Raw genomic sequence first — 132,562 nt, forward strand, 5'->3', positions numbered from 1 at the left:
TCTTTCTTTTCTAGGTTGTGTTTTAAGCTGTCATTAGGAATTGCTTTTCGTTTTCATCGTTCTTGTTTTTACTATTAGGATTTGCATAGGCTCATTGTTACTTCTTTTATTATATTCTTCTCTTTTCCTTTTGTTGTTTTCTTTGGTAGAACTTTGGTTTAAGAGTTGTTTTAGGTTCTTTTATCCANTATTAGCTTGTCTAGGTTGTATATAGTTTAGGAGATGATGTTATGCATTTCTAGGTTCATTTTAGGTTAAGTTTCATATTCTCATTCATTCTTTGTCGATTTAACTCATTTCTTAGTTTCGCTTCTTTTGATTAGAATTGTTAATTGTTTTCTGCTTTAAATTCATGTAGAATAAGTTCTAGCATTAAATTTTTGCATTTGAGTTCAGTCTTGGTTGAATTAAGTTGTTTTTCAAATGCTTGGACTGCTGAAACTGATGTTTAAAGTTTTTAAATATGATTGTGCAGTTCTGATTGAGGAAATGGCTAGAAAGTGATTGAATTAGCAGGATATGTTGAGTTGTTAATAAGTCTAGTGTTCCTAGTTTGTGTTTAGTCTTTTAATTGTTTCTGAGTTTTGTTTTAGGTCTTTCATTTTGTAGTTTGAATTATGTACACCCTTTATACATCCTTTGTAGACCCATTGCACACCCTTTCTACACCTTTTGTACACCTTTGTAGACCTTTTGTACAATCTTTCTATATTTATCTACATCTTGGTACACCCTTTGTACATCATTTGCACACTCTTTATACATCATTTATATACCTTTTCTACACTTTTTATACACTATTTGTACACCCTTTCTATATCTTTCTACTTATTTGTACACCTTTCATACACCCTTTATATACAATTTATACACCATCGGTACTAACTTAGTACAAGTTTTGTACGTCCTTTGTACATCCTTTGTATATCCTTTATACACTTTTTGTACACTCTATATACACCTTTTGTATACCATTTGTACATCCTTTGTACTACTTTACTATTCCCTTTGTATACCCATTGTGCACTCTTTCTACACCCTTTCTACATATTTTTACACCCTTCGTACATCCTTTTTACACTCTTTGTATATCCTTTGTACACTTTTTGTATTACCTTTGTAGGTTTAATCATTTTGAATGTCCCTATTTGTGCACAAATGTCTCAAATAGGTCCTCATATTCTTTTATATCTCAATTAGGTCCCTATTTTAGTAAAATTGAATCAATTAGAACCTTACTGTTAATTTTGTTATAACGGTGTTAAAATTATAATGAGTAAGATGCTGACTTTGCAGGTGTGAGACATGTGGCAGAACTGTGTGGATTTTAATTATTTTAAATTTTAAAAAACTATCATTCTCTTTTCTCGCATTCATCTTCTTTCTCCTTATCACTTCCCGCCTCCTCCCGTTGCCCTTGGCAACTCTGGTGCGTGTTGCTAAATTTGTGCGTCACATTCACACCCATCAATGCTCTATCTTCCTTATTGTTGAATTAGAAATGTTAGAGGCAATGGAAAGCTCAGTCAATGGTGGGTTCTTTCATTTGTAGAGCTGCGGAGACAGCAGCGAAGAGGAGTTATCGGTGCTGCCATGTCACGCCAAAGTGGTGGTAACCGGAAATAACCGTACCAAATCGGTGCTCTTTGGTCTTCATGGTGTTGTTAATAAAGTCGTTGGTCTGGGAGGATGGCATTGGCTGGTAATTTTTTCTTTCCCATCAAAACTACACTGCAGATTTTCTATTTCTTTATTCTAATTTTGGCTACTAATGTTGATTGTTTGTATTGTTGTGAAACTGCGTAGTTCTTCAAACCAATGTCTTATCTCGGTCAATTTTGGTATTTTCTGGTTTTTTATTCCCTCACCCCTTTGACTCTATTCAAATTTAATTGCTTTCAAGCCCTACCTCTGGTGGTGTCTTATTATTTTCGAAAAATAATGAGATTGGTTTTAAGTTCATCTTTTCTAAACCCTACTGCTTGAATTGCTTTCTCAATCATTGACTTAACTTTTAATTTATAATTTCAAATGTTGGGTTCTTTGTGAATCATCTCCATAATCTTCCGCTCCCCAATCTCCCTTTTGTGCCTTCTAGAAAACGAGGAAAGCAACAAGGAGAAAGGCGAGGAGGAGCCAGCCTTCGCGCTCAAAGTGGAACAGGATCACGGTGGCGAGGTCAGCGAGGGAGGAGGGGGCATCCTCGTACTACTTCGGACAGTCGATGACGGTGGCGTCGAGTTCGCACAGGAGGCGCGAGAAGCGGCTGTGTGAGTCACCATCGCGAAGTTGAGTGCGAGGAAGGAAGATTCTAGGAAGTCTTCGTTGAGGTCAGAGAGAATTTCGCGGAGAGCTGGCACATTCAGGGCTTCTAGAGAAGCATAATCGAATACTGAAAAAAAAATGAAAAATGGAAAATTTCACAAAACGAAAATCAAATTCAAAATCGAAACGAACTGAAAATTAAGAATTTACATAGACTTTCTCTGCAAATTAGAAACTCCTAATATTACTGTAAATCCCTAATACAACTATAAACCCCCAAATCTCAACAAGTTCATTCACAAACACAGGGAAAATATTCCCCAAATTAAAAACTCCCAGGAATACAGTGAAGCAGGAGGTGGAGGAGCGACACACAAATTTGGCATTGTGTCCGAGGAGTTGCCAAGGGAACGGTAGAGAGAGGCGGGGAGAGGATGAAGAGGAACCCCAAATCTCAACAAGTTCATTCACAGACACAAGGAAAATATTCCCCAAATTAAAAACTCTCAGGAATACAGTGAAGCTGGAGGAGGTGGAGCGGCACACAAATTTGGCATTGCGTCCCAGGAGTTGCCAAGGGAACGGTAGAGAGAGGCAGTGAGAGGATAAAAAGGAAGATGAATGGAAAAAAAAAAGAATGATAATTTATTAAAATTTAAAATAATTAAATTCCACTTAACTGTGCCACATCTCTTACACTTGCAATGTCAGCATCCTATTTATTATAATCTTAACGCCGTTATAACAAAATTAACGGCAAGGTTTTAATTGACTCAATTTTTCTAAACTAGGAACCTAAATGAGATAAAAAAGAATACGAGAATCTATTTGAGACATTTGTGCACAAATAGGGACATTCGAAATGATTAAACTACCTTTGTATAACCTTTGTATACCCTTTGTACACCCTTCGTACACCATTTGCACGCCGCTTGTACACACTTTTTACATCGATTTAACACCCTTTGTAGACCCTTTACATACCCTTTCTACACCCTTTTTACACCGATTGTATACCCTTTGTAAACTCTTTGTACACATTTTATGCACCTTTTCTACATCTTTCTACATATTTCTACATCCTTTGTATACCCTTTCTACATTATTCTACATCTTTGTATACCTTTTCAAAACTCTTTATACACCTTTTTGACACCCTTTCTATACCCCTTGTATACCCTTTATACACCCTTCTTCAGCCTTTCTACATATTTTCAAAAAAGATATAGAATTTGTGTACATCCTTTGTACACCTAATGTACACTCATTGTACACTCTTTGTACACTCTTTTTATACCCTTTGTACACCATTTGTACACGTATTGTACACCCTTTATACACCATTTGTACACCATTTGTCCACACTTTGTACATAATTTCTACACCCTTTGTACACCCTTTATATACATTTTGCACATAATTTTTACACCCTTTGTACACCTTTTATATACCTTTGTACACCTTTTATACACCCCTTGTACACCCTTTGTACACCCCATACACATCCTTTGTACACCCTTTATATACCCTTTGTACACCCTTTATATACCCTTTGTACACCTCTTGTAAATCATTTGTACACCCTTTTTATATCTATCTACATCTTGGTACACCCTTTGTACATTATTTATACACTTTTTTTAGATCTTTTGTACACCCTTTGTACATCATTTCTACATCTTTCTATATATTTGTACACCCTTAGTACACTCTTTCTACACCTTTTATATACCATTTATACACCCTCAGTATTACCTTTGTACACCCTTTGTACACCTTTTTACATAAATTGTACACCTTTTGTATACCCTATATATGTCCTTCTTACACCCTTTCTACACCCTTTGTATACCTTTTGCACACCCCTTGTACAGACTTTGTACAGCGATTTTACACCCTTTGTACATTCTTTGTACACACTTTGTACACCTTTTCTACATATTTGTACATCCTTTATACACTTTTTGTACAACCTTTCTATATCCCTTGTATACCCTTTGCACACCCTTCTTCAGCCTTTCTACATATTTTCTAAAAAGATGTAAAATTTGTGTACACCCTTTGTACACTCATTGTACACTCTTTGTACATTCTTTGTATACCTTTTGTACACCCTTTGTACTACTTTTTTACACCCTTTCTACATCTTTCTACATGTTTGTACACTCTTCGTACACCCTTTCTACACTCTTTGTATACCATTTGTACTACTTTTGTACACCCTTTGTACACATTTTGTACATCATTTCTGCACCTTTTGTACACCCTTTATACATCATTTCTATATTTATATACATCTTGGTACACCCTTTGTACTGATATGGAAAATAAATGAAGAGAGAAAATAAGGAGATGTAAGCTTACATAGATCATATCTCGGTTGTATTGAATAAAACTGCTGGTTCATTTAAATAACTAAATTGCATGAGTTCATCCACTCGATTAAGAATGTCGGATTAGCTGTTACTATTTTTTTTTTTTTGCCCTTTAAAACATATGATAGGGTGTAGTGTACAATTAATAAGACAAAAAAGAACTTAACAGCCTAGAGAAACAATGTTGCTTATCTTACTTTCCCATCATGCAGTGACATGAAAGATTCAGCTCTGGAAATTGTTATTATCTTTACCGACTCCCAATCCCATTTGGTAGTTGAAGCCATGACTGAAGCTTCTGAAATAATGAACTTCAAAAGTAAGAGAAAGAAGCAAAAAATTTAAATTATCCATTAATGGGATCAAACAAACTCAATAAAGAAAAGACTAATTTGCTTTAATATTAAATTATCTTCGTTTGAAAATTTTCAAACATGTTATCAAAGCAACGATGAGTGCATTCTATTCCCATCTGAGTATATCCACAATCATCCATATTAAATTGAAAGAAAATGAATAAATTCCTTCAACATTCTTCCCGAAAAATCAAGTTATTTGCCCAACTGAATAACTAAGTAAAATGTTCTTTAATAAACTGATTTCAAAACAAAGCAGTAGAGGAAAACTGAAATCTGAGGCCAACATTACCATTTTTGAATCATAAGAATTTTTATCATTCCACCTGTTTTCCCTAGAGGATGTCAAAGTTGATAACAGGGGCAATGTAATGGATATTGAGTCTTCATCTGCATTAGATGGTCGGGGTTTTAATGATCTCCCTTTTCACCATACGGCTAATCCTCATAAAAAAGATCTATGCCACCAGCTCGGCCTCAAACTTCCTTAGAAACCTCCCCTACTAGTGAACCATTCTCAAAACCCTTTGGTCCATTGGATTGGTGCGTCTAAATTTAACATCTCCATGTTTTTCCGCAAGCAGAGGGTTTAGATTGTTGTCAAACTTGAACTCAGAGGGCAATGAATTAATGGAGTGGACTGGATGTCTAAGACATCTTCCCTTATAGACTTCTGTCATGAACAAAAAAGGTTACCATCGACAATTGCAAATTGCGAAAAAGCAAAAAGTGATAACATTTTTTCAAAAACAAAAAAAGCTAACTATTCCATACAAATGGGCCTTTAAAACTTTAAACAAGGGCCCCAATGAATGACTTAATCAGGATAAAATAATGGAGGGACCTTAGCTCTCCATAGACACTCTACTCTCCACTCCCCCAATCCATTGCTCCAAGCGTTAAAGTCCTAATCGAATCCACACATTCAACAGCATTCCAAGCTGTAAAAATCAAATTCGTGAACCTAAAACATCCACGTCCCCATTGGGTAAATTAATGAACCCGAGCTTAATCAACCCAAGCTTACTTCAATACACTCTCTGTACACCCCTTGTACTTCTCTTGTACTCTCCTTGTATACTCGTTGTACACCCTTTGTATATCTTTTTGTACACCCTCTGTTCACGTTTTCTACATCCTTTATACACCTATTATTCACCTTTTGTAAACCATTCGTACACCCTTTATACATCGTTTCCACACTCTTTATACACCTTTTCTACATCATTTGTATAACATTTATACACCCCTTGTACACCCATTGTACTTACTTTGTGCACCCATCGTCCACCCTTTATACACCCTTTCTACAAATTTGTATACCTTTCGTACACCCTTCATACACCCTTTATACACCCTCGGTACTACCTTTGTACAACTTTGGTACACCCTTTGTACACCTTTATACATTTTTTCTACAACCTTTGTACACGCATTAAACACCCTTTCTATATTTATCTACATCTTGGTACACCCTTTATATATCATTTGTACACCCTTTGTACTACTTTTTTACTCTCTTTTTACACTCATTATACACCTTCTATACCCTCTTGGTACACTCATTGTACACCCTTTGTACACTCATTGTATATTCTTTGTATACCCTTTGTACACCCTGTGTACTACTTTTTTACACCCATTGTACAATCTTTGTACACTCTTTCTACATCTTTCTGCATATTTATACCCCCTTCGTACACACTTTGTATACCTTTTGTACAGCCTTTGAACACCCTTTTGTACATCTTTTGTAAACCCATTGTATACTCTTTGTACACCATTTCTCCACCCTTTATATACCTTTGGCACACCCTTTGTACACCATTTATACACCGTTTGTACACATTTTGTACATCATTTCTACACGTTTTGTACACCTTTTATACACCCTTTCTATATCTATCTACATCTTCGTACACCCTTTGTACACTCTATGTACACCATTTATACATCTTTTGTACATCTTTGGTATACCCTTTCTATATCCATCTACATCTTAGTACACCCTTTGTACATCTTTTGTACTGCCTTTATACACCCCTTATACACCTTTTGTCAACCCTTTATACACCATTTGTACACCCTTTGTACACATTTATACACCATTTATACAACCTTTCCACACCTTATGTACATCATTTGTACACCATTTGTGCACCTTTTGTACACCATTTATACAATTTTTGTACACCCATTGTTCACCCTTTGTAAACCGTTTGTACACCCTTTATACATCGTTTCCACACTCTTCATACACATTTTCTACATCCTTTGTATACCCTTTATACACCCCTTATACTCACTTTGTGCACTCTTCGTCCACCCTTTATACACCCTTTGTACACCCTTTTGAACACTCTTTCTACATCTTTCTACATATTTGGACACCATTCGTACACACTTTGTACACCCTTTATACACCCTCGACACTACCTTTGTACAACTTTGGTACACCTTTTGTACACCCTTTATACATCTTTTCTACAACCTTTGTACACGCTTTAAACACCATTTCTATATTTATCTACATCTTGGTACACCCTCCATGTACCCTTTGTACACCCTTTGTACTACTTTTCTACTCTCTTTGTACCTTCTATATTCTTTGTACACCATTCTTAAGCCTTTCTACATATTTTCTAAAAAGATGTAGAATTTGTATACATACTTTGTACATTCATTGTATATTCTTTTTATACCTTTTGTATACTCTGTGTACTCCTTTTACACCCTATGTACACCCATTCTACAACTTTTGTACACCCTTTCTACATCTTTCTACATATTTGTACCCCCTTCGCACACACTTTTTACACCGTTTGTATACCTTTTGTACAACCTTTGTACACCCTTTGTTTACCCTTTTTTACACCTTTTGCACAACCATTGTACACTCTTTTAACACCATTTCACAATCCTTTATATGCCCTTGGTACACCCTTTGTACACACTTTGTACATCATTTCTACACCTTTTGTACACCCTTTATACACCCTTTCTATATCTATCTACATCTTCGTACACCCTTTGTACACTCTATGTACATCATTTATACATCTTTTGTAGATCTTTGGTACACCCTTTCTATATCTATCTACATCTTGGTACACCCTTTGTACACCTTTTGTACTGCCTTTATACACCTATTGTAAACCTTTTATACATATTTTTTACACCCTTTGTACATCCTTTGTACACCTTTATACATCATTTATACAACCTTTCCACACCTTATGTACACCATTTATACATCATTTGTACACTCATTGTACACCATTTGTACACTTTTTGTACATTATTTATACTTCAATTGTACACTCTTTGTACACCATTTGTACACCCATTGTTCACCCTTTGTAAACCGTTTGCACACCCTTTATACATCGTTTCCACAATCTTTATACACATTTTCTACATCCTTTCTATACCCTTTATACATCCCTTGTACTCACTTAGTGCACCCTTCATCCATCCTTTATACACCCTTTGTACACCCTTTTGAACACTCTTTCTACATATTTGTACACCATTCGTACACCCTTTGTACAACTGTCGTACACCCTTTGTACACCCTTTATACATCTTTTCTAACACCTTTGTACACGCTTTAAACACCCTTTCTATATTTATCTACATCTTGGTACACCCTTTATATACCCTTTGTACATCCTTTGTACTACTTTTTTACTCTCTTTTTACACTCATTATACACCTTCTATACTCTTTGTACACCATTCTTCAGCCTTTCTACATATTTGTGTACACACTTTGTACACTCATTGTATATTCTTTATATATCCTTTGTACACCCCGTGTACTCCTTTTACACCCTTTGTACACCCATTATACAACTTTTGTACACCCTTTCTACATCTATCCGCATATTTGTACCCCTTTCGTACACATTTTCTACACCTTTTGTATACCTTTTGTACACATTTTGTACACCCTTTGTTTACCCTTTTTTACACCTTTTGTACATCCATTGTACACTCTTTGTACCCCATTTCTCAACCCTTTATATACCATTGGTACACCCTTTGTACTATCTTTATACAATATTTGTACACCCTTTTGTACAACGTTTGTACACCCTTTGTACACCCTTTATACACCATTTTTACATCCTTTGTACACATTTTGTACATCTTTTCTACACCTTTTGTACACCCTTTATACACCCTTTCTATATCTATCTACATCTTCGTACACCCTTTGTACACTCTATGTACATCATTTATACATCTTTTGTACATCTTTCTATATCCTTTCTATATCCATCTTCATCTTGGTATACCCTTTGTACATCTTTTGTACTGCCTTTATACACCTCTTATACAACCTTTGTAAATCCTTTATACACCCTTTGTGCACCCTTTGTATATCCTTTGTACACCCTTTATACACCATTTATACAACCTTTCCACACCTTATGTACACCATTTATACATCATTTGTACACTTATTGTACACCCTTTGTACATTATTTATACTCCAATTGTACACCCTTTGTACACCATTTGTACAATCTTTGTACACCATTTGTAAACCGTTTGTACACCCTTTATACATTGTTTCCACACTCTTTATACACCTTTTCTACATCCTTTGTATACCCTTTATACACCCCTTGTACTCACTTTGTGCAACCTTCGTCCACCCTTTATACACACTTTGTACACCCTTTGCACACTCTTTCTACATATTAGTACACCTTTTGTACACCACTCATACACCCTTTATACACCCTCAGCACTACCTTTGTACAACTTTGGTACACCATTTGTACACCCTTTATACATCTTTTCAACAACATTTGTACACGCTTTAAACACTCTTTCTATATTTATCTACATCTTGGTACACCGTTTTTAAACCCTTTGTACACATTTTCTATATCTATCTATGTCTTGGTACACCCTTTGTACACCTTTTGTACATCCTTTGTACACCCTTTGTACATCCTTTTTACACCCTTTATACATCATTTCTATACCTTCTATATACTTTTTGTACACTCTTTATACATCTTTTGTACATCCTTTGTACACCCCTTGTACACACCTTGTACTTCTATTGTACACCGTTTTTACATCATTTATATACCCTTTGTACAACCTTTCTAGACCCTTTGTACACCATTTTTACACTCCTTATACACCATTTATACTCCCTTTATAAACCCTTTATACACCCTTTGTACACCTTGTGTACATCATTTATATACCTTTTGTACACTCTTTGTATACCATTTCTATATTTCTCTATATCTTGGGACACCCTTTGTACACCTACGTACACCCTTAATAAATCCTTTGTACACCTTTTGTTCACCATTTCTATATCTATCTACATATTGGTACACCTTTTATACATGTTTTATACACCCTTTGTACATCCTTTATACACCTTTTATACATCATTCATACACCTTTTGTACACCTTATGTACACCCTTTATACACACTTTATACACCCATTGTACACCTTTTGTGCACCCTTTGCACACCTTTTGTACAACCTTTCTAAATCTATCTACATCTCCCTTTGTACACCCTTTGTACAATATATGTACACCCTTTATACATCATTTCTATACCATTTGTAAACCTTTTGTACACTCTTTGTACACCCCTTGTACTCCTCTTGTATAGCCTTTGTACACCTTTGTACACCCATATTACACCTTTTGTACATTACTTGTACACCTTTGTACACCCATATTACACCCTTTGTACTACTTTTGTACAACCATTGTACACAGTTTGTACACCCTATATACACCCTTTGTATATCTTTTCTAGATCTATGTACAACTTGTGTACACTCTTTTTACATCCTTGTACACCCTTTATAACCCTTTATACACCCTTTGTACACTCAATGTAAACCTTTTGCACATCTTTTCTACACCTTTTGTACATTTTTTGTACACTCTTTATACGCCATTTATACATCCTATGCACACCCTTTATACACCTTTTGTAAACCTATTGAACACCCTTTGTACACAATTTATACACCCTTTATACACCTTATGTACACCTTTTCTATATCTATCTACATCTTGGTACATCATCTGTACATCATTTGTATACCCTTTGTACATTTTTTTATACCGTTTATACATAATTTCTATACCTTTTGTACGTTCTTTATACATTCTTTGTACACCCCTTGTACACTCCTTATACACCCTTGTACACTCCTTTATATACACTTTGTACAACCTATCTAGACCATGTGTACATCATTTATACACCCTTTGTACACCCTTTGTACACTCTTCCTATATGTATCTACATCTTGGTACACCCTTTGTGCACTCTATGTTTACCCTTTGTACATGCTTTGTACCCTCTGTACACATTTCGTAGTACCTTTGTACAACCTTTTTACACCCTTTATAAACCCCTTATACGTCCTTTCTACACCCTTTGTAAATCATTTGTACATCGTTTTTATACCCATTGTACACACTTTATATACCCTTTGTACACCCTTTCTACACTATTTTTACACCCTTTCTACACCCCTTGTACGCCATTTGTACATCGATTATACACCCTTTGTACACTCTTTGTACACGCTTTGTACACTCTTTGTACACCCTTTGTACACACTTTGTACACACTTTGTGCACATTTTCTACATCTTTCTACATATTTGTATATCCTTTATACAATCTTTTGTACACCCTTTGTACATCCTTTGTTGACCCTTTGTACATCATTTTTACACTCTTTGAAACCCTTTGCACACCTTTTATACACTCTTCGTAGACTCTATGTACACCCTTTCTATACACTTTGTAGACTCATTGTACTACTTTTGTACAACCTTTGTACACTCATTGTTTACCCCTTGTACACCCTTTGTACACAATTTCTACATATTTGTACACCCTTCGTACACCAATTCTACATGCTTTGTATACCCTTTATACACCCTTCGTACTACCTTTGTACAACTTGTGCCCTTTGTACACCCTTTTTACACCTTTTGTACATCATTTCTACATCCCTTGTACAACCTTTGTACACCTATCTAATCTTCGTACACCCTTTATGCACCCTATGTACACCTTTTGTACATCCTTTGTACACCTTTTGTACACCTTTTCTATATCTATCTGCATCTTGGTACACCCTCTGTACATGCTTTGTACACCCTTTATACACTATTTATACACCCTTTGTACACTCATTTTATACCTTTTGTACACCTTTTAGACATCCTTTGTAAATCATTTGTGCACTCTTTATACATCATTTATACACCTTATGTACACCCTTTGTACACCTATGGTACACCCTTTTTACATCCTTTGTACATCCTTTATATATCTATCTACATCTTTAATACACCCTTTGTAAATTATTTATACACTTTTTGTATATCCTTTGTACATCCTTTGTACATCATTTCTACATCTTTCTACATATTTGTACACCCTTCGTATACCCTTTCTACACCCTTTATATACTATTTATACACCCTCGGTATTACCTTTGTACCACTTTTGTACACCCTTTGTACACCCTTTATATACCATTTGTACATCTTTTTCTACACCATTTGTACACCCTTTTATGCACTCTTTGTACACCCTATGTATACTATTTGTGTACCCTTTGTACAACTTTTGTACTACTTTTGTACTCCCTTTGTACAGCCTTCGTACACCCTTTCTACATTATTTCTACATCTTTCTAGATATTTTTACACCCTTTGTACATCATTTCTACACTCTTTTTATACTCTTTGTACACCCTTTGTACACCCTTTTTACACCGATTGTACACCTTTTGTATACACTTTATATACCCTTCGTACACCCTTTCTACACCCTTTGTATACCTTTTGCACACTCCTAGTACACACTTTGTACACCGATTTTACACCTTTTACACTAGTAGAAAAATGACTTTTTATAACGTACAAAAATGACTTTTTATAACGTAGTTTTAGGAGATATAGTTTTTGGTGATATAATAAGTCTGCACATTTTATAACGTAGCAAAAATTTACGTTATAATATGTCGAATCTATTATAACGTAGTTTCTGAAGTACGTTATAATATGTCGAATCTATTATAACGTAATTTCTGAAGTACGTTATAATATGTCGAACCTATTATAACGTAGTTTCTCAAGTACGTTATAATATGTCCAACATATTATAACGTAGTTTCTCAAGTACGTTATAATAGGGCAGAAATTATTACAACGTAAAAGTTTTTGTACATTATAATATGTTATTTTTAAAAAAAAAATTAAAAATTAATTATTACATTTATTATCATCTCATCCAATCAATTTATAATTAATATAGCTCAAATAAAAAAATTTAATAAAATTAACAAAATAAAATTCATTTCAAATAGTCTTATGACCAAACTTTTCCATCAAATTATCACCACATCTTATAACTTCATCAGCAAGGTCACACCAATACTCTACTTAGCAAGGTCACACCAATACTCTACTTAATTACCGGACATCACAAACATAACCAATTTTTGTTGCAAATAAAGAAAGAAAGAAATTGTCATACCATTTACCTACTGCCCTCCAACTTAATTGTGATATGAGAATCTCTTCACTGTTAACNTGAGGAAAAAACAAGTTTCAATTTCCGAAAGTTTTTAAATAAACATTTTATATAAAGAAACTAGCAAGAGAAAGGCAAGTAGCATACTCCATGAAAACAAGAAAGCAGTGTTTGATGAGCAACGACACTTCTAAGTTGCTTGCAACGAGATGTAGCTTCTGATATACATTCAATAGTCTGGATGCAATTCAAATCCTTTAAGACTCTACGCATCCAAGACAGCAAGATAAGAGAAATTCAATGAGCAAGATCTAGAGAATAAATATCAGCATGCACATCAACTTGTTTATTTACAGTGCATAGCTTGGTCATTATTCAATTATGATGAACCGTACAAAGAACTCGAGAATGATAAACATATAGATTGCAATCAACAATGTGGCAAAATATTAGCAATTCTACTGAAACACTTTGGAGTTCAGACTCACAGTGTTGACACTTAACTAATATTAGTTTACAANAATATGTAAAGCACGGTGGAGAGATAAACTGGTATAGATATAAGAGAATAACCTAAGTTATTTGGTTCTGAACTGGAAGAAAATTTAAAGAGAAACNCNTAAATGTCCAGAGCTCTTCTTAAATCTGNNTATTNAGGAAACCAATCAATTTTGAGCGGCATTTGATTGANCTGGTAAAAGATTGTTGTGAACTATAAGATATAGCATCAAAAGATAAATATAGGAATTAAAATAAACGTATAACTTTATCAATGGTGCAATGCCAAAGTAAACATAACAAACAAGTTTACCTCCTCTTCAGAAGAAAGAATAGCACACCAAAAGTATTAAAAATATTAAAGGAGATAGCTTCTAAAATCGGTCTTTGATCTACTCCTAAAAGTCTTCCAATAAAAAAAATACCTTTTATACAATGCATATGATAGAGAAGAGAACTTGATATGCCACTGAAAGTTTTAGAGATAAAAAGGCCAAAAGCAGAGCATGATATGCAAAATTAGTAAGATGTTCCAAACTAAATAATAAATGAGATAAAGATATTTGCATTGTTTCAAACAGGTTAGAAGTTTTCTGATTGATTGACAGTGCAAAGTTGTTAATAGCTACTAGCTAGTAAGGTTAGAAGCTGCAAATTTCCATCCACTAATAAGGAATTGCTGAAATGAAGTTCTAAAACAATTCAACTGAAAAAGGAAAGCATTGGTAGATAAGAACTATATATAATATCCACTAATATATGTAATTTCATGTCCAGTACCTGAACTTAAGTCTTTTTCTTTTCCCCAAACATTGTTCCAGAACATATCTGCTTTATCAAAACCTTTCTCCTTCATCATTCTCAATTTTGCTTGTTCCTGCAAAAACACTCATCAATATCTAGTTGTTCACGAAAGAATGTTTATGGTGTGAAACTAACAAAGAATTATAATTTTCTCTACCCAAGAAAGAGACATTGCAGATATTGTCATATACTTTGTCAAATGACACTTTCTATTTTATAAGAAATAGATGAATGTTAGTAAATTAGTGTCAAAGAGACTCAGACAAGTCATCAACACTTACCAAATATAACTGATATACTCCTACCTACGAAAATGATTAAATTTTATGCCTATATCCTATTAAGAAATTTATCTGAATTATACTTACCTCGAAATGCTGTTTTTGTACAACTTCCTCTTGTTTCTTTTTTCAGCTCGGCATGGCAGCTGGTCTCAAGCTGAAATAAGAAAAGGACTAAGTCGCTTCAACATAAAGTTAACACAAGATAAAATAGCCAGTCAAATCTTTACAAGGGTAACTAACAAAAGTTACAATAAGAGACTTATGATGCAGACAACTAAAAGGAAAACCAAGTATAACTGAGAACTTAATTGCCAACTCTCATTCCATCAGTGGAGAGAAAAGACACGAGAGATGAATATATTAAATACATTCATTTTAAGAATCTAGTGTGTCATATTCTTCGAAGACCCCAAACTGCAAAAATTACAGAACATACAGATAAAAACTGGCAAGAAATACAGCCTCACTGAAAGGTACCACAGAGACTATAAATATACACAAGATGACAAAATAATTTTAAACAAACTAATCCTGAAAACTAGAAATGAACTAGAAGAGCTAAAACAAAAAAGAATAACAGATAACACAATAAATATCCTCTCAAGCCAATCTCCAGAGCTTTCCTCATCATGAAGATTGATAATAATGTCCAGGTCATTTTCTTTGTATTTTGAACAATTATGGTATTGCATGTTGTTCCCTGACTTCTCTCTTAAATTAAGTATCTGATCACTAAACAAGAAATTTCAGAGAAACTTACACTAAATTTTCTGGCACATCTTTTGGAGAAAAAATTGGAGGCACTATAATCATAACATCTTCATGATCCGGATCCATGAAACCACCTTTATCTATGACAGAACACAATACAAGCCACTAACTTTTAATAACCGCCATTAAACACACCACAAAGATTATGTTGAAGTAACAAAAACATTGAAACAGAATATTCACCAAAAAGCGGTTCTTTTGGCTTTGACCAATTACGCTTCTTCCTCCTGGCAACATCAACATGGACTGAAATCACATGGTGGTAACTCATTTAAGAAGTTGCATAAATCTGAGAGACTACTTCCGCTCACCTTCCGGTTGATTTTCTTGCTCCCTATTTTTAACTCTAAAGCTGCTAAAAGCTTCTTCGGCTTCACAAACACTGGGAGACTTTCTCTTCGAAACTGAGAAGGAGAAAAAGCCACTACAAATTCACGTACCTTATAATAGCGTGAAGGAAGTAGAAAGAAAAAGCTATAAAAAATTCACGTACCTTATAACAATGTCACACTGCCTCGACACCACTACAAAGCAAGCCATCCACCCCGACAACAACTTCGAAGCAACGAGTTGATGGAAGACAACCTAAGTAAAAGCCGATTAGGATTCGATGCGAAAAACCCTAAGATGGAGTAGAAACCTTAAACTGACAGATTGATCGGTGTAAATCAATGTTTAATCGGTGGAAAGGGATTATAATCCGTAGAATGTGATTATAATCGGTGGAAAATGTGGAAAATGATATTTCAATCGGTAGAATCGATAATAAAGGCAAAAAAGATGAAGGTATGTAAGAAACCCTAGTTGGATGATAAATGAAACGAAAATGCAGATATGTGAAAAGAAATGGAGACTTACGGCTTAAAAACTCTTGAGAGAGAAACTTTCGAGAGAAAATGAGAACCTTGTGATGCTCTTGAGAGAGAAACTTTCGAGAGAGAATGAGAACCTTCTGATGCTCGCGGGAGTGAAATGAGTGAATGAGAGTGTTTCTCACGAGAGAGGAAATGTTGAATGAAGATGTGATTTTGTTATGGTGCCCTGCCAGTTAGGGTTTCTGCGTGAAGATCTGTGTTAAGATGTTTCAGAGTGAGCGGTCCATTGATGGAGTGAAGAAGGTTAAAGAGATATTATAACCGGTCTTTCAAAACCAGGCATAACATATTACTAAAATTTTCCATCCATTTTATATTATAACGGATATTCATAACTCTGTTATAATATGTTTTAAGCTATTTACAAATTTGCCACCGCATTAGATATTATAACTGATTTTTGTAACTACGTTATAATACAGTGGTTATAAAAAGTCCCTTTTCCACTAGTGTTATACATTCTTTGTACACACTTTGTGCACATTTTCTACATCTTTATACATATTTGTACATCCTTTATACACTCTTTGTACACCCTTTCTACATTATTCTACATCTTGGTACACCTTTTCTAAACTCTTTCTACACATTTCAACATCTTTTTACATCTTATTATACCCTTTGTAAATCCTTCTACAACTGTTTTACATATTATGTAGAAAAATATAGAACGTGTGTACACCCTTTTGATATCCTTTCTATATCCCTTGTACACCCTTTGTACACTCTTTGTACACTCATTGTACACTCTTTATACACTCTTTGTATACCCTTTGTACACCCTTTCTATATCTTTCTACATATTTGTACACCCTTTGTATACCTTTTGTACACCCTTTGTACTACTTTTGTACACCCTTTGTACACCTATTGTACGCCATTTATACACCCTTTGTACACCTTTTGTACACACTTTGTACATCACTTCTACACCTTTTGTACACCCTTTGTACACCCTTTATATACCATTTCTATATTTATATACATCTTGGTACACCCTTTGTACTGATTTGGAAAATAAATGAAGAGAGAAAAATAGGAGATATAAGCTTACATAGATCATATCTTGGTTGTATTGAATAAAACTACTTGTTCATTTAAATAACTAAATTGCATGAGTTCATCCACTCGATTAAGAATGTCGGATTAGTTGTTACCAAATGATCCTTTTTCCCCTTTAAAACATATGATAGGGTGGAGTGTACAACTAATTAGACCAAAAAAGAACTTAACAGTCTAGAGAAACAATGTTGTTTATCTTACTTTCCCATCAGGCAGTGAAATGACAGATTCAGCTTCGGAAATTGTTATTATCTTTACCGACTCCCAATCCCATTTAGTAGTTGAAGCCATGACTGAAGCTTCTGAAATAATGAACTTCAAAACACAAAGAAGCAAAAAATTTAAATTATCCATTAATGGGATCAAACAAACTCAATAAAGAAAAGACTAATTTGCTTTAATATTAAATTATCTTCGTTTGAAAATTTTCAAACATGTTATCAAATCAACGACGAGTGCATTCTATTCCCACCTGAGTATATCCACAATCATCCATATTAAATTGAAAGAAAATGAATCAATTCCTTCAACATTCTTCCCGAAAAATCAAGTTATTTGTCCAACTGAATAACTAAGTAAAATGTACTGTAATAAACTGATTTCAAAACACAGCAGCATAGGAAAACTGAAATCTGAGGCCAACATTACCATTTTTGAATCATAAGATTTTGTATCATTCCACCTGTTTTCCCTAGAGGATGTCAAAGTCGATTACAGGGGCAATGTAACGAATATTGAGTCTTCATCTGCATTAGATGGTCGGTCTTTTAATGATCTCCTTTTTCACCATACGGCTAATGCTCATCAAAAAGATCAATGCCACCAACTCGGTCTCAAACTTCCTTAGAAACCTCCCCTACTAGTGACCATTCTCAAAACCATTTGGTCCATTGGATTGGTACGTCTGAATTTAACATCTCCATGTTTTTCCGCAAGCAGAGAGTTTGTATTGTTGTCAAACTTGAACTCAGAGGGCAATGAATTGATGGAGTGGAACTGGATGTCTGAGACATCTTCCCTTATAGACTTTTGTCATGAACAAAAAAGGTTACCATCGGCAATTGCAAATTGCGAAAAAGCAAAAAGTGGTAACATTTTTTCAAAAACAAAAAAAGCTAACTATTCCATACAAATGGGCCTTTCAAACTTTAAACAAGGACCCCAATGAATGACTTAATCAAGATAAAATAATGGAGGGACCCTAGCTCCACATAAACACTCTACTCTCCACTCCCCCAATCCATTGCTCCAGGCTTTAAAGTCCTAATTGAATCCACACATTCAACCGCATTCCAAGCTGTAAAATTCAAAATCATGAACCTAACACATCCACGTCCCCACTAGGCTAATTCAATGGACCTGAGCTTAATCAACTTCCCTCAAGGTTGAAAAGGTCTTCCACCTTCAATCTTGCCTTTATTTTTCTTTTTTTTTTCTTTTTTAAATTACTACAACATTCACACATAAACAGATCTTATGTTGTACACTCTTAGTTCAAACATAAATATCTGAGAAAATATAAAAAAAATCATAAACGCTAAAAATCTAAAAATCAAAAGATGAACATCAACTAAGAAATGCCTCACATAGAAACTAAAATTCAAGATGATGACAAGAAAAGAATTTCAAACAACAATCCTCATTTTCTTTGGTTATCCTCGCATTACGTGCCACGAAACAAAAACAGAAACAGAGTCAAAGAACCGTGAAAACAGAAACACGCACGAAATTACCAACTCGTTCAAATATTCGTGAAGCGTATCCACTAACCTGAGAGAACTTTGGGATAAGAGTGAGTGAGATGAAGATCTTGCAGAAGGGAGATAATGTTAGAAGAATCGTTGAGCATTGTGCAATTCAGAACTCAAAAAGACTGAGAGAAGAAGAAAAAGAAGATGAATGTGTTTGCGGAAGAGTCTCGTCTCACAAGGTCGCGTTTGGTTTGGTTCCTCACGCGTATGGAGAAGAGAAGATGAATTTGAAAGAAACAACTTTGCATTTTCGAACTCCCTTCTTAGCATAATAATCACACAAATTTTTGAAACGATTACAAAAATAATGAGGGAGTTCTTTTTAACCTTTTTTATTTTATTTTATGGTTTGATTCTTGGTCTTCATTTTATTTTATTTTATGGTTTAATTGTCTTCATCGACTTATTCAATTCGTTTTCAGTTTCTTACGACACTTTAATTTTAAAATTTAAATTATTTGTTGCACCTTCGCGGTTTTCCTTACCAATATGAAGAAAATTTTCAGTTAATACAATATTTTCCTTTTAGTTTGTGAATTGACGAAACTATTCTTTCAGCGGGCGTCTTCAAAGTTAATTATTAAGAAAAAATGTCAATTTAGGTATTAAAAAAAAGTAGGTTAACTTTTTTAACTTGTGTATTTAAAATTTTTATATTTTTTAAATAAGTATTTTTGTTTAATTTTTTACTAATAAAACTATATAATTGTTTTTATATTATATCAATATTTATTGGATTCCAAGTAACCTTCTTTTCAAGGTGAAAATCTAGAAATTAATCACAAATAGTTTATCTTTCCATGTAAAGTCATTGCATAAGAAGTTAAGGGACCGTTGTCCCATGGAGTTGTCGCTTTCTTTAATCCAAGACCTTGAAAGGAAGACAACATAGTTTGATTTCTTAGAGTTTTGCTGGAAGTTCAACGTAACGGGTACTTATGGCATGTTTAAATTGAGAGACATAGAAGACAGGATCGAACTGTCTTTGGCCACTGAAGGCGAAAAATGACAAGACCAACTTGTTTAAGAACCAGAAAAGGACTATAAAATTTGGGTGAAAGCTTGGGATGCAACCTAGTAGACATGGAGAATTGCCTATGGGGTCAAATCTTCAATAAAACCCTTCTACACTCTCCTAATACTCTTCTTACACCCTTCTTGCACTGTCCTTACACCCTACGTCATTCTTACATCCTTCTTACACATTTACTACATTCTTCCTACAACATTCCTACACCCTTTAAACATCCTTCCTACAACTTTCATACATGTTTCCTACTCCCTTCCTACATCATTCCCATAGACTTCCTACACCCTACAGCCTACAACCTTCCTACACCATTTCTACACTATTTCTACATTTTTCTAAACCATGTCTACACTTTTCATTCACCCTTCTTATGACCTCTTTACACCCTGCACCTTATATTTTACACTGTACACGATATGTCATTCTTACACCTTACACCTTCCTCTTACCCTACATCGTCTCTTTTCACCCCACACCCTCCTTAAATCCCATACTCTCCTTACACCATATGCCCTTCTTACACCTTCTGTACATTCTCCCCACACGCACTCTTACACCCTACATTTTCCTTACACTCTCCTTACACATTCTTACACCATTTCTTACAAACCACATACCCTATACTCTACATCCTTCCCCCTTCACCATTCATTGTACATCGTACTCCATACACTCCACACCCTACACCTTACACCCTACCCTCTACACCTTACATCATCCTTTCCCTCCACCCCTTTCACCCTACACCTTCCATACATCTTACATCCTCCTTACATCATACATCCTCAATACACCACACACCCTACACATTTCATATACCTTGCATGTTACACCCTCCTTTCACCCTACATCATTCTTACACCCTACACCCTCCTTACACCATACATCCTCATTGCACCACACACCCTACACATTTTTTATACCTTGCGCATTACACCCTCCTTACATCGTACATCATCGGTTACTGTAATAAAGTTCTTAACTTTCTCAATGATCATTTGTAAGTATACATTGCATTATATATTTGCTTAATTGTTGTGACATTACAATCAATGTTTTCTTTCAAAGCCAATAGAATATTTGTAGGCTTCACTTGACTCTTAGTCATATCAATAAGTAATGACTATTTAATAGGATTTAACCTCCTAGCTAAAGAATGACCAACTAAACTTTATGTCAAATCATGGTTACGATATTCGCAATACCCACCCTTCTCCATTAAAATTTGGCTTGCCCTTTAACTTAAAAGCACATTTGCATTTTCTTATGCCGTATATACTTTCTACCCCTTTCACATCCTATCAAGACAGACATATTTCTCCTAGGTTCATCAGTAGTTTTATCAGATCTTATAGTTACGACAACAAATCCAAGATGAAAAATAATCTCTCGAATCCATTCAATTAAGTCATCACGTGTATGAAATATCTCAGTTGTAAAATTATTTTTATAATCTCCCTTGTACATTTCATTGATAGAAGAAGAGAAATTTGACACAAAACTCAAATTTACTTGTGAACCCATCAAACAAAAAGGATAACCTTCCATCTTACAATGTAATCACCTATAACATATTGAATATCTCATTAATAATAATACTAATAATAATAACTCAACGAATCATTAAAAAAATTAACAAATTAAGAATAAAATTAAAAGGAAAAAAGTTAAAAGAATAAAAAAAAAAGTTAAGTCATCGGATTTTGAAATTCGATGAAAATAGTAACCAAAGTTTGAAATTTGGTAAAGGTAGTAACTAGACAATGAAGTTAATAAATGGATTTCGAAATATGGTGATTTTCCTAATTAGATTTTGAAATATGATGAATTTCTTTACCAAATTTCGAAATTTAGTAACTTCTTAAACAAACTTTTGATAACTAATTTGTTTTTTAACCGTTCAAATATGGTATAAATAATGAAATAAACTTAAACTCATTTAAATACTTATATTTAAATATAAAATAAAAAGAGAAATAATAAAAGTAATTAAAAGAACCATCAACAAAACTCATTATCACAGAGAAAATCAAGAGAATCATAAACAAAACAACATACAAATGAATGAACTTGAGATACAATAAATATATGTATAGAATTAAATGACATTTGGTAAATAATAATTAGTGTTCATCTAAATTTTTTATTTTCTTTTATATTTATTAAAGGGTATAATGGTACACTTGAAAATATAAAGAGAAGATTTGAAGGTAGAGAAAGAAGCAGCCTGCCTAAATACTATAAATACCCCTATACAAATGTCATTGCTTCTCGAAGCCATGTTTCCTTCCTGTACCCATAGATATTACATGATAAAATTATTTGTCTTAATTTAATAGTAAATGGTGGGTAATTTATTTTCTGAATAGCTCTGCACACTTCTGCACTGCATGTTAGCAGATGTGATTAATTTAAATAATTAATTTAAAAGTATTACAAGAATATATTATTTTAATAAATTAATTTATAAATCTAATTTAAATTGTATGACAAATTTTGTTTTAAACTAAAATAGTTCAGTTTTAGTTTTTTAAATAGTAAATTTGTAACACATGGATATAAAAGGATTGAGTGGATAAAATAATAATGAAGATCAGTTTCTTTAATACTTTCATTTATTTTTGTTTTAATTTTGAGAAATAGTTAAAATTAATTTAGGACATGTTGTCTTGGAATAAGTCATCAACTGGAGTACTATATTTCATAGCTCATTTGTCCTCTTCCCGACTCTCAGTTTAGCGAAAATTTAACAATTCCAGGGTTTTTCTAATCGGAAGATTAATCAACTGGGCTTTGAGATGGTGAAGGAGACTGAATACTATGACGTGCTGGGAGTCATCCCTACGGCATCCGAAGCCGAGATTAAGAAAGCCTATTACATTAAGGTAACAGTGTAATTTTTCGATCTTTATTCTTATTTGGGTATTTCTTCTCTCCCGTGTCTGTTAATGCAACTAAAAAATTGATTATTTGACCCAATTATAATGTATTACACTGAGCTACATAACAATTTTGCTTTGCAAGCTATCTTAAACCTCAATAGATCAGTGTAATCCCAATTTGCAGTTTAAATAGACAGAAACTAGTAGATGCGTAGTCCTATGACTGGATCTGTCCATTTTGGTGAATTCAAAATGAGATTTTAACTCACGATGGTGGATTGCTCTATATAATGCTAGCTAAACTTATATACGATGAAGCTGAAATGCTTGTACATCCAATAACAATCTAACTTTGGAAATCTGAATATAACTTCATACTGTTTTAATGGTTGTTTTCTATTACCAAAATTTAAAACAAAACCAAGTGGTTTGATTATGTTATTTATACCTTTTCTTCAATACCTGATGTGCAGGCAAGGCAGGTGCATCCAGATAAAAATCCAAATGACCCTCTTGCTGCACAAAATTTTCAGGCAAGAATATCTTATTTCAGTTTAGGACTATTTAAATTTTAAGGGTGCTGAATGTCATCCTACCTGGATTGTCTAGTTAATTGATAAAAAGAACTTTCCTCTCTAAAATTATTTAATGATCTAAATATAATTGTTGAATATTAAATCAACAACCACATTTCTCGAGATAGTGTTCATGTTAAACATCACATAACTGGCATTCTGCCATTCTATTACCAGTCAACCTACAAGTCATATCTTGGAATTCACCTATTGGAATTTGACCTGTTGAATATCATATCCACCACCAAATGCTTATAATTGTTATGGAGTTTTATATTATTCTTCTGTCTTTTATTGGCAATTTTTCTATTGCATGTGTCAAACCTGCCTTCAACAAAATAAGTAATATCATGATGCATTCATATCATTATTATCAATTCCTCTGTTTTTAACTATATATCATGTAGAGCTACAATTTTAATATTGTTACATAGTTATCCCTATATGTTTGATACTCTGGTTTTAGGTTTTAGGTGAAGCTTACCAAGTTCTGAGTGACCCAACTCAAAGGCAAGCTTATGATGCTCATGGGAAATCGGGGATTTCAACGTTAGTTTCCTTTTTTGAATTAAAATCTTACTTAATAGTTGAATATCAAGCATGATAGGATGTGAAAATTTGTAATCTCTTAATGAATTTTAGAGCATTTTTTTATAAAATCAATCTCTTGTGCTGGTTTATGTCTTTTATTCATTCTTTTCAGGGAAGCAATTATTGATCCTGCGGCAATCTTTGCAATGCTTTTCGGTAGTGAGTTTTTTGAGGAGTATATAGGCCAGTTAGCCATGGCATCAATGGCTTCAATGGACTTTTTTACTGAAGGAGAACAATTTGATACTAAAAAGTTGCAAGAGAAAATGAGGGTATAATAATATAGTTTTCTCACTGCATTCTCTTGTGACTACTTTTTTTCCTTATGTACGTATCTTTTTAGAAATATAAGAAATATCTGTATAAATAACTGCATTCTTGAATATCTAAAATTCTTAAAATATACATATCATCTATAAAAACTGTATTCCCTTATGACACTGATCTATTGTTATGAATACATATCACCTGTCACTAGTTATCATAGGATTCTTAAAGTGACCATACATGTTTTAACTGGTTATCCACCCACTAATAGTCTAGTCTTACCTAATTGTTTTTTGTTTATGGTTCTTATGAGGATAACCAGTTGCTACTGATATGCAAACTTCATAAAGCAATCTCTCCCAATTTCTATGTCTGAGTTTTTGTATCAACAGCATTGCTTGGGAGATTAACTCTACTGTGAAAAAATAAGAATAGTAGGTACTAACTCTATACTGCTAGATATTAGAACTTGTATAAGAAAGAACCTATTAAAACAATAATCAGGTAACTATTTTAACATTTCAAATTAGAGCGTAGATGTTAGCTAGTAACGATGTTCTAATTTCTTTTTTAGTATTTGGTGAAGATGGGCACATGTTCTCTGTTTTGCATGTGTCCACAAACGAGAAGACCCTGTTGAATTCTCGTGCCCAAAATGACAATCAGCATTCATATGATTCTTTGGTGAAAATTAGGATTAGAGGCACTATGAATAGCAGCTTGGTTGTTGCTAGTGCTGTTAAATAACCAGTATGTTGCCGCACCGTTTGCCAATTTCCAGAACAACGCAGGCTACATGAACTGTTGCCACTTTTTCCAACGACCCGTTAACCTGTTTTTTTTTTTTTCTTCCTGTACATTTTTTTGTTTTATTCTTTAGTCCATTTCTTTTTTCTTTCCCTCTTTTCTTCTACTTTTTATACATTCTTCATAGTGTTCTCTGTTTTTTATTCTTGCAGTACTCCCTTATCACAATTCGTAACTGTACACTTACATAGATTTGCACCCCTGTAAAAATGACTATTTGTCACCTGATTCCAATACTAAGGTCTAGCCTTGGTGTTATTAAAATGTGGCAAATTATACTTACATTTGGTTTGTCAACATGGTATATTAGAAGGATGTAATAGTGATTGTCTAGAAAGTATTCCATATTGAGACGAAATAGCTTATTTCTGATTATTTGTCTGAAGCCCTTTACTTTGTGGGCTTCGTTTCTCCTTCACAACAGTGGGTTCTTGTGATATCAGGTTCACCATTGATGTGGGTTTTGAAATTATTATAATGTCAAAAGAAGGATGGCTAGTTATTGATGGTTTGATAGAACTGAGTTTCCACTCATTCGCAGAAGACAAATTGGTGTAGATTTGATCAATTTATGTAATTGATATGAGCCTTATTAGTTGACTTTAGAAATGGTGTACCAACATAATAGAACACTATCGCCATGGTTAATTGCGGGTGGGATTACATTTGATTTTATACTGGTTGAATTGCATCTTGATTCAAAAGTTTATACGAGATGGCGAGAGCCCAAAAAAGAGTTTGACGAGTCAACTAAAATCTTCTCCCTTAAAGCATAAACTCTTTGGAGTTGACTTGCGAGCTTGACAATACTACTTTAATTTGTGCATTGAACAAGATAGATGTTTATTTTTATTTAATATAAAAATGATAATAAATATTTTTTTAATCTGCATATTATGTTATAATTAGATTTCATCTAAGTATATGTATTTGAATATGTACTTTATATTATAGATCTGCAGTGAACAGTGTAAATTGTTGAGGTTATTTTTAATAATTCGTCAAATTCTTTTATTTGACCTAGAGATAGCAGACGGTTGTAGATTGAAAATTATAGGTGATTAAGAAGATCAAGCACACAATGATTAAAGGCTGGTAGTTTACGATACGAGAAGTTTTGATTAGTTAAATTGACTACTTGTGAGGATAATTTGTTAAATGCACATTTAAATGATAGAAAAAAGAATGTTATAAATGTCTAATTTAGCGATTAAGAATGTATTTAATTTCTATTTTCATTAACTGTTCTTAGTTTTTAAATTTGTTAATAAATCTATTCAAAATCATACAGCCTATTCCTCACCACACACTCTTGCACTAGGACCAGAAAACAAAAGAGAGAATGAGAGAAAATCTTCTGGCTGTTTATGGTTTCTGGTTTTTGAAACACTTGTTTTGGAAAGATTTTGCAGAAGTTAGTAGATTTTGGGAACACTTGTTGAGTGGGTGAATTAATTTAGAAAACAATTTTTAAACCAAAAAGAGAGAAAGAAATCAAACATGTCTTAAGAATTTTGCTCTCCAAGTTGTATATTCTAATTTATAAGAGTGTATTATTTAGTTTGTATTTAATATTCAAAATAGCAGCCTTCTCTGTGTCACAATACTATATTTTTTAGCAATAAACTAATGAAGGCACTTTATACAATGCTTGCATGTCACCATCAAGAAAGACTAACGATGTCATACTTAGCGGCCAAACAGGTTTGGGTGGACTGCTAAATTATCAAGGGTGATGCTAATAGTTCTCTGTTTTATAGTCATTCTCCCAAAAGTTGTATGTATTGCATTGTATATGTGGGCGACATTGTTATTATAAGAAGAGGGTATTCTACAACTAAAACAATATCTTCCTCAAAAGTTCAAGACAAAAGATCTTAGACACTTGAGGTATTTCCTTGATATAGAAGTGGGCACAATCCAAGGATGGTTTATTCATATGTCAAAGAAAATATGCTCTCAACATTCCAAAGAAACATGGATGATAAATGTTAAGCTTGTGAACATATTGATGGATGTGAGTGTCAAACTTATTCCTGACCAAGGAGAGCCATATTTTGATCATTGGAGATCAAGAAGATTAGTTGGTAAACTAAATTACCTTGTCCTGGTCGCTTTTGTAGTGACCATTGTTAGCCAATTTTCAAACTTCCCTTATCAAACCATTGGGATGTAGTTGTGCGGGCCCTATAGTATATTAATAAGACTCCTGGAAAAGGCCTCATTTATGAGGATAAGTGAAATACTCAAATTGTTGGGTATCATGATGCTGACTAGGTAGGCTAACTAACCAAGTAATAGACACTCCATTTCATGGTTTCACGTTCTTATTGTAGGTAATTTAATAGTGTGGAAAAGTAGGAAACAAAACGTTGTTGCATGATCAATTGCAACAACAAAATACGGTCAATGAAATTAGTCACTTGTGAGTGCATATGGCTAAAGCAACTCCTCGAAGAACTAAAATTTGTAGAATCAAATCCCAAGCGCACCTTGTATGAGACAAGCAGCCAACATTGCACGTTTTTAATCCTATCTTTCATGAGAAGATCAGTCATATTTAAGTGGATTATCATTTCATAAGTGAAAAACTAGAGTATGGAGACATCACTAGATTTGTCAACTCTAGTGAGTAGTTGCCTGACATACTCACCATGTGATAGGCACCCAAATTTATTTAAAACTGTAAAGATTTCCAAGACAGGTTCTTGGATGTTCACCCAGAAAAACTAGACAACTTTATTAACAATGAAACAAGCACAATAATCTAAATTGTTACACTAGCCCTGTCTTTCAAGAGGACCAAACTCTCCCTAGCCTTCCCTTTACAAAACTTCCTAAAAAAACTACTAAAAATAATTGCTTTTATAGAAGTTTAAGACAACAAAACCTACCCACATACATTTATAACTATCTAACCCTTTTATTTCTCCTAATGTAAACGTTTCCCTTGAACCTATCAATACCCCCTCCGTGAAGTTTCACCTTGTCCTCAAGGTGAAAAGCAGGAAACTCCTTTTTTCTTATTGATGGCAGAAGCATCTTCCTAGTTGTTTCCAATGGGTGGGAGGTGTTTTCAACTATATGAACTACCTTCTCTTTTCCTTATTTTGTAAACTGTATCAAACTTATCAACACCCCCTCCATGAAGGTGCACCTTATCCTCAAGGTGAAAGTCTGGAACTTCTTTATAATGCAGGCAGCAGATTCTCCTAACTCCTGAATTTCCTCTTCCGAAATAAGCAACATATGGAGCTGTTTATTTTTGCAAGTATGAGTAGGCCCACAATTTTCATCACACCTGAAGCATAAGCCCTTTTTTATCTTGTCTTGCAATTCTTCTTGGACAATTTTCTAAATGGTGCCCCTCCTTGTTGAGCCCCAGTAGGAGAACTATTGATGGTGCTCAGACAACCACTACTCTCTCCACTTCCTTTGTTGGAGTTGGTAAAACCCACTGAATTTCCCCCTACCTTTGAGTAACTGCAAGTAGGTGGCAATTGTTTGTAGGTGTTGCTTTGAAGTTGCACAGTGAGAGAGTCCCCCTTGGTGGTGACTCTAACCTTTTCCTCCACCATTTGAGCCTTCATCATTAACTCAACAAGGTTCTTGGGCTCATACAACTTAACCTATGCCCTTATTTCGTCCTTCAATCCATTTAGAAAAATGTCAGTCAAATAATCCTGCCTTATACCTTTCAAGAACCTTGCATATTCTCAAATTGTTCAATATGCTCTCCCACCTGCCTAATTTGCCCAATCAAGACTTCAAAAGGATTTTGAAGCATTGTTGGTTGGAACTGATGAACAACTGCCTCTTTTCCATGTGGAATTCGGATAGCAAGTCTCCCACCACTGAAACCAATTTAGGGTTTTTCCCTCAAAGCCACCATAACAACCCTAATCTTCTCCTCCTCATTGATTTCTTTCAACTGGAAATATCTCTCCAATCGGTTAGTCCAACCATAAGCATCTTCTCATGCAAAAACAAGAATATCTAGCTTCCTCCATTTTTCCCCAATAAGTCTTGAACGCCCACTTTCATTCCCCCGTCATTCTTGAGACTACGCGCACTGCCTTCCTTGGCAATGGAAGCATTATCCATTGTTTGTTTATTAGAGGATGTGAAACGTTCCACCAACCCTGTCAGCCCTGCAAGCATTTCCTCCAACCTTTGGAACCTTCTCTGATTTTCATGTTCCTGTTCTTGCACTATGCGCTCCAATCTATCCAATCTTGCCTCCATTCTCATATTGACCATGCCGCACAACCACCACAGCACCAGGAAAGTGGCTCTGATACCAATGATAGGCACCCATATTTATTTAAAACTGTAAAGATTTCCAAGACAGGTTCATGGATGTTCACCCAGAAAAACTAGATAATTTTATTAACAATGAAACAAGCATAGTAATCTAAATTGTTACGCTAACCCTGGTCTTTCGAGAGGACCAAACTCTCCCTACCCTTCCCGTTACAAAACTTCCTAAAAAACTGCTAAAAACAATTGCTTTTATAAAAGTTTAAGACAACAAAACCTACCCACAGAAGTTATAACTGTCTGACCCTTTTATTTCTCGTAATATAAACATTTCCCTTGAACCTATCACCATTTCTCTAAGAGGACCATGGGTTGATTATATTTGTTACAAGTTGAGCACATTTGACATATGTGTTCCAGCTTGAGGGGAGTGCTTCATATACCCAATTTCAACATCTCTTGCACTTAATTTAATTTTCTCTTTGGACAACAAAATTTTTATGTGAGAAAGCTATTCCATCTTTGTTTCATTTCCAAAAGTTTGACATGGTCATCTTGAAGGAATTAATATTTATCATGTTTTAGGTTCAGTTTTTTTGTGATTGCTGTTTTGACCGGTTTGTTCTTGCTATAGGTTGTTCAGAAGGAAAGAGAAGAAAAGCTTGCAGAGATATTGAAAAATAGACTCAACCAATATCTCCAAGGAAACAAAGAGGAGTTTCTTAATCATGCAGAAGCTGAAGTAGCCCGGCTATCCAATGCAGGTACTGATACCAAATAATAATTTCAGACATGCAGACATTAGGAAGAAAACATTGTATTGATGCAAAATTACATTATCAATTCATGGATACATCCCATTTTGGTGGTGTTTTGGTCACATCAATCTATGGCTGTGAAATTCATTGAAATTAATTGCTTTATTGTTTACCCATCATGATATGGTTAAAAGATTGACTTTACATCATTTGTCTAATCTTGAGTATTTGAATATCAAAATAACATCTGGTACGGTGCTTTTTCTGAATTATTCAGTTGTCATTTTTAGAATATATAGAATTGTATATGTTGTAAATGTATTATGTGTCTAATGTGGACCACAAAGTATGTATTTATACTATTTTACTGAATCAATTATAATAAAAACACTTAATAATTAGGAATTAATCATCTTAATTTCCTAGATTATGTAATGGTTACAAATTTGTAACAACATATTACATTCTAACACTACATCAAACTTGAGCATATGTCATATGTACCAAGCTAGTTACAAATGTACTCAATCCGAGGGCCTCTAAGGGACTTAGTGAATATGTCACACTTTTTTTAACAAAGTGATAGTCAATTTCAATGTGTTTAATTGTTTCATGGAAGATTGTGTTTAATGCAATGTGAAGTGCAGTTTGATTGTCACAAATAAACTTTGTTTCATGGATGTGCCCTGCTTTTAGGAGTAGTAGTAGTTGTCTAAGCCACGTAAGCTCACAAGTGGTTGTTGCGATAGCACGGTATTCTACTTCTGCACTAGATTTGACAACTATATTTTGCTTCTTACTTCTCCATGAGATAAGGTTTCCTTTAATAAGACACAGTACCCATATAAAATTGTTTTGAATGTATTAGGTGTCTACTGCAGACCAAACAATATTTATTTACACTATTTTACATATTAATTATAACAAAAGCACCTAATAATTAGGAATCAATCATCCTAATTTCTTAGATCATATAACGGTTAATTTCCAACAAATCTATAACAGTGGATTACATTCTAACAAAATAAACAGTCTTAAGTAGGATTTATTGTATTGTGTGCTGGAACTAGTACCTAGGAGCACGCTTTAGACCTAGTTCCTAGGAGCATCTTCTAGAGTTCTCTTCTTTTCTCTCATCCATTGTATCTAATGTATCCCAAACAACTATAAATATGAAAACCTCATAGAGGGGTAAATACTCTCAAATTCACACTAAATCTTCTTTACTTCAATATCAAGTTTTTTGGTCGCATCAATCTGTGGCTGTAAAAGTCATTGAAATTAATTGCTTTATTGTTTACCCATCATGATATGGTTAAAAGATTGGCTTTACATCATTTGTCTAATCTCGAGTATTTGAATATCAAAATAACATTACCAGGACTGTTACGGCGCTTTTTCTGAATTATTCAGTTGTCATTATACAGCCTATGGGATTGATATGTTGAATACCATTGGCTACATATACGCAAGGCAGGCAGCAAAAGAGCTAGGGAAGAAAGCAATTTATTTGGGCGTACCTTTTATTGCTGAATGGTTTAGAAACAAAGGGCATTCTATTAAATCTCAAGTTACAGCAGCAACAGGTGAGCAACTTTTATTTTAAAGCCTCTCCAGGCTGTGTGATACGGTACAATTCACGTAAGAAATGAAAAACAGTATTTTGGATGTGCTTGTGTGAGTTTTATCTTTATTTGATTCTCTTATTTTGGATGTTGGGTGTTTCTTTGGGCTTGGTGGATTGAATTGACCACCCATAAAGGCTTTGGTAAAACTGTGAACCTATGCTTGTGGCAAAGTACAATTCATGTAAAAAATGAAAAACTGTATTACGGATGTGCTTGTGTGAGTTTTATCAAACAAATGGATGATCTATTTATATTACTTTTCACAACCAACTTGTACAAGTCTTCTCGGTTTGTTGGACTTCCACCTGATCTTGCTGCAAATCAAAATCAGATTTATCGTGACCAACTGCTCCTACCTGTGACAGTCCAAAATCAGTTGTTTCATCTTTTAAGTTTACATGCGTTTGAATCATCTTCCACTCCTAGTAGGGATTCTTGCCCTTGTTTCACAATTATACCATTGTGGAGGATGTGGTGGTCGTGGACGTGGTCTCTATTGCAACTTCTCTAAGAATAGGAGACATGTTGAAGCAAAGTATCAAATCAAAGCTAGGAAGCAGTCCGGTTCAGTCAGTGGCCCAAGTCACTGCTCAGTCTTAGATATTGCTATCTCTACCATTAAATATCATGAGCTTCTCTAGCTTTGTGCAACCAATGAGGTTGCCACACTTGTTATTGGTATGGCACGGTCTATTAACCAGTTGCTTAATTGCATACCCTACTCGTTTCTAAATAATCATATTTCTAATTCTATATTGGATATAAATAGGACCTTCATCCTATTCCCTTACGAGTCTTTAAGAATACTTGTTTTTTCCATGATTTCACTAAAGGTAGAAATAAACAGTTGAAAAATAAGAATGATTTTATTTATCTCAATAATGTCAATTACATTCTCTTTTGCTCTATTTGAAACAATCTAATCTTCTAAAATTGAGAAATAGGGAAACAAAATAATCTAGAAGATTACACATCTATTTTCTTTGATTAGGAAGATTCTATAGATATCTTCTTTAATTAAGAAGATATTTCCTCTAATTACAACACTTTCCTTCAAGTTGGTAAATGAATGTCAATCATTCCCAACTTGTCTACAAGATCTTGAAATCTACGCGAAGAGAGTCCTTTTGTAGAAATATTTGCTATTTGAAATTCTGTATGAACATGAGTTGTAATCACAAAGCCATTATCAAGATTATCTTTGATAAAATGTCTGTCAATCTCAATGTCTTTGGTCCTGTCATATTGTACTGGATTATGGGCTATGCTCATTGCAGACCTATTATCACCTTGACTTCAAGATCATCCAAAATGATTTTCATCCAGAGTCCTTCACACATTCCTTGAACAAAAACTCGAAATTCAGCTTTTGCACTAGAATGAGATACTCTATCTTGCTTTTTGCTTCTCCATGTTACCAGACTATCTCCAAGAAACACACAATACCTAGATGTAGATTTTCTGTCAGTAATAGAACCTGCATAGTTAACACTAGTATACATTTTCATAGTCAATGTGTCTTCCTTTTTGAATAATAGCCCCTTTGGGAAAGAACCTGAAAGATATCATCTATTAAGAAGACTTGATTACTTCACTATCATGAGGCAGGCATCACATTTGCAGTTTAGTGTGGTTAGCCAATTCTTGAAGTATCCATGTGATAGTTGATGAACGTTTGGCAAGTGTACCAATTGTTATTATAGTAACAAAATATCGTCCTTTGGGATTGAATGAGTTGAGTACTAGATTACTAATTCACGTAATTTTGAGCAACAAAAAATATCAAGTGAAATGATGAACATAAACAAGTAACGAGAATTCAAATAATATAAACAATGTTAGAGAATTAATTTCATATGTTTTCATATAAATTCCTCCCCTTTCCTATTGATGAGTGAATTATAATTATCCAATTGAGTTTATTAAGAGCTTGTTTACCCCTAATTCCTTAGACACGCAAACTTATCCATTGAATTCTAATCCCCAATCCCTTAGGTCAGTTACAAAATTCAATAAAATCATGAACAACAATTATTATCTCAATTGCAAACTAATTAGGTATGCCCAATTTTCCAATTGTGACAACATCTAACCTGTTTTATTTATAATCGCAAACAATCCCCAATTTCCCAATTGTGAAACTGTTCATAAAATAGACATTATAACATAAATAGAACCCTGAGATAATTAAAATTAACAAAACATCAATTGAAAAGGTTCAGAAATTATAATCCAAAGTATTACATCAATCCTCTAACAAAAAGGAAAATTAATCCTGCATAATGTAAAATTCCAAAGAAAAACTAAAAGAAGAAGAAGTGTCTCAGGTCTTCCGTGCTCTTTTTTTGTGCGATCTCTCCTTCCCTTTTACGTTCCAATTGTTCTCCTCCTTTTCCATTAATTCCCCTTTTTAGGAGAGTGGTTAATTTCTTAATTTCTCTCTTTTTTTAACCTCTTTAAATCCACATAATATGAGAGGTTAGTAACTGCTCTCAAAAATTTCACAACTCATGGAAAAATCCACAATTTGCTTGTGCTCTTCTCTGGTTTCAATTCCACTCTCCTAAAGTAAATTCACAAGTTGTGAAAAAAGCCACAACTCAATTGTGTAACTCTCTGGTTTGCATTCTGTTTCTCAGTTGTGGAAACTTTCACGGCTCAGTTGTGGAACAGGTTGTGGAAAGGTTTACAACTAGGTTGTGGAACTCTCTGGTTTCAACTCTGCATCTTAGACATCAATTCTTTCCAAGTTGTGATTTTTAACCCTTAGAGACACCAATCTACAAGGAGAACACAACCCAAATGTATGATCTGAAACAAAGATATTGCATGATGAAATCATTTAATTAATGCAATTATGTATGCAAATGACCTAAACTAAGATATGAATGCAATCACATTTTATTCACATCAATATTCATTGGAAAGTTGCCACTCCTTCAATACCTAAAAAATGCACCAAGCCATGGATTAACATATGAGGACAAAGGCAATTGCAAATTTGACGCTGATTGGGTAGGATCACCATAAAATACGAAATTCGCTTCTAGATATCGAGTTCTCATCATAGGTAATTTGATCCCCTTGAGGAGCAAGAAGCAAAAAACTGTTTCTAGTTCCAGTTCTAAAGTTGAGTACCGCACAATGCAATAGCTGCTTGTTACATTACATCTTAGGCAACTCCACTACCAATTAAAATTTGAAGGCACTCAAGAAATTCGTATGCAACGGTCAAGCTTCTATTCACATTGCATAAAATCCAGACATTCTGTGAATGGACCTAACACAGACAGACATTGTCTGTCATTTTGGTAGAAAGAATGTGCTTTCAAGAGAAATCATCACTATATTTGTCAACTTGCAGACATGTTCACTAAATCCCTTAAGGGCTACTGTGTTGGTAACAAGTTTGACTTAAATGACATTTACTCCAGCCTAATTGAGAGTTTTAACGATGTAAATTGGCTACATTAAGTAGAGAGATATGGTATGACTTGATAAGGAAATATCTTACCAAATATTTCTCTTTATTAGGTATTGATTTTGTTGTTTATTATTATATCTTTTCTTCATTATAAATAAGAGTACTGTGTGTACAAAACACGTGATTACAAGCAAGCCTCACTATAGTATCTATGTAAGAAATTACTATTCTCTTTCATAACTCTTCTTTCTGTTCCTGGTAGCTGGACGTTATATTCTTCCACTCCTTTTAACTAGACATTTTTATTTTTATTTTTTTCATTTGTACTGGTATATTTTCTCTCCCCAATAAGCCCCATATCAAGTCTTTTATTTGGTCTGTGGTAACTGAATGATTGTTATTTGTCTCTAACTAATCTATTTTGTTTTGGCTCTCGGGCCTGCAAACATGAATTGCTAATGAATAAACATTGTGCCGGAGGTTAATCATTTTTTTTCTTTGCTGTGGTTGTAGGGGCTATTGCTTTAATCCAATTGCAGGAGGATATGAAAAAGCAACTCAGTTCAGAAGGGGACTATACTGAAGAAGAGCTTGAAGAATACATGCAATCTCACAAGAAATTAATGATTGACTCTTTGTGGAAGCTTAATGTGGCGGACATTGAAGCCACTCTTTCCCGTGTTTGTCAAATGGTTGTCTTTTCTAGGCCAATGTCACTTAATTGCATAAAGTAGATTTAAGGGCTGGCTGTGTTTAATTTATCGTGTATGCTTCGCTTTAGGTACTTCAAGACAACAGTGTCAAGAAAGAGGAACTCCGTGCACGAGCTAAAGGGTTGAAAACTCTTGGTAAAATCTTCCAGGTGGTATTTCTTTCCTACTCTTCATATAATTTTAGCAAATTTTGTATACTGATTATAATGATTTTGAATTCCCGATTCCAATTTAGAGGGTTAAGTCAGCCAATGGAAACGAGAATGAAAGTGTACCAAATAAGGCAGTGCACAAGTTGAATGGAAGTGAAACCAGCAATGATGCTTGTTCTCCTTGTACATCACCCAAATCTTCAAGTCCTGATTTTTCGAGTGATACTTCATTTGCATCCCAGGTGCAACTTTTCACGCTGTCCTTTAATTCTTTCTTTTCATCTGCCCAGATTACTGTCATTGCATTTATTTCTATCCAATTTAGGCTAATTTTTTTCTATTTCATTTATTTGAATGTATATATTTATAGTGTCAATATTTGTTTTGATACAATGTAGAGCCCCTACGTGGAGGCCCCGCACTTCGCTGGCATGCAATTTGATTATAACTTTCCGAGGCCGACCGCTCCACCGGGTGCCCAGAGACCTACTCCAACCACCAAGGATTGAATTTGATATCCCGTGTGCAGTTTTTTTTTGGGGGGAGGGGGGGGGAGCGGGGTGGGGAGGGTATGTATCTCTCGTGTCTGGAATGTGCCTGTATCGGGGTGTGTTGTTGTATGTATCACTCTTGTCAAATGTGCCTTTATGTGCTGGAGATCGTATCTTTTCGGCAAGGACCGCATTGTGCAGTGTGGTTTTGCATGTCTAATAATTCTATACATAGATGAGAAAAAGATAATTTAAAGTAGTGTTATCACTACCAGCTGGCCGTGATTGATTGCGATGTACTTGGAATAGTGTATTTTGTCGGGGTGCCGGCACTTAGGGTACATTAAGTTTCTTTTGTTCATAAGAGGTAGTGTGCATCCATTTTAGAGGGGATTCCTGTGTAAAACTAAATTCAACAGACATAATAAATATATATATATATATATATATATATATAATGTTTGGGTAGTAGGTTTACTCATACTGGCTCTCGTACCGCTCAGTAGTGAACTTGCTTAAAGATTTTTTTGTCAAAAAGGTAGCCACTGAATCTGTATGGAGATGGCTACGGTTAGGAAGGCATATAATCTCCAACAGCGGGGAAAACTTATTGTTTGTTAGGTTAAATAATTTTTTAACCAATGGCTTATAGGGGATATATTCTCTCTCGCCGTATTTGAGGATGAAGCTTTAGAAAATTTACAAGGTTAGAGCAAATTATAATGCATTAAATAATATTTAATATACTTCATAAGTTGACTTTATTTATAAGATAATGCAAATTATTTATCTCGTTTTAGTTATCAGGCTATTTTTGACTTCGAACAGCAGATTAATCTGTGGTAAAGAATATGTATATTTTTCTTACTTCCTGTTCAGAGAGAACAGAAAACAAGTTATTTGGTGTAATTTTCATGAAAACTTCCATAAGACTGGTTATACCAACGTGTTACAAGCTAGAACGTGTAGATAACAAGAGCGTGGAAACATGATTTGTAGAAAACATTATTCTATTACATTCAGATTTGTAAATAGATTTGTGTGTTTATTAAAGATAATTCTTTCAGAATTGATTTCCTTACAATGAAAGTATGAGAAATTACTATGCTCAAAATAGACAATCAAATATGAGAATAGGATGACACAAAGGACTGTTCCTGCACCCGAATTTTTTTCTTCTTGCACCCCATAAAATTTAAAATCTCCACTTTACCCTTATACTAAAAAACCTTAAAGTAGCTTCCCCTACTCACCCTTGCACCTCCTTTCCTCATTCTCTTTTCAATTATCTCTGTGTATTCTTACTTGATTGTTCTCCCATTAGTAAAGATTGCGTGAAGACTTTGGCACCGAGAGAACTATAACATTGTGTTTTTGTTTTCTTCTGTCTGTTTCTATTCTCTTCTGTTCGTTTCACTGCATCTCCTATATACCGTTTGAAAGCCAATAATAATTTTGTAATAATAAGAAGGATTAATATGTTTTTTATATCTTAACTTTCAGTGATATTGAAATTAGTATTTTTTGAAACTTTGATCTTATTTAATTTCTCAACTTTAGAAATACATGTGTTTAGTTTTGTTAATCAAATTTTGTTAAATTTATTTGACGTTTTAAACATGTTTCATAATAGCATTTGAGTTATTTATATCGTCTGACACATTTTTATTTCAGTTTTAATTTAAAAAAGTGTTTGAAATGTTCAACAAATTTAACAAAATTTGATTAAAAAAATAAATTTACACGTCGTTTCTAAAATTAAAGAACTAAATTGAACTAAAATTTTAAAAAAAAAATAATAATTTCAAATTTCATGGATCGAAAATATATTTAACTTAATCATGAAAAACATATTTAATCAAATATGAATGTAAAAATATGGGTGCATGCATCTGTGTTCACTATTATTAAATAGATTTTTGTTTCATACATCTCGAAATTCGAAACTCATTTCTAGGAAAATTCATTAAAAAGCAATTTTTGGATTCAAAACAACTATTTTTTTAATTATTTTTTTAATTTCTTTTGTATTCCGAAACATTATTTTTTTAATTTCTTTTGTATTCCGAAACAACTATTATACAAAGTATTTCTAGATCTGAAATACATTTTTGACTCAGAAATACATTCTGGAATATAAAAAGTTCTGCAATAAATATTCAAAAATGGCTTATGAAACATTCATTTTTTAATTTCTTTTGTATTCCGAAACAACTATTATAAAAAATATTTCTAGATTTGAAATACATTCTTGACTCAGAAATACATTCTGAAATATAAGGAAGTTCTGCAATAGATATTTTGGAAGTAATTTCTATTCGAAAATAACTTCAGAAACACTCTGGATTTTTCTTTGTTTTTTCTAATGAATATTTCAAAATATATTTTCAAATTTAAAAATATCTTCTGAAACATTAAATCTAAAATATATTTTTCATAAATCTAAAATATATTTTTCATAATTTCTCGAATAATTATCTGAAAGACAATTTTTGGATTTAAAAATACCTTCTTCTGAAACTTTCAATCCAGAAAGTATAAAAAATTTAAAAAAAAAAAGTGTAAAGATTTTTATCATAATTTTAAAAAGAATAATTTTCGGGATTACAACTTTTATTGGGTGGAAGAAGAAAAAAGGATGCAGAAAGAAAGACCCCCACAAAGGAAGGTGGCATTTCCTTCTATCTTTTCAAACAACTAATTTTGAATCATGCATAAGATAATGTTTAAAGTTATTATGCATTCATCTATTATTATGCATGTTTAAAGTGTGAATGCATTAGTTTACTATTATTCTTTTGCTTGAATAGTGTACTTTTCTTGAATTTCACTCATTCCACATATTAATGTTGCCATGGAGAGATAAAAGCGTTCAAGAAGTATTTTGATTCCCTCTCTTTCGATAGTTCAATCTCTACTTCAACATTGTTCATATAAATCGATACATCTAAAGGAAAAGTAAAAACCATAGAAGAGAGGAACTTGTGAGCCTACTTACTGTCTTATTCTTAAAATCCTCTTTGGTAGAGTGGAACTTATTTTATAAAAACAAACTCTTTTTTGTGTTCTACCTCATTCTTTTCTTTATTTTTTTTAATTTTATTGTTATTTGATCTTTATTTATTTTTTTGGGAGAAAATGATTTTCATTAAATCTTATGGTCCATGTATAGTTAGAATTGTCAAATTAATTCATTTCATACAACTTGATATTTTGGGTTAGAGTCGGCCATGAACCTTCGTATTGACTATTTTGTTCTTAAAAATATATTTCTAACAATATTCAAGTTTTTTTATTAAATTAACATATTGGTTTAACTATGATAACTTAATCATATTTACTAGTTATGCATTCCTGAATAAAATTATGTAACTGTATTAATATTTAATTTTTTTAATTTTATAAAATTATATGTATTTTATTCAATTTTGATATAAAAAATATTATGTTATACTAATATTATTTTATAAAAATAATAACTTATTTGATTTTTTTTCATGGAGATTCGTTTGAGAAAAAATCATTTTATTTTAAATTGGAATACGTTTATTATATTTTAGATATCAAAACTAAAAATAAATTAAATGTTTATATATATATATATATATATATATATATATATATATTATAAAAAAAATTCATAAAAATTTTAAAAACATGAAAAAATTAAAAAAAATTGTACTTTAAGTAATTTCTGAACTTATAAAAAATGACTTTGAACATTTTTTTCTTTCAAAAGTTATGCTTAAACAAACTCAACATATATTATATTTTTAACTTTTCAAGATAATAAAATTATGTATCTAAAATATAATTACAATTAAAAATTTATTTTGAATAGCTTTTTGTTGAATATATTGAAAAACTATGTATAAGATTAATCCCTTGTATTGAATATACATATAGGACACTCTATTTATAATAGAAGAAATATAGGTTAAGCCAAAAATACAAATAAAGAATAATAGCAAACTAACTAAAGATAAAATACAAAGATAATATATTTAACACTTTCACATCAAGTCAGTACATACAAATTGTATGTATCAAACTTATTACAAATATAATCAAGGTTTAAACATTTTTTTGGTCCCTAAGTTAAGTTCTAATGTTCAGTTTAGTCCCCGCTTTTAAAAACGTCAACCTTTAGTTTCTATGATATGAAAAATGTATCAAATCAGTCTTATTCGTTAACAAATCACAAGTTTTTCATTAAGTGATTTTTTGTTCATAACACCTTCCATTCACAAATCACAAAATATTAGATACCTAGGTATGAAAACTTGTGATTTATTGTTCATTAAGTGTTGTCGTGAGGACTAATTTGATACATTTTTCATATCATAGGGACTAAAGGTTGTCATTTTTAAAAGCGGAGACTAAACTGAACATCAGAACTTAACTTAGGGACCAAAAAAAGGTTTAAACTATAATCAATTATCGGTCCCGGTAAAAACTTAGTGGAAATATTTGCTAATTGGTCACTTGAATTAACGAACTCAGTCTTGATATCTCTAAATACAATCTTCTCTCAAATGAAATGATAGTCAATCTTAATGTATTTGGTTCTTTGATGAAATACATTATTAGAACTAATATGAAAAGTAACCTCATTGTCACATATAAGCATCATTTGAGTGACATCTCCAAATTGTAACTCTTTAAGCAATTGTTCAAGTCAAACAACCTCACAAGTGGTTGAGGCCGTAACTATATATTCTCCTCCTATACTAGATATTGCCACAACACTTTGTTTCTTGCTTTTCTATAACAAACCACTTTTGTATAGTTATTAGAACCATATAACAACCATTTTCCAAGAGATCCTTTAATGTACTTTAATATACGGATAACTGCATTTTTTATCTTCACACGAGGAATTAAGGAATTGGCTTACCACATTAACTGCAAAGAAAATGTCAGGATGAGTATGTAAGATAATTCAATTTTCAGACTAGTCTTTTATATTTCTCAGGGTCTGACACAAGCTCCCTCTATTTTGATAGAAGTTTAATATTAGGATCCATGGGTGTATTAACAAATTTTGAATTCATCAATCCAGTATCATCCAAAATATCCAATGCATACTTTATTCTTGGAATTTAAATCTTGACATTCTTCGTGTTTTTTTCTTGGACAAAAGATTTTGTCTCGACTTTCATGAAACTCATTAAAACTCGATGTTAGGTTCACATTCATGGCCTTCCTCTAGAGTATTAATAGTCAAAAGAGATTTTCTCAATAGCACGTGGAATTAGTACACCTTTACCTTTAGATGATTATACCAAGAATAAATCTCGAGATTTATTTGCACGTGTCTTGGTTTATGTTGATTTGTTATTTGATTTGCCTACTTAAATTTTGGTGAAAAGATTAGGATTGATCTTTATTGCTCATGTGGAGTATGAGAAGTTGTCTTTATTTTATTCAAATTTTAAAATGATTAGTCATGATTTATCGAATCATAGATGGTTACAACATGATGCCAATGTTATTTCTGGTGGGAAGAAAATAGTTTGTGTAAAATTAAACAACATTATTGTCCTATAGTGGTTGATGCATAGGATAAGACTAAATGGTCTTTAGCTAAAGTGGTGGACCCATGGTGGAGTCTGTTATGGTGTAACTTGTTATGGTACAACTTGTTGCTCAGTCACAACATGAGACAACAGTAATATTTGTATTGTGAATGAATATTTTCTTATCAAGAATCTTAATGGTAAATGTGCCAATGCAATATGATTCCTTGGTTGGTATATCTTTTTTGAACGATTTTTATTCTCATCGTCAATAGTTTGTTAAGCCCTTGACAAGTGTACCAGATTGTATCAAGTAATAATAGAACAATAAGTCCAGATATAATTTCCCAAGGAACTCACGACACTAAACTGTTGTGCTTTTGCTTAACCAATCAAGACTATAAGAACAATATTTTGGGGTTTTTGAATATAAAGTGCGGAAAAATAAACATGAATGCAATTTGATCAATTAAGGTTAAACACAAAAGTGGATGGATGATGTTGATAATATGAGATGGGTTTGTTGTTAGGGTTTAGATTTCACCTAATCACTCTCATATATCTACTATTCTTATATGTTATCAATGTTCATGCAACTTTCTAGTTTATTCTAAACCCGATTCCTCAGCGAAAAGAGCCTATTACCAATTACTAGTTTACCGTTCCTAGTCTTCCTAGTAATTACCAACGCATTAAGTACAAAAGCTTAAAACAATTGATCGTCTTACCCTATTCCTAGGCAGTATTTCATTATCAAGAGAATTCTAATCAATTCTAGATTTCCCCGTACATTCCCGTATCGACAAAATCAAATATCATAACACCCGAATGAGTTAAACGATGTAAAGAAAATCCAAAACTATTGATAACAAAACTATATGAATAAAATAAGAACTTCGATATATGAGAGTTTAGAGGTTACATCTTTTCCCCAGCAACAAATAAGATTAGTTCCCCATTGTCATGGAAGAACTAGGTGTACAATGGAATGAAAAAGATAGAAACCCTAAAAGGAGAAAAGGAGGGTTGTCAATTCCCCAAATCTGCCCCCAAAGGAGTGAAAAATATGTTTATGTGCCTAAGCCATCAAAAGATACATTCTCTATGGTGTCTAGGTCTTTAAATAGGACATAAAAATAACAAAAAACAGGTCCAAGCCCAAACAGATCATAAAAATCGCAGAAACTGGTCCAAAACTCGTTATGGTTGACTTTTTCTACATTTTGGTTGACTTTTCAACACTCTGGTTGACTAGTTGACTTTTCTGGTTCATCGGTTGACTTTTCTGCATTTTGTTTGACTTTTCTACACTGTAACCCCTTGATACTTCAACCCTTCTTTCAAATCATTCCAAAAACCTACAAAATCAAGGGAATTTATTGATAAAATCATAAAACATGACCTTAACTCTCTTATTCACAAAACTAAAGCAAAATCATGAGTCAAAATAAGTTTCTAAGTCAACAAGAATGCATTTGATATCAAAATTAAGTATAAAAATAACGATTTTTGAATCGTTATCAGTATATTTTTTTTGAATGATATTTACTCTCATCGTCAATAGATTGTAAAATTTACTAATTAGATTCAACTAGTAGTTCAGTGACAATTGTCAATCTTTGATGTAAGACTTATTTTGTGAAAAAATTGAAAATACCTTCTAAACAAACAAATATACTTTATGAAAATGAATATTATAATATTAAAAAGATCATTTAAAGAAAATAAGGGATAGGTCACGTAAAGTTAATATTAAATCTTTCTAAACAAAAATTTCTAAAAATAAATATTTTTTTATAAACCTAAAAGGATTAGTTAATAATATTTATTTTAATATGTTGTTGAATCTGCTTTTTTCTTTCTACTATAGAGTTCAAATAATAGAATTATTCTCATGAAAAAAAATCATACATAATTTTTTTAACTAAGTATATAATGTAATTTTATCATAAATTTAACATTCTTTATTTTTTAATAAATTTTTATGTAATGATAATTATATTAACATGGACTTAGATAAATAAATATAAAAATTATTTTTATAGATTTTTAATGTTACAGGAGTATTTGTGATTTTTCATGCTGGTTTTATTTATAAGAATAAAAGAATATTTCGCATTATTAAATGATTGATATAAATCAAAAGTAAATAAATTGTGATACGATGATTCCATGCATGTGCTTACATGTGTTAAAAACTGAAAAAAATTGCGTTTAAAAAGGAAGGAAATTATTTACTTAATTTTCAAATTTAGTTAGGAGGTATTAGGAGACAAATATGTGAAAGAGAAGAGGCACAAGGAAGTGTTGAGGGAGGAGAGAGACATAAACGCAGGCAGAGCTGCAATTGCCAGAGTGGAAGCGGTCCTCCCCGGCTTTCCTTCTTTGTTCTTCTGCTATAGTTTCAGTTCATCTCAGTGGCGCACTATTAAAGCACGATTAAAGCGAGGTTGAGATTGAATTTAAATTCGGAAAAGGGAACTTGTGTCACTGTATATTTACAGATCTTGTAATACTGTATTTCCTCAGATCTAGTGTTGGTTAAGCGGTTACCATTTCACCACTCAATACTCTTCTCTTTCTCGTATATGCGTAGAGATTGTATTGATTGAAATTGTTTTGGTGCCCTCTGAAATAGAAGATGGAAAGCGAAAAGAAATCGTCGATATCCGATGTGGGAGCGTGGGCCATGAACGTTGTCAGCTCCGTTGGGATTATTATGGCCAACAAACAGCTTATGTCCAACAATGGCTATGCTTTCAGCTTCGGTCAGCCTCTCTCTTCTTAACTATAATTTCTACATGTTTGGATCTGAGACTGAGACTAATAGATCTCTCACTTCTTTCATGTTATTTGTTATCTCTTTAATTTTCTGTTTCCACTACTACGATACGCTCATTTTATGGTTCTCTATCTCTTCTGTCGATCACGATCCAAATATCCATGATATTTTCTGATTTTTTTTCAGTATTTCCTATTTTAGAAAAACTAGTTGATACATGATACGACTGTTGTTTATTTTTTACTGGAGCTTATTATTGTTAGTTTGATAATTAATATTAATATGGGAGATTTCTGACATGGGTATTATATTTTATAAGTATTATGTGCAAACTTTTAATATTATTACATACAGAAGTTTCTGCTCGTGACTGGTTGAGATCCTGTCCTCTAATTTTCCTTTTCTTAATTTTTTTCAGCCAGTTCGTTAACTGGGTTCCACTTTGCCGTAACTGCTCTCGTCGGTCTCGTGTCAAATGCTACTGGTTACTCAGCGTCAAAGCATGTTCCCATGTGGGAACTCATTTGGTTCTCACTGGTTGCTAATATGTCTATCACGGGGATGAACTTTAGCCTCATGCTCAACTCCGTTGGATTCTACCAAGTATGGTTTTATGACTATTTTTTCTGCGAATAGGGATACGATATGTTCATGGCTTGGATATTTAAACTTTAACTTTCTTTCTCGTCAACAATTTCATCTCATAGTCATTTTAGAATCCTCATCCTTCTTCCTTGTTAACATAATCAATGCATGCATAAAACTCAGATATCATCCATCATAGTCATTACCTTTTTGCCAAGCATGCACCAGGGCAATTATTTGAAGCCTTTCATTCTAGAAGGTGTGATGCCTAATAATCTGTGGTTCAGTCAGATGTTCGCAATGGTGAATTCAAAATGTGTAATATATTGGGAAATTAAGGAGCTTTTGATGAGTAAAATGGAAAACTAAGTACAACTAAATTTGGTTCATGAATCCATTCTTAAAACCCGACCTAAAGAATCTGAGGCTGTGAATTGAAGCATATAATTGCTAGTAGAGTTGGTATGTTTTGAATTTATGTTGCCTGCATGGTTAATTGAAAAGTTATAATGAGGAATTTCACCTATACCTGATGATCGTTGGTTTTACATATTCATGATTTAACTAACTGCAGCTATGAGTACTAATGTTAACCCTAGAAGTATTAGTATCTAACGAGATACTTACTGTTACGTGTAGTGATGAAAGTTTTGCAAGACAAAAGTTACGATGCTCTGAACATAATATTCAAGTCCTTAAGTGCTCTTTTGGATGTAGGCCTGTCGTGTTTAGGCATTCCTAGGATCTGCAAAGAAGAGATGGGCAATTAACTATCAGGCCCCACTCCATTGCCTAAGTTAACATCGAGAATAATAAAGATAATGCTCGGAGTAGGAGTGGATAAATGATGCTTTATCTGGAAGGACCTTCTAAGTGGACTTCCAGCCAGTAGTACAATACCTATTTGTTACAGTATGGTGTCAGGTTGATCATTTTAGTTAGATTATTTTAGGATGAGAGGGAAAGGGAAGCTAAGATATGCAACTTATTTTTATAAGATATTTGTTTAGATTTTTATATTAAAACTCTATTCTCCACCTTTTTTTTTTTATAAAAATAAACTCCTTTAAATTTTAAGAGGTTTGCTCTGTATATTTGGTCCAACTTCTCTTTATAAGGGGAAGAAAAACGTAGAAAAAGTTTGGCCAGACACCTTAGCTTGTACTCAGCTTGTCATTTTAGAGAAGCAAGTGTGGGTTACTATGATTACATCTCAATTCTTGTATATTAGGAGGTGCTGTGTCACGTTGTTTTCAGATTCATTTACCCATATTGTCATGACTCGCCTTTGATGTATCATGAATCATAGCCACCTAGTCATTCTCACGTTTTTACTGAATTTTCACTGCTGCTTTTTAGTTAATTTTCTCGTGTTTTGTGTGGTTACAGATATCAAAACTGAGCATGATTCCTGTGGTTTGCGTGATGGAATGGATACTTCACAATAAGCACTACTCAAGGGAAGTGAAAATGTCAGTGGTGGTTGTGGTTATTGGTGTTGGTGTTTGCACTGTAACTGATGTAAAAGTTAACTTGAAAGGTTTCATATGTGCCTGTTTAGCAGTTCTGTCAACATCTTTGCAGCAAATTGTAAGTATTATTCAATGTTTCTTCTCTAATATGCTGGCAATACAAAATTGACTGCTATTTTTGATTTCCTTTTCACCTATCATTTTAGTTATTATGAACTCGTGCAATTTTAAGTGAGTTCTGGACAGAACTTCATTAGATTTAAGTGATATGTTTCTTAAGATGATTTTACTCAAAATGATAATAATAATTTATTTGTGTTTAATTTCTTAGTAAGAACAAAATAGGACAAGATTCTCTAGGAAGCTTATTGCTGAACACGAATTTAATCCTAATGAATTATCTAAATGCGGAGGTTTGTTTCCAAGAGAGGAAATGATAGAAACACAAGACATGAATGAATATCATTAATGGTGGAATGAAACAAGATAGAAAGACAAGAACAAGAACAAGAGACAATTAAAAACAAGATATGAAAAGACAAAGGTGGAGGAGACTTTAGAAATGAAAAGAAGAGCACCACTTGAAGATGGAGATGTCTTCATCTTCGTGATAAGCTCAAGGAAGAAAAGTCACTTGTCTCGTAGGAAGTCAATATCCAAGTAGGTAATCACTCACACAAGAGTATTCTCACTGTGAAAATTGGTTCAGTAAAATCTTGTTAAGAATCCTAATGTCTGATGGCTCAAGATAATCTGGCTGCACCAGACCATTAACTTCTTCTAAGACTATTATCGCCTGGAAAGACTGTCTAAGTGACGTTTCAAGCCCAATAGTAGGAAGTATTGTTCACTTGTCTTCTCTTCTCTGCTAGTTTAGGTATGTTTTACGAAAGTTAGTTACAATAATTATGTTGTATAATTAAGAACCTGTATAGACAGTTATTGTTAATTGAGAGTTGTTATTCAACTGATAACTGAGCTGAGTGAGAGTTCACTAAGAAAGGAACTTTGAGTTGTAATCTCTGGTTACAGGGAATCTTGTTGTAGATGTAGATTGAAGTTTGTGAAATAGTTTAATTGAATCACGTTTCTTCTGTGTGTGACTCTTGTTCTTCTGTCGTTTACCTTTTACTATTTCGTTTTGTGGATTATCTGATATCAGTGTGCTATTTGTGTGGTCGAAGCTTCTGCAGTGAATTTGATTTGAGTTATTCCACAACACTAACAAGCTCACAATATCATATATTCCAAAGTAAAGTTACATGTGTGAGTGATGGCTATTTATGGCCTTTGAGTTCCGAATTTGTTATGCCTAATGACACTCAAATGTGTCTCCAATTACATAGAAGTGAGGGATCTAGAACCCACTCATGCCTAGACGAAAATTACAAAACAAAAGGAGGGAAAATTTGAAATTAAAAAAAAAATGAAACAGGAACTTTCTTGTTGGCTGAATTAGGAGTCACACTTCTCTTGCTTACTCATGATTCCCATGCTCCTGTGGTCATGTTTACGCTACCCTTATGTTAAGCTTCGATCTTTATGCTTCCTTCTTGCACTTCTTATTTTAATCTTGGCCATCCTTCTTTTATTTTATTGGGCTTTGAGAAATGTTACTTTTAGTATTTATATCTCTATAATTAAGAAATAAAATCCTACATTTAAAAAGGCCAAGAAACACATAAGAGGGAGAGAGAGAGAGAGGGAATATTTTTGTTAGCAAAAATAACTTGTCTAGTCATGTTTCTTGTGATTCTTCTAGGGACAGTGTATTCTTGCTCTTGAGCTCGTCATTAAGTGTCATGACTAAGCACTGTTCTCCCCTTCTAATGGCCTATCTCTCACCTGTAAATGGTCTAGTATTAGATCAGATTAGTGTTATAGTTAAATGATGAGTACAACAGAAGAGAACGCAATTTATGCTACTAAAGTCACTTGTGGTAGATGCTCTTATTTATGCGTGATGTTTGTAGGATTTTTTCGTTTTTATAACTGATTTTTCGTTTAACCTTTTCTGTAACAGTCAATAGGTTCTCTTCAAAAGAAATATTCAATTGGATCGTTTGAATTGCTAAGTAAAACTGCTCCCATTCAAGCGCTTTTTCTTCTTATTCTTGGTCCATTTGTTGATTACTATCTTAGTGGCAAACTGATAACCAACTATAAGATTTCTTCTGGTGCCATTGTAAGTTCCTTTTCCCTTATTGACACCAATCTATCATATTATGTATGTATTTTATCTTCAAATATACAAATACTGTTGGATTATTCTCTTAAAATTTTTTCTTTAACTTCTGCAGTTGTGCATTATTCTTTCATGCTCGCTAGCTGTATTTTGCAATGTGAGCCAGTACCTTTGCATCGGACGCTTTTCAGCCGTTTCCTTCCAGGTTTTAGGCCACATGAAAACAGTATGTGTTCTGACGTTGGGATGGCTGCTATTTGATTCGGAGCTAACTTTCAAGAATATCATGGGAATGATAATCGCAGTTCTTGGCATGGTAATTTACAGTTGGGCTGTAGAGGCTGAAAAGCAGTCAAATCCAAAGACATTGCCTCATCATGCGAAAAACAGCATGACGGAAGAAGAAATTAGACTATTGAAGGATGGATTAGAAAAGATTCCTCTGAAAGATGTTGAACTTGGCGAGCCTGAAGGATAGATTGACTCGGATTTGGTGGTGAATTGTTGATAAATGATGCAGGCAATTATGTTGTGTATTTCTTTGATCTGCTTTGTGCCTTTTGTCTAGTCCACTTAGTAGTAAAACCTCGTTTCTATTTGCTTACACTGGCACGGATCCAGCTCATAAGTAATGTTTCTTTATTAGTTTTATTTGTTACTTTTGTTATGTTGAGGTTATTTATTTGGTGTGCCAAGAAATTGCTAGATGAACAATGTGATGGCACCATTAAGATGTATAATTTGTACGCTAATGAAAAGCGATATCAATCCCCTATAACACTTTTTTGTTTGTTATGAATTCAATTCGTGCAATCTTTTAGTCTCTGGCGTTCCACAGCTGGCGTGGATGGAGGTCCTATGCTCTTCGTGGTGGCCGTGGAAAGCACAAAAGTTAAGAGGTGCAACAAATTTTCCGGCGAGAATAATAAAAAAGGTAAGGAAATTTTACGATTATAAAGAAAAGGTAAAAAAAATGTAACATTCAATTTTAATAACATAAAACTAGTAAAATAAGATATTTCATAATAATATTTGAAAAAAAAAATCACAATCTAGAAAATTATTATTAGAGTTGTTTCAAAGTGTTTCAAAGTATAACCGTAGTAACATAAGATACATAAAACAACATTACAACAACAAAAATAAAAGTAGTTTTTAAAATTTTAGAAACTAAGGAAAACAACCTAATAATAGATAATTTAAATCTTTTTCTCTTATGTGCTCATATCAAGAAAGGTGATCAAATTAATACTATTAAATTATAATAACTTCAGTATTATTAAGATAATAGCTAAAAAAAAAGATAAGTTCAATTCCAAGTTGTCTTTCAATTAACACAAAATTAATTCTTAATAAATTAGTTCTTATAAAATTTATACAAATATATTAGTAAAATAAAAATAATAAAGAAGATAAATATAAATAAAAAATTGAAGAACCAAATAACAAAATATGAAAAGAAATAAATTTATGAAAAGATAAAAACAATGATAAGGAAATAGGTTGACTTCATTCCTTTTCCAAAATAGGATTCATCATTTGTTATTTAAATATTATTATTCAATAAATTATTATCTTAAATTTTTAAATTAATCAACATAAATTCTCCATTAATTTGTTGATGTTCTCACTAATAATCTAAGTACATTTTCAATTAAAAACAAGAACTTTTTAGATTAATAATAGTAAATTTAATAAAAATACATTCTCATTTAAATATTATTATGCTTAATGATACATATTTTTTACCTCTTATAAGTAAAAAGCTAATGAATTAAAGTACATTTTTGATTAATTTTGGTTAAGTTGGACTCCTGATTGATGTGTGTTATGTAGATTTAACATCATGCTAACTTGTTACAATATAAAGATCATTACTTTTACTTGATTAAGAAGCAAAATACATAGATAAAAATAAATCACAACAATTATAATTAATAAATAAATAAATATATTATCTAATCTCAAAATCCAGTTAAAAAATTACAACATAATCAACCAAGAGGTTTAACACTCCATGGAATGTTAAAATAACATAAAAATAGAAGAAGATAGGGTAAAGAACATGAGAGAAGAGAAAGACCATGACATTAGAACCCGAAAGATTTCCTAAGCTCCCATATTGTGTTTCCCTAAGTCTCTTTACATAAAAATTGGATTAGGATTTGTTTCAGACTTTTTGTTGTTATTGTTGTAATCTTCTTTATGATAATCTTATATCCTCTAATTATCCATTAAATAATCCAATATATATATATATATATATATATATATATATATATATATATATATATATATATATATATATATATATATATATATATATTGTTTTTGAGATCTAAAAATATTTTAGAAGATTTTTGCTAGATTCAAAAAGATTTGACAAATATTATCTTTTAATATTTATTGATATAGTTAAATAAGATAATTATTTATAAATATCAAATAAAATATCTAAAGATATATTTTTCTCAAATTGTCTTTTATCATAAATATTTATCAATTATCAAAGCTTTTTTTTTAGAAAAAATAGAAAAATCCATAAGGTCGAATTTTTGTTCCCTTTTGTTGATTTAGCCCATTTTTTTTCACTTTTTTATGTTTTTTTTTCTTCTTGGTGAAATGTTTGACTTGACTTATTGTAATCTTGATTATTTGTTATTTTTATATTTATGTTTAAGACGTCATGAAACTTTAACTAATTTATCTTAACAAGGAATCATAAGAAAACTTCCAAACTTACATAATTTTATAATCTAAGAATCTTACAATCTTATAATCTTACAATTTTAAAATTTTATTTATGCCATTTGACTTCTTTTATGTCATGATAAAATTCTCGTGTAAATCTTAACTTTAATTTATAAATAAGTCCTGTAATCTTTGTAACTCCATTTAAAGAATTCTACTTTCCAAATAGTTCTTTTATGATGTGTCTTAGTTACAGTGTTCTTTTTATTATTGGATCCATGCCTAAATTTCAAATGCTTTTATTTTTACAAAATCACTTTTGATTCCCCGCCATTGTATTATGTAACTTGCAGCTATGAAGTGTGAAACTTATGTTTAATTCTTTCACACAGGTGAGGAATGTGATAATGTGTTTAAAAGAAAATCTTGATACGCACATGTGGTTTTCCTCTTGATTGATTAGCGCAACGACTTCCAAATTTTTTGATAATTATGTTAGTTATTTTTTTACTTTTTTAGATTATAAACATGGTCAAAGATTTATTGATACTGTGTTATAATAATAATAATAAAAAAAACTCACCTTTACTATGAAATTAAAATTTAAATAAGCTTAAGATAAAAAAAAAATACTTGGAAATTTTACTTATCATTCATCTATTTTCTCTTCATCCTATTTTTCCTTCCCAAATAAAAAAAAAAAAAAAAAAAACCGCAGAAAGCCGATGATGTTTTTCATGCATATAGAATGGGATTAGAGCTAAGGATATAAAGGGAGTTAATTTAGGAAGATTCTGCAATCGGAGGGGAGGAGATTGGGGAAGTAAGAAGTGAGACGATGGCTTCAGATGGGAAGAAAAGCGATGATATGGATTCGCTGTTTGACGGGATGGTACTGTTTAACCCTGCTGCCGATATTGAAATTGGAGTTGAAGCAGAGGTCCGACAAGACAATTACAATGGTAGTGATGCGCTGACAACATCGCAGCCCCTTGACGAGAATCTCTTCTCCGACCTCACGCTTGTGGTGGATCCCCTCCAAAACTCACTAGCAGCTGAAGCCGACCATGATCTCCAATCTCAACACCAGCTATCTGTATCTGCTACCGCCCCAACTTCCTCTTCTTCCTCTACACAGGGTCCGAGTCAGGGTCAGCTCCCTCGAAGGAGAAAACGATCTGGCTTGAGGATAGGATATGGTAGAGATACCCTTCATTTCAACGACATGCCTCACACTCTTTCTCGGCTCCCCCAACCAATTTCTGACAGTGAAAGCCTCGGCGCTGCTCATACTGTTCGGCTCCCAGAGACCCTTCCCTCCATTATCACTGCCACTGATGATGCTGATGCTGATGCTGTTACTCTTTCCCTACCATCAACTGAATCTTCCTCCAAATCAGACAATGAGAATCGGGAATATCAACATGCTTCAGCTTTTTCTGAGGAAGAACCACCTGCTGAATCTTCCTCCAAATCAGAGAATGAGAATCCGAAACAACACCGTGTTTCAGCTTTTTCTGAGGAAGAACCATCTGCTGAATCTTCCTCCAAATCAGGGAATGATAAATTGAATCAACAACATGCATCGGCTTTTCCAGAGGCAGAGTTTGAGCAAATCAAGGCCACCATACGTGAGAAGCTTAACCTTGCCAGTCAACTGGTAAAAAATGCTTCTTCTGCTCGAAAGGATTCCATCAGAAATAGAAGAAAAATCCTTGAGAATGCTAATCTGGCTTCGCTCAGATACATGGAACTAGAAAAACAGTTGGAAGAAGCCTGCGAAGCTGAAGATTTCGAAAGGGCCGAAAAGGTTAGCGAAAAGCTTTCTGTTGCCGAGAAGGAGAAACTGACTTACATCAATTCTTTGAGAGAAGCCGATGCTTTTGTCGACGCTTTAGATTTAAAATTGCAGCATGCCCTTGAATCTCAGTTAGTTGCCGAGGAACAATGCGCTATCCTGCTCGACCATTATGCAAAGGTTAGTTAAACATACATCCTTTACTAGTTTACTTTATCTAATAAATACTGCAGTTGCATAACTGTCATTTCTTTCCTCACTTTTTTTCTTCCCTTGCATCGTTTATATAATAAGTTCAGGCGGAATGTTGACCAAGCGTAGGTGAAATGAATTTTGTCTAGTTTACAGCTTTTTGAATTTCCTTGTAACTTAACATAAATCCATCAATCAAATCAAATGTTACAAATTCTAAAGTTTCATCCTCTGGTAAAACGAGACAATTGATTACTCATTCGTTGACATCCCCTTACAAATCAATTATGGTTAACATTTCGGATTTGACTGTATTCCTCTTTTTCTAGAACGCTTTAAATAATGCAGATTCTATCCTGAAGAAAGCAACATCAGTTTTTTCAGAAGAAATGGACCAATGGCTTTCATCATCTGAAGCTATGGAGGTTAAAAAGATGGAATTGGAGATTGAAGCACAATTTATGAATGAAGCTCGTTTAGAATTGAATAATTCCATTGAGCATTCAATCCAGGATGACAAAAGAGAAAAAGAGATCCTTTGTAAAAGAAAGGATGTGTTGATGGGTGAATTGGATCAACTTCTTGCTTTAGTTAAACAGAAAGAAAAGGAGATAGCAGACAATGACTCTAATTTAGAAGCTGTAGAAAATAAGATAAATAAAGTTCTCTCTGGATTTGAAGAGATGCAGTTAAGCATTAATGTCAAGTATGACAAATTGCAGTCTGCCCTTGCGCATGTGAAATTAGAAACTGAAACTTTGACTCTAAAGAAGGGGGAGATTGATAACTCTCTCACACAGGAAGAAGAAATGGGAGCAAGACTTAGGAATTTTGCTAGTATTTCTTCAAAGCAAGCTGAGGGATACCGTGAAACAGTTAAACTGAGAAGAAGTTTGATGTCATCTATATTGAAGTCCAGGGGGGACAAACTGTCACTTGCAGAGAACGAGGAAAAGCTTTCTGGAGATGTCAAATTGTTTCAAGAGGAGGTTTCTGCCGCTAGAGCTTCCTTGCAGGTTAATCCTGATTTTAGTGTTTAAAATTGTGTGTGTGTGTGTGTGTGTATATATGGCTGAGATGTGATGGATGATCATAGACTCCCAATGTGTATGCCTGCCTCCTGTGTACTACCTAATAACCTTAAATTTGAAGTTGTGCACAAGTCAAGTTGCTTCAATATATAATAAATAGTCCCACTCCTTAAGTAATCAAATTCAAAAGCGACACAAGCAAGTCACTTATTTTCCCGAAAAAGAAAATTATTTTGGTAGTTTTTGTTCACAAATTTCATTACACTGTTTTTAGGAACTATCTTCAAGAAAGTCAAGCATCCAGCAAGAGATAGCATCCTTCAAGCAGAGGATTATTTTCATTGATAAAAGAGTCCCAGAACTAGAAGCAGAAAAGAAAGTTGCTACTGCTGCAAGAAATTTCAAGGAGGCGGCTCGAATAGCTACCGAGGCAAAGTCACTATGTGTTGAAAAAGAGAGCATCCAGATAGACATGGACAAGTCTACATTAAATCTTGAGAAGCTTGAAGAAGAAATCAAAGTAACCCTTAATAAATTACAGGAGACTGAGGGAGTGATTTTATTAAAGGAGAAAGAGTTGGCAATGGTCAGATACCAGAAGCTACGTTTGGCATCCGCAACTGCTAGAGCTGAAAAGGCTGGCGCACTAGAAATGGGTGATATAGAAGAAGCTAATCTCCTATCTACTGAAGCCGAGGCAGCAGACCGTGAAGCTGAAAAACTTAAATCGACGTACAAAATTGAAGCGAAAGACTTAGCCGATCTAGGAAGGCATTTAATTTCGATGGATCATGTATCATATCTTGACCAGAAGCAACTGGGAGAACTAGGTTTGTCACTTCATCTATGGACTGGATAATTGTTGAAAGAGGATTTGGGGATTGATAATCAGATAGTAACTGCAAGTACGTACTGAGAATGTGATTGTCACTTTTCTCTTTTTTTTTTCTTTTTCAATTTTGAGGCTTTCGGGTTGGTTACTGAGTTTGAGATTTCTACATTTTTTTTTTCATTTGTTGTGGGGGCGAGCAGGACAACAAAAGCTGTGTAAACTGTGAAGATTGTTATTTTTCACTACTAGAATTGCATGATTCAAACTATAGCTCTTGGACATTTACAATAGCTAGACCAAAAAAAAAAACTACGAGAGTACGAACAATGACAAGGCACTTGTATTTTGCACCCATGGTTTCTGCGTCTTGTAAAAGGTGTTGGAAAAGTTGAAAATGTCTAGTCATTAGATTTTATGATTATGTAATTCTGGGACACGACTCAAGTGTATAATCTGAACAGATCTATAAATATATTATGAATTACATAATTTCAAATATATTTGGATTGTGATGGTGTAATCTGGTATTTCAGATTACATAATTAGAATATTTTTCAAATTCAAAAGAATATTTTGGATTTTTGTATTACACATCTTGAAACACATTTCTATATTACATACTTTAAAAACATATGAATAAAAATATAATGAATTGAACAATTTAAAATATTTTTTGAATTGTGTAATATGAGATTTTTTGTATCCAGAAAAATATTTCGGGTTTTATAATAGATATGAAATACATTTTCGGATTTTAAAACATAGAATTAAACAATAAATTTTCAAATTATGCAATTGATTCCTGTCATACACAATTGAACCCCTATTCTCGTGAATGGAATGAAGAAGATAGAAAGTTGTTAAACAAAATTACTCCTTGACAATAGTTTTATAATTTTAATATAAAAATATAATTGAAACTGCGTCAACAAAAATATAGATTATAAAATATTCAATTATTAAATAGTTTTTTTCTTTTTTTCATGTTGAATCACTAAAAAGTATGATTTCAATAAACATGCTTAAGAGAGAGAAAATTAGAAGACAAAAGCAACCCACATGGTTTTAAACACCTGTGTTTGTGTGTGGGAAAGCCACCTGTGTGTGTAGGTATTTCTATTGTGCTAAATTTCATCTATAATTATTCATTGTGATAAGCTGATTATTATTTTTTTCTAAAGCATCTACCTATGAAAATTTTTATTTCTTATTTTGTTAATAATACAAACTCCACCTAAACGAAAGATAAAGTTTATCTCCCTTTTGTATCTAAAGAAAAGGAAAATGGAAAAAATTGACTGATTTTTTAAAGAAAGAAATGGAAAATGGGAGAAAATTGACTGGGTAACCTAGTAGAACATGATAGTTGAATAGCGAATAGTTTTACTTATCAAAGAGCTTAAATTTGAATTCTGAATTTGTGAATAGTAAGATCTATAAACATTAAAAAAATAGCAACATTCATAAATATTAAAAAATCAGTCAATTTTTTTTCCATTTTCCAGTTACAAAAGGAGATGTACTTTATAAATATTTAAAAAATTATATATATATATATATATATAATATTTAAGTGTCATTAATATTTACTCATTTCTTAAGTATCATTCACCAAATGTGCACAAAACAGAACCTCACCGAATAAAATAGTCTCCAGGCAAAAAACTCCACCAATAACGTCTCACTGACCTCCATAAACCTTACAGCACCACCCCCACAACCTCCAATGAAGTCGTACTTCTACTGCATAACCTCCAACAATGTTGGACCACCAATTCAAAGGAAATGAGCCGAGAGCCAGAAGACAGAAGACGAGAATGAGAATACAAGAGACCAAAATGTGAGAAGGTGATAGAGACGAGGTTGTATTAAGCAAAAAAGGTATAGGTAAAAAAATTAGGGTTTTTAAAATAAGTTGGAAGACCCAACCCAATTCAGTGGTCATGCACAATTCAATAACTAAAACCTTCATATTATTTGTTTGTGGAGGGTATGAATTGTATCTTATCATCCTATTCGTATTTCGGATAAACATACATTAAAGAAAAGGGAGAGTAAAATAGAGCTTAAAGATGTAGAATAAAAGGGAAAACAAAAACCGACCACAACAAAAATTTAAAACTGCAAGAATGGAAGACAAAGGGGTTACTGAAAAACGCAGTGGATCTCTGACAAAAACGGAGCTTGGAGAAGAATGAAGGATAGAAGGGGTTTTCCTTTCTATAGGGCCTGATACAGAATTAAGATTAGCAAAGAACCCCACTAATTACCACTTCTGAAACTCAACATATCTCTCAATTGATTTTGAAATAACATCAATACCCCTCCACCACTCAGGAATAGCGGCTGCAATGCCCGCACCACTGAACTGAGAAGCGATGGTCTCCTTGAACTATCTGCAGTTATTGACAAATGACAACCTAGATTTATGGTTAAGGAATGTGTTTGCTTCATCCCTTTTGCAAGCAACACCAGAATCTTTATATTTCATCTGATGGTCTCCTTGAACTATCTGCGGTTATTGACAAATGACAACCTAGATTTATGGTTAAGGAATGTGTTTGCTTCATCCTTTTGCAAGCAACACAAGAATCTTTATATTTCATCTCATGGATCCAACAATGGGCTGCTCCTCATTCTAGATATTTTGATAAAAAGCCTACCAAAGTAAAACATACAGAAATAATAAACTACAACCATTTGTGGCAACAAAGCTTTATCTTGCAGTAATATTAGACATCAAAAGCCAAGGCAAAGTTTGCGCTATATCTCTTCCGTTTCCAGATAAAGCAAAAATTTGAAAGACTACAGAGACATCACGTGAATGAACCAAACTGCCGTAAGAGTAAACTATAATTTACTTTACAGGTCAACATACACTAGTCGGGGAGAAGGATTGACCAATTCCTATTAGTATTTCATCTTGACCTGTGATCAGAAAGCTCTTTTAAATTATCCTGCTCCTCTTTGATGCATGGTTCATCCACTGCCATCGAGTCCCCCGCCGACACCTGAAAAGATGCAATTTTAACACCCCTGGTGTGATCTTATAAATGAGAAATTTTAGTATATGAAGGCCAAAACATTCAACCTTGGAGCATGCAATCTCCTTGAAAGGCGTGAGAAAATCTCTTCCACAGTCCAGATGTTTATGATAACTTTCCTGAAAGTTAAAATATGCTCTTAATTGTCACTTAAAAGTAATTAATTCATCTTAAAACTAAAACAAGAAAAATCACTGCACAAGCCCATCATTTAGCAATATGAATAAGGAGACACAAGTGTCATAACCTGAACCCAATCACTGGGAAAATAAATAATGAAAGGAATCCAATTGAGAGTGTAATAAAATATATTGCAATTTGTTAAAATGACACGTCAGGTAAAAAATAAAATTATACTCAGAATTGAATTGAAATATATTTTTCATTAAATTCACTATAATGTACTTGTTACTCATTCTGATGCGTAGTTCATTTGATTTCAGTAATATTTAAAAGATTATTCTAATGTAGCAAGGACAAAGAAAACAGGTCGGGACATACTGCATCTTTATGCTCAGCTTCAACACGTTCACTTTTCACCCTTCTGCGAGGTTTGCTGTAAAGAAAACAGACCATTTAAAGGACCTCAAAAGACACTATCAAGATGGGCAACAGAAGCACAAGAAAATACCTGTCATCATCAACCTCCATATCAGAATCCGGACCCCATCTTTCATCTCTGTCATCTTGATTCTCATCTCTCTGGATATGAATAGTAAGTAATTCTCAATATTTACTCAAGCACTTTGTCAATACAATAATGGTAAATGATAAACAAATCTCTGAGAAAAAAGTATGACGGATCATATGAGCATGCTCGTACGTGTTAATGAACACGGTTTTTTTTTTCAATATATAATATTCAATGCTCTAGACAAATTTCTGACTTCAACTTGAGACGTGATAACTGCTTTTCTGAAACATGTTTACAGAGTGGCCACGTTTCTAACAAGTTTTGTGATGGTGGATTTTTTAAAATAAGCTGTGTCTAAAATAAATTAAAAAAATCTGCAGATCTTTCCGTTTCAAATGCAACCTTTACAGTTTGGATATTGGAAAAAAGTTAAGAGTAGTAACTCCACTTAGATGCAATAAATCTAAGCAATGAGAGAGAAATATCTATTTCCTGAACATAGTAGCAGAATTTGAACCATTATATGCTCCTACTCAATCATGTTTACATGCCAAAGGATATTCAAATACATATATCTATGAGGGAAGTAGGCAACTAGTTCAATAATGATTAAGAGATCATAAAATAAAGAGTTGGAAAAAAAGTGTATCATATTTCTCAATAGATACAAAACCAACCTCTTGTAGCTCTGCATCAGGTGGTCGCTCCTGGAATGGGACACTTGGTGCATGTTGAAGCCTAGATAAATTATCAAGAAGTTTTGCTCTTATTTCATCCAATAAATGTCGAGAGTTCTTGTTTTCCATGTTACTTGGAGCAACATGAAGAGTGTAATCAGGACCAAAATATTCATAATACTCGTGTTGAGGCATCTTATCATCTAGTTCAATCCCAAGAGCAACGCTAGTCTGATCAACAACCAACAGAAATTTGTTAATCAGAGAACACTTTCTGCTTAAAAAATAGAGTACTTTTACTTGGCACAAATATCAGGTGTACAGATCAAATCAACACTGCATAGTGCAAATACTGATTCTCGTATACTCGGTTTCAACAGGACTGCTAAAAGCCAAAAAAATAGGCAGGTATACCTCAACTTTTAATCTGTTAGATATTTTCAGTAACCTTTTTCAAAAATGCTATACAACTAAATCTGAACCGGTGCTTTGAGTTGTGTGCACCAAAGAGCTTTTTCACACGAGAAAAAGTGTATCAGTCGAACTACTGTGATCTCTTCATTGAAACTTTTGTACCCGTATTTATGTCCATTGTAGAGATCCAAAATCAAATTACTACTGGGAACATAATTATCAGGCATCCATATTCATCCTTTTAAACGAGACAAAAGTCAATAAGATAATTCAACCAGAAAAGGTTCAAGAAAAATCACACAACACAATACCTCGTAACACCAGCAGCGTGCCACATTTCTTATTGTATAGCCACCTCCCCCGAGCAATAGAAGGGGAACATTAAAAGATCTCATATATCTGACACACTCAGCATGCCCTTTTATGGAAAGATTGAAACAACCTAATCTGTCTCCAGATAAAGAGTCAGCACCACATTGTAATACAACAGCACCAGGCCTAAAAATTTCCATAACCTTTCCCATTATTGGCTTAAACAAGGACTGATAGCTCTCATCATCGATTCCATCATCCAAGGGAACATTAAGTGAATAATATTTCCCTTTACCATATCCAGTATCACGAATATCACCTGTTCCAGGAAAGTAATCCCCGAACTTGTGAAATGAAACAGTCATGACCCTATCAGTGGTGTAAAAGGCCTCCTCTACACCATCACCATGATGGATATCAATGTCCACGTATAGAACACGCTGCACATGATAAAGAGAATGCAGATTACTATGATAGAGCACTTAGGAAAAAATATTCATTACAAAACATTTAACATTGATAGGAATGCAGAAGGCAATGTCACTGGTAACCCGCATCTTAAACAAGCTCTAATGCGACCAGATATATGAAGGCAATAAACAATGTCTGCCTCATTAAAGTAAAAGAAAAATGCAAATTAAATCCCCTTCAAAAATAGAAGGGAAGCTCTAGCTCAAGCATTGTTCTCAAGGACGGGAAAAAGAAAAGATTCACATCAAATGCTGACATAAAAGTAAGATAATTTATATGAAATTGTTGAATATAATGAACAACTATGTATGGGATTAATCTCTCTTGTGTTGAATATACACATAGGACCCTCTATTTATAATAGAATAAATATGAGCTAAGCCCAAAATACAAATAAAAAATAATAACAAACAAACTAAAGATAAAAGAATCTTCCGGTACCACCCTTGTAATGATTACAATATCTTCTTGTAACTCAACACAATATTTTCTCCTAACTCAAAAGAACCTATAACAACAACTACAAAAACTAGTTTTCATTAAAGAATTGATGTTTGATGGCAACCAATAATTAAAAGAATAGGAAAAATAATTTTCTTAAAATCATGTAGCTCCCCACCCAGCTTGAAATCTTCCTCCAAGACTCCAACTTAAAGGCTAACTCAATGGCCATTGAAATGTCGATGAGATAACGAATATTAATCTTGAATGAAGACCTCCAAGAAAATAACCCCATGGTTGCTACTTAGACCCAGTAAATCCCCCCATCTTAAGCATGTCAATTAAAGACTTGGCAATTTTGCCAAAAGTAGAGACAAATATTTGATAATAGCCAACAAAACTGAAAAAATCTCCTAGTTGTTTGATGTTCTATGGTTGTGGAAATCTGCCAGTGCTGAAAGCTTGTGAAGACCAGTTACTTTCATGGTGCAAAAACTATAATTTCCTATCGTAGCATTCACAAAAAATTGAGGAGTCTCAACAGCAATACCATCCACAGCTGACTCAGGTTTAGCTTTCCAGCTTCTGCAGTAGGGTATTCCTCAGCCAACTGCAGCACTAAAACTTGAGATATCTTATGTTTCAACTAATGGAATGATGGAAAAATGAGGTTTAGGAGGGGAATTAGTGAATTTAGCAGGAGGGACATGGTTGCTGACATCGTGCTTACTGATAGAAGCTTTGGAAGCTTCATGCAATTTCACAGTTGAGTTGCAGGAGCAATAGAGTTGGGGTTGAACATCTTGATTGTCACTTTGGGTTTCGTGTTCCAATCCAGCCAAGAATACGCTCAAGGCCTGTTCAGGAAGAAGGGCTACCTGAGTTCAGGCAAGCTTGAAATCATCCACATATTCATGTAGCCTGCCTTTGCATTTGACTTTAATTAGAGTTAGCAGGTCATTATAAACTTTGTCGAATCATTGAGCTACATCAGCAATGTATGCAGACCTGGGAGGGTGGATACCAAATTTGCTACACATATAGTTGAGATGCCAAACTCTATTCAGGTGTATAAAGGCTAAACGAACCTTGCAAGCTTACACTGTTCCATCCAGAGAAAAAAAACTGAATGTACTTACACAACCATTCTTCCATATCCTTACCAACAAACCAGAATTCCACCTTAGATGCGAGTAGAGCAGGAGTTGTCGGTTTCATTTCTATTGCCAAAATGGGGACTGTTAGTGGAGAAATTATCATTGTGGTTCTAGGAAGATTGTGCCTGTAATAAGCTCTTGATTTCTTCCATTCCTGCATCTAGATGATCTAAACAGGTCATACTCACTAATTTTCCCTAATAAATCATTAAATTCTTGTTTCTTCTAGAGTTCAACTATTGTAATGTGAATTCAGGTCATAACAGCCATTGCCGATGAATCCACCTGTCTCTATGCTACCAATTGGGACTATTTGGATATCCAAAGAGTAACCTAAGAATAATCCTAACTCAGAACAGGGATTCCAATGTCATAAAGGATTTAGTTGCAAGGAGCAGAGTAATTGATTGCAGCGAACAGTAAGAGAAAATATAAATTTACTAAAATGGTGATATCTCAATTTCATTGCCCAACTGGCTGTGATAATGCTCAAGTCTATTACAATTTCCTAACAGCAAAAAGAATATTTCTAACAAATATTATGACAACTCAATTTGGGCATGTCCAGTGCACATGCACACAATTCACTAGTCATTATCTCCTACATAAAATTAGGAATAAAAAGAAAACATATACTAAGTATTTCTATGGGTCAGAAGTATGTTGTGACAATGAGAAGCTTTGAACCTAAAAAATTTCTCCACTCCTGCAATCCTCCTGATCAGCTTATCAGGTCAACCCTTTCAAAGACAACCTCTTTTATTCGAGGAGACAGTTTTCATTGACCTTGGAGAAATTTTTCTCAACTACAATTCCACTTGGTTCTTTGGGCTTTATTGTGTGATTAATAAAATGCATATTTCATATTTATGCATCATCTTCAAAACGTGGAAGCTTTATGTCCTAGCTTTAGTGTGATGTGAGTTTGTCTTCAGCGACGCGCATCCAAATACAGTTAATTTGATCTTCCACACCATCATCATTATCATTTGTCCACTCAATACTTTTTTTTTCCATTAGCTGTGCGAGGAACTTCTTGATTTCCTCCATACGAGCAAGTTGCAACACCAACTTCTGAGGAACTTCATCAAAGAGTCCACCCTAGCTTCCACAATTACTAGTCACACTGACCAGACTCAAAACAAGGCAAGTCGGACCAACTGATAGGCCCTCAAAGTGTAATGAAAAATTGAGAGATAAAGGAAAGAGATAGAAACCAAAGAAACAAACTATGGTATTTCCCTGCCAAGGGAATAGTTCCATCTCCAACTATAGAATAGTTAATCACAAAAGATCCAAAAAAGAAATCCTACTCATGAGTGTAATAGTATCTATATACTTCCCTTACTAACTACCACAAACCACTAGGCTATTGTAACCCATCTGCATAACCATTGTTCTCTAGAACGTACTCACTTCTTTATTCCAAAATACACTTCCAGTTTTGAAATCAATCACAGTTGTTGGTCATATAAGGAATAAATTCAACCTGAATTAAAATGAGAACAGTCAAAAATCAATGATATAATTTGGGAAATTAAATTTGGGAAACCTCATGTATTTTGAGAAGTTCCAAAATAGCCAGCACAATGTCATTAACATAGCAAAACCCAGAAGCCTCACACTTCTTTGCATGATGCAGACCACCAGCCCAATTTATTGCAATATCGCATACTCCATGGTTCAATTTTAGAGCACCACCAACAGAGCCTCCTGCGTATGTCTGGCAGAAAGAGTAAAGACCATCAAATACAGGGCAGTCTTCACCAACATTAAACCTCTTCAATTGTCTCAATTGATCTTGCTGTGTTTCAGGGGTGATGCCTCTCAAAAAGGCCACATAATCATCAGCATGGAACTTGCAGAGGTCCCTATCTTTGGCAGCAGTAGGCTTCAGAACCTGCATGTGTTGAAGTAATCCATAGTGGGCTAAAAGAGCATGCGTCATTCGAATTCTATGTGGTTTCATTGGGTGCCCCTGCCCATAATAATAGTTCCCAACCTCTGGATCATAGAAATATGAAACCTTTCTCTTCACACCATCTGGCCCTGACGGAAGGGAGTTCCCTCCACTTTCCATTAAACAATCTACAATTACCACAAACAATGATGGTCAATAAACATAATAATGATAATAATAATAATAATAATAATAACAACAACAACAATAATAATAGGGGAAAAAAGCAAATATTCAGTAATTATGAAGCAAAAGCACCGAGTATTTAACAATCTAGATCATAAGGAAATGCACAAATCAAGCACGTAATAACCAAAGTGGCCAATAATCATTCTCTTGATTGCTGAACACTAGCTGAAACAAATATAAACTAACTAGCCTTTTAATTACAAATTGAGGTTTCATCTAGAGCTCTCAGACCTCGAGCCTTTGTAATGTAGTCAAGCAAAAGGTGTAAAGTGGGCAAAAAGGGTAGAGGTTGAAGTTTTCACTTTTCAGCCTCCGGATATCTTGGCGGAAAAAAGAAAATAAGATCTGGAAAAGGGTAAATGCTATTCAACAGAATTTCAACTGCAAAAAGAGAAAGAAAACTGGAGGTAAACACCTAATGTTTTAAATGCCTGGCTAGTTTTGAATCAATACAATGACTTTATGACCAGGCAAAAGTAATTATCGGTCTCCATATCGCATATCGCTTCAGAAGAAAAACGAAGAGAAATGTAGATCGGTGGAAAATCCAGGTCATGGAAAAAGTTGACAGAGAGAAATCTCACTTTAATTCTAGCAGCGCTGACGAATGGATGAGTTCAGAAATTCAGATAGTTGAAGCAGCTCAGGCTTCAAGCTCCAGGCTCCGTCTCTGAGATGGATATTCAATATGCTGCTGTGAGAGTGCAGTGGACCGTAGGAGAGGATTTGAACTTTGGTAATTTTGGAGAACCGAGTCTTCCACATTTATTTATGTTTTATTTTGAATCAATATTAAAAACTTAAAATCAACTACATAATTAGTATGAAATATTAACCAATTAATAAAATTTAAACTTTTTAAAGATAAATAATAAGATATATGCTAGTGGTATTTGGGTTGAGAAACTGTGTACACTTATTTAGTCAATTTCTTCGTCCATGTTTTCTTCTAGCACTTTCCTGTATTATTTATGGTTTTCAAATTATTTATGCTTTAGAATTTTGGATTGTAACATTTGGAAAAATATCTTGATTTGTTTAGTGTAGTGATTATATAATCTGTATTTAAGGATTTATAAACATGGGTTTAAATTATATAATTCAAAATGTATAATTTAAAATGTTTTTAATTGTAAAATTTAAAATATTTTTAAAATTTTGAATTATACCATCTAATATAAAAATTAAATTACGTAATTTAAAATTTTTTAAATTATGCATAATTTAGATTTTCCCCACACGAGGGGAAATATAATAAAAAAAATAGTAAAGTATTCTTTTATTTCCGAAATTTTGTCACAAAAATATAATTTGCCAAATTTTCAAACCTTTAAAATGAATTAATATAAATTTTTAATCTGTTAAATTATATTAATTAAATAAAAAAATTATATTCATTTATTTTAAAATTTGATTCAAAATTATGTTAATTCATTTTAAAATTTGATAACCAAATGTATAAAATTTTAAAATAAAAATATATTATAATTTTATTTCAAAGTTCTTAAAAATAAACATATTTGAATTTTAAAAAAATTGTTAAATATGTTTTTGCCTTTAAACTATGTGATTTTAATTTTTAATTTTAGTCATCTTTTAAATTTTATTTCATCTTTATCACTTTTTTTAACCAAACTGTTGGATTTAGTCATCGAACATCGATAATATTAAATTTTTTATGACTTGGCTAATGGTGTGCCACCACTAATAACATGCGTAAAATTTTGAATGTTTTTATGAGATTGAAAGTCTGCTTGTTTTAACTGAAACTTAAATTAGGATTCTTTAGGTTTTTTAGGTTCTTTACTTCTAACTCTCCGCATTTAAGAATTTCTACTTAAAGTAGAACAAAGATTTTGTATTAAACATTTGTATTCAAATTTTTTAAAGAAATTTTCATAAAAGAATCTTAAATGTCTCATGTGGAGAGCAACAAACATTTACTGTTATAAATATTGATATACATTTGTAGTCCATACTTTATACATTTATATTCACTAACCTACATTAAATCAAGTTTTGGTTAGTTTCATCCTTAGAGCACACTGTGTGGCACTCTTATGGACAATATATGTGTGAGGGTTTCAATAGTGTATTGATTCATGATAGGTCTAAACCCATTATTAACATGTCAAAGGACGTTAGAGTTTTCATTATGAGAAAATAGGCTACAAACAGGACAAATATGACATCGTATGAATGCTCTATATGTCCCAAAGTGCTAAATAAACTTCAAAAGGAAACAAGCTTAACCAAATATTGGATACCAAGGTACCTCTAATCAAAGTTATTAACATCCTTTTACATCACGAGTACTTTATTGAAAACTGTGTTGTGGCTTTGTATACATAACGGTGGTCAGTTGATAAATTATTTGAAGTAAGACACGTATCTCGATCTGGGAACCAATTTGTCGTTAATGTTGACAGAATGGACTGCACATGTAGAAAATGAAGCATTAGTGTAATTCTTTGTTGTCACACTTTTGTTGCAATGAATTTTCTTAATTTGGATGGAGAATACTTCATTGGCCATTTGTTTATGAAGATAACATATGAAGGGACCTACAATTCGACTATTTATCCTATCAACGATCAACACGTTCCCCAAATAAAAGAATAATGCCAAGAAGGCCTAAGGAAAAAAAGACGACTTGAGGCATGAGAGAATAGAAGAATGATATTGAATTATGAAAATGAGGGTTTGGAAAGAAAAAAAATGTGGTGTATGCAAAGTAATTGGACACAATAAAAAACTTGCCTACAATGACCACAAACACAAGACACCACACTAGTGGCACCGACAAATGCAATCCATCCCTCCTTGAGAATCATCTCATCTTGTGAACCCAACTCAAAACCCCACAGTAGACAAAAGTTAAAGGTCAATCCCACAACTTAGCCGTGAACGTTTCCACAATCTATGGATTTTGCTCCAAGATGGAGAGTTGAAACTAAGGAACTCCACAACTAAACCGTGAATGTTTCCACAACCTACGAATTTGTCTTGAGAGAAACAAAATGCAAATCAACCAGTTTCACAATTAAGTTATGGTTTTTTCCACAACCTATGGATTTACTCCAAGAATGCGAAATTGAAACCATAGAAGTGCACAAGTAGATTGTAAATTTTTTCATGAGCAGTTGAATTTTTCAAAACAATCACTAACTTTTAGTATCACGTAAATTTAAAAGAATTACAGAATAAAAATACAAATAGGACAATTACTAAGAAGGATTAACCACCTCCTAAAAATTGGTGGAACTGATGCATTACATAAACTTTTTAGAACAAATCATCAAACTTTCATCAACATTGACAGTACATTACATTAAAAAACATAGATAACAAACACCATCCCCATCAACATCTTCAACCTCTTTCCCAACATAAAAACATATTTTCCTATTTTTGATATTTTCATATTTTCAACATCATTTGCTTTCATCTCCAGCACAATTCTACTCATTTATTTGCTTTTCGGACTTTTACCACCATTAATTTCTTTTAAATTCGCCACAAGTCCACACATTTCTTTATTTTTTGGACTTTCATCATTGCTACAAATGAAAATAATTGCAATCGAAATCTTGACTTCCTACAACAACATAACAAAAACACAACCATTTTTAGCATAAATAAAAACACCCGTTTTAGCTATGGTCCATGCTTATAACAAAAATAAAAGCACTCATTTTTGCTATGGTCTGGCTTATAACAGAAATAAAAGCAGTCATTTTTGTTTCCATCAATCTTACCTTGAACTTAGGACACCATAGAATTGTTTTTCCGTATTTTTAAGCATATTCACATTTATGAATATTGCACTCTTATCACAGAAACAAATGAGTTTTACATCTAACCTTCTTACGACGTCGCTACTATGAAGTCGCTACTATGTTACGTTCCTTCCCAACCATTGCAAGTGTAGAACAAAGAAGAACGAGACATGTTTCAATTGGACAGTGTTCAAAGATGAAGACGACCAATGTTAGAGCTTAATTTAAATGTCAATTGTTTAAAAAAGGATGAATTAACACGTTAATGATTCAAATTATTCAATAAATATTACATCTCAATACATATTCACACTGTTTTTGTCGAATACGGAAATAATTTATTTATTACACATTTCCAAAAATAAAGACTAGACAACTTAAAACTTAAGAATCAAATTGAAATTTTAATATAAAATTGAAATTTTAATATAAATAGGAGGACCACTAAAATGTTTTAACCTAATTATTTTTTCACTATCTGTTCTATCTCTCTTCTCAACAATGACAATTATGATATAATATAATGAGAAATAATATTTTAGTCATGTTCTATTAATATAGGGTGCAATTAATAAAGATACAATAAGAAAAATAAAATAAAATTACGCGTTAGGACGGTTACTTAATGTATTTCCTTTTTTTTAATCTTTGTAGATAATATTTTTTTTTTTACAATATTTGAACATTGATTACGTGTCAATCTGTGATTTGTTAAAAATTATTCCACAATCAATAATAATAATCATAAATATTACTGTAGAGTAATTTTTGACCAATTACATATTGAGAGACGTAATCAATGTTCAAATGTTGTCAAAAAAATGTTGTTTAAATATCATTATCCTTAAAATAATGATAAAATTCCTACATCACTTTATTTTTATTTTTAACAATTTTTTAGGATGAGTGTTTTAGAAAATACATGCAGATTTTAGAAATATATTTTAGAATATTGACTTGAAAGACATAAAAGAATACATTTTAAATTAAATGTTGCGAAAACTATTTTCAAATGTTGAAAATAGTTTTCCCAACTTGTTCAATTTTTTTTTTTTATATTTTGAAATTTGGAAATGCATTTTTAAATCGGTAAAAAATAAGATATTTTTAAATCCAAAAGTATCAAAATATTCTATCTAAAATATATTAAAATAACTGTTTTCGAAGTGTTACTAATCATTGCGTTTTCTGTTTCATAGGGACTTATGACAGTTTTTGATGAGATGATGGATGGAGTAGAACACAGGTTGTGCTTAAGACACTTATATAACAACTTCAAAAAGTGATTTGGTGGAGGAGTACTCATTAGGGATTTGATGATGAGAGCAGCAAAGGCTACTTATGAGAAGGAGTGGGAAAAAAAGATGGGTGAGTTGAAAGCTATTAACAATGATGCATATAATTGGTTGATAGGTATTCCTACCAAGACTTGGTGTAAACATGCCTTTAGTACCTATTGTAGATGTGATGTGTTGATAAATAACTTGAGTGAGTCCTTTAATAGTACTATACTAATTGCTAGAGACAAACCAATAATAACTATGATGGAGTGGATACGAACTTACATAATGAAACGGTTTGCATCACTTAGGGAGAAAGCCATGACATATCCAGGAGTGGTAATGCCTAGACCTAGAAAAAGGCTAGATAAGGAAATAAAAAAGAGTGGTAATTGGATTCCTACATGGGCAGGGGCTGAAAAATTTGAGGTGACACACGACTTTACAATGGATAAGTTTGTTGTTGACTTAAGTAACAATTCTTGTAGTTGTTACAGTTGGGATTTGATAGGAATACCCTGTAGGCATGCTATTGCTGCCATAACTTACAAAGTTCAAAACCCTGAAGACTGTGTCCATGTTTATTACAAGAAACCTGCTTATGTGACATGTTATGCCCCTGAAATAGTTCCTATAAATGGCCAACAAATGTGGCCAACTTCTGAAAACACACCCTCACTCCTCCCTCCCATCTACAAAACGCCTCCTGGAAGGCCAAAAAAATTAAGGAGAAGAGAGGCAGATGAACCTGTGAGCCATACAAAGTTGTCCAAGAAGCATTCTATTATGAAGTGCAGCATTTGCAAAGAGTTTGGCCACAATGCTAGATCATGTAAAAGAAAGAAGGTACACAATTTGTCTATTAAAACTTAACCTATGCTATTTACACAACATGCCTTCTAATGTTGCTTACACTTTTTGTAGAACACAAGGGTAACTTCAAGTGGTGGGGGATCTGGTAGCAGGCCCAGATCTGAAGCACCTCCATCAACTTCACATGGAGCTGTAGCTGGAGCAGCATCAAGAGCAAATAGTGTAGCTTCAAGAAACCAAGATGGACCATCAATCAGTGGATCAGCAGCTGCATCTAGAGCCCAAGCAGCAGTTGGAACAGCCTCAGGACTGGGTGCACACCATCTCGGTTCCCAAGCCAGTACCACTTGACCAAACTGCTTCAGAACTCCAAGCTGCAAGAAGACCCTATTNTAATGCATTTTGTAGTGTGTAGGATATTTTGATTAAAGTATTGTAATTGGCAGCATGTACGTGGCAGGGACCACTGCTATTTTGATTAAACTATTGAATGCACAATATTACTTTGTGAGTGGGAAGGGACCACTGNTGTTTATGTTAATATTCAATGCACAATTTATGGGACCACTGCTGTTTGGTACTACTTTATTCACGTGAGTATTGGGTATTGGATCCACTTTATTCCACTCTTCAATGGCAATATACTGTGGCTGTGCCTTTTTCTAAATCTGCTGGCAAAAAAAACTGCATAAAAATTTGCTGCATAATATACTGTGGCAATAAAAAACTGCATAATATGCTTGGTAATATGCTGCATAATTTGCCCATAAATGGAGTTTCAAAATCTGCTGCATAATTAACGGTTTTACAGAATAAAGCAAGTTTAATTTGATGTTTTAAAGGTGCTAGCAGTGTTAATTTGGTCAACACTCAACCTATATGCATATTTGCATTTTAAACCAACTAAGAGTTCAGGGACTAAAACCTACTGCATAATATTTAAGGTCCTACTGTTCAATGCAAAGTAAGAGTTCAGGGACTAAAACCGAAATTACCTTTCTAAATGAGTTCAAACCTGCAGTTTTGAATGCAAACTAAGATTCCAATTCGTTCTTCAAGTTTTAAATGGTAAATATGGATGCAAAAGTTGGTCCAAATGTCATTTGATTCATTATAGCAAAATATGGTTGGTTGAGTTGTCAAAAATAAGCCAATTCTACTGCTTATTCAGAGTTCAAATAGTCCAAATCTGCAGTGATTGAATTTAGCTTCAAAAGCTAGTGTCCACAAGTTTATTTTGACTATTAAAACTTGGTTATGCAGAGAAATTACACTAAAAGTCATTTCTTTTAAATTTCACTAACCAAACCAGCAAAATTAGCATTCTAAGTAAGTTCAGACCTGCAATTTTGAATGCAAACTGAGATTCCAATTCTTTGTTCAAGTTTTAAATGGTAAATATGGATGCAATACTTGGTTCAAATGTCATTTGATTCATTATAGCAAAATCTGGTTGGTTGAGTTGTCAAAAATAAGCCAATTCTACTGCATATTCAGAGTTCAAACAGTCCAAATCTGCAGTGATTGAATTTAGCTTCAAAAGCTAGTGTCCACAAGTTTTTTTTGACTATTAAAACTTGGTTATGCAGAGAAATTACACTAAAAGACAGTTCTTTTAAATTTCACTAGCCAAACCACCAAATTTACCTTTCTTTGTTCACTGCAAGCTGTATAGTTTTTGGCATTGAAATTCTGATTTGTGTGGTGCATCGAGATGTCATAAAATTGTAGCAAGAGCTTGGTCAATAACAGAACAGATTGCTAAAGTCAATTTTTAGTTACTTAGCTTAACATATCTTGCCATGGTCTTCTTTCTTTAAGTACAATATCTTTAACTACTTCCAACTCACGACACACACAAAGTCAAGAAACACACAACAATAATATGGACAAAAAGTCACTTTTATTCATTCAAATTTCTTAATTACAATTCAACTTTAGTAGAAACATAATACAAAAGAAAATAGTTAACGCCCATGACAACACAAACAAGTACAACATCATTTTCCCAACTTTCTTCTCTGCTTCTAGTTTCGTTTTCAACTTCTCTATCTTCTTCTTCAGATCCACAACATCTTTATCATTTCCGAAACACAGATCAAGTTCTTCACGTTTTCCTTCTATTTGAGTAACTTCTTCATCATGTCATTCAAAGTAATTACAAGTTGAATTACTCTACAATCAAATAAACAAGCCATTAATAGAAAGAAAGTTGAGCACATGAACTGAAAGAATTAGTCACTTACTGCCCAATTTCTACATCTATAGAATAGTCTTCCTTTGTTCTTCGCAGTAGTTGCCTTCAAAAGCAACAACGTTTCACCACAACCACACATTTTAGGTGGTAACCGTGAAAATGATGCAAAACTTTGAGACTTTGCTGAACCAATCTTCTTTCGCATACAAACATTTGCTGCACTCTCACCTTTCATTTCACTACAACAAACAAAAACCTTCATCACCTATCGTGCCAAGCCAAACCCTAAAATCCCCACTACTTATATTCACACACACAACAACAAAACAATTTCTATCAACTTACCTCTTCAACAACACGATCTCCCAGCTTCACATGTAAGCCCTCAACAACTTTCGTTCCACCCAACCCAGATCACGAACAAATACCTAACCGTTATTAGGCTGTGATTTATAAAAGACGAACTCACCTACACACGTGCTAAAATGCTTAATATCATTCCAAATTAAAATAAACCTACGTGGCAGGCAGTGGACAGTGGTGAGGTGGCTGTGCTGTTACCAACATCACCAAAAAGTTAACGCCGTTCAAAATGAGGGACTAAAAGTAAGAGTTACCAAACTTAGAGGATGAAATGCTATCAAAGTTTCATGCGGGGACTAAAACCAAAATTCAGTGAAACTTCAGGGACTAAAAGCATATTTAACCCAAATGGTAATGAACAGAGGACGAATGGGAGAATGGGACAATAGGAGATGACCGAATGGGACAATGACAAAGTCGAATGGGAGAGATTGTGAATGGGAGAGAACGATGGTCAGAGAACGAAAGTCTGAAGGTGAAAGATGAAAAATGAAATCGCCAAATTCAATTTTCATTCATTCAATAACATCACAATGCCCATTCTACCCTTCTCAGCTTTTGGAAAAATTAATTTTAAAAGACCAATAACCATCCAATACAAATTTGACACATGTACCAGTGTCAAATTTGTGTGAAAGATGGTGTTAAACAAACATTTTCATATATATATATATATATATATATATAGATAGATAGATAGATAGAGAGAGAGAGAGTAGAAATGAAACGGAAGACGAATTTAAGCCAAAATTATTTAACAGTAAGTGCGAAGTGGAAAGGGTGCTCTTGCAGTATTGCTTGCATCCGGAGCGAAGTCGAGCAGCAGTGTGGCAAGAACGGTACCAAGACAGGACTTGGGTCCCATGGATTCCGAAACAATCAGGGTGTGTTCTTAGCTTTTCTATTTCATCAATCTTCGTCATATCATCGGTGCCGGTCACTCACTCTCAGTTTATTTTTTCCTCAGACTCAGGAGGAAGAAGGGGCGGAACATCTATTCCAACGCTTGCAGGAGTCCTCAGATGACGCCTCCGTACATTTTGATATTGTATGCATTCTTCCTGCCCTTTTGTTTATTCACTCTGCCGCACTTTAAAGTTATTTTTGTTTTTATAAACTATGATTCAGGGTGTGTTCTTATGGGAAAAAGGAGGAGAAGGGAAGGAAAAAGCGGCTGAACATTTTATTCAATCGGCCAAATTAAACCCTAAGAATGGGATATCTTTTAAATATCTAGGCCATTATTACGCCAACGTTTCCCTTGACACTCAGAGAGCTATTAAGTGTTACCAACGAGCTGTTGTTCTCAATCCGGATGATTCTGAGTCTGGGGTAAGCTTCGTATTTTCTCGTCTGTTCCATTTGAAAGGTTCAATAATCAACATTATGGAAAAATGAAGTGATGATTTTCCTTCCCTTCACTTAACTCTGATTTTCATTTTTTTTTTCACATCAGGAAGCTCTGTGCAATTTACTTGACCAAGGTGGAAATGATAGTTTAGAGGTGGTCGTATGCCGGGAAGCTTCTGAAATGTCACCGAGAGCTTTCTGGGCTTTCCGAAGATTGGGTTTCTTGCAGGTTTTTCTTTCTTTCGATTTTTTCTACTTTTCAAGAATTTATTAAGTCAGCTTTCGCCTTTTCTGTATACCACACTCTTCTGTATTCTGTAGACTCGCCTAACAACTGCATTCTACATATATTTCCTATCAAAGCCAGATCAAACAATTTAATTTGCAAAATAAAATTCTTTTGACATCTGTCTATCCTCAATTAACCTCTCTTTAAATAACTCAGGCTGAGACTGACATTTATTGATTTTTATTCATTAATTTAAAGGTTCATAAAAAGAAATGGTGTGAAGCTGTTCAGAGTCTTCAACATGCCCTTAGAGGCTATCCTACATGTGCTAATTTGTGGGAAGTAATTTTCAGCACTCTTTTCTTTCATTGAATTTACGTTCCCTATTTTTTTCTTATAAATATTTGAAAATTTTGTTAGGCTTTGGGCCTTTTTTGATAAGTATTTAAAAGTTTTTTAGGCTCTGGGTCTTGCTTATCAGCGGCTGGGCAGGTTTACTGCAGCTATAAAGGTACCACTTTGCTTCAGTTTCTTTTAAATCATCTGGAAGATTGATCCCCCAATTGCTATCCATCAGTCTTATGGCCGTGCGATTGAGTTGGATGATACCATGGTTTTTGCTTTGGTTGAAAGTGGAAATATCTCTTTGACTCTTGGTTCATTTAGCAAGGTACGCTAAGCTAATCACTAGTCATTATCCTGTTGCCTTTCCCGACCAACTTTTGTTGTTTTCAGTGGTTGAAAGTGGAAATATCTTTATCACATTTGGTTCATAGCTTGTTCCTCTTTTTCATTAGACTGCAAAATGTAGGCTATTTGTTCTCGTGATAGAGAATTCTCATACAAGTAGTGATATACAATCTGGTTTCAGCCTTGAAAAATAGTTAGATATGTTTTCCTTGTCAGTTTTCTGTTAAAGTCATTTATAACTGTCATTTGTTAGACAGCTATAACTGACCTCTTGGTTGATATTCTGCAGTATACATAGGCATTGTAACAGAAGGTCCTCATTTGTGAAAATTTGTACTTTGATACAAACTAATGGATGGATTCTAGGGCTTTTAGTTAGCATTATCTGGTTGGACTTTGAATTTGGTATATTTCTTTTTTTCTGGTGGTTATGGCTGGACTTATGTTTAGTTCTTTTATAATTTATCAAATTATAGCCCCTAGGAAATGCAGAAGACAGTATAGAATAGTCTGTCCTAACCCATACTTGGCAAATATAAGTGTACTGTATCTAACAAATGTGTGATGAAGTTGTTCTATTAGTGTTCACCTGTTTCTATATATTGATGATATGTTAAACTCTGAGTCTTTATACGAGAAGGGAGTTGAACAATTTCGACAAGCTTTGGAGATTTCACCACAGTGCGTGCCTGCACAATATGGACTTGCTTTGGGGCTGCTTGGTTTGGCAAAAGACTGCATCAATCTAGGAGCATATAGATGGGGGGCTTCTCTGTTAGAGGTTTTTCTCTTCAATTTCTTGTTTTTTTATAACTAATATGTTGTTTCTTATTAAGTTAGACACTTCCATTTTAACAACATTTAGGAAACATCGTTGAATTGACTGCAGGAAGCATCTGAGGTTGCAAGGGCAAGTGCTTATTTTTTCAGAAACTTCTCATGTATTTGGAAACTACTTGCTGATATTCAGGTATTATTTGCTTCTTCAGTCCTGAAAAGCTTCTATTGTTTTTTTTTTTTTTTTTTCTATAGGTATTTTTTGGTTGAAGCCTTGCAGTAAATACTTGGCAATATGTATGATGACATGGATTTTTCTTTACTTGATGTATTGTTCAATTTGATTTTATTTTGGACTGTTGCAGCTTGCATATGCTAGATGCTATCCTTGGATTGATGATTTTCTAGAATTGGAATCTAATAAGGAAGCTTTCAGTGCCTCTATAAATTCTTGGAGGAGGACCTGCCTTTTTGCTGCAAGACATGCCAAATTTTCATATCAACGAGCCTTGCATTTGTCTCCATGGCAAGCAAACATTTATGCTGACATTGCTGTAACTTCCAATCTTATAAATTCACTAGACAAAAGTTACAAGCAAGACATAAATGCACGGTACATTCTATGCAATCAAATTATTTTGAATGACCTTGACTATAGTGCTCCCCTCCCCTCAACTTAGTTGTCAAAGCAGGATGGTGGCTGAGAGGATGTCTATGGGAGCATTGCTACTTGAAGGTGACAATTATGAGTTCTGGCTGGCATTGGGATGTCTGTCTGATCATAACGCACTAAATCAGCATGCATTGATCAGAGCATTGCAATTGAATGTATCTCTAGCTGTTGCTTGGGGATACCTTGGGAAGGTACTAACAGATGTCATCAACAAATAGTGACAACCTGACTTGATAATTTCCATTGTCCTTAGTGGTTGGTCCTATAATATAATTACTTTTCTTAGTTGATACGACAGAAAAGAGAAGGATACTTAATAATTATAACCGGTTTCCAATACTGATAGGAAACAGTTGAGATTAGCTCTCATTAGAATGGCAGAACAAATAAATATAGAACACTATTGATGAACAAAAGTCTTGCCAATGCCATCCCTTTTCCTATCAATTTCTTATGATCCCCCTCCTCCTTTTCTGCCTTCTTTCATGTTCAACCTCATTCCTTTTCTTTCTTTCTGCACTATTTGCCACATATGTCGGTGATTACAAAATAGATTTCTCTCCGAGGTGTAATATGACCTAGTGTCACAATGCTCTAACACCGGCCCCCTCCTCCCCTCCCCCCCTCCCCGCATACCTGGCAATAAAGCATTGTTGTTTGGGCAGTTGGACTTTAGTCTGTCTTATGGCAAATTGAACCTCTGTCAATGGTTGAAGTTGATGAATATCAAGCTTTCGCGTTCCATAAGGACGACATGAAGAGAGAAATATGCTGATTGCATATTTGCCTAAGATATAAGACCTGCCTTTACATTGTTCTTGTGACATCCAAAACAGTGTCCCAAGCCCCTGAACTCTGAAGGGGCTTGGGTGGCCTCACCTAATGCCCCCACCGTTGATTCAACGATAAGTACGATAAATATGTTCCAGTCTTCTTTTTTAGAGTCAATTCCTTCCTTTTGTTTGTTATTCTGGTCAAAAGCTATTTTTGTGTTTGTTGTAATTATAGAAATAAGACTCAAAGCTTTTATAATCAGGAATATCTTTCTTATATCTATTATTAGGAACAATTTTTACATATTCCCCGTATCATACATATCTTTATTACTAGGGGTTACAAAATCTCTTTTATTTATTGTATTGCTTTCATTTTCTGAATATGAATAAAAACACTTATGCAGTCTTAGAAACACCATTTCAGCTCAAAGGCTCTCTATTGTGTATAGTTTAACACTGTTTACGAGCTCTCAGTTCACCTTGGTGATTAAAATAGAGTCAGTTTTCCCCAACCCAATATTGAGCTTCTAATACAGATTGTTTCCACCCAAACTGCCAAATGCATAACACCATGATTTTTTTTTTGCTATAATTACATCCTTTAAGTTGAAACCTATATCTTGTTTAGTGAAGAATGAATAATATCATGGCAATCTTTGCACCTTTGGTACATATAGTGATGCACAAGATCATATGAAAGACATCGAGACTGTTCTTGGTACAATTTTTTTAGCTTGTTTCTTAATGTTTTCAGCTATATCGTAAAGCTGATGAAAAGCAATTGGCAAGACAAATGTTTGATCGTGCTAGAAGTATTGATCCTGGACTTGCATTGCCATGGGCAAGCATGTCAGTTGAGTCTTGTATGAGGTATAGTTCCTCTTTCATATATTTTTTGCATTATCATGTAGCAATACCATGTTAAATTTAGTTTAATCTATATTACCGGTTTTCTAACCATATGTTGTCTTTGTACAGTAGGGAGCTTGAATCAGATGAGGCATTTGAGAGCTGTTCACGTGCTGTGCAGATAATGCCTGTAATTTACTAATTCCTATTAGTTAACATGAAATGTATTGATATTCATACATACGTACATACATCCACACACCAACATATAGTCTTGTTGTTAGGATTTGGTGTATATTTCTCATTGTTGCTGTAGTTGAATATGAGAATGTTTTTGGTACAGATCTATAGGATGGAAAAGAAGAAATTATCAGATACCTTATTTTAGCCAAATTTTTTCTCTGCTTGTGTTGCATTAAATTATTTTTTCAATTACTATGCAGTTAGCTGAATTCCAACTTGGGCTCACTAAGCTTGCTTTGTTGAGTGGACATCTGTCATCTTCACAGGTTAGATTATATTGAAGATTGGTGATTTTCTGTGGTGGTGCTTCTTTTGAAGACACTGCCTACATTGAAATTCATGTCAATGCTGTTACTCATCACAGGTTTTTGGAGCTATTCAGCAGGCTGTGCAGCATTCTCCTCACTATCCTGAATCCCATAATTTGTATGGGCTGGTTTGTGAGGCTCGAAATGATTATGAGTCTGCTGCTACATTTTATAGGTTAGCACGACATGCATTTAACGTTGGCTCATGGAGTATTCAAAACACACATATGCGGGACATATCAATCAATTTGGCCAGAACACTTTCTAAGGTGAACTATACTAAAGATCTCTCAATCTTTTATCTCTGAAACCCCTAAGTGATATTCGCTAACGTGTTCTATTTGATACAGGCAGGGAATGCAATTGATGCTTTGCAGGAATGTGAAAATTTGAATAAAGAAGGTTTAGATCCAGATTTTGCAATTTACCTGTTAGGGTTCTTCAATTTAATTGTTTTTTTATCATACGAATATTGGGTTTGAATGTTAACTCTTGCTAAAATTAATTTCATTCATGATATGTTTGCTAACTGTTTTTCCCCCATAATTCATAAGAACGATTAATGAAGTGAATCAAAGCTGTGTTAGATTGAACTGTGCCAAATGTCAATCATGTGATTTGGTGATGTTTTGTGTATGTTTTAGTTATATTTATTTGTTTACTTTTTTTTGTTTTGTTTTGTGAAGGATGTTGAGAGAGTGGTGTGAAAATTTATTTGAATTTTTCATTTTTGTTAACACCATTGTGTGATATGTTTTTAGGGGCACTTGATGAAGAAGGTTTACAAGTATATGCTTTCTCTTTGTGGCAACTTGGTAAAAATGATTTGGCTCTCACGGTAGCCAGAAGCCTTGCTGCAACTCTGTCTTCTATGCAAAGGACTTCTGTGGCAACATCCATTTGTTTCATTTGTAGATTAGTATACTACATATGTGGACTGGATGCCGTTATCACTAGCATTGTGAAAATGCCAAATGATCTTTTTCAAAGTTCAAAAGTTAGTTTTGTCATGTCAGCTATCCATGCTCTTGATGGACAAAATCGTCTTGAATTTGTTGTCACTGGTAGCCGATATTTCCTCAAATATTACGAAGAAATTGCTGGGATGCACCTTTTAATAGCACTTAGTAAATTGGTATTTTTTGTCTCTTAATTTTGATTCTTCCGGTTTCCTTTACTCTACCATCAAGAAGATAAAATGGAAAAATGTCATTATATGGTTTGGACAGGTGAAAAATGAGTCTGATAGCCTTGACATTCAGAGTGGAGTTGCTCATCTGAAAAAAGCTATGCACATGTTCCCTAACTATAGTTTGATAAGGTAGATTTTTTGTAACGAAGACCAGTATTCAAATAGAATATTTATTTCATAGATTTCATGAATTTATTTATATTTTAATCCTTATAGTTTCACTGAATTTTAGTATGTAATGAACTGAAAATATACTGATAGGATGTAAGTAGTACAATCCCATAACATACCAAATTTGGCCAAGCAATAGCCCTATCCCAGCAGTATTAATGCTAGAATCATCATTAACCATCCTTTTGATAATTAGGTGCTTGTAAGTTCCATTTTTTATTATGTTCTGGATATAGAAACTGATATAAGCAACCTAGGAGTTGACTAGCTACTGGCACATATAGAGAACAAAATTATACACTATTATTCCCCCTTCAGGATCTAAGTTATTTGAAACTGAGAAATTAGGCACTGGGTTTGATAGGTTTCTGGATTGCAAACCTATCTACAATGCACTCTCTCACACGTAAACACCAGAAAAAAGAGTATAAACTGTATATTCTCTATTCAGTATCGCCACTGCACAACTGTCATTCCTTTTTTTCTTTGCGCTAATTTTTCAATAATGTTAGTCCCATCTTGGTAGCTATGCTTTTGCTGACATCCTTTCTATTGTTCATTTTTCTGGGAGCAGGAACCTTCTTGGCTACCTCTTGGTAACCAGTAAAGAGCTAAACAATTATCATGTGGCAATGAGGTGCTGTAAACTGGACCATCTTGATCTTTCTGATAAAAAAGGTTTCAAATCAGCTGCTGATATCCATGGTGCAGGAGCAGTTGCTTGCTACACCACTTGCAACAGCAGTCCAAAGTTCACTTTTCCAACTTGTGCAAAACAATGTTCTAATCATCCTGGAGCTATCAGATACCTGCAGAAGTATATTTTTTTTTTCTTTTATGCCCCATAATTGCCCTGGAAATTTGATTTTTTCCTTTATAAGTTCTCATATATGTTTATGCTATACCTTTTTGTTTAGCTTTATGTGGGGAAATAAGTATTTCTTGTGGTCAAATTGAGTACAAGAATTAAACATTTTTTTTCTTGGGTGTAAATCTGAGAGAATGTAAACAACCTGGTGGCTCTATTCAAGTTATCCTGGACATCCTTGGCCATGACTAATCATGTTACGGTATCTCAAAATTGCAGGTGCTTTCATCAGAAACCATGGAATCATGATGCCCGCTACTTGCTTGTTCTTAACTATCTTCAGAGGGCACGTGAACAGAAATTTCCTCAGCATCTTTGTGGCATACTAAATCGTTTAACTCAAGCAGCTCTTTCAAATGAATTGTATAGTGGGACAGGATTGTTGTTCCAATATAGATACTTTCAACTTCTACTTTGTGCTTCTGAGGTCAGTTTACAATGTGGGAATCATATGGCCTGTATCACCCACGCAGAAACAGCTTCTGAACTTTTGCTTCCTGATGATTATTTATTCTTTGCACATCTACTATTATGCCGTGTGTATGCCATGAAAGGTGATCATCCAAGTTTTCGAAAGGAATATATGTTGTGTTTGGAGCTCAAGACGGATTATCACATCGGTTGGATCTGTCTCAAACTTATGGAATGTCGATATGAGCTGCAAATTGATTCAAATGCCACAGACTTGAACTTTGAAGAATGTGTGAAGAGAAGTGGAAAGTTGTGCGATATGTGGATGGCAGCATATAACCTAGTGAGAGGAATGGTTTCCTTCCAGAAGAGGGATTTATTCTCAGCAGAAGAGTTCATGAAACATGCTTGTTCATTAGCGGGTTTTGAGAGTTGCCTCTTTCTGTGTCATGGTAAGTATTTGTTTTGGGCAACGAGGTTCATTTAACTAACTTTATATACGCACGCACAAAAAGGCTGAGAGATCCAATCCCATACCTTTAGATATTAGAATCAATCTACTGATAGAAATTATGGAAGGATGGAAGAATTTTCTGAATTACATATATGGATAATTTTCATAATTATACCAAAAATCTCAATAACATTTAACACGATATCTCAACAACATCAATTTGGATAAGTAATATCTCCTATTATTATTAAAATTACTATTACTAGTACTGAGACTACTACTACTCTTATGTATGCCTTTGTAGATACTGCTAATTGAAGTTAGTTGTCTCTTGATCCTTTTTATCCTCGTCTCTTTGTGGAATGCATAAAGATGGATCTTTATTTCATGTCCATCCATCCACTCATATTGTTTTTTTTATGTAGGTGTCATCTGTATGGAACTTGTCCGGCAGTGCAATGACTCTCAACAATTCCTATCACAGGCTGTAAAGAGTCTTACCCGAGTTCATGAACTTTCACTTATTCCCTTACCTTTTGTTTCAGTACTAGTCGCACAAGCAGAAGGAAGCCTTGGTTCTAAAGAGAGGTGGAACAGAAACCTTCACCTTGAATGGTACAGTTGGCCATCAGGTATATTTCTACTGTGTGTGTGTGCCCACATGCCTTTATAAATGGGGGTGCTCGGGGAAGGAATAACTAGAGATGTAAATGTTGTTATTAAGTTTCTATTGAAGTATATTCCACATAAAAGTATTGTCATTTTCCTTGCATTCTTTTTTTTGGGTGGGGGTGCTTGTAATCCATTCAAAAGACTGTCATTATCGTCATTGGTTTTTAGAGTCAAGAGGTTACTTCATATAAAAATTATGGGTTAGGTATGTTTTAATTACCTCTAAAATTGGCCTATATTGAAAACTCAATTATTTAAGAAATATGCTAGTTTGGGCTTGACGAATTAAACGGTTTTGATATCTAATCATCCTAGTTAGATGTTTGTAGTTAGGCTAGTATGTGACACTGTCAAAATTATGTTAACACTACTAATTTAATAGAGTAACTGTCAAAACCAAATTACCATATTTATTAAATGTTGAGATAGAAAAAGATGAAATTTCTTAAGGTACTAATTTTGATATAGGCCGATTTTGGAGATATCAAAAACTCATTTAACCAAAAAATTATTAAAATACCTATAAGTAGACAACATATATTAGAATGGAGGATTGGGAACTAGAATCCCTTATGCTAAGGCATATACATTTCGTGTAATATTGAACATTAATGAGTGGTCTAGTCTTATAGCAAGTGGAAAAATAAACCTAACAAATAATTTTTTTGTTGCTAGGATATGTTCTAATCCATAACTAAGATAAAATGTTAAAGTAGTGAAAACTAGGTATAGAATTAATTCTCCTTGTGTAGAAAATACACATAGGATAATATATTTATATTAAAGAGAAAATATGGGCATAATACTGTAACTAACAAAATCTTCCAACTAACAATATCTAACAATGATCAATAATATTTAATCTTCCTATTTTCAGTGAAAAAGATCTTCAGATTCCGTAACAATTTTCATCATTAGAATTTTAATTTCTTCTGGCTTTGAAGCATACAGTTCAACATCTTCTCAAGTCTCAACTAGACGATGCTTGAATGTAAAACTTCTTCACTTGCAATCTTTAAACAGTAGTTACATTTAACTTTTCTACCATTGCCCTGAATATTTCTCCCATTTTTCCACCCACTATCTGATTTATTGTGTTGAGCAATTTTACATCTAGTTTTAGGAACCCAGGATACATTTGCATTGCCATCAGTTGAATTCGATCCAGTGCCCCTCCCAGACATATTATAAATTAAATGCTACTAAAACGTTAATGTGAAACAATAGAGGAATTATTGAGTTCAAATTTCAATTTCAACAAATAGAAAACAAGATTAGTATCATCAAACAGGGGGTAGAGAAAAATCAGAACAGATATGAAAGGAAGCATGTAAATTTGACTAGAAAGCTGGAAAGTTTTAAGTTGTAAACATATAGGACAGTAAATGACGGTCAAACATGTTAAGAATAAATAGACTTTATTTTAAAGGTTCTGTTTATGTGCTGCACCTAGTTTCCTAGATATATCTTTTCAGATTCTCTTCTCTTCCCTCTCATACATTATATATGGTGCATCTAAAATTATCATCGATGTGAGATCCTAAGTGAGGGAAATTTAACTCTAAAAATTCATTCTATTTCCTTTGTATTATTATCTTTAACTAAACTTAAGTGAGAGCTGGCCAACTCAAAAGAATGGAGTCATCAACAACGATCAAAAGCGCAGAACTGAGAGGAGAAACTGTCCAGTGAACTTAAGTGAGTCTTCAACATGAGAGGAACTTGAAACTGCAAACATAAATAGAAGAAAAACTGGGAACACTGCCATCACGAGGAACACCAACTGTTGTGAAGAGAGGTGGTGAGAAGAAATCACAATGTTGCAGTGAAAATTAGCGAACAGAAGTGTTAGAATTATTGGTTAGTGTGAGTTGTGTGTGAGCTGTGTGTATCTTAATGGTAGAATAATTACTAAGTTTATCTATGTTAGGATAGTCAGTAAGATTAAAGTAGGGAGTAGTGTGAGGGTTATCTATAATCATTGTACCTAGCAGTCTAGGACTTTTTCTTGACCTTCCATCTCCCTATTGTATCAACTCTTTATCTATATAAATAATAGAACATGAAGAGGGTCTATTAAGCCTTTTAGAAATATATTTTTCTGATTTAATCTCAACATGGTATCAGGTTCTCTGATTCTCTACCAGCTGCCATTACTGTTCGCTGGCGGCCAGCCGTTATGGCCACCGGCGGCCTCCTAAAAGTTTGTCTTTCAGCCTTTGTATTTCAGTAAGCAGTTCTGCAATTGCCTGAGCTTAACTTAGTCTTTCTCCAATATCACCTAACACCTTGCATTTCTGATAACAGCTAGAGAAAGTTGTACTTCCAGAATGGAATTCGAACCCATGCACTTTCATACCGTATCTGAAACTGGTACCTTAAATCAAATGAAGCCAAATCATTTGGCACTTTTATTTGGCATTTTCATTGCCTTCAATTCATCTGCATCCAGAATCAAAGAGACTGGAAGTCTCTTCTTCGAAGAACCTAAGAATGGCCACTGCCTTTGCTGCTTACTCCGCCGTGCACCGCCGCTACCCTCCGCCGGTCTCCGTACATCGCTGGCCACCGTCGCAGTTTCGATCGGTGACTGGCGGATCTGGACCGCCTCCTCGAGTGACGGCCAACCCCGTCGGAGTCAGGACCAGAGTCCTCCACACACGCGCCTCCACGCGCCTCATCTCTCCGTCAGATCTGGGACTTGTGTTTGTCACGCCCCGCCTTCCCGACGTCGGAGTCACACCGTGTCGCATCTGGTTGACTCGCCGGACCTCCTTCTATCTCTTGGACATGCTCCATACCTAACCATTCAGCTCTCGGAGCACCACTCGCTCACTTCTTTCTCGTTCTCCCTCTTCTTCTTCGCTGAACCCCTTTTTTCCTAACAGCAATGGGGGATGAGAAGAAGCCCAAGGCTCCTGTTTCTAGATTCTGGTCTACCATCAAGCCTTTCGTCAATGGCGGTACTGCAGGCATGCTCGCTACCTGCGTATTCGGCCCATCGATATGATCAAGGTGAGGATTCAACTGGGGCAAGGATCGGCTGCGTAGTTCACTTCCAACATGCTCAAGAACGAGGGAATTGTTGCCTTTTATAAGGGTCTATCTGCTGGATTACTTAGGCAGGCTACATACACCACTGCTCGTCTTGGATCGTTTAAAATCTTGACAAACAAAGCAATTGAGGCTAATGAGGGAAAGCCACTGCCACTGTATCAGAAAGCTCTGTCTGGGCTCTCTGCTGGTGCTATCGGAGCAACTGTGCGTAGTCCAGCAGATTTCGCACTCATTCGATGAAAGTCTGCACTAATATTAGTTCTTAGTGTTACTTCCATGGTGATTTCTAATGGTGTTGTTACACCGACAATGTCAATACTGTCATTTGTTGGTGGTTTAAAAGTTGGGGTAGATGCTATCGAGAAAGACGAAGTGTTGATGATTTCAGTTGCCTGCCTTGTCATTTTGTTGAGTGTGCAAAAGTATGAAACAAGTAAAGTGGGACTTGCAGTAGGACTTGCTTTGTTCTTATGGTTTTGTTCTAGTGCCTACTATTGGGTTATTTGGTTCTAGCTGCATACCTTATGGAAAACCATGCTGATGCTGGTCAAGTCTTTCGAGTGGTGCGTTCTGGCCAGGTTTCCTTATTGCCAACGTGGCTGCACAGTTATTGTTAGTCGGGCTATTACAACAGCAACAAATCTTCAAATTGGTCTTAATCCGTTCTTGCAGTTTGATGTTGTTTTCTGCTGCAGGACGTCATCCACTTTTAGTGGAAATCTCTTTGGTGGAAGTCATTTATGCGTGTTTATCTTTAGTAAATGTGATGCTTCCAATCCCAATCAACAATTTCACTGTTTCCACTATGTTTCCAAGACACTGCAAGCCAAGTATGGCAGTCCAAGCCACATAAGTATGGTAGTCCCTGTAGATTTGTAGCTTTTAGCCACTACAGGCCCCATCACCCATCACCCATCCATCACCCACCCATCACCCATCAGTCTCAGAGATGGCAGTTCCTGTAGTTTTGTCGCATTTAGCCACTGCAGGCCCCATCCTTACTTGATGAGGGATTTTGTTCTTGCAGATTGTCATTGTCCACCACTGCTCTCCGTCATCCACTCTTGAAGTTGAAGTTTCACAAGATGCTATTAGTTGTTCGTTGACATGTGATAACACACTACCTCACACTCTTGAAGAAAAATCATCTGTTTCAAAATCGAATTTATCTATTTCAAGCTTGATTCATACAATTTGTATGCTCTAGCTTGAGGGGGAGTATTAGAATTATTGGTTAGTGTGTGTGAGCTGTGTATCTTAATGGTAGAATAATTACTAAGTCTATCTATGTTAGGATAGTCAGTAAGATTGAAGTAGGGAGTAGTGTGTAGGGTTATCTATAATCATTGTACCTAGCAGTCTAGGACTGTTCCTTGACCTTCCATCTCCCTATAGTATCAACTCTTTATCTATATAAATAATAGAACATGAAGAGGGTCTATTAAGCCCTTTAGAAATATATTTTTCTGATTTAATCTCAACAAGAAGAATTATTATGCTCACTAGTAGCCGTTGGAGCCTGATGCCAAATGTAGTTGATGTTTTCTTTTGTTTCTACATCCAAAAACGACAATATAGACCTCAATTTAATCAAAGAAGTTGCAGTTGAACTCGTCCACTCAGACCTGAACTCCCTAGTTAGTGAGTTAACACAATTCTGCAAGTGTTACACGGATTCAAGTCTGTCAGCGTGTTGATTCAAACCAAGGTTCTAAGAAGCAAAATAGTAACGATTTTGAGTTAAATTGCGATTTTAATAACCATGATTATCATTGCCTGCTTTGGTGTGTATTGAGAAAATTTTGAGTGATTATTTTTCTCAACTTGTCCGATTTAATCAATCAAACTATTATCTGATAAGGCAAGGTGGAGTTGTATTGCTTTGATGTTCAACAGTTGTCCCCTAGCCGATTAGTAGATTCAAATTCTGTATTTACAATTGGTGTTCGTTCATATTCATTGGTTGCTGTATTTAAGATTGGTGTTTCTTGGTACATATTGATTGCTATACTTTTTTGTGTATGTACTGTCTCATTTTTCGCAGAAATGAGGCCTGCGGAACTGTACTTTCAAATGCATTTGCTTGCAAGGGAGTTGAAAGTCGGGCCAAATTTTACATCTAGCATGGAGTCCAGTCAGAGTCCTATGAGATGGGTTATTCGAGCAATTCACATGAACCCTTCTTGTATGCGATATTGGAAGGTTTTACAGAAGCTTATGGAATAGGCCTGCAATATGAAGCAACAAATTCAAGGAGTGCGGTGTCGATCGAATTTTCGCCGTGTTCAATCAATTCCTATTGAATTTGGGAAGGGGAGTACTTAAACAAGGCGTTTTTTCTAATATTGTAAGTGGAAGTATGGAATACTTAAGTTCATAGACAGACAAAAGTTGTAAGTGAAAATATGGAATACTTGGTTCGTAAATGAAACCGTTTGATACTAGAAAGAATAGGAATGAGGTAAAAGCGTGATTTATGTATTTCGGAAGGGAGAAAAGCAACGGGTGAGGAGGATCCTAGTGTAGTAATAAAATTGATTGTGCCAAAACTATAACAATGTACGTAGATTACCTGTCAACGACTGGTGAAAGTTGAAACTATTGGTGACAAGGTACTTCATATTTTATTCATTTCCTAGAATTCACAAAGGCTTTATTTTTATTGAAACGGTTTTTATTAGTAAACGGCAGTCTAATTTCAGATTTGCCCCCTTATAGGCTTGAGTTAAAAAGTGGGTTAGTAATTCATCTATTGAATTTAATTGTTTTATCTCTATTTGGTTTTAGAAGTTATTTCCTAAAGTAGTTTTATGCAACTGGGCGATCGATTTTTTATTCAAAATCTAGAATTTTGAAAATTGTTTTTAACAGGTATTTTAAAAACGGAAATCACCTAGTTATTTATCCCTAAGAAGATTTATTTTAAAAAGATAATAATATATAGTTAAAATAATGTTATAATTGGATATTTTAAATATAACATTTTGTAATGCAATATATCAGTTTAATTATGTTTCCTTTTAGCTTTAAAATTTTTATTTTGACTCGAGTTTGTATAATGGAAGTTACCCGAAGAATTTGGTAAGCATAATGAGTGGATTTAAGATTCCACCCCCAAAAAAACTAGAAAATATGAATAATTTATTTTTGGGTTTAAACTCCTGTACCTCGTTAGGGGATGTGTGCCGGTTGAAAATGTAGAGGTGGTGAAAGAAGCTGCCTTCGCATTGCCTGAAATCAATCGAAATACATGATTCGGTCCTCCGTTTCCTTGAAAGTAAAAAAAGGGTTCCTTTTGCAGTTGCAGGCATGTTTTGTATCAACGGCGGCCACAGGGGAGATATATTCTAATCTGTTGCGAAGATATGCGCAGAACTCAGATTTGCTCCATGGAAGAGCAATTCACGCAAGATCAATCAAAGGGTCTATTCCTTCAACCCGTTTTCTTCAAAACCATTTGCTTAACATGTATGTCAAAATCGGAGACCTTTCTTCGGGCCTCAAAATGTTTGACGAAATGCCCAGCAGGAATGTAGTGTCTTGGTCCGCTGTCATGTCTGGTTGCGTCCAAAATGGCTGCGCTCGGGAGACTCTTTCTTTGTTTAGCCGTATGCACCAGGAGGGAGTTACAAAACCGAATGAATTCACATTTGTTAGTGCTCTCCACGCGTGCTCTTTAACCGAAGCTGAGAATTACGGGACTCTGCCTCACCAGATTTATTCGTTAGTTATGCGGTCAGGATTTATGTCTAATATCTTCTTACTCAATGCCTTTTTGGCAGCCCTAATCAGACATGGTAAGTTGGCGGAAGCCATTGTGGTTTTTGAGACAAGCCCAGACAAAGATACCGTATCTTGGAATACCATGATAGGGGGTTACTTGCTGTTTTCTTGTGATCAGATTCCCGAATTTTGGTGTTCTATGAATCGTGAAGGTATTAGACCTGATAACTTTACATTTACCACCGCCCTCACTGGGTTGGCTGCTCTGTCTTATCTTCAAATGGGAACGCAAGTTCATGCACACCTTGTCAAAAGTGGTTATGGGGATGACCTCTGTGTGAGCAACTCACTGGCTGATATGTATATAAAAAATCATAAGTTGGTCGAGGCTTTCAGAGCCTTTCATGAGACGCCTAACAAAGATGTGTGCTCTTGGTCCCATATTGCCGCTGGATGTTTACATTTCGGGGAACCGAGAAAAGCACTTGCACTCGTTGCAGACATGAAGAAAATGGGTGTAAAGCCAAACAAATTTACCCTGACAACTGCCCTAAATGCTTGTGCGAGTTTGGCTTCCCTAGAGGAAGGGAAACAGATTCATGGCTTGAGGATCAAACTTGAAGGGGAAATAGACATTGATGTCTGTGTTGATAATGCTACTCTCGATATGTATGCAAAATGTGGATGCATGGATAGTGCTTGGGGTCTTTTTCGATCAATGAACTCCCGTTCTGTCATCTCATGGACAACAATGATAATGGCGTGTGCACAGAATGGCCAATCCCGAGAAGCTATTCAAGTTTTTGATGAAATGAGGGAGACAAGTGTACTTCCAAATCACATCACCTTCGTGTGTGTTCTTTATGCATGTAGTCAAGGTGGTTTTGTTGATGAGGGGTGGAAGTATTTTTCCTCCATGACTCGAGACTATGGAATCTTCCCTGAAGAAGATCACTACGCCTGTATGGTGAATATTCTTGGCAAGGCTGGACTTGTTAAAGAAGCTAAGGAGTTAATCCTAAGAATGCCAGTTCAGCCGAGTGCGCTAGTTTGGCAAACATTGCTCAGTGCTTGTCAGCTTCACGGCGATGTACCAACTGGGAAACTTGCAGCAGAACGTGCCCTACGACGAGACCAAAAAGACCCATCAACCTATTTGTTGTTGTCTAACATGTTTGCTGAATATAGCAACTGGGATGGCGTGTTGATTATGAGAGAACTGATGGAGATGAAGGATGTAAAGAAAGTTCCAGGATCCAGTTGGATTGAAACGTGAAGTTTTTTCAGACACACGGGAGTTTCACACCAATAAAAGATTAGAATATCATTTCTAATTCAAAACTTTCTACTTATTTACTGGTTATTTTTCTTATTTTTATCTAATACAGGACTTTCAACCCACCTTTTAACTCTTAAGAATTTATCCTTCAAATGTGAGTATTGGGATACTCTCCTCTCAAACTATTCCTTTGCTTTTTTATAACCGGACATGCTTTCCCGAAAGACTTTCAATAGAAAGAATCTTTTAAACCATAATACTATTTTCAATTCAAAATTTTAAAACAAAAATTTAGAAGTGTTTCTGATTATATACCAATCACCTTTCTATTATTATTTTTATTTAATGTACAACTTTTAACATGAAATCAATAAGATTTAACATAAGAAAAATCTTCATTTCACATCACTTTTTTTTTTTTTTTTTAATTTTCAATTTGTTATTTTGTGCCACATTTTTTGTAGTGAATTTGCATACTGATATTTTGTACCATTTACTAATCCTCATAAGTAAATACAGGAACCAAATAAACAAAGAATGCACTCGAACTCAAAGCTAATAACGACTAAATGCAAAATTTAACAACTCAAAGCTAATAAAGATTAAATGCAAAATTTAACAACGTTTAAACAAAACTTTAAGAAAATATTGATTAAAAACGTATAAATAATAAATAAGTATATTTAATTTTATTCTCATTTTCACTCGTATTACTCCATCTAAATGATTTCATTTTCGTTCTTTTGCTTTTCCTTTTTTAATGCAAATAAAATATAAGAATAAAACTAAGATCCATAGTTGTTTCTTAAAAGAGATTTTCTTAGTTTGAGACAAAAATATGTGGTATACAGGAGGAAGTGTGGATGCTCTTCGTTTTGTTTTAAAGAGACGTGTTAAAAAAAAACATTTCATGTGATTTTTTTTCAACAGATAATTTGGAAATCACACGTTTTATTTTATATTTCTTTTAAAACTAAAGTAACATTACAATACCAAAATGATTTATTTAAATCTATAATTATTTATTTTATAAGAAAAGATAATAGTTTTAGAAGTTTGAAGAAGCAAGGATATTATTTATCGAAGGTGATGATATATTTAGACGGAAGAAGGGTAGGGGTTGGGGATTGTGTTGTTTGATACGTAACGTGGATTGGAAAGGGAAGAAAAGAGAAGCTAAGCAGTGATGGAAAGGGCGGCACTGGTTCGCTGTCTGCCGTGCTCTTCGGTTTTGTGCCGAACGTACTTACACTCTCATTCTCACGCCTGTCGCCGTTTCTCCATTCCATCTTTCCCAACCTTTTCGAGACCTTCTTCATTCCTCCGCCGCCGCCCCTCCAGATTGCTTCCGTCTTCTTCCTCGCCCCCTCACTTCAGAACCTCCTCCAACCGTTTCTCTTCGTTCTCCCCTCAAGCTGTTCTTTCTCCCTCTCCTTCTCCTTCTCCTTCCCCTCCCCCAGGTATCCGTCTATCTTTATCTTTCCATCCATTTCATCGTTTGGATTTTCTGTCTCATAAATTCCATTGCGTCTATGTAGCCTTTCCTCAGGTTAAGGATGAAGTTGCCCTTGAATTGGGCTTTCAGAAAGTCTCCGAGGAATTCATTCCGGAATGCAAATCTAAAGTGGTGCTTTTCAGGCATATCAAGACTGGGGCTCAAGTCATGTCTGTTTCCAATGACGATGAGAATAAAGTGTTTGGAATAGTTTTCCGCACTCCTCCGTAACTCCGCTTTACCATTATCTCTCATTTTCTACAAATATTTCTTTACCATTTCAATCTACTCATTTTTCTTCTCTTTACATGCTTCTTTTCCCCAGCAAAGACTCCACTGGTATCCCTCACATCTTGGAGCATAGCGTCTTATGCGGCTCGCGAAAATACCCTTTGAAAGAACCATTTGTTGAATTATTGAAAGGAAGCTTGAACACTTTCCTCAACGCATTCACCTATCCCGATAGGACATGCTACCCAGTTGCTTCCACAAATTCAAAGGTCACTTAAATTAAACTTCTTTCTCCTCATTATTCGAACCAATCATTGTTTTGCTTCACACTACGTTACAGCTCAGCTATAACTTTGAAATCTTCCATCTTCCTGAACAGGATTTCTATAACTTGGTTGACGTCTATCTCGATGCTGTATTCTTTCCCAGATGTGTCGAGGACTTTCAGATTTTTCAACAGGAGGGCTGGCACTTTGAGCTCAATGATCCTTCCGAAGATATCACTTATAAAGGTTTCGTGAAACATTATTCATTTCTTTATCCTTCTGCGCACCTTTTGTCCTACCTCTATTTTTGGACTCTTATGCATTTCAATAGTTTCTAAAGATGTCGTATTTGTTTTCAGGTGTTGTGTTTAATGAGATGAAGGGTGTCTACTCTCAACCAGATAATATACTTGGGCGTGCTTCTCAGCAGGCTAGTTTTTTAATGGCCTGCCCTTTCCTTATCTTCTTATTTATATTCTGTATTTTGAACCGAACTTTCCCATTTTCCTATACTTTTTTTCTTTGCACATTTTCGAGTGAATCAATTGGGCACTTGTAATAGTCTTTGGATGAATTTACCCTTTGTTGTCAGCATCGGGTTTTAAATTATGTTGATATTCATCGTTGCAATTTGTAAGCTCCTTTCTCTGGAACCTGAAAGCATACCACATTTTCTAAATTTATTGAACTTTCCAGTTTCAATTTTATGTTACAAGTAGCAATTATGAGAAATTTTTGTAATTTCTTGATTATTTTGTTGATTTCATTTTATATCAGGCTCTTTTCCCAGACAATACCTATGGCGTTGACAGTGGAGGTGATCCTAGAGTTATTCCCAAGTTAACATTTGAAGAATTTAAGGTTTTTCTTGAGAATCCTGTTAAATACTTGTTGCACTAATATGTACACGCTTTTTGTTTGGTTTTAGTTGTTTGTAGCCACCAACATTGTTTGATTTATGCAGCTTAATGGGTAAAGTATACATTTTCGTTTGCATTCTCACACTGGTGACCGGTTTACTTTCGTACAGTCTACTGTGGATCTTAGATTAGCTGCTGCGAATGTTTGGTTTTCTTGATTTAAGACCTCTTTCATTTTGAACTTAACTGGCAGGAATTTCACCGCAAGTATTACCATCCTAGTAATTCACGCATATGGTTTTATGGAAATGATGATCCAAATGAGCGGCTCCGAATCCTAAAAGGTACTAAGATTTAGTTTAACTTGCTCCTTAAACATACTTACTGAAAATTGAGAAGAGTGGCATTGTTGTAATGCTCTGGAAAATCCAAGTACCGACTCCTTATTAGAATAAATTTAGTATGTGGTCTAACTCTTGGTCCAAACTCCAAATACATTTACTACTTGCTATGACAATGCAAGGATATTTTTGGATGACCTTTATAGAATTGTACATGTTCTGAATGTATTGTGTGTAATGCAAACCACACAATATGTATTTATACTATTTTACAAAATCAATTATAATAAAACACCTAATAATTAGGAGTCGGTCATCCTAATTTCCTAGATTATGTAACAGTTAATTTTCTACAAATGTGTAACAACTGATTACATTTTAAGAACCTTGATGGAACTCTTTTAGTGCTCACAAAAGATCCTTATGTGTAATGGTCTTAGCAAAGCAAATCGGATTAAACATATCATCTCTTCTAAAATTACATTACAAAAGCAGAAGCCATAAAGTATAATCCGACCTACAGTAGTACAATAAAACTTTCTTTGGATTTATAGGTTTTACTTTTTATATTTCTCTATTTTTTTACACTTCATTTTATACACTGTTATTTTGCTGGTAACTAAAAGAATGAACAAAATGATTCCTTGTTTTTCTGTTTATGATCTAATTATAGTGAGTTCAGATTTGTAGCAATAAACCACTTACTTCTTTCTATTCTCTGTTGTCCAGAATATTTAGACTTATTTGATTCTAGTTTGGCCTCTGAAGAATCAAGGGTTGAACCACAGGCACTATTTTCAAAGCCAGTCCGAATTGTTGAGACGTATCCTGCTGGAGAAGAGGGTGATTTGAAGAAGAAGCACATGGTCTGTCTTAACTGGTTGCTCTCTGATAAGCCCTTGGACCTGGAAACGGAGCTAACAATAGGATTTCTGAATCACCTTCTGTTGGGCACTCCTGCTTCACCACTGAGGAAAATTTTGCTAGAAAGTGAACTGGGTGATGCCATTGTTGGTGGTGGGGTTGAAGACGAACTACTCCAGCCTCAATTTAGCATTGGAATGAAGGGTGTTTCTGAAGATGATATTCATAAAGTAGAAGAACTGGTCACAAGTACACTTAAAAAATTGGCAGAGGAAGGTTTTGATACAGATGCCATTGAGGCTTCTATGAATACAATTGAATTTTCTTTGAGAGAGAACAACACCGGGTCATTTCCTCGTGGATTGTCTCTTATGCTCCAGTCCATGGTAAGATATGCTAAACTTTTTTCTGGTTGAAAACGCACATCCTTCTTCCATTAAGATTTGTAATTGTTCTTGTTGAGAATCAGAATAATATATTTTGTTTATTTTAGGGGAAACAATATCCTCGATTCATGCAAAATAAATGTAATGAGTCTGCGGAAACTCATTAGTTTTGTATTCATACACATGGTATTCTGCCCAATGTATTACTGTTCTTTGTTTTAACTGTTCTGATTTTAATTTGTAGGGTAAATGGATTTATGATATGAATCCCTTTGAGCCATTGAAGTATGAGAAGCCTCTTGAAGGTCTAAAATCTAGAATATCAAAGGAGGGCTCTAAGTCTGTTTTTTCTCCTCTAATAGAGAAATTCATCTTGAACAACCCACATAAAGTTACCGTGGAAATGCAGGTTCGTTATTACATATCATAGGCTTGAAAACCCGTGGTAGTGTGAAAGCCATTTTTCATCCAATATTCGTTGGTCATTATTGATGGCAGTCATTCCTTTTCAGCCCGATCCTGAAAAAGCTGCTCGTGAGGAAGCTACTGAGAAACAGATATTGCAGAAAGTTAAAACTAGTATGACAGCAGAAGATCTGGCAGAGTTGACCCGTGCTACACATGAGCTTCGGCTTAAGCAGGAAACCCCTGACCCACCTGAAGCGTTAAAAACTGTTCCTAGCCTTTCTCTACAAGATATTCCTAAAGAACCTATTCGTGTTCCCACTGAGGTTTATCACTACTTCCCCTTCAATGAGATATACATGTTTGCTTTATGATCTGTAGAGATTCACAAGAACCTGCTTGCTTAATGTAGGTTGGTGATATCAATGGTGTAAAAGTTTTGCAACATGATCTTTTCACCAATGATGTTCTTTACACTGAAATAGTATTCAACATGAATTCATTGAAGCAAGAGCTTCTTCCATTAGTGCCACTGTTTTGGTAATTATACAGCCTCTGCAAGTTGTTTTAAATTTTATTTCCATTCATCTATAGCTCCTAATATTTATTTGTGAAGTTAATTTATTTCTTGGAAACCATATTCAATTGGTTGACTAGTTATATTAACATTAAGCTTCCTCGGTCTAGAGCTTAGTTATCAAAGTCCATGTATGGACACTGGTTTGTGGATGAACAGTATTCCTGCTAAATTTTGCTATATCTTCTTTGGATTTTATTTTTACTCTTATATAATATTTTTTATCCTTATAACTTTTATAATTATTATTATAATTATTGGATTATCATAACAGCAAATTGACCAATATCATTTTATTATATTACTAAAATAGTTAAAAATAAAAATAGTAATGGTATTTATAAAGTTTTAATGTTGTAAAATAGTATTTTTTATGCCACAACATAGTAAAATTTATATAATATATGTTATCTAGATAAATTTCAATAATTATTTTTATGTAACAATTGTTATATAATGGTTTCTTTGTTTGATTTGTCACCTTAAAATAATAGTATTACTAACTTATTCTTTTGCATTAAATCTTCCTAGGCTGCTCAGTGAGATTCTGATAATTGGTCTTTAGTCCATGACTTTTCCAGATTATTGTTTAGTGCTTGTTTGAAAAAAAAAAAGAAGTTGCTCTTTAGGTGAATTGATGTATCCCCTGGCTCAGCCCGTGTTATTATTATGTTCTGTGCTTGAGAAAGTGGGAATATCCATTTGAAGCCCCTTAAACGACAATTCAAACTTAGTTCCTAACTTTGCAAAAATGTCATTCCTTTTGGCCTTGAAACAAGTAAAAGATGAGGCGGAGAAGGACTAGAATGACTTCTTACAATGTCTTGGACTAATTGAAAGTGTTGGAAGTCCCACATCGACTAGAGATAAGGCCAAATTATAATATATATAAGTGAGGTGCAAACCTTACCTTACAAGCCGATTTTGTAGGGTTGAGTTAGGCCTAAAACCCACTTTCTAACATGGTATCAGAGCCATGATTAAAGCCTATCCTAGCGAGTTCTAAGTGAGCATTTCTGTTTCTATTCCACCCATTGTCGGGCCAATATTGAACCACCCAATTTCTACTATCACGCACGAGATGTCTATACCTCGGCGTGAAGGGGGTGTGTTGGAAGTCCCACATCGACTAGAGATAAGGCCAAATTATAATATATAAGTGAGGTGCAAACCTCACCTTACAAGCCGGTTTTGTAGGGTTGAGTTAGGCCTAAAACCCATTTTCTAACAGAAAGTTTAGATAGTTAAGAGACTAAAGTGTTTAACACTTGCATCGAAATAGCTAATCTAAGGATTTATCAATCTTTGTCTTCCCTTTTGATGTTTGATTCTTCAATTCCTCTTAGTAATTATGTGTATATCAAAATCAACAGCGTCTACTTTGGCAGATAAATAATATAAAGCTCTATTGTCAGTAACACTCATGTTATTTTTGACAGCCAATCATTGTTAGAGATGGGAACGAAGGACCTTACTTTTGTCCAATTAAACCAATTAATTGGGAGGAAAACTGGAGGAATATCAGTTTATCCATTCACATCATCAGTGCGGGGCAAGGAAGATCCATGTAGTCACATGATTGTTCGAGGCAAAGCCATGGCTGGATGTGTTGAAGACCTTTATGACTTGGTACTTTTATTGATATAAAAGTTTCTAATTTCAACACACTAAATTAGCCTAGAATTTTTAATTGTGGTCATGCCAAATCTTAAATGCTGCTGCTCTAGGTTAATTCTGTTCTTCAAGATGTCCAATTTACAGACCAACAGCGTTTCAAACAATTTGTTTCCCAGAGTAGAGCAAGAATGGAGGTAATTAGTGAAAATTTTCGTGTAAAGGGAGCACAACAATGATAAAAGGTGACAAGCTCCTATACTAATTATTTATATTGTGCTTTTGTCTATTGTTAGAATCGGTTAAGAGGAAGTGGTCACGGAATTGCAGCTGCAAGGATGGATGCAAAACTAAATGCAGCAGGTTGGATGTCAGAAAAGATGGGAGGTCTAAGGTTGGCAAATCTATATACTCTTGTGACCTACTGCAAGGGTGCATTTATAAATAATGCTGTGTTATTATATCCATTATTGTCATATTAAATGCTACTAGTAATATTCATTTTATTTATTGGATTCAAATATTAATTTTAGTTTAGGAGAATACAACGCAATTATTATCTCATTGATTAATTGAAGTAATGAAGGATGATAGAATAGGCAGAGTTGGCTGGAAACTATCTTGCCAATTTGATTACAGATCAAACTTGTGGATGAGGGAAAAATTAAACAAAAGATAAGGTTGAGATAAGGTTGGAAACTATCCTGCGATTCTAGAAATTATTTTAATTTTGAAAAATAGTATTTAACTTTATGACTTCAAAATTCACATGATAGTCAATTCCGTTGGTTTTAGTAAAGTCTTTGACAACCAACCAAGCTTTATATATCCTTGAATCGATCCATCTGTCATTTTGCCTTATACTTAATTGTGAATCCCATTTTCATCTCAATATTGCCTTTTCTCTAGGCAAATCAGCCATTTCCAAGTCTTTTTTTTTTTTTTTTGGAGATTTTGTATCCTAAGACAGCTAGGCGGTCTTGAACCTTTAGGGCATCCTGTATATCCTTTCGGAATATTTTTTGTGAGTTCTAAAGGATAAAGTGAAGGCACAAAGACAGGTAAGTGTTGCTCGGATCTTCGACACCCTCCTTTCCAACAAAGTCAGTTTGTGTTCTGATGAGTGGTATCTAGAGCTATCTTGATCAAGGACTTGTGTGTGACACCTACTAGCTCGAGAGACATTGCTAGAGATGTTTCTCTTTTCTATTTGCGGTCAGTTATAAACTGACCTTTCTGTTTTTCCTTCACAACTGTTGTAACAAATGATGTATATATAAGTTTCTGTAACAAATAATTACAACTCTCTTTTAGCATGTACACATTATTTGAGGGAAGAGAAAAGATCAAAATAGAGTCCGAGGAACAAAGATAGATACGACTTGTATAGCAGTTTTTTTGATACAACTACTACTTTCCTATATTCAGTACCCTATTATAGCACAGAATCATCATAACCTGTCAACATTGTAAAGATGGTGAATAGGGTATTTTCTGCCCTTGATTGTCAGTATTAGATAGCTAAACTGTTCATCCTTCTCCTGATATCCACTCCCAATTTAGTGGTTTACCATGACACTTCTAGTAGGTTTCCTTTGTGTGCCAAGGCTTCCTGCAATGAGCACGCCAAGGGTTTCTTCAATCATGGGCTTATCTTCATGTTCCAGCTTCAAGCTGCTTTGGGGTTTTGAACTCCCTAAGTTTCCCCAGACCTATATTGTCTGGCCATTGTTGTTTTCGCCATGGTGGGTGGATTACTGGATCAGAGTGTTGTGCTCTATACCATGTAGTTTAGGAGAAGGATAGGTAGAACTCAAACTAATAGCTAAGGGGAAAGTAAAAATATAAGACTGAGATTTAGATGAATCTGATCTTATATGTCCCTAGTTTCTAAAAGAATTATTTAAATTTTTGAAAGAGAAAGTCCTAACAACTTTGACACTACATTATATGTTAAAGGTTTGAAATTTCATGATTGTCCCTTTTACTCTACTTTTTATTATTGAAACAGAACTGAGTATATTACCTGTTGTATACCTATATATATTTATTGATTATTCTTTACAGTTACCTTGAATTCCTCGAGACTCTTGAAGAGAGAGTTGATGAAGACTGGGTTGATATCTCATCTTCTCTTGAGGAAATTCGCAAATCTATATTTTCCAAACAAGGCTGCTTGGTAAATGTCACTGCTGATAGGAAAAACCTTGCAAACGCAGAGAAAGTTGTGAGCAAATTTGTTGATCTGCTTCCCACTAGCTCTCCCATTGCAACAACTCCTCGTAATTTTAGACTTCCATTGACAAATGAAGCTATTGTGATTCCTACTCAGGTAATATAATATAATGTTATGCTTATTCATATGTTTATTTCTGTCACGCAGAGTGTAATTGATCCAGATGTTTCTTTTTTTCATTTTTCCCTGTTGTCTTTAATTTGTTTCTATCAGCATAACACGGTGATTCCTCTATAGGTTAATTATGTCGGAAAAGCAGCCAACATTTATGATGTTGGTTATCAGTTTAATGGGAGTGCATACGTTATTTCCAAATATATTAGCAATACATGGTTGTGGGATCGGGTTCGTGTCAGTGGTGGAGCTTACGGAGGCTTCTGTGATTTTGATACTCACTCAGGCAAGTTGAACTATATTTAACATTAGGAATAATTATTAAAATAATTTAATTTTTATATAGTCAGTGCAACTTTTATACTCAGACAATAGGAAACGATTTTAGGTATGACTCAACTGATTTACCATTTATTTCAATCTGCCATTAGATGAATGTAAAAAATATTAACTGTCACTGTAGTCTAATTAAATTCCTTTTAAAAGCATCCCTGTAATCTTACCTTTTTCTACTTCTAGGGGTGTTCTCCTTCTTATCTTATCGTGACCCCAATTTGCTGAAGACACTTGATGTATATGATGGAACTGGTGACTTCTTAAGAAAACTACAAATAGATGACGACACTTTGACAAAAGCCATAATTGGAACCATTGGGGATGTAGATGCTTATCAGCTTCCGGATGCCAAAGGTTATAGTAGGTATGTCTATGAGATAGTTGATGCTTTCGAAGCCTGTTTTCTATGGATATTTGGTTCTTTTGCCACTCCATGACCAAACCGGAGACTGGACCTGACACAAATACACTCCAAGCAAAGTTTACTTGCTAGTAGTTGCATCTAAAATGTGCAATTATTGTTTTCTTCTCTCTTATTGCAGTTACAAACTGTGCTTGCTTTTCATTTAATTTGCAGTATGTTGCGGTACTTACTGGGTATCACAGAGGAAGAAAGACAAAGAAGACGTGAAGAAATATTATCTACTAGGTGAATACGTGATCTTTACTCTTTACGAATACTTGATCATTTGATCTGTAGCTAATGATGAAGCAGAATAATGTATCTATCTGATCTCAATACATCTCACTCTGGGAGTGAGCATCAATGCCAAAACGTTTTTCTGAATTTGGAACCGATGAAATTTGAACACAGCTGATTTTCTGTGTCGTTGCTGCTCCACAGACTAGTCTCCGTAAATGTGTTGTTTAAGACATTTCTTAAATATTTTGCAAGGTTATGCCTCATTGTTTCCCTTGAATTCTGTCATTCACTTGTAAAAGTACTAGTGAATAAAAAATATGGATCTTTTTGCACATAAATTCCATGTATACCTGGGCAACTTGGTGATACGACTTATGTACTGAACTTAATTCTGACCTTTGAAACCATTTGTTGTTCTTATGCTGTTTTATATTTCTGCCAGTTTGAAGGACTTCAAAGATTTTACGGATGCAATGGAAGCAGTTAAGAACAAAGGGGTTGTGGTTGCAGTGGCATCTCCAGAGGATGTAGACGCAGCTAAAAAGGACCGTCCCGATTTTTTTCAAGTGAAGAAAGCTCTTTAGTTTTCTGTACTGATTAGAAATTGTATTTTTTCATGATTTCCTCTAATTTAGAATATAACATTATAGCCCGTCCATGATCCTTAATAAAAAAATTCTCTTCCCCACGGGATAAAAAAGGACTACTTAATTCATTATTTATTCCCTACGATTATACAACTTCTCAAAAGCCCTTCTTAGTGCACACGTTTCCGTTCTTGCTGCTGTTTTTCTACCAAATTTTTAGTAAATTGAATGTTTTTAATCAACAGAAATACTAACCGACTGAACCTTACTGAAAATTACAATTCTTTTCTAAGTTTTAGTAGGTATAAAATGGAATAGAAATGGTTAACAGGATGTGATGTTGACGGTTGAGAAGAGAAACCAATGAGTTTCATGTGGTGCTTTTCTTTGATTCATTGGAGATGAATCTCCAATTAATGCTTATCTCTTCTGTTTTCTACACAATCTCTAGTTGTTGGCTAAAGAAGTTGTTTTCGATTAGGAAAATGTTCCTTGCACATCACCAGAAATGAAAGGATTAGATTTTGTGTGCTATTTCAAAACACACCTAAAACTGAATCTCTCTTTGTTCCAGGTTACTTTTTGTTCCAGATTTTGTGTGCTTTGTAATCTTTCAGTTTCTTTTTTGTGGAGTTATGTAGACAACGACTAGTTCTAAGTTCCGTATAAAATATTTTGTTAAACACATATGTGATACAGTTTCGTGGATAATAATTAAGACGTGACGCATGGTAATTGGATAGAATGGGATATTCTGCCTTTTCGTGTGAAAGGTTTCTGTAGATAATGAGATTCAATTCCGGAAAGAAACTGATTCATCGGTTTTACATTAGATTTTATAATAATAAGAAATTCTACATTCTTAATAAAAAGAAAACATTTAGATAAAATGCTTGTGTAACTATTTTCCACAATAGAGGCCAAGTCTATTCTTCCCTTTGTAAAGTTAGGGAGTAGTTTTTTGTAAAAACGGTATTTAATAAGTAGATTCATTTGAAATTTTTTAAAGATATAATGGCTAATCCGTGATGAATTATAAGAATTAATAAAAAGAAGAAAAAAAAAGTTAGGTGGAATTATTAAAAATATACAAAACAAAATGAACTCTTCTCACTTTTTTTATATATCAAATTAGTTCTGAAAATGGCTACAAATTATTGAACCAAAACTAGTGTTCGCTCATTTTTATTTTTATTTTGGTCTGTAAGCTTGCTTCTATGAACAGATAGACGGGTGAAAAATAGGAAATATATTACTTAAAATTACTATAACTGATATTAGCAGGACGTGATCTTTTGTGTGGTAATACTTTACTAACAAGAGAGTAATTGGAGATGTTTTTGCTAATCCGCACAGAATTTACATTGGGAGTGGATGATGACATACTAGCAACACCAGAAGCAGACTGCAGCGGTAACCTGTTCTGCAAAGAAATAGGAGTGGGAATTGATTTGAGTAATTCCTTATTTGGTTCCTTTTTCTGTAGCTTGGGACTCATCTTAGACTCGATGGGTACCAGTCGTCCGTTAACTTGGTTTGTGAAGACAAAAGTCACCTGAAAATATAGAGCAGAGAATACAACCAATTTTATCACTCTCAAGCGTTGTGATGTGAATGGACTTACATGGGCAGTATAATCATGGGCAGATTTCCTATTTAGGGATTTACATGTTTTCTAGGGTAAGAGAAGGGAACAAAAATAGGACACACCTCATCACCAGCTGAAGCCTGAAGGGTGGCATCTGGTACTGAATTAGGTAAAAAGTGATGGCCCCAACTTCCTAAATCTTCTTCCAATGGGCTCCCTACCTGAAAAAAAACAAATGTAAGGAGTCAAAACATACACTTTTTGTTTTTTGAATTCCCTTGAATCAGGAGGTAAGGCAGACGCAGGTAAATAGCTTGTTACTGGAAGATGAAGCAGGTCATGCAGGAAAGCCTAATACTCATGACCTATTCAGCCTTTCAATTGGTCCAATTTCAAGAGCAAGAGCAAAAGAAAGCCGAAGAAGCATTTAATATACAAGAGTTAGTAGCAAAGGAGCATTACCTAGTTCAATTCAAAATCAAGGAATGCATCACAATAAGAATAATTGATTCTGATCAAATTGAATGAATGGTAAATAAAGATAATCTCAGTTCAAAATTTGTAATTGACGCTATGAAGAATTGCGACTATTTACTCCTAAAAAGTGCAGGTAGACACATGAATAGTTGAGGTTCGGCACAGATGAGTTACTGAACCAATCATAAACTTTTGAATATACCTTTTATTTGTTTTTTTTATGGCTTAATTTTGAAAACATTTCAAATTGTATTTCTTTACTTTCATCTTATTTCCAAAAAAAAAAAAAAAAAAAACCTTCAGATTATTTCTCTCTTGGTAGCTCTTCATTGAACTTTAGTAACATTTCAAGGACCCCTTTCCTTGTGGTTTTCACCCCGTACTTATCTTTTGTGGTGTCCATCCTACCCAAAAGAGGAGCACGCAACATTTTAAATTATAGCGTACATAAACTTTATATCCAAAAATGCACAAAGCAACCTGCTTTTCTGATCTTTTTAAATTCTGTAAGCAGCCAGCAATTTCTGCAAATCCACCTATATCGGAGGTTTCTTCTTCCGATTCATTAGCTGCTGTTGATTGGGCATCAGTGCTTTGAGGACCACCATGTGTTTCACATCGACTGCATCGCATCTTTTCATGAATCTCTGACCTAACGAAACGTAATAAAGTAGACATTAGACTGATAATTAAGTAAACATCGCAGATCCATGCTGTGATACATAAGATGAGGGGTGTCATTTCTTTTGACCCTATTACTAACACCGTCAATATCAACCATGATTCAATTGAACAATGACAAACTTATTTTATGATTATTTTGTGTGTTTTCGAGATGAATCTATGACCAACAAGATTTATTTATTAATTCGTATGGTAAAGGGAAACAGAAGAATAACAGACTCAAATTGATAATCGCAAAGAAATAGTGCAATATGTTCATATTCAGATGTTTCAGTGGCTGTGCAGAAACTAGTCGTTGTTGTTCCTTCCTTGCATCTATCTTTAGTCCACCAGTTTCAAGGATTTCAAAAATCTTAGATTTTGAGGATCCTATTGCAATTAGACTGAATCATTTGATCTTGGCTACTTTCAACACATGGAGAATCTTGATAATTTCCCCACAAAATTGAGAGATTTATCAATTATCTTGTTTTCTTTTTCCCCCTTTCCATTAAATTCCAGATACCAACTACATTAATGTTTTGCACATATGTATCAGTAAATATAGATCAAAGAGAGGAGTTCATTACTTGATGTTTTCATGAAAAGTAAACAAATCACGAAGATCCTCTGTTGAAAGAAAGTTACCCTGAAAATAAACAGCACGAAAAAAATGAATAAGATTTTAAGAAATGGAATAAGCAACATCAACTAGAACACATGTAAGAAGCAGCAGTTTAAACCTGCGACACAAGGCTATCAGTTTGCTCCTGCTGAATGACCTTTTGCAGCCCTTCTTTTGACATCTGACGCTGGTAAACCTACACATTACTTAGCAGGACCGTAAATGAAAATATAAACAAAAATGACTCATTGAAGGAAGTGAAGCTAAATGAATAACTTATGTAACATGCATTGTCTTTACTCAATTATCACAAGAACATATACCTTTTCTTCTATAGTTCCAGCACTCAAAAATCTATAAATATAAACTCTTTTCTTCTGTCCATCCCTCCATACTCTTGCTGCAGCCTGTTTATTGGCAAGGAAGAACACAAACAAAAGAATATGAACAAGAGTGAGAGAGAGAGAGAGAGAGAGAGAGAGAGAGAGAGAGAAAGAGAGAGAGAGAGAACATGCATATAACGATTGTCACCACTAAACCAAGGGTATTTATTACTTGTTTATCATTTGCTGGGTTCCAATCAGGATCAAACAAGACAAGTCGATTTCCACCGATCAAATTGAGTCCACAACCACCAGCCTTGCTGCTTAAGAGAAAAACAAATTCGTCCTGCAACATATCAGTTATTTTTATGTAAGGACAATCATAATTAAAGCGTAATGAATTCCAAGTGAGCAAAATTATAAATCGGTAAGCATTTTACCTTCGATGGATCATTGAAGCAGTTGACCAACTTCTGCCTTTTACTAATTGACGTGGAGCCATCAAGCCTCAAATGAGGGTACCTTCGTTCACGGCACAATTGAGCAAAAAGATCAAGAGTCTGCTACATGGAAGATAGTTTAGCATAACAAAATAATGGAATGAGGAATTTCATTTTCAAGAGAGGAAGAAGACATTATATTTAATAAAAAAATCAGTGAGGGATGCTTCCCCCCAATGATGTACAAGAACATTTGTATTCAACATTAAGGAATGTGCAAGTGTCAATAAGACATTTATTCTCTCTTTGAAATATCATTTTGTTGTGGTATATAGGAACACGCGGACTCATGTAGAACAATGATAGGTTTGATACAGTTTACAAAAAAAGGAAAAGAGAAAGTAGTTAGTACATTTGTAATTACATAATTGTAACAGACTATTATAAATAGTCTTATTAGTTTTTGGGGAGGAAGAGAAGGAAAAAATCATGATTATTGTGGAGTGAGGTTCTCTCGAACAACCTCTGGGGAAAATATGTTGTAACATTCTAAGCCATTTCTATGCCTATTACATTGGTAAGTGCAGAATTGGAAATAAAGCAATAAAGATTTACAGCAAGAGTCTTGTTTCTAGTTGTACTTTTTGTGGTTCTATCAACTGGTATTCAAAGCTTCTTTCTTGGTCTTGTGGTAGCTGTGTGAGCATGGTGAGTACAAGAATGGAATCAAGATTGGATGGGCTGGAAAAGATAGTGCAAGAACTAGTTCAAGATCATGACAGAGCAGAAAAGGAACATCATGAGAGGTTCCAGCGGCTGGAGAGTTCGAATAGTGGCCTCAAGGTCGTTGTGGAAAAGATATCTTGTGGTGGGAAACCATCTGACGACTCATCCACAGTTAATGAAAGAATTGGACCACGAGAAGATCGGGGCCATCCAAATCCTCATTCACAATGGAGGAAACTTGATATTCCTGTCTTTGCAGGTGAAAAAGCTTATGGGAGGACAAACAGGCTGGAGCAATGCTTTCAGTTGAAGGAGGTTACTGAAAAAGAAAGAATGCAAGTGATGATGATTGCTTTGGAAGGAAAGGTATTAAATTGGTTTCGGTGCTGGCAGAAATCAGCTAGTTACCAGGGCTGAGTCAGGCACCTTAAGGAGCACCTAACTCTTCGTCCAGCGAAGGGTGTCTGGAGATGACATACAGTGGTGGTCTGACGGGTGAGCATAGAGCGGGATTGTACCCACTCTGATATCAACTTCAATTTAGAAGTGATAAAAATCAGTGACTTACTATTCTCAGCTAGTATTTTATATACATGACAAGTGTCGACTACAAGCAATAGCTGTAGCCTATAACACTCAATCCTTAAGCTACGTAAATACACCCAAAAAGCAGCTTTATGAAAATTGTACGATAACAATCAGAATTTAACAGATTCAAATACCGTGGAGAAGCAATTTCTTTTGTAAAGCACTTTTATAACTGTAAAATAAAGTCTGTAACAGTCTCATTTTGCTCATGAAATTTGTGAAATGTTGTGGATGAAGATCATACAAGACCTCGAGATAGAGTACGACAAACCTATGAGGATACATTGTGATAAAAATTTTGCCATCAACATTGCACACAATACAGTACAATATGACAGAATCACTCATGTATAAATAGACTGACACTTCATCATAGAAAATTTAAGAGTGGTATAATAACTACCATGCTAATCCCTTTGTGGCTTCAAAGTGCAGCTGTGTTTACCATAGGGATCTCCACAGATTGACTTTGCAATCTTACTTGCACGTAAAGAATAATACATATTCATTCACCAGCTCAAGGAGATGCATGGCTGTATGTGATAAGATTAACTATAATATGTAATTAAGTAGGATTGTGATTGTAATTATGTATAGTTTGAATGTGTGATTTGTTTATTCCTTATTTCCTTAATTTGGGAGCCTCACTATCTGTGATTTGTTTCCTTATTTGAATAATTAAGGTAGCATGATTTGGATGTATATATTTGTATAAATTTTCTACTCTTCTAATTTCAAGGGTGTGGTACTTTTGTTTTATTATATAAAATCTTCAGGGATAGCTCGAGAAGGGACTTGAGTGCCATATGACTACCACGCTATAATATAAAATCAGTTCATCTACGTATGATGATTGATAGTAATGAATGAAAACATAAGCCTTTTGAGATTCATTTTTGAAAAGAATATTATATACAGGATGCTTACGTACATCAAGTATGGATCTTATTCTATAGAGTCAGTCACCTATATCAGATAAAACGGTTAATAAAAAAGAGAACGTATAACTTCACATTTGTTACCATATACCTGAGTGTAGTTTGAGACAAGGACAATGCGGTCATTAGTTCTGTGACGTAAATGAGCAAGTAATCTTGCCAAGACATGCATTTTCCCGGATAGTTCAACCCATGCTCCATGTCCTCCGGTCCACGAGCCAGACCTACAATGTATACCCTCACAGGATGCGTAAATTAAAATGTCAAGCGATTAGCTAAAACTTTAAACTAAAAATATCTACCTCCCAGATAACATTTCAGGCGGGAAGAATCGGATACACTCCTCAAAGCCTGAAGTTCCTGGGCTGCCACTTCGTATGGTATCATAGATAAGCTACAAGACATTTAATTGTGAGAATAAAAATATGGATGGAAATTACATCATTGGACATGAAGGTAGAAGATGGATTTCCATCGGAATTTTTAGTACAGGGTCTAGGGTTATGAGGAGGAATTGGATGAAAATATAAGATAAAAAATAGAAAACTTTCCCATACAAATGGTACCAAAATTTACTCTTATGGTATAAGGAAAAAACTGTCCAAGAAATAATTACTGTTGTGATTAGAGTGCCAACCAAAAAGCCCAAAAACAATAAAAGAACATGTCAAACAGATACTCGAATTATGCCAACTGAAAATGAAGAACAAAGAACAAAATCAAAGCTCGAAATTAATAAGGGTTATTACAGACACTGTAATATGTTTATATTTTGTTGCATTCATGTGCATCTTTGGTATGAGCAACGTTCACCCTTACAAAGGGCCACAAAACAGTACGAGTTGGTTGTATGCTGATAGGATATGTAATGTATTAGACAGTTTGTAGAGAAGTTTTAGATAGTTTGGCAAAAATAAAACATAGAAGTTAGTATGAAGTGGTTATGGGTAGTTAGGAGGAGTTTAAACAACAATTAGGAGAACTTTTAATTAGAAGTTAGGCAGTTTTTGTCTTTTAAGGAGGGGGTGGCTCTAGTTTTGGTTATGAAGTGTTTATTTTCTGAACATGGGTTGTCATGTGGAAGGGAATGTTTTCCCTTAGATGTTGTTGATTGCTTATAGTGTATTTCCATTCAATAAAACTGTTTCCTCATTGTGAGGATTCATATATTTGTTGTGATTATTTATTTTGAGATAGTATCTAGGTTTCTTGACACCAAGAAATCTAACAAATTGGTTCGACCTACCAGATCAAGGAGGAAAAGCATGGAATTCAATACTTTGGAGAGGGGGACCAGGGAATTGGAAAAGGTGAGGGCATGGTGTCAAGAGATGAGAAAAAGTTTCCAAAAATTGGAAGAAATGATACCGGAATGTAATAGGATTCTGGATGTCCTGATTTAGAAAAAGGACTCTAAAGGAAGGGAGAAATTTGTTGACAGAGCAAGAAAGGGAGGGAGAGAGGAACTTCTTCATGACATCATGAAAGGAAAGAAAGAGGTAAAGAAGGGTATGGTTGTTGGGAAAGATAGTCTGAAAAACATCAAGAAAGCCAAGAAACCCTTAAATGGAGGAGATAATTCCATCAATTGGGAGAAGAAAAGAAAAAAGGATATCAGTGAAGAGGAAGGTGGAGACCAAGACTATGATGGAAATGTTGTGACTCTTGCTTTTCAGAATGAAGTTGCAAAAGTTGTTGGTTTTAGTGGGAATAGTGTGGTAGGTCTTGGTGAATATGTCAAACCAGTGAAAGAGGGTGAAGATAGAGGAAAGATGGCCAAATGTGGCGGGAACATTGTAACTATTTCTTCTGGGACTAAAGTAAAAGATGAGGCTGTTTTGAGTGTGGATGGTTTAAAGGTAGTAGTTGGTGTTGGGACAACAAATGTTCTTGAAGTCCAGAACATCATAGGAACAACAAAAGTACACCTAACCATCAATAACATGAAAAAAAATGCAGTCAAGGGGTTCAAGACTTGGCAACAGAAATCTCAGATTCTTTCTTGGGAAGATCTTGGAACACCTCAACTAAATACAGTTGAAGGGAACAAGGGAAACATGTTATCTGAGAGTCTGGCAGCAGTAACACAGACTAGGAGTGTGGAAATTTTACGTGAGAGGATGGCAGCAGTAACAAGGACAAGAAAGGGGAAAAAGTCATCCAAGAATTCAAGATATTGGTGTCTCTAGTAAACCCAACATCAGAAAACCAGTTGGGGGAGTATTTCTTGACAAAGTGGCAGGCCCTATGCAAGAAGGACAAGAAAGTTAGATGGTCTCCCTTTTGTCTTGGGTTACTTATCTATTATGGAAATCAATTGCTAGCAAACTCCAGTAATAAACTTCTAGATTTTGGAAACCAAGTCAGACTGTTTATTAAGCATCTAGTTTGCAAAAGATTATGTTGTCAAAGTTAGATCTTTCCAGATTCAAGGATTAATCCAATGGCCGAAAGGAAGCCTTAAGGCAGTCGCATGGGAAGTTGTCGCAACGACTAAGGTCCCGTTTCTAGACTACAACCTTGAGGACAAGGTTGTTTTGCAGCGACAAGTAGTGACAGGATATGTTAGAAGTTTGTGGAGAGATTTAGATAGTTTGGCAAAACTAAAACATAGAAGTTAGTATGAAGTGGTTATGGGTAGTTAGGAGGAGTTTAAACAGGCAGTTAAGGAAAGTTTTAATTAGTAGTTAGGCAGTTTTTGTCTTTTAAGGAGGGGGTTGTTCTAGTTCTGGTTGTGGAGTGTTTATTTTCTGAACAGGAGATGTCCTGTGGAAGGGAATGTTTTTCCTTGGATGTTGTTGATTGGTTTCAGTGTATTCTCATTCAATAAAATTGTTTTCTCACTGTGAGGATTCATATATCTGTTGTGATTATATATTTTGAGATAGTATCTAGGTTTCTTGACACCAAGAAACCTAACAAATGCACAACAAAAATCTAACTAAATTAACGATTAGTGGTTCATTGAGAACTAGATGACATTTCCTAGAAACAGTTCAATATACTAAGATCTACCATTATAAGGTGAATTTTATCCAAAAGAATATTCAAACAGGACCAATTAAACAAGTTCAACCCACCCTCCTCCAAAGAAGAAAAAGATCCAGATCATACCTTTGGATGATTGCACAATTTTTTGAGAGCTGTTATGTAGGCCAAAATCTTTGATTGGTTCAGTTTATCAGTAATTGCCCTCTTCACCTGTGAAGACATGGACCTATCCGTTCAGTTTTGATTTTTATCCATGTCCAATAGTGTAAAGCACCTTGTGAAAAATATAATTGCTCAATCAAAAAAGGACATTACATTTCTCGATTGTATAAAATGTTTATATAGGTCTGACTGTAGTGGAGTCAACTTGCAGCAAACAACTTCAACTATCTGCACCACAATAAATAGGTTGTGGATTAAGATTAAGAGCACAGCTAACCACCAATTACCTACACAGTTGCTTTTCATGTGCTTTAAAGGGCCCTAATCAATATAATAATATCCAAAAAATAAAAAATCAGTTCAAATACATTAACAATAAAGATTTATTGGTATGTAAAAGCTACTTTATTTAATCTGGCCAGTGGCTGAGGGTATCAGCAAACTTCTACAGTTTGTGTTATTTTCACATTATTGAAGATTTCAATGAATGAGCAGCTTCCTATGGATAGAATTCAAGGATTAGCTTCTACTTGGTGTAAAGCACACAGTCTTTTTGAAAGTTTTCTCTTACATATACAATGAAGGATCAGGTAGCTTTGATTTATTCATTTAAATTTGGTCTCTATCTACTTTTTGTTTTCTTTTTCTTTTCTAAAAGGGATCTCTTATCCTCCTAAGCCTTTGCACTTTTCTCTTTGNCTTAATGAATTTCTTCTTTTATCATATAAAAAGAAAATGCATATTTTTCTGATTATTCAACGCCAGGTAAGAATTAATTTTAGAAGAATGCTCCAATTAAAAATACAGGGGAGAAATATTACACACAGATAGTTATTGTTTAAAGCAAAAGAATTTGCGATTGAACAGAACAATTCGGTAAGTTTGGCAGAAAGATAAAGAAAAGTACAATACCTTAGGTGGCAAGTGATTTGATAACAATGCATTAGTCCTTCTTAATATGAACTGCAAAATTATATAGTCCAGTCAATCTTCAGGAAAAAAATATTTCCTTATCAGAACACAAAAGAAACGTGTTGCACTTCATTACCATTCAGCTATCTGCTGTATAATAGACTATTTTAGTTATCAAGCAGGATTAATACTTCAATTGCGATAAGTAAATAATACAACTCTCAAAAGGTACATAGTAAAATCCCAATCGCACACATTACCCTATTAACATTGACACTTAATTCAGCAGAGCGTTCAGCACCTATCTTCTTCTCTTCAACAGTGGCTGCAGGTTCTCTTCCACAAATAATTGGTGCCTTCAAAATTCAAGTAAACCATAGCAAAAAACTAAAAATTAGAATAAAAGAGAAGGGGGGAGAACCATTGTCCTATTCCAGCATCACATCTGGCAAAAGCATTCTGAAGTTGGTTTATCTTGTTATCTTAAATAGTCCTTACATACTATATATTAACAACTGGATAACTCCTCTTTCCTAATTATTGGTATATTCTGAGTTTTTGACATAGGACAAGCTATAGATTTTGCAACAATGCGCATCGAAAATATAAAAAGTAATCACCTCATAGTAACGTCGAAAATGTGCAATACTGCCCAATATTCCAGGATTGGTAAAGTTAACCATTGCAAAGAATTCTTCTAAATCATTCTGCAAGTGACGGATGTCCATAAAAGTTAACAATAATAAAAACTAATAGGATTTAGGATTTTGGATTGTAATCAACAACACAAATGGATAATCATGCATAGATCCTCACCTGTAAGGGAGTTCCTGACAATAAAATTCTTCGTTTGCAGGGAAGAGCTGCCAATGCCTAATACAGAAAGTTTAGTCAGAAACTCAGAAACATGCCAGCAAAGGAGGGAGAGAAAATAAGTCTTACAAATTACAATACCCGGTTTGTTATTGTTTGATCATTTTTCAATCTGTGAGCCTCATCACATATGAGAAGGTCACATGAGTCACTAGAGCTAAACTTTGAAGAATGCATTCGGAATGTCTCATATGAAACAATGAGAACCTACAAATTGGGGAATACTAACTAAGTACTCATGTAGTCCAAGATATCTAAGCAACAGAATAATGGTTAGAAACTTATAACCTGTAAATTTCTTTCGGGATTTGTAAAACTGTCAATCGCAGAGACAACATCTTCTCTTGAACTCTCACATAGAGCGACAAGACGAACTCTTTCACCAACCCACTTTTTTATTTCAGCTTCCCAATTACTGACAAGGCTGGTAGGAGTCACTATGATAGATTTTCGAACCAATGGCTTGCCATCAAACCCTTGACAAAGTAGAGTATATAGTAATGTGATGGACTGCAATGTCTTCCCCAGACTGTACAACAAAGGGAGCCCTGTGATTAAAGAAGGTGGGGAGGAAGAAAAGGATACTATGGCAATGACAAGATTTCAAATAAAGAAGTTACCCCATATCATCTGCCAAAATGCATCCATGTATATTTGGTGTGGTACACAGACCAGAGACACAATCAAACATGAACTGAACCCCTTCTCTGCATCAAGAGAGATAAAAGAAAAGTTTATTTGGTTGATACTGAATTGAGTTAAAGTATGAGAAATGGGATGCAAGGATGGTGACCTCTGATGTGGACGAAGGTAACGAACAAGCAAAGGGTCAACTGTAATGGTGGTAAAATTAGTATTAGAGGGGTCATCGTGGGAGTCTTGAGGGTGCCACAGTACTAAAGGGTCGATCCCCGGGGGCAGAGATGGTTTCGGCTCCTCAGAAACAGGAACATTAACATCACTTACCGATACGTTGAATTGGAAGTCGGGGATGGCAGGTCTAGGAATAGGAGAGGAAGAACCCCAGGGAACAAACCTTTTGCGAGCGGAAAGCCTACGAGTGAGGTCTTGATTGTAAGTGGAAGCATGAGTTTTGGAAGATGGAGGTTTAAAGGGTTTTCTACACACGGCCGCCCCTTGCGATACTGAAAGAAGCCGCGGTAGCAGCGACTGTCTCTTCACGACAAGATTACCCCTGCAATGCAATTCAATTCAACAATTCAATCCTGATGGAATAATAATTAATGAAATAGTTTGCTTACCTTACTAGTGCATCCACGTTCTGCGATTTCCGTTCTTCGTTATCTTCCTCTCCCGAATCAGAAGAACAAAAATCAGATTTCCGTTCTTCGATATCTTCCTCTCCCGAATCAGAAGAACAAGAATCAGACGAACACCAAACCATTTCATCTTCCTCCATTCCCAACTCACCCCTTCCCGCCAGACCTAATCATTTAAATTTATACCTTTTCTTTTATCCCAAGATTCATTTCTTTCACCCTCACTTCTACCTTCTGATTTACTTTCACACATACAATTTAACTCACTACACTCTTTTTTTTTTTTTTTTCATTTTACACCAAAAACTACTTTATATTTTTGATAGAATAATAGTAATATTAAAATGTTAGCCTTGTTAGTTTATTTTACATTTATATTTATAAACTATATAGAGTGAGAGACTTAAATTATAAATTTTTAAATATTTTTTTAATTTCAATATAATATATATTTAAATATTTATATATTTACCAATATAAAAACACGGCTTTAAAACTAATTGTTAACTAAAAATATATTATCTTAAATGTCTTTTTTACTTTTATTAAAATATTATTATGAATAAATTCTTTTTAATTCTATTATTATTAATTTATATATATATATATATATATATATATATATATATATATATATATATATATATATCATTTTGTTTATTAATAAAATTCATAAATGAAACTGAAAAAAGTGGTGTGACATTGGCGAGGTATAGTACCAACAGAACAAAAAGATTTAATTTTAAAAGTATGATATATTTTCATAAATAATTTTAAATGTTTTAAAATAAAATAAAATGTGTGTTTTAATATGGAATTGTAAAAGAAGTCAATTTTCTTAAAACGATAAAGGATAGATTTATAATTTAAAATTTCACTGTTTTAAATTTTAGTTAAGAAAAAAAAATCTATTTTTCAATTTATATCTATTCTCTTAATATTTTTATTTCAAATTTAAATTGAGACATGATTGACTTGATTTTAATGGTACTCATTGGTTAAGTAAAAGTTAAACAACCTAAATGGTACTCATAATATTTTTATATTGTCTAGAATATTCTAAAAAAATTATAGAAATTTCTTTATATTAAATTATTCAATTTTTATTATAAAAGAATTAAAATATTTTTTTTAATTCATAATTTTTATTGATATTTTAGTTAAAAAAAATAAAATAAAAAAGTAAATGACATTTTATTGGAATATGAAAGAGAGACTAACATTTGTTAAGAAGTTTATCAAGGTAAATGTGAGATTATAAAGGCTTAATAGCATGGTCTCTGTTTAAAATAATTTTATGACTATTTAAAGTAAATAAAATTAAAATTTAAAAATAATTTTAAATAAAATTTAATATAAAATATAAATTTAAACAAATTTATTTTTATTAAAAATATTTAATAGAAATATCAAATTTAATAAAAATATTTATTTAACGTCTGTATAAAAGTTAATTTTGATTTGTCAATTCGTAACCAAATTTCTCAATTTAAAATAAAATAGAAAATATATAATAACCAAACTAAAATTAAGACAATTATAATTTATATGACAATGACATTGTCACTCTCCAATTACACTACCTCTCACATCACATTACCATTTCAAGTAAAATAACATCATCTTAACATATAACAAATTTAATTTTATAAAAAAATTAAAAAAATCATAACCTGACACATAATACTTTTTTTTATCATGATTAATATCATATTAACAAAAGTAACCTTATTTCATCAAAAATTTTTAGATGAAAATTAAATTAGAACATATAAAAACCTATTTAAAATTTTCTTAGAAAAAGACATAATTTAACCTCTATATACTTATACTTACATATTTACATGTTAAATCAAACCGGATATAAGTTATTTAAGTAATGTTTTGTATTTAAGTATTGCAAATAATGGAAATATTTCAAAAACAAATTTTTAATTTTGTTGATAAATATTAAAAAATGTTCAAAACCTATAGATTGTATGTGTTGAAATTTTAATAACTAAAAATATACATTCGTTTTAAAAACATGGCTGTTGAGGCCCAAAGGGAAGGGTGACATAATTAGGGGACAGTGGTAGCAGCAGCCGCCACCTTATTAAATTACACGACACGTAACTCTCTCTTTCCTCCACTTATTTATTTCCAACTATGACCAAACATCGGCTCTAACAATGCTTTTAAAATTAACATTATTCTTTTAAGGAAAATTATTTTTTTATTCCTATTAGAAACTTTCCTTCTCAGAATCCCTCACCACATAAATTCTTAAATAATAATGAGAAGAGAAAAAAAAATAAGTAAAAAATAATTTATATATTATCTATATATAAATATTTATACATCAAAATTATAACATGATTAATTATAATTCTATTTAATCTATCAATTATATATACAAAATAACAAACAGAAATAATAACAAATAAAATCTTAAAATCTAGAAGGATATCAAATATTAAATTTTAACAAATATTAAATCCTAACATAATTATTTCTTTAATTTAATTTTAATAGAATCAAATTGTGTTAGAAACTAATAATTAAAATTATGGTCGTTTTTACAAATTTTAAAACTTACTACCGAAGATGTTTAAAATTATGTTTCTAGATTTGGTGAGGAGAAGCACGTGGAGGATTTGAATGGGAATGGAAAGAAAGAATAGTTAGGGATAAAGAATGTGTAAAATGGAAGGAAGAAAAATGAACAGAGTGGTGATGACAGTAGAAGTAGAATAAGAGAGAGATAGAGAGAGAGGAGAGAGGGTGGGAACGAGGATGGGTGAGAGTGGGGACGAGGCTCTGACGCCGGCGGGGAGGCTTTTCCTGCAAGAAGAAACGAAGCAAGTGATCAACTGCGTGATAGGGTTGAAGAATCCCATCGACGTGGAGTTAGTGAAATCCGAAGTGCGGAAGTCAACCATGCTCCAACACCCGCGCTTCAGCAGCCTGATGGTGAGAGACGAAAGAGGAGTGGAGCACTGGCGAGCCACCCAAGTGGAGATTGATCGGCACTTCCGCATAATCAAGGAGGCGCTGGGTGAGGAAGGGGATGAACGGGCCATCAACGGCTACCTTGCGGAACTATCTATTGACTTCGATGGGCTTAGCATGGATAAGCCTCTCTGGGAAATCCATCTTCTCATGGCCCACAACTGCCTTATTTTCCGAATCCATCACGCCCTTGGTGATGGTATTTCCTTGATGTCTATGTTCCTTGCCAGCTGCAGGAAACTCAACGATCCCCAAGCTCTCCCTGCCATCGCTTCTCCTTCAAATATCTCTTACCCTCCCTTCAATTTCTGGAATCTCCTCGCCACTCTCTGGTTTTCTTTCCTCTTTGTCCTCGACTTTATCCTCAGGTGTTTTTGGGTTCGTGACCCCAGATCCTCCATCACCGGTGGCGCCGGCGTTGAACTCTGGCCCCGCAAAATTGCTACTGCCACTTTCTCCCTTCAAGACATGAAGACCGTCAAGACTGCCGTTAATGCGGTAAATTTTCCTTTTCTTGTCCCTCACTCTTTTCTTCTTTTATTTTTATTACTATATACCAAATCAAATTATTCTTCCTCACCCTCCTCATTTTAGGCATCCTAAATTGACAACTCCTACTTTTCCATAACTCGAATTTCTTCACGGAAACAATATTTAAACAATATTCACCTTTCTTCATACTTCTTTTTTTTATTTCTGCTTTATATTACGGGATCGTCTTCTTTTTTTTTTTTAACAGTTTAATAGTTACCTGTTCCCCCCTCCGATGAATAATTTCATCAATTTACTTCAAACTGATCAATATTGTATGGTTATATATTATTTTGTTGAAAATTGATAAATTTTATATTATTGTCCAATCTCACATTTTGACTAACCCCTACCAGAATATATAATGATTAGCTTAACGTATAATGATTAGCTTAACGTTGACAATTTATGGTGAAAAAGTTGCTGGTTTTTTTATCACATGTTTAATGATCCCACTTTCCACAACCCCCTTTTCTTGACAAAAGGCAAATATTAGAAAAACGCTAGTAAATTAAAAAAGTCAGTTTATCTTTTCAAATTTGGAAGTTTTCATTCGGGTTGTAGGGAACATATGTAAGGTTTAGAAACGTCAATTGTTAAAATTTCTTCCTGATATGGTCAAACCCCAAATCCTAGCTAATGTTAGGCAGCTAGTGTAGTTTCTTTCGTATGATACTATCCTAAGTAATGCCTTCCACAAAAAAGATGTGGTGGAAATGTACTTGTAAGTTCTTCATGAGTGTTATATTTTTATGGCGATATGTTGGACCCAGATCTATCTTTAAGATAACAGGTCTTATTGTTAAAACACTATTAAGTGTGGCGATAGGTAGGCTATCCTTAAAATAAGTCTTTTTCCTCCATAAGTCTTGTTTCTCAAAAACTAGAAATATTCTAATGATAGGTGGAATTTCAAATTACTTAAAATAAGACTTATCACATAAGACTAGTTAAGATATAATAACACTAATAATATTAATAAATAAATGAGAGTATCTTTGTAGTATTATTACAACTAAATGGAAATAAATACGTAGTTTAGCATAAATTACAAATCTGCCGATTAATAAAATAAATCCTAATATGAGTAAGTAGGATGAAATAATCATCAAATAGGTGAATAAACGATAGATACGAAATAGAAAATTAGGGATATGAACCATAATATAGTATTATAGAAAAAAGCGAAGACAGACTTCACTAACTCTTCGTTCTTGTCAACATACAAATATACCAGTATCTATGAATACTTTTCGTTCTTGTGATTGTTAATTTTTGCTATTGTGCAGACCATAAATGACGTTCTATTTGCAGTTATATCGTGTGGGATATCTAGATACTTGGACTTCCGAGCACCTAACGGTAAAATTCTGTTGTATTTTCTATTGAACAAAGCTTGCCTTTTTAATTATGTTCAAAAGGCGTGCCTGCAGTCAAACACACACATGATCATAATTGATTAAATAATATTTTTCTATAAGGGCTGCGAGACGGTGTTCAGCTGACAGGGTTAGCTATGGTTAATTTAAGAAAGCAACCAGGGTTGCAGGTCTGCTCTTGCCTTGCACAAAAATACTTTCCTTGTACACCTGTTTTCAATCTACAACTTTACTGAGGTAGGATAAAAATGAATTATTTTTATTCATCAGGATTTGTCCAATTTGATGAAAAGCAATTCAGGAGCGAGGTGGGGTAACAAATTTGGTATGATTCTGCTGCCAATATATTACCACAGAAGCAACTTTTCAGATCCTTTAGAATATTTGAAGAGAGCTAAGGCAACGATTGACAGAAAGAAACGATCTCTAGAGGCCAGTTTCTCATACAAAATTGGAGATTTTGTAATGTCCACCCTTGGTCCAAAGGTCCACTTCCTTTTTCCTCGTTTTCAGACTATTTTAGTGGTAAAGTAGAATATTTCAACCATCGTTAGTCTTCAGCAAACACAATGCTGTTTTATCTCTATGTTGCAGTTTGCTGGCCTTCTAAATTACCGGATACTCTGCCACACCACCTTTACAATCTCAAACGTAGTAGGTCCACAAGAGGAGATTATGATTGGAGGCAATCCTATTACGTTTTTAAGGGCAAACAATTCTGCCTTGCCACATGTATGCCCCCCTAATATCTGTTTTTCCTCACGGATTAAGTACTTCAAACTTGAGAGCGTACTTGTAGGTGAATATAGTTATGATCATTGTTGTTGGCTGGTTTTGTAATGCAGGCGCTGATTTTGAATATGGTGAGCTATGCTGGAAGGGCAGACATGCAAGTGCAGGTGGCCAAAGACATCATTCCTGATCCTGAGTTTCTTGCCAAGTGCTTTGAAGATGCATTGCTTGAAATGAAGGAGCGGGTTACGGCCAAAATCTGACTTATGGAGAAATTAGATTTTGATAAATGTGATAAAATTAATGTATGTGAAATATTGAGATGCTTACAATCACAGGCAAGTAATTTAGATTATCACAACATTTACTTAAATGTTATATAGGACTTAATTGTGATACATTCTGCTCTCTCTTAAGATCCACACCGGTGGCATATGTATATTTGGGTTAAAATCTGTTTACATTTGGTGTGTTAAAATTAGTTAAATTACATCCGTAATAAATAACTTATAATAAACAAATTTAATCATTCCAATTGATGACATTTTCCAACGTATATAAATCATTAGTAAAGTTGGTAGACTCATAGTGCTATCCCTATATGCGTCTATCGTATATATTATGATATTAGCAGGACTTATACGTAATAAGTTCAAAGGATTGGTAGACAGTATTGGAAATGTCGCAAAGACAAGTACAAATATGATATGATTGGGTCTCTATCATCTCAGCATTTAGCGCTGATTAAACAAGTACTCTGTTTAAGCGTTTGTTATCCATCCAACCCTTTGGAAGGAAATGACGACGAAATGTGGTCTAAAATAAGATTGAAACGGCGTGTTTGAATAGTTTGGAAGGGCATGGTATGACGCACGGGATTACGAAGTCTGCTAACACCCTGACGCAAGGGATTACGTATTCTGCTTTGTATTTTAAATTTTGAAGAGAAGAAAAGTAGTCTCGACCGTTGTCAGCAATGGATCGATTAAGGATCAATTGCTGCTGTTCAGTATTTTATTATATGACAAATTCTGACACGGTGATCCATTTGTTATATAGTTTTACATGTTACTGGGGGAAAAAAGGGAACAGAGTCCGCTAGAAAACAACTTGAGACAGACTAGCTATATGTTGTAAAGCTGGAAGGATTTGGTTGAGGGGCAAATAAAATCCAGTGTGTTAGTGTGAGTGAGGGGAATATGGATGCGAAAGGAAAACTAAAGGTAATGTTTCTTCCTTTTCCTGGTCAAGGACACTTGATCCCAATGGGTGATATGGCAAGAGCATTCAGTGGAAGAGGGGTGAGGGCAACTATAGTCACCACTCCACTCAACGTACCCGCTATTCGGGGGACCATAGGAAAAAGCTCAGATTTAGACTCCGACTCGGAGATAGAAATCGTCACCATTAAATTCCCTTGTGCAGAGGCTGGCTTACCTGAGGGATGCGAAAATACAGAGTCAGTCCCCTCTCCAGACTTCATACCCGCTTTCTTCAAGGCAACCAGCATGCTACAGCCCCAATTGGAACACCTCCTTCTTCAACACTCACCACACTGCCTTATTGCCAGTGCTTTCTACCCCTGGGCATCTCACTCTGCAGCTACATTCAATATCCCAAGGCTTGTATTTTATGGCACCGGTGTCTTCGCCTTGTGTGCTTCAGAATGTCTGCGACTCTACCAGCCTCACAACAATGTTTCTTCTGACTCTGATCTATTTGTTATTCCTCATCTTCCGGGAAACATCCATATGACAAGGATGATGTTGCCCGATTACGCTAAAACTGACGGGGAAACTAAATACGCAGAACTGTTGAAGGCAATCAAGGAATCGGAGGTCGCAAGCTTCGGGGTTATTGTTAACAGCTTTTACGAACTGGAGCAGGAGTACGCTGATTATTACGAAAAGCTGCAGGGGCGGAGGGCGTGGTACATAGGTCCGCTTTCTCTGTGTAACCAACAGGAACGCAAAGGCAAGCGAGGGAAGGAAGCCTCGGTTGACGAAGGGGACATTTTGAAGTGGCTGGATTCGAAGAAAGCCAACGCAGTGGTGTACGTCTGTTTTGGTAGCATAGCCAACTTCAGCGAAAGTCAGTTGAGAGAAATAGCGAGGGGACTTGAGGATTCGGGACAAGAATTCATATGGGTTGTGAGGAGAAGTGACAAGGAATGGCTTCCGGAGGGGTTTGAGAGAAGAACAGAAGGAAGAGGAATGATTATTTGGGGATGGGCACCTCAACTTCTGATTCTTGACCATCCAGCGGTGGGAGCCTTTGTGACACACTGTGGATGGAATTCAACGCTGGAAGCTGTGTCCGCTGGCGTGCCCATGGTCACTTGGCCCGTTTCTGCTGAACAGTTCTACAATGAGAAATTAGTGACGGAGATTCTTGAAATTGGGGTCCCTGTTGGTGTTAAAAAATGGGCTAGAATTGTGGGAGACAGTGTTGGCGGTGAGGCGCTTGAGAAGGCACTAAAAAGAATAATGGTAGGGGAAGAAGCAGAGACTATCAGAAACAGAGCACACAAACTGTCAGAGATGGCAAGAACTGCTGTGGAACGCAACGGATCATCTTCCTGTTCCCTCACTGATCTGATACAACGCCTTCAGTCGATTCAAAATTTCCCAAAATCATCTGAATGACTCGTGTGTGTGGATATTTTAAGAGATTGATACAAACATAAAAGAAAAATTAATTTATTTATGATTGTAGGAATGAAAAGAGGAGAAAATATGATGTTTTTTCCAATGGTATGGTTTATATAATATATGTAGTTAATGTGTGAAGAGTTTTTGAAATGAGATTTTGTGATATTTAAAGAAAAATATTGTTCATAATATTATAACAAAAAATTAGAATGATGTTGGATAAATTAAAATAGAAAACGCAATTTTGATAAACGTAAATATATGATTATTGAGGTTGGTAGTTACTCGACTATAATATTCTTAAAAGTACTATGATTACTATGTCTCTTAATTATTATTATGTAAAAAATTATTTTTTATGTATAATAAATTAAGTATGTTGTATTTTAAATTATGAAACTAATTACAATTGATTTTAAAGAAATGATTAATTATAATATACATTTGATTTTGATGTACTTATTTTATATTTGTAAAAACAAAAATCATTTTTTATGTATTATATTTTTAATTTTTTGTTCGCTGTCGATGTGAATTTATTGTTATTATTAATGTTAATTGTTGCTGTAATTAATATGTATTTAATGGTTTTACTTAATATGTATTAAATTATTGTGCTTAATACATATTATATATGGAATTTTAGGAGCTCGTGTTTTAAGAATAAAATTTTATATTTTATTATAAAAAAGAGAGTTCATAATGTATATGTAACAATAGTATTTATCATGGTGTGACTCAAATTTGAAAGAGTATTGTGTGAATGATCTCTTACACTTATAGAAGGTACCAAAGATCTTTTGTACTTAAAGAGATTTCCGAAAAGATCCCTACTCACATTAGAAGTATATAAAGAGATTTTAATCAAATTTTACTTAAATGTTTTTTATTTTCTAAAAATGGATGAATTAATTAATTAATTTATTAAACATGATTGAAAATCTTGTGTAAGAAAAATGTTTATAAATAATTATATTTATTGCATTTTATATGGATGTCAATGTGAATTGGTTTGTCTTGTTTTAATGTATTCTATATTTGATCTACAAAGAATAGGTCAAATCAACTCGCTTTGCATAAGAAATGCAAGTTAGCTTTTTTGCCCTACCTTATAAAACATTTAACTTGTAGGTTTACAAGTCAACATGCAATCTTCATAAAAAAATTATTTATTTTGTAATTTTTTATCTTGTAAAATATACCTATTTATTAAAATAAATAATATTCATAATTTCTAATTTTTAAATACAAGCTTATTGAAACTATAAATAGTTTTGAAATACACCCAAACAAAGAAAAAAATACAAGTAAGAGAATTATATTTGGATGGACTAGATATGAACGAGTGAGCTATTTTTGATGAACTAGAGAAGAAATGCAAATTAACAAGTTACTTAGAATAAACACACAAAATGAAATGTATTACAATAAACATACAAAATGAGATGTATTAATACAGTTGCATTTTAGGAATTCAAGTCAATATGAGTTGTGTAAACCAAATGCAGGTCAACATGTTAATCTATGCAAGTTGTAAGTTATATACAAACTTTAGAAAGTATGATATTTAAATATGAAAGTTTCATTGTTAGAGAAACTTGGGATTTCTATTTAATAATAACATATGTCTTAGTCACATATAAAAGTTTAATATAATTTTTTTTGTTTAAAATATTGATTTTATAAACTTAATCAATAATTCAGTAAATAATTATGTCGATTGAAATAATAAATTATATAATATGTATGGTGAATTAAAAATTTAATCATAATTGATCATAAACAAATATTAATTATATATGTTTAATTCTTTTGTATTGTTAATAATAAGGATATTTATCTTGAATATTTTTCATTAGAGATATGTTTGATATTATTAAAGGATACATAAATTTACATTACATACAAAACATATAATGTAAATATATGTCAGACATTACTTCAAGTTCGATATAAATGTCTCAAAATTTATGTATATCATGTTCGACATAAAAGAGTATGTCATTAGTAAAGAAAGTTATATTGAAATAAACATTTATTTAAGAATCTGTTTCAATTTAGTGTGCAACTTATCACATGAAAGATTTACATAAAGTTAAATAAGAGATGGTAAACAAGAAAGCCAAATTAGGAAAGAAGTTGGATCACAGAGTAAGAAGAAGATTCATATGTACAAGTTAAAGGGTATTTAAAACAAGATAACCTTAAGGATTTGATTGAGTTTGTTAGTATGAGTGAGGGGAATATGGAGGCGAAAGAGAAACTAAACGTAATGCTATTTCCCTTTCCGGGACATGGTCATTTGATACCAGCGGCCGATATGGCAAGATCATTCAGTGGAAGAGGGGTGAGGATAACAATAGTTACCACTCCACAAAACGTACCTACTCTTCGTCGGACCATAGGAAAAAGCTCTCATTCTATAGAATTCCTCACCGTCAAATTCCCCTCTGCAGAGGCTGGCTTACCTNAGGGATGCGAAAATACAGAGTCAATCCCCTCCCCTAACCTCATACCCGCTTTCTTCATGGCAACCACCATGCTATGTTTGAATTAGTTTGAAATGTTGGTACAAAACTAGATAGAAATCGCGTGTTTGAATTAGTTTGAAAGGGCATGGTATGACGCAGGGGATTACGAAGTCTGCTAACACCCTCACGCAAGGGATTACGTATTTTGCTTTGTATTTTAAATTTTGAACTGACGAAAAGTGGTCTTGACCATTGAGAGCAATGGATCGATGAAGGATCAAGTACTGCGGTTCAGTATTTTATTATTTGACCAATTCCGACACAGTGATACATCTGTTATAGTTTTACATGTTACTGGGGAAAAAAGGAAACCGTGTCCGCTGGGAAACAACTTGAGACGGACTAGCTATATATTTTAAAGCTAGAAGGAATTGGTTGAGGGGCAAATAAAATCCAGTGTGTTAGTGTGAGTGAGGGGAATATGGATGCGAAAGGAAAACTAAAGGTAATGTTTCTTCCTTTTCCTGGTCAAGGACACTTGATCCCAATGAGTGATATGGCAAGAGCATTCAGTGGAAGAGGGGTGAGGGCAACTATAGTCACCACTCCGCTCAACGTGCCTACTATTCGGGGGACCTTAGGCAAAAGCTCAGATTTAGACCCCGACTCGGAGATAGAAATCGTCAGCATCAAATTCCCCTGTGCAGAGGCTGGCTTACCTGAGGGATGCGAAAATACAGAGTCAATCCCCTCTCCAGACTTCATATCCGCTTTCTTCAAAGCAATCACCATGCTACGGCACCAATTCGAACACCTCCTTCTTCAACACTCACCACACTGCCTTATTGCCAGTGCTTTATACCCCTGGGCATCTCACTCTGCAGCTACATTCAATATCCCAAGGCTTGTATTTTATGGCACCGGTGTCTTCGCTTTATGTGCTTCAGAATGTCTGCGACTCTACCAGCCTCACAACAATGTGTCTTCTGACTCTGATCTATTTGTTATTCCTCATCTTCCGGGAAACATCCAAATGACAAGGATGATGTTGCCCGATTACGCTAAAGCTGACGGGGAAACCAAATACGCAGAACTGTTGAAGGCAATCAAGGAATCGGAGGACGCAAGCTTGGGAGTTATTGTTAACAGCTTTTACGAACTGGAGCAGGTGTACGCTGATTATTATGAAAAGCTGCAGGGGCGGAGGGCGTGGTACATAGGTCCGCTTTCTCTGTGTAACCAACAGCAACACAAAGGCAAGCGAGGGAAGGAAGCCTCGGTTGACGAAGGGGACATTTTGAAGCGGCTGGATTCGAAGAAAGCCAACGCAGTGGTGTACGTCTGTTTTGGTAGCATAGCCAACTTCAGTGAAAGTCAGTTGAGAGAAATAGCGAGGGGACTTGAGGATTCGGGACAAGAATTTATATGGGTTGTGAGGAGCAGTGACAAGGAATGGCTTCCGGAGGGGTTTGAGAGAAGAACAGAAGGAAGAGGAATGATTATTTGGGGATGGGCACCTCAACTTTTGATTCTTGACCATCGAGCTGTGGGAGTGTGACACACTGTGGATGGAATTCAACGCTGGAACCTGTATCCGCTGGGGTGCCCATGGTCACTTGACCTGTTTCTGCTGAACAGTTCTACAATGAGAAGTTACTGACCGAGATTCTTGAAATCGGGGTCCCTGTTGGTGTTAAAAAATGGGCTACAATTGTGGGAGACGGTGTTGGCAGTGAGGCGCTTGAGAAGGCACTGAAAAGAATAATGGTAGGGGAAGAAGCAGAGACTATCAGAAACAGATCACATAAACTGTCAGAAATGGCAAGAACTGCCGTGGAATGCAACGGATCCTCTTCCTGTTACCTCACTGATCTGATACAACACCTTCATTGGATTGCAGGCCTTCAAAATTGCCCAAAATCATCTGAATGACTCTAGATTCTCATCATTTCATAAAACCTAAGTCGTGACCTTAACTGTATGTCTGTATCAATGAGTAGACAAAACGATGAAAGGATGTTTTGGATCCTCTTTTTTTATGACTTAGGGTGCACATGGATTTGCAGTTGACTTTGTTTTTTTTTTATATATATCTCCAAATAAAGAATCTGAAACCCAGATTTTATATTATGAATAAATTTGACCTTTGTTTCTTATTTTAAAACTAGACGATATTCTATGAAAGTTAAAAGAGAGAAAAATTTAAGTAGAAGCCAATAATATCTAGCTAGACGATGTACTTATTAGTTTTTTTTTTTCAAAAAAAAAAAGTAGAGTAGATGATGTAGTGGCTGAACGAATTACTATTTTTATTGAGTGAATGTAATAATAATTAATAAAAAATTTAGATAAAACTCTAGACATTACATTTTATGGATTAGTGAATCATTGTTGGAGAAACTTAGTGGATTTGGCTTTCTAAGAGTTTGGATTGTTGGACAAATGGTATTAATGTTGGGTGAAGAATATTTTTAGATATCTAAAAGTTGATGGATAATTGGGTCATTAAGATGAAAACTCATTATATATTTTAAATTTTAAGATCAACCCCATACTGTTATGATGTTTTGATAATGTTATGGTTTATATAACATAAAGAAAATATATGTAATTAATGTGTGAAGAGTTTCTGAATTGAGATTTTGTGATATTTAAAGAAATATTTTATTCATAATATTATAACAATAAATTAGATTAATGTTGAATAAATTAAAAGAGAAAATGAAATTTTAATAAAAGTAAATATATGATTATTTAGGTTGGTCGTTTGTCATCTATAATATTCTTAAAATTATTATGGTTACTATATCTGTTAATTACTATGTACCAAATTGTTTTTTATGTATAATAAATTAAGTATGTTGTATTTGAAATCATGAAACTAATTACAATTGATTTTACAGAAATGATTAATTATAATATACATTTGATTTTGATGTATTTATTTTATATTGTAAAAACAAAATCATTTTCTATGTATTATATTTTTAATTTTTTGTTAATGTGAATTTATTGTTATTAATGTGTATTTAATTGTTTTACTTAATGTGTATTAAATTATGGCGCTTAATATATATCATATATTGAATTTTAGGAGCTAGTGTTTTAAGAATAAACTTTTATAAATTATTATATAAAAAAAGAGTTCATAATGTATATGTAGCAATAGTATTTATTATGGTGTAACTCTAATTTGAAAGAGTATTGTGTTAAAGATCTTTTACACTTAAATAGAAGGTACCATAGATCTTTCAAACTTAAAAAGAGATTTTCTAAAAGATCTTTACTCGCATTAGAAGTACAGAGACTTTTTAATATAAAATTTTACTTATTTTTTTTATTTTCTAAAAATTGATGAATTAATTAATTAATTTATTAAACATGATTAAAAATTGTGTAAGAAGAATTTTTATAAGTAGTTATATTTATTGTATTTGATACGAATGTACGTGAATTTGTCTGGTTTTGATGTGTTCGTCATTTAACCCACATAAAGTGTTTAAGTCGGCTCGCTTTGTATGAGAAATGTGAGTTAATTTTTTTAACTTATCTCATGTAGCATTTGACTTGTGAGTTCAGGAGTCGACCGTATACCTTCATCATAAATTATTTGTTTTCTTTTGTAAAATACTATATATGGTGCAAAATTTTGATAAATATATTTTAATTAAATTAAATTAGTATAACTCACAAATTTTATAAACTTACTTATTAAAATAAGTAATATTCATAATTTTGTAACTTCTAATTTTTAAATACAGATCTATTGAAATTATAAATGATTTTGAACTAGACTGAAATCAGAGAAAAAAAATAAAAGTAAGGGAATTATTTATGGACAGATTAGAAATAAATGAGTGAACTACTTTTGGATAAATAGAAAACAAATGCAAATAAACAAGTTACTTAGAATAAACACACAAAAGGAGATGTGTTAATGCAAATGCATTTTAGTAGTAATTTAAGTCTGTGAGTTATGCAAACCAAATGTAGGCCAACTTGTTGTTAGTCTATGCAATTTGTGAGTTATATACAAAATTTTAAAAAAGTATGAATATTTTATTGTTAGAGGAACATCGTGATTTCTATTTAATAATAACACATGTCTTAGTCACGTATGAAAATTTAATATATCATGTTATAAACTTTATGAACTTATTAAGTAATTCATTAAATAGTTATGTCAATTGAGATATATAAGAAATTATATAATATATTTAATTTTATAAAATTATATAATATGTATCGTGAATTGAAGAATTAATTATGGTTATTTTAAAGAAATTAATAATTATATAATATGTTTAAATTTTTTTTTAATAATAAAGATATTTATATTGAGTTTGTTTTTACAATAGAGATATGTTTGACATTATTGAAAGATACATAAATTTATATCACAAGCAAAATATACAAAGTAAAGTTACATCACACACTATTACATGTTTGATGTAAATGTTTCAATTTATGTCAAACATTACCACGTTCGATGTAAATTTATGTTATTAGTAAAGAAAGTTATAGTAAAATTAATATTTATAAATTTGTTTCAACTTAGGGTGAAGATTGAGATATGTAAGTTCAAGAGTATTCAATACTCTTATAACTTAAATAATATTGAATTTGTTCAACTTAATCTCTTTTTTAAACGATAAGATCTTATTCTAAGTTTGTCTTTCCTATTTTGACCATTCTTCAACTTTGTAAAAAAGTTTGTCCTTTGATATTCAACATCATAATTTACATCAAGTTCTGAAATGTCTATTTTATTGAATTTGTTTTATTTAGTGATAGAAATAACAAAGGTGAAAATGGATGTTTGATTTTGTTTTTAAATATCATGAATCCACTACAATGTATTCTTAAAAGCAAACATGCCAAACAAAACAAATGAAACATTGATAGAAAGTCATGACTGGATTCCTTAATAAACAATCAAGTCACAAATGAAAATGTAAAAATGAACAAACAAACCTCAACGAGAAAACAAACTCAACTATAACGCAAAAATGAATTCCTAAACCACAATCATTTCATTATTAGATATCAAACCTAAGGCAAGAGCGTTTTCATTGTTATTACACAGTGAGAGATGAGAAGAATAATCCTGAATATGATATATATAGAAAACATTATGTTGAATATTTTTTTTTTTCGACCTAAATCATTTTTACTTATTTACTATAAATATCACTAGACTTTCTTAGCCGTCAAACGCAAGTTAAGTGACATAAATAACATTTTTTGTGTTATTGTGTTCTTTTAATGTGAATTTATTGTTACTTTTAATATGAATTATTATTGTTATTAATGTGAGCTTTTTATATGATTAATATGTATTAAATTATTGTAATTAATATATGTTAATGTAAATGATTGTTTTACTTAATATGTATTAAATTTTTAATATATATTAATTTGTTGTGGTTAATATATTTTATATATGGAATTTTCGAAGGTGTGATATTTAAGTATGAGAGACTTATTATTAGAGAGAGTTAGTGATTTTTATGTAATAATAACATATGCTTTAGCCAACTAAGAAATAGTATGAATGAAGTTTAATATAAAATTTTATTTAAAATATATTGATTTTTTTAAAAGAAAAATGTTTTTTTTTAATGCTAAATGTAGCACTTGACAATCTATTTTTAGAAGTATTTTAGTTATTAAAAAGTTAAATTTTTGTATTTGTATAAAAAAGATAGATTGAAGGATGAAATAATGAATACAAAGTGAGTGTAAAAATTTGTTGGATGTCAAAATGATAATGTCTTTTCTAAAAATCGATGAAAATAAATAATTAAATTTATTAAATAGATAATGTCCATTGAAATTTTTCTATTTTTATAAATAATTATATTTATTTGATTTGATTTTGAACATGTATATTTCTCCTTTAATTCTACTCGCTTACGAATATTACGCAATTCTGACGTGGCTTTTCATATACACTTCCCGTAAGAAAATAAGTTATTTTAATTTTTATTGTTGTATGCTGAATTAACATTTTTAGGACTTGAAGAAAATATTTTGTGAAGTTTTTAAAGGATGTCATATTATAAATATGTAGAAGGGTATAAGCTTTCAACAACGGACTAGTCATATATTGTAGAGCTGTCAAAACGGGTAATCCGGCTCAATCCGGCCCGGCCCACCACGGGTTGGTCACTTAGTGAACCAACCCAACCCGGCTCATTTATTAGCGAGCCAGAAAAACTTGAACCTGGCCCGACCCACCACGGGTTGGTGGGTAAACGGGTTGGCTCACTATCCCATTTAATTATATTTTTTTAAAATAAAAAAAAATACAAATTTTCTATAATTTAAATTTAAACAAATTTCACTCCTAAAAAGTTATGTTAAAGACCAATTTCGACAATCAATAAAAAAATATTAGTAAAAAAAAGAGAATCAGTACTCAATAACATCAACAAAAAATTAATAGTTTAATCTGTAACATAAATTCCCAAATTCAAAAATATCAAAAAGAGTTTGTTCAAATAATGTATACTCAAATTGTTTAAATAAAATGAACAAAATCTGATACA

The 132,562-nt window shown here is 33.9% G+C and overlaps 10 protein-coding genes and 1 pseudogene across 17 annotated transcripts; 9 read left to right on the forward strand and 2 right to left on the reverse strand.

Moving 5' to 3' along the window:
• Positions 1-23,303: 23,303 nt before the first annotated feature.
• Positions 23,304-37,556, forward strand: LOC106777967 (chaperone protein dnaJ 10). 3 transcript variants are annotated; one of them, XM_022787487.1, is made up of 10 exons: positions 23,307-23,512; positions 23,983-24,042; positions 24,551-24,633; positions 24,788-24,947; positions 30,644-30,773; positions 32,195-32,353; positions 36,333-36,511; positions 36,601-36,684; positions 36,768-36,926; positions 37,083-37,556. In XM_022787487.1, exons 1-10 carry the CDS (start codon positions 23,426-23,428, stop codon positions 37,191-37,193), a joined length of 1,212 nt encoding a protein of 403 aa, XP_022643208.1. In that variant the 5' UTR covers positions 23,307-23,425; the 3' UTR covers positions 37,194-37,556. The 3 variants fall into 3 exon arrangements, with proteins under 3 accessions (XP_022643209.1, XP_022643208.1, XP_014521299.1); XM_014665813.2 differs by having other exon boundaries at positions 23,308-23,512; positions 36,601-36,681; XM_022787488.1 differs by lacking the exon at positions 32,195-32,353 and having other exon boundaries at positions 23,304-23,512.
• Positions 37,557-44,941: 7,385 nt separating this feature from the next.
• On the forward strand, positions 44,942-50,517 carry LOC106777764 (UDP-rhamnose/UDP-galactose transporter 1). Of its 3 annotated transcripts, none has more exons than XM_014665505.2 (6): positions 44,942-45,143; positions 45,224-45,462; positions 45,895-46,079; positions 47,451-47,651; positions 49,557-49,718; positions 49,834-50,517. In XM_014665505.2, exons 2-6 carry the CDS (start codon positions 45,336-45,338, stop codon positions 50,194-50,196), a joined length of 1,038 nt encoding a protein of 345 aa, XP_014520991.1. In that variant the 5' UTR covers positions 44,942-45,143; positions 45,224-45,335; the 3' UTR covers positions 50,197-50,517. The 3 variants fall into 3 exon arrangements, with proteins under 3 accessions (XP_014520991.1, XP_014520992.1, XP_022643142.1); XM_014665506.2 differs by having other exon boundaries at positions 45,333-45,462; XM_022787421.1 differs by having other exon boundaries at positions 45,336-45,462.
• Positions 50,518-53,111: 2,594 nt separating this feature from the next.
• LOC106777555 (paramyosin) lies at positions 53,112-56,532 on the forward strand. Its single transcript, XM_014665167.2, has 3 exons — positions 53,112-54,387; positions 54,729-55,415; positions 55,705-56,532. The coding sequence occupies exons 1-3, from the start codon at positions 53,248-53,250 to the stop codon at positions 56,287-56,289; spliced, it is 2,412 nt and encodes an 803-aa protein (XP_014520653.1). The 5' UTR covers positions 53,112-53,247; the 3' UTR covers positions 56,290-56,532.
• A 2,398-nt stretch (positions 56,533-58,930) lies between these two features.
• LOC106777556 (histone deacetylase 19) lies at positions 58,931-66,317 on the reverse strand. The gene is made up of 8 exons (XM_014665168.2): positions 66,146-66,317; positions 64,965-65,500; positions 61,343-61,783; positions 60,618-60,848; positions 59,938-60,008; positions 59,808-59,862; positions 59,354-59,425; positions 58,931-59,273 (listed from the first exon to the last, which is right to left on the reverse strand). Exons 2-8 carry the CDS (start codon positions 65,490-65,492, stop codon positions 59,181-59,183), a joined length of 1,491 nt encoding a protein of 496 aa, XP_014520654.1. The 5' UTR covers positions 65,493-65,500; positions 66,146-66,317; the 3' UTR covers positions 58,931-59,180.
• An 8,387-nt stretch (positions 66,318-74,704) lies between these two features.
• On the forward strand, positions 74,705-89,375 carry LOC106777569 (tetratricopeptide repeat protein SKI3). Of its 4 annotated transcripts, XR_002670108.1 has the most exons (23): positions 74,705-74,877; positions 74,961-75,041; positions 75,122-75,325; positions 75,450-75,572; positions 75,831-75,914; positions 76,033-76,083; positions 76,150-76,242; positions 76,903-77,043; positions 77,152-77,232; positions 77,405-77,652; positions 77,732-77,903; positions 79,243-79,358; positions 79,467-79,527; positions 79,781-79,846; positions 79,945-80,157; positions 80,239-80,290; positions 80,650-81,023; positions 81,118-81,209; positions 81,826-82,068; positions 82,339-82,982; positions 83,410-83,616; positions 84,534-84,647; positions 88,758-88,888. XR_002670108.1 is itself a non-coding variant. In XM_014665194.2 (22 exons), exons 1-22 carry the CDS (start codon positions 74,857-74,859, stop codon positions 88,937-88,939), a joined length of 3,549 nt encoding a protein of 1,182 aa, XP_014520680.1. In that variant the 5' UTR covers positions 74,705-74,856; the 3' UTR covers positions 88,940-89,375. The 4 variants fall into 4 exon arrangements, 3 of the variants coding, with proteins under 3 accessions (XP_014520680.1, XP_014520681.1, XP_014520682.1); XM_014665194.2 differs by lacking the exon at positions 84,534-84,647 and having other exon boundaries at positions 88,758-89,375; XM_014665195.2 differs by lacking the exon at positions 84,534-84,647 and having other exon boundaries at positions 79,470-79,527; positions 88,758-89,375.
• A 588-nt stretch (positions 89,376-89,963) lies between these two features.
• Positions 89,964-91,712, forward strand: LOC106776552 (pentatricopeptide repeat-containing protein At4g33170-like). Its single transcript, XM_014664032.1, has one exon. The coding sequence runs from the start codon at positions 89,964-89,966 to the stop codon at positions 91,710-91,712; it is 1,749 nt and encodes a 582-aa protein (XP_014519518.1).
• A 1,101-nt stretch (positions 91,713-92,813) lies between these two features.
• LOC106777560 (presequence protease 1, chloroplastic/mitochondrial) lies at positions 92,814-102,805 on the forward strand. The gene is made up of 19 exons (XM_014665175.2): positions 92,814-93,175; positions 93,254-93,437; positions 93,536-93,710; positions 93,821-93,953; positions 94,067-94,137; positions 94,485-94,568; positions 94,821-94,911; positions 95,638-96,158; positions 96,403-96,567; positions 96,671-96,889; positions 96,976-97,103; positions 98,580-98,769; positions 98,868-98,951; positions 99,051-99,148; positions 100,822-101,086; positions 101,228-101,390; positions 101,624-101,804; positions 102,018-102,089; positions 102,526-102,805. Exons 1-19 carry the CDS (start codon positions 92,902-92,904, stop codon positions 102,665-102,667), a joined length of 3,240 nt encoding a protein of 1,079 aa, XP_014520661.1. The 5' UTR covers positions 92,814-92,901; the 3' UTR covers positions 102,668-102,805.
• A 949-nt stretch (positions 102,806-103,754) lies between these two features.
• LOC106776999 (protein CHROMATIN REMODELING 25) lies at positions 103,755-115,440 on the reverse strand. Its single transcript, XM_014664492.2, has 21 exons — positions 115,239-115,440; positions 114,770-115,171; positions 114,597-114,683; positions 114,265-114,505; positions 114,058-114,183; positions 113,920-113,976; positions 113,724-113,810; positions 113,364-113,459; positions 113,104-113,154; positions 112,345-112,419; positions 112,153-112,239; positions 109,341-109,432; positions 109,130-109,262; positions 106,787-106,906; positions 106,579-106,692; positions 106,347-106,430; positions 106,142-106,219; positions 105,989-106,047; positions 105,216-105,387; positions 104,381-104,479; positions 103,755-104,225 (listed from the first exon to the last, which is right to left on the reverse strand). Exons 1-21 carry the CDS (start codon positions 115,394-115,396, stop codon positions 103,923-103,925), a joined length of 2,721 nt encoding a protein of 906 aa, XP_014519978.1. The 5' UTR covers positions 115,397-115,440; the 3' UTR covers positions 103,755-103,922.
• A 2,431-nt stretch (positions 115,441-117,871) lies between these two features.
• LOC106777986 (O-acyltransferase WSD1-like) lies at positions 117,872-121,352 on the forward strand. Its single transcript, XM_014665843.2, has 6 exons — positions 117,872-118,745; positions 120,068-120,140; positions 120,260-120,327; positions 120,428-120,643; positions 120,752-120,889; positions 121,003-121,352. The coding sequence occupies exons 1-6, from the start codon at positions 118,032-118,034 to the stop codon at positions 121,150-121,152; spliced, it is 1,359 nt and encodes a 452-aa protein (XP_014521329.1). The 5' UTR covers positions 117,872-118,031; the 3' UTR covers positions 121,153-121,352.
• Positions 121,353-121,946: 594 nt separating this feature from the next.
• On the forward strand, positions 121,947-123,690 carry LOC106776507 (scopoletin glucosyltransferase). The gene has a single exon (XM_014663986.2). It carries the CDS (start codon positions 122,089-122,091, stop codon positions 123,532-123,534), a length of 1,446 nt encoding a protein of 481 aa, XP_014519472.1. The 5' UTR covers positions 121,947-122,088; the 3' UTR covers positions 123,535-123,690.
• Positions 123,691-126,306: 2,616 nt separating this feature from the next.
• Positions 126,307-128,115, forward strand: LOC106777428 (annotated as a pseudogene).
• Positions 128,116-132,562: the final 4,447 nt, after the last annotated feature.

This window comes from Vigna radiata, chromosome 11 (genome assembly GCF_000741045.1).
Source record: "Vigna radiata var. radiata cultivar VC1973A chromosome 11, Vradiata_ver6, whole genome shotgun sequence".
Taxonomy (NCBI): domain Eukaryota; kingdom Viridiplantae; phylum Streptophyta; class Magnoliopsida; order Fabales; family Fabaceae; genus Vigna; species Vigna radiata.

Excerpts from the sequence above, each read along its gene's own strand:
- LOC106777967 (XM_022787487.1), top strand. The coding sequence starts at position 23,426 with ATGGTGAAGGAGACTGAATACTATGACGTGCTGGGAGTCATCCCTACG. Across the intron at positions 30,774-32,194 it reads AGCCCGGCTATCCAATGCAG|CCTATGGGATTGATATGTTG; the intron begins GTACTGATACCA and ends GTCATTATACAG. Across the intron at positions 32,354-36,332 it reads TCAAGTTACAGCAGCAACAG|GGGCTATTGCTTTAATCCAA; the intron begins GTGAGCAACTTT and ends CTGTGGTTGTAG.
- LOC106777764 (XM_014665505.2), top strand. The coding sequence starts at position 45,336 with ATGGAAAGCGAAAAGAAATCGTCGATATCCGATGTGGGAGCGTGGGCC. Across the intron at positions 45,463-45,894 it reads TGGCTATGCTTTCAGCTTCG|CCAGTTCGTTAACTGGGTTC; the intron begins GTCAGCCTCTCT and ends AATTTTTTTCAG. Across the intron at positions 46,080-47,450 it reads ACTCCGTTGGATTCTACCAA|ATATCAAAACTGAGCATGAT; the intron begins GTATGGTTTTAT and ends GTGTGGTTACAG.
- LOC106777555 (XM_014665167.2), top strand. The coding sequence starts at position 53,248 with ATGGCTTCAGATGGGAAGAAAAGCGATGATATGGATTCGCTGTTTGAC. Across the intron at positions 54,388-54,728 it reads TGCTCGACCATTATGCAAAG|AACGCTTTAAATAATGCAGA; the intron begins GTTAGTTAAACA and ends CTCTTTTTCTAG. Across the intron at positions 55,416-55,704 it reads CCGCTAGAGCTTCCTTGCAG|GAACTATCTTCAAGAAAGTC; the intron begins GTTAATCCTGAT and ends CACTGTTTTTAG.
- LOC106777556 (XM_014665168.2), bottom strand. The coding sequence starts at position 65,492 with ATGGAAAGTGGAGGGAACTCCCTTCCGTCAGGGCCAGATGGTGTGAAG. Across the intron at positions 60,849-61,342 it reads CACGCTGCTGGTGTTACGAG|ACTAGCGTTGCTCTTGGGAT; the intron begins GTATTGTGTTGT and ends GTTGTTGATCAG. Across the intron at positions 60,009-60,617 it reads CTGATGCAGAGCTACAAGAG|AGAGATGAGAATCAAGATGA; the intron begins GTTGGTTTTGTA and ends ATTCATATCCAG.
- LOC106777569 (XM_014665194.2), top strand. The coding sequence starts at position 74,857 with ATGGATTCCGAAACAATCAGG. Across the intron at positions 74,878-74,960 it reads TGGATTCCGAAACAATCAGG|ACTCAGGAGGAAGAAGGGGC; the intron begins GTGTGTTCTTAG and ends TTTTTTCCTCAG. Across the intron at positions 81,210-81,825 it reads CCTAACTATAGTTTGATAAG|GAACCTTCTTGGCTACCTCT; the intron begins GTAGATTTTTTG and ends TTCTGGGAGCAG.
- LOC106776552 (XM_014664032.1), top strand. The coding sequence starts at position 89,964 with ATGATTCGGTCCTCCGTTTCCTTGAAAGTAAAAAAAGGGTTCCTTTTG.
- LOC106777560 (XM_014665175.2), top strand. The coding sequence starts at position 92,902 with ATGGAAAGGGCGGCACTGGTTCGCTGTCTGCCGTGCTCTTCGGTTTTG. Across the intron at positions 94,912-95,637 it reads GCGGCTCCGAATCCTAAAAG|AATATTTAGACTTATTTGAT; the intron begins GTACTAAGATTT and ends TCTGTTGTCCAG. Across the intron at positions 96,890-96,975 it reads CTATTCGTGTTCCCACTGAG|GTTGGTGATATCAATGGTGT; the intron begins GTTTATCACTAC and ends TGCTTAATGTAG.
- LOC106776999 (XM_014664492.2), bottom strand. The coding sequence starts at position 115,396 with ATGGAGGAAGATGAAATGGTTTGGTGTTCGTCTGATTCTTGTTCTTCT. Across the intron at positions 112,240-112,344 it reads ATTTTATACAATCGAGAAAT|GTGAAGAGGGCAATTACTGA; the intron begins GTAATGTCCTTT and ends ATGTCTTCACAG. Across the intron at positions 104,480-105,215 it reads TAAAAAGATCAGAAAAGCAG|GTAGGGAGCCCATTGGAAGA; the intron begins GTTGCTTTGTGC and ends GTTTTTTTTCAG.
- LOC106777986 (XM_014665843.2), top strand. The coding sequence starts at position 118,032 with ATGGGTGAGAGTGGGGACGAGGCTCTGACGCCGGCGGGGAGGCTTTTC. Across the intron at positions 120,141-120,259 it reads GGACTTCCGAGCACCTAACG|GGCTGCGAGACGGTGTTCAG; the intron begins GTAAAATTCTGT and ends TTTTTCTATAAG. Across the intron at positions 120,890-121,002 it reads ACAATTCTGCCTTGCCACAT|GCGCTGATTTTGAATATGGT; the intron begins GTATGCCCCCCT and ends TTTGTAATGCAG.
- LOC106776507 (XM_014663986.2), top strand. The coding sequence starts at position 122,089 with ATGGATGCGAAAGGAAAACTAAAGGTAATGTTTCTTCCTTTTCCTGGT.